The sequence below is a fragment of the Sciurus vulgaris genome (assembly GCF_902686455.1).
Source record: "Sciurus vulgaris genome assembly, chromosome: 1".
Taxonomy (NCBI): Eukaryota; Metazoa; Chordata; class Mammalia; order Rodentia; family Sciuridae; genus Sciurus; species Sciurus vulgaris.
In genome coordinates this window covers 30,611,634-30,755,812 of record NC_136461.1, presented here as the reverse complement: position 1 = coordinate 30,755,812, position 144,179 = coordinate 30,611,634, and the positions used below count along the sequence as shown (strand labels likewise).

Genomic DNA, 144,179 nt, shown 5'->3' with positions numbered 1-144,179 from the left:
AGTGGCCACGCTCCTCCTCCTCCTCCTCAGGGCAGGCCCCGGTGTCCTGAGTCCACACAGCTCTCCTCGCCACTCCTCCCCTGGGCAGCCGCCGGAGCCCCAGTGGTTGCTCCGAGTCCCAGCGCTGTGCCGAGCGGCCTCCTTTACGATGCTCCCAGCTGTCCGAGTTCACTGCTCCAGCGGGGGGAGGGGCGTCTCGCCGGCAGTTCTACTTCACAAAGTTTCCTGCGTTCCGGGACCACCGTCCCATCCGGGATGCCTCCCCAGGGGGTGAGAGTCACCCGGCTGCTTTGAGTTGGTCCCAAGCGTCTCAATATCTCCTCTTTTGAATCCTGAGTCCTGGAGCAACATGAAATGCCTCTCCTCTTTGTTAGTGTGGCTAAGGGTTTATCAATTTTGTTTATTTTTCAAGGAACCAACTCTTTATTTGTTATTTTTTTTTCTATTGTTTCTTTTGTTTCAATTTTGTTGATTTCAGCTCTGAGTTTAACTATTTCCTGTCTTCTACTACTTTTGGTGTTGCTCTGTTCTTTTTCTAGGGCTTTGAGCTGTAGTGTTAGGTCGTTTATTTGTTGATTTTTTCTTCTTTTGTTGAATGCGCTCCATGAAATAAATTTTCCTCTAAGAACTGCTTTCATAGTGTCCCAGAGATTTTGATATGATGTTCCTTTGTTCTCATTTACCTCTAAGAATTTTTTAATTTCCTTCCTGATGTCTTCTGTTATCCATTCATCATATAATAGCGTATTATTTAATCTCCAGGTGTTGGAGTAGTTTCTGGTTCTTACTCCGTCATTTATTTCTATTTTCAATCCATTATGATCTGATAGAATACAAGGTAGTCTCTCTGTCTTCTTGTACTTGCTAACATTAGCTTTGTGGCATAGAATATGGTCTGTTTTATAGAAGGATCCATGTGCTGCTGAGAAGAAAGTGTAGCCGTTCTTTATTGGATGGTATATTCTATAAATGTCCATTAAGTCTAAATTATTGATTGTGTTTTTGAGATCTATGGTTTCTTTGTTCAATTTTTGTTTGGAGGATATGTCCAGTGGTGAGAGAGGAGTGTTAAAATCACCTAGTATTTTGTGTTGTGGTCTATTTGATTCCTGGAATTGCGAAGGATTTGTTTGACGTACATGGATAATCCACTGTTTGGGGCATAGATATTTATGATTGTTGTGTCTTGCTGATTTATGCTTCCGTTAAGCAGTATGAAATGTCCTTCTTTATCACTTCTGACTAACTTTGACTTGAAGTCCACATTATCTGATATGAGGATGGATACTCTGACTTTTTTGCTGAGTCCATGTGCATGGTATGTTTTTTCCCATCCTTTCACCTTTAGTTTGTGGGAATCTCTTTCTATGAGATGAGTCTCTTGCAGGCAGCAAATTGTTGGATTTTTCTTTTTAATCCAATCTGCCAGTCTATGTCTTTTGATTGATGAGTTCAGCCCATTAACATTCAAGGTTATTATTGAGATATGATTTGTATTCCCGATCATTTGGCTCATTTTTTTTTTTTACATAACTTGGTTTCTCCTTTATTTGGCTGTTCCTTTAGGGTAGTTCCTCCCTTTGCTGATTTACATTTTTTTTTACATCTCTTCCTCATGTAATATTTTGCTGAGAATGTTCTGTAATGCCGACTTTCTTTTTGTAAATTCTTTTAGCTTTTGTTTATCATGGAAGGATTTTATTTCATTGTCAAATCTGAAGGTAAGTTTTGTTGGGTATAAGATTCTTGGTTGGCATCTGTTTTCTTTCAGAGCTTGAAAAATGTTGTTCTAGGCCCTTCTAACTTTTAGGGTCTGGATTGAAAAATCTGCTGATATTCTTATTGGTTTCCCCCTGAATGTAATTTGATTCTTTTCTCTCACAGCCTTTAAAATTCTGTCTTTATTTTGTATGTTAGGTATTTTCATTATAATGTGCCTTGGTGTGGGTCTGTTATAATTTTGTATATTTGGAGTCCTATAACCCTCTTGTACTTGATTTTCCATTTCATTCTTCAGATTTGGGAAATTTTCTGATATTATTTCATTGAATAGATTGTCCATTCCTTTGGTTTGTTTCTCTAAGCCTTCCTCAATCCCAATAATTCTTAAATTTGGCCCTTTCATGATATTCCATAATTCTTGTAGATTCTGTTCATGATTTCTTACCATCTTCTCTGTTTCGTCAACTTTGTTTTCAAGATTAAATATTTTGTCTTCAATATCTGAGGTTCTGTCTTCCAGGTGTTCTATCCTATTGGTTATGCTTTCTATGGAGTTTTTAATTTGGTTTATTGTTTCTTTCATTTCAAGGATTTGTTTTTTTTTTTCAATATCTCTAACTCTTCATTGAAATCATCTTTTTCTTCCTGTATTTGCTCTTTTATCTGTCGATTGATGTGATCATTCAATGCCTACATTTGCTCTTTCATCTCATCCTTCAATGAATGCCTGCATTTGCTCTTTCATCTCCTCATTTACTTCCCTGATCATTTTAATTATGTACATTCTGAACTCCCTTTCTGACATTTCTTCTGCCATGCTGTCATTGGATTATATTTCTATACTGTCTAGGTTTGTTTGAGACATTTTCTTCCCTTGTTTTCTCATATTTCTCTGGTATCTATCCCTCTAGTAGTTACACTCTGGGATATTGCAGACTTCCTCTATTGACTAATATTGTCTCTGTAGATTTTCAATAACTCACCTCTTAGCCTTCAGTAGCCTGAAGTCTTGGAGGAACTTGATAATGCAGTCCTCCACTAGGAAGTTGCCCCTCTAGGGGTGGTCGCCTTCAGGTGGGGTATATTCCCTGTCAGTGGACAAAGGCTCCTCCACTTGTTGACTGATGGTCAGCCAAAGGGGGCTAGACTGCATACTGGGGCACATCTGATCTGGGCGTGTGTCTCTGGTTCTATTGCCCTGGTGGGAAAGCCTCGCCCAGCGGGGAAGACTCACCCAGTGGGGAAGTTTCGATGGGCAGCTCTCCTCTGAGCAGTTCCCTTCGGTCCAGAACTAGCACTTGGACTGGGAAGCCCTCCTCTATGATGTTCCCAGGGGTCTTGATCTACTGTCTGGGCTGGGGAGCCTGTCCCTGTGAGGGACTCTGTCTCTGAGCAGCCCTCCTCTGCTACACTCCCTGGGAACCTGATCTACCACCTAGACCTGGGACCCTACTCTGCGTGGAAGCCTCTGTGCAGCCCTCTGCAATGCTCCTGGTTGACTGGGTTCTTGGCTCCAGCAGGGGAGTCTCACTGGGCCACTCTACTCCATGAAGTTCCCTGCATTTCAGGACTACTGCCCCATCTGGGGAGCCTGACCAGTGGGAGAGACTCACCCGGTGGGTCTGAGTTGGTCCTGAGTCTCTCAATACCTCCTCTTCTTGACTCCTGGGTCTTGGCAAAGGTCCTCTACCCCCCTGTAGGTGTCTCAGGAAGGGAGCCACCCTTCCAATGATGATGGCCACGCCCTCAGGAATAATTTGAAATGCCTGCACCAGCCTATAAAGAAGCCTCTGGCTAGCTCCGCGATGCGGGCAGGCTGGCTGGTCTGCCGGCTTGCTCCACAATGGCAACAGACCTTGGCGTGGTGGTCAGGCAAGGTCGCTCAGTGATGGCATCTGTGCCCGGCCTGGTGGTTGGGCGGGTTGGCTGCCAGCCGCCTAGCTCCGCAAGGCAGGTGTGTTGGGTACATGCCTGCTACCTCCGCAGTGCAGAAGACCTGACTCACCCGCCAGCTTGCTCTGGGACTGCGACCGACCGGTGATGGCTCCGCCCCTGGTGCCTTGAGTTGATTTTTGTGCAGGGTGAGAGATTGAAGTTTAGTTTCATTTTGTTGCATATGGATTTCCAGTTTTCCCAGCACCATTTGTTGAAGAGGCTGTCTTTTCTCCAGTAAGTGTTTTTGGTGCCTTTGTCTAGTATGAGATAACTGTATTTATGTGGGTTTGTCTTTGTGTCTTCTATTTTGTACCATTTTTCTACATGTCTGTTTTGGTGCCAATACCATGCCGTTTTTATTACTTTTGCTCTGTAGTATAGTTTAAGAACTGGTAGTGTGACGCCTCCTGATTCACTCTTCTTGCTAAAGATTACCTTGGCTATTCTGGGTCTCCTATTTTTCCAGATGAATTTCCTGATTGCTTTCTCTATTTCTATGAAGAATATCATTGGGATTTTAATAGGAATTGCATTGAATCTATATAACATTTTTAGTAATATAGCCATTTTGACAATATTAATTCTGCCTATCCAAGAGCATGGGAGATCTTTCCATCTTCTAAGGTCTTCTTCAATTTCTTTATTTAGTGTTCTATAGTTTTCATTGTAGAGTTTTTTCACCTCTTTTGTTAGATTAATTCTCAAGTTTTTTTTTTTTTTGAGGCTATTGTGAATGAGATAGTTTTTCTAATTTCTCATGCACTAGATTCATCACTGATGTATAGGAACATGTTTGATTTATGGGGCTGTTGTTCATATTCTTGATCATTGCCATTCTAATCAGAATGAGATAAAAATCTTACTGTAGTTTTGATTTGCATTTCCCTGATTACTAAGGATATTGAACATTTTTTCATGTATTTATTGGCCATTTGTGTTTCTTCTTCTTTTGAGAAGTTTCTGTTTAATTCTTTTGCCATTTATTGATTGAGTTACTTGTTTTTGGTTTGTTTGGGTATTAAGTTTTTTGAGTTCTTTATATATTCTAGATATTAATCCCTATTGGTGGGGTAGCTTGCCAAGATTTTCTCCTATTCCATATGCTTTCTCTTCACAGTCTTGTTTCCTTTGCTGTGCAGAAGCTTTTTATTTGATTGCATCCCACTTATTGATTCTTGGTTTATTTCTTGAACTTTGGGGATCCTGTTACGGAAGTAGTGTCAGCACCTATATTATAGAGTGTTGACTCTGTTTTCTTCTAGTAATTGTGAAACTTCTGGTCTAATTTCTAAGTCTTTGATCTACTTCAATTCGAGTTTTGTGCAGGGTGAGAGATAGGAGTTTAATTTTATTTTTCTACATATAGCTATCCAGTTTTTTCAGCACTATTTGTTAAAAAGGCTGACTTTTTTCCAAGATATATTTTTGTCACCTTTGTCAAATATCAGGTGACTATAGGTATGTGGATTTGTCTCCATGTCTTATATTCTATTCCATTGGTCTTCATGTCTAGTTTGATGCCAATACCCTGCTGTTTTTGTTACTACAGATAACTAGTATAATTCCATGTCATGAATTGTGATCCCTCCAGCTTAATGTTTCTTCCTTAGTATTGCTTTGGCTATTCTGGGTTTCATATCCTTCCAGATGAATATAAGAATTTTTTTTCTAATTCTGTGAAGAATGTCATTGGTATTTTGGTAGGGATTGCAATGAATCTGTATATTGCTTTTGATAGTATGCCCATTTTGACAATATTAATTCTGCCTATGCAAGCACATGAGTTGTCTTTCTATCTTCTAAGATCTTCAGTTTCTTTCTTCAGTGTTCTATAATTCTCATTGTAGAGCTCTTTTACCTCCTTGGTTAGATTAATCCCCAAGTATTTAATTTTTTTTGAGGTTATTGTGAATGGGATAGTTTTCCTAATTTCTTCATTGGCTGAATCACTTTTGGAGTATAGGAAAGTTATTGATTTATGGATGTGGATCTTGTATCCTCTTACATTTCTAAACTCATTGATAAGCTCTAGAAGTCTTCTGGTGGAGTTTTTTGAAACTTCTAGAGATAGAATCATATTATCAGCAAATAGTTTGACTTCTTTTCCTATTTGTTTACCTATGATTTCCTTTTCTTGTCTGATCACTCTGGCTAATGTTTCAAGGACTTGTTAAGTGGTGAGAATGGTCAGCCTTGTCTTATTCCTGAATTTAGAGGAAATACTTTTAGTTTTTTCTCCACTTAGTGTGATGTTGGCTTCAGTTTTGTCACGAATGGCATTTACAATTTTGAGTTAAGTTCCTTCAATACCTAGCTTCTCCATCATTTTTAACATGATTGGGTATTGGGTTTTATCAAAGGCCTTTTCTGCATCTATTGAGATGATTATGTGATTGTTGTCCTTAATTCTGTTTGTCATGAATTACATTTATCAATTTGTATATGTTGAACCAACCATTCCATCCCTGGAATGAAACACACTTGACTATGGTTTGTTATCTTTTTGATGTATTTTTAATACATTTCTGCTAAATTTTATTAAGAGATTTTTGCTGAGTGCAGTGGCACATGCCTGTAATCCCAGCAGCTCAAGAGACTGAGGCAGGAGGGTCATGAGTTCAAAGCCAACCTCAGCAAAAGCAAGGTGCTAAGCATCTCAGTGATACCCATCTCTAAATAAAATACAAAATAGGGATGGGGATGTGGTTCAGTGGTCAAGTGCCCCTGAGATCAATTCCTAGTACCAAAAAAAGAGGGGGTGGAATTTTGCAACTATGGTCATCAGGGATATTTGTCCATAATTTTCTTGATGCATTAGCTTCTAATTTTGATATCAGGTATATATATTTTTTCCCCTTTCCTACTTTCTGTGTACTCAAGATCAATGCCTGTCTTCAATGCCTAAAGTTATGTCTTCAGGGGTTGAGGTTCTATTTTCTATATAATCTAATCTGTTAGTGATGCCTTTGAGTGAGTTTTTGAGTGATCATGTCTTTCATTTCTAGTAGTTGTAGTTGGTTTCTTTTCACTATTTCTATTTCTTTATTAAAGTGATCTTTCATTTCCTATAAAGTGCTCTCTTAATTCCTTCCTTGAATCTTCTTTTAGTTCATTGAACATTTTGATAATCAGTATTTTATAATCTTTTTCTGGGTTTTAATCCACCTCACTATCAGTGGGATCCTTTGTTGGGGAGTTGTGGATTTGGGGAGAAGACCTGTTTGTTTGTTTTCTCGTGTTTTCAGAGCTCTTGGACTTGTGCATCAATTGAGGTAGAGTCCTCTACCTTTTTTCTTTTTGCATGTATTCTTTTGTACATATTATCTTATTTGTTCTGGGACTTCTCTGTTTCTGATGTATGCATAGATGCCAAGAAGTGGGACATGAGTTCCTTCTCTGAGTGTTCCTTCTTGGGCCCATGTTGTTAGTTTGTAACTTTTATCTCCCCATTCTTTGAATTGGAGTAATGTCAGGAAATGTTTAGTTTAGCAACAGAGTCTCTAATCTGTTAGAATGTCTCTGTAGGTTCCCAGCACCTCACAGAATTGGGGTAAAATAAACAATGGTAACAACTGTTGCAAACAACAAACAGTATTAAATACCCAGATCCTACTATAACGTCTTCAACATTGATTGCCACCAATAAAGAGGAATGGTGAATTCAGCAGTTGTCAATAGTGAAAACAACCACCTTGAACTAGCCCTGGCTTTAAAGCAAATAGCAGGTGTCAGTGGTGATTGTATTACCATTAATGATGGGAGCAGGAGTTATATAAATCAGTTAGTTCTGAACTTTGCTTATGGTGTTTTTTTGTTTATCTATATGCCATGAAAAAGTTTTAATTTTATTTTATACTTGTTTATCAACTTTTCATTATAGGAGTTTACCCATATTTTCCTGAGGAAATATGTGTGTGTGTGTGTGTGTGTGTGTGTGTGTGTGTGTGTGTGTATAGTTTCCTTACCATTACCCCTATGAAACATATATATAAAACCTCTGAGCCATTTGGAGTTTATTCTTATATGCGATATAAGAAAGAAATCTCAATCTTTCTCCAAAAGCTATCCACTATTCTCCCATCATTTATTAAAATATCCATCTTTGCCCCAGTGATTTGAGGTACCACCTGTATCATGTACCAAATTTATATGTATAGTTGCATCTCTTTTTCCATTCCATTAGTGTGACTGTCATTAATACACTAGTACCACCGTTTTTACTATAGAGGCTTTGTAATTTATGTTATTATCTACTAAGGCTAAACCCTCTTTGAATTTCTTTGTTGTTTTCTTAGCTCTTCTCTCTCCCTTTTTTTTTTTTTTAATTAATCTGAGCTTTAATATCAACTTGTCTAGTTCCAGAGTACAAAAAAAGTCTTCTTGATATTTGGATTGAGATTTTATTTAATTTTTATATTTTTATTAAAAGTTGTATTAAAATTATTAAATTTGTCTTTTATTAAAGTTTACTTGTGTAGGGTTTTCAGAAGTATTTTATAATTATTTTCAGATGGATTTTGAGTATTTCATATTAACTTTATTTCTAAGTATTTCATCTTTCTTTTACTATTATAAAGAGAGTTTCCTTTCCATTACCCCTATTAAACAACCTGGGCCTGCTACTTGGTTATAGGATGGTTCCTTGCTAACTTTCTTTATATGCTCCACTAGAATTGATCTGTATAAGCTTAAAATTTCCTTTTTGAACTTGGGTGCTTTTATGGGACAGTATGCCTTGATAACTTTCACTACTTTTCCCCTCAAGTTGATACATTTAAATGTTCTGATTTTTACTGGGATTGATTTCAGTAAACTTGGTTTTCCTAAGAAATTCTCCTTTTCATCTAGGTTTTCAAATTTATTTGTATAAACATGCAGAGTGGTCTCTAGATATTTTAAATTGACTTTGATTCAATCCTTTTACCCATTATCACTCTTTCTCCCTTTTATTTTGATTAAATTAACTGATGATTGGTCTATACTGTTTATTTTTTCTTAATTAAATGAGTTTTAATTACTACCAAGATTAACCTCCTCTGGTTTCCTTTCATTTTCTCCATCTCTCTCACTTGTTTGAGAAAAACACACCCCTCCAGACTCGCCAGGCTCCTGAAGCCTGATTATACACTGTGTGAAAAAGCATCCTCTACAAAATATAGATCTACCCAGAACCTCAGAACATAACCTTACTTATGATTGGGTCTTTGTATATTTAATTAGTTAAGAAGTGACCAAGGATATAAAGTTTTAGTTTTGAAGAATAAGTTTTTGAGATTTATTTCACATCATGGTATATTAGTATATTTTTCATCATAATAAGGAAATGACTTAATAATTAACTTATAAAAAGAAAAGGCTTATTTTGGCTCACAGCTTTGGAGATTTCAGTCTATAATCAATTATCCCCTTTGCTTTGGGCCTATGAAGAGGGAGCACATCATGGTGGGAGTACACAGCTGAGCAAAACGGCTAATGCCAGGACCAGGAAGCAAAATAGTAAGAGGAAGGAGCTGAAGCTCCATTATGCTCTTCCAGGGCACACCTCCAGTGACCTAAGGTCCTTCCACTAGGCCCCAATTTTCAAAGGTTTCAGCAGCTCCTGATAGTACTCACTTTGTGGATCATTCCTTCAACTCATGGGCTGTTCTTGCCCCCCTCCCACCCTCCATTATGTGTCATCATCTGCTTATCAGTGAGACCATTCATCTTTTGGATTTTTGAGATTTGCTTATCTCACTTAGCATGACATTCTCCAATTTCATCCATTTGCCTGAAAATGCCATAATTTTATTATTATTTATAGCTGAGTAATATTCCATTGTTTATATATACCACAGTTTCTTTATCCATTCATCAATTTAAGGACATCTAGGTTGGTTCCACAGTCTAGCTATTGTGAATTCAGCAGCTATGAACATTGATGTGGCTGTATCTCTGTAGTATGCTGATTTTAAGTCCTTTGGGTATAGGCCGAGGAGTGGGATAGTTGGGTCAAATGGTGGGTCCATTCCAAGTTTTCTGAGGAATCTCCACACTGCTTTCCAGAGTGGCTGCACTAATTTGCATCCCCACCAGCAATGTATGAATGTACCTTTTTCCCCACATCCTCTCCAACGCCTATTGTTGCTTGTATTCTTGATAATCATCATTCTAATTGGGGTGAGATGGAATCTTAGGGTAGTTTTGATTTGCATTTCTCTTATTACTAAAGATGGTGAACATTTTTTCATATGTTTGTTGATTGCTTGTAGATCTTCTGTGAAGTGTCTGTTCATATCCTTAGCCCATTTGTTGACTGGGTTATTTGTATTCTTGGTTTAGAGTTTTTTGAGTTCTTTATATATTCTGGAAATTAGTGCTCTATCTGAAGTATGAGTGGCAAAGATTTTCTCCCACTCTGTAGGCTCTCTCTTCACATTGCTGATAATTTCCTTTGCTGAGAGAAAGCTTTTTAGTTTGAATCTATCCCAGTTATTGATTCTTGCTTTTATTTCTTGTGCTATGGGAGTCCTGTTAAGGAAGTCTGATCCTAAGCCAACATGTTGAAGATTTGGACCTACTTTTTCTTCTATAAGATGCAGGGTCTCTGGTCTGATTTCAAGGTCCTTGATCCATTTGAGTTGATTTTTGTGCAGGGTGAGAGATAGGGGATTAGTTTCATTCTGTTGCATATGGATTTCCAGTTTTCCCAACACCATTTTTTGAAGAGGCTATCTTTTCTCCATTGCATATTTTTGGCCCCTTTGTCTAGTATAAGAAAATTGTATTTATTTGGGTTTGTGTCCATGTCCTCTATTCTGTACCATTGATCTGCCTGTCAGTTTTGGTGCCAATACCATGCCGTTTTTGTTACTATTGCTTTGTAGTATAGTTGAAGTTCTGGTATTGCAATACCCCCTGTTTCATTCTTCCTGCTAAGGATTGCTTTAGCTATTCGGGGTTTCTTATTCTTCCAGATGAATTTCATGATTGCTTGCTCTATTTCTGTAAGGTACATCATTGGGATTTTAACTGGAATTGCATTGAATCTGTATAGCACTTCTGGTACTATGGCCATTTTGACAATATTAATTCTGCCTATCCAAGAACATGGGAGATCGATCCATCTTCTAAGGTCTTCCTCAATTTCTTTTTTCAATGTTTTATAGTTTTCATTGTAGAGATCTTTTACCTCTTTGGTTAGATTGATTCCCAAGGTTTTTTTTTTTTTTTTTTTTTTTTGAGGCTATTGCAAATGGAGTTGTTTTCCTCATTTCCCTGTCAACTGTTTCATCGCTTGTGTATAAAAATGCTTTAGATTTATGCGTGTTGATTTTATAGCCTGCTATTTTGCTGAATTCATTGATGAGGTCTAGAAGTTTTCTGGAGGTTTTTGAATCCTCTAATTTTAGAATCATGGCATCAGCAAATAGTGACAGCTTAAGTTCCTCTTTTCCTATTCGTATCCCTTTAATTTCTTTGGTCTGCCTAATAGCTCTGGCTAGAGTTTCAAGGACAATGTTGAATCAAAGTGGTGAAAGAGGACATCCCTGTCTTGTTCCCGTTTTCAAAGGGAATGGTTTCAGTTTTTCTCCATTAAGAATGATGTTGGCCATGGGCTTAGCATAAATAGCCTTTACAATGTTCAGGTATGTTCCTACTATCCCTATTATTTCTAGTGTTTTGAGCATGAAGGGGTGTTGTATTTTGTGGAACACTTTTTCTGCATCAATTGAAGTAACCATATGATTCTTATCCTTAAGTCTATTGACATGATGGATTACGTTCATTGATTTACGGATGTTAAACCATCCTTGCATTCCAGGGATGAACCCCACTTGATCGTGGTGCACAATTTTCTTAATATGTTTTTGGATACAGTTTGCCAATATTTTGTTAAGGATCTTTGCATTTATATTCATCAAGGATATTTTTGTAAAATTTTCTTTCCTTGATGCGTCTTTGCCTGTTTTGGGTATGAGGGTGATATTAGCTTCATAGAATGAGTTTGGTAGGGTACCCTCCTTTTCTATTTCCTGGAATACTTTGAGAAGTATTGAAATGAGTTCTTCTTTGAAGGTCTTGTAGAACTCTGCTGAGAATCCGTCTGGTCCTGGGCTTTTCTTGGATGGTAGATTTTTAATGACTTCTTCTATTTCATTGCTTGATATTGATCTGTTTAAATTGTGTATGTTCTCCTGGTTCAGTTTGGGAGGAGCATATGTCTCTAGAAATTTGTCAGTGTCTTGGTAGTTTCTATTTTGTTGGAATACAGATTTTCAAAATAGCTTCTCATTATGTTCTGTATCTCAGTGGTGTCTGTTGTGATATTTCCTTTTTCATCACAAATTTTGGTAATTTGAGTTTTCTCTCTCCTTCTCTTTGTTAGTGTGGCTAAGGGTTTGTCTATTTTGTTTATTTTCTCAAAGAACCAACTTTTTGTTTTGTCAATTTTTTGAATTGTTTCTTTTGTTTCAATTTCATTGATTTCAGCTCTGATTTTAATTATGTCCTGTCTTCTACTTCTTTTGCTGTTATTCTGTTCTTCTTTTTCTAGGGCTTTGAGCTGTAATGTTAAGTCAATTAGTTGTTGACTTTTCATTCTTTTCTGGAATGCGCTCCATGCAATGAATTTCCCTGTTAGTACTGCTTTCATAGTGTCCGAGAGATTTTGATATGTTGTATCATCGTTCTCATTGACCTCTAAGAATTTCTTTATCTCCTCCCTGATGTTTTTTGTTATCCATGTTTTAGTCAATAGCATATTATTTAGTCTCCAGGTGTTGGAGTAATTTCTGTTTTTTATTTTGTCATTGATTTCTATTCTCAGTCCATTGTGATCTGATAGAACACAAGGCAGTATCTCTATTTTTTTGCATTTCCTAAGGGCTGCTTTGTGGCATAACATATGGTCTATTTTCGAGAAGGTTCCATGTGCTGCTGAGAAGAAAGTGAATCTACTCGTTGATGGATGGAATATTCTATATATGTCTACTAAGTCTAGGTTATTGATTGTGTTATTGAGTTCTATGGTTTCTTTGGTTGTTTTTTGTTTGGAAGATCTATCTAGTAGTGACAGCAGTGCATTAAAGTCACCCAGAATTATTGTGTTGTGGTCTATGTGATTCCTGAAATGGAGAAGGATTTGTTTGATGTGCAGGGATGCACCATTGTTTGGGGCATAAATATTTACTATCGTTATGTCTTCCTGATTTATGGTTCCCTTAAGCAGTATGAAATGTCCTTCTTTATCCCTTCTGACTAACTTTGGCTTGAAGTCCACTTTATCTGATATAAGGATGGAAGCTCCCGCTTTTTTACTGAGTCCATGTGCGTGTTAGGTTTTTTCCCATCCTTTCACCTTTAGTCTGTGGATGTCTTTTTCTATGAGATGAGTCTCTTGCAGGCAGCATATTGTTGGGTCTTTCTTTTTAATCCATTCTGCCAGTCTATGTCTTTTGATTGATGAGTTTAGGCCATTAACGTTCAGGGTTATTATTGAGATATGATTTGTATTCCCAGTCATTTGGCTTATTTTTGGTTTTTAAGTTGGCTTGGTTTCTCCTTTGAATGGTTTTTCTCTAAGGTAGTTCCTCCCTTTGCTGATCTCCATTGTTGTTTTTCATTTCCCCCTCATGGAATATTTTGTTGAGAACATTCTGCAGCACAGGCTTTCTATTTGTAAATTCTTTTAACTTTTGTTTATCATGGAAGGATTTTATTTCATCTTCAAATCTGAAGGTTAGTTTTGCTGGGTATAGGATTCTTGGTTGGCAACCATGTTCTTTCAGAGCTTGAAATATGTTGTTCCAGGCCCTTCTAGCTTTTAGAGTCGGGTTGAGAAGTCGGCTGCTATTCATATTGGTCTCCCCCATATGTAATCTGATGCTTTTCTCTTGCAGCCTTCAAAGTCCTATCTTTATTTTGAATGTTAGGCATTTTCATTATAATGTGCCTTGGTGTGGATCTGTTGTGATTCTGTGCATTTGGTGTTCGGTAAGCCTCTTGTATTTGATTTTCCATTTCATTCTTCAGGTTTGGGAAATTTTCTGATATTATTTCATTGAATAGGTTGTTCATTCCTTTGGTTTATATCTCTGTGCCTTCCTCAATCCCAGTTATTCTTAAATTTGTTTTTTTCATGATGTCCTGTAGTTCATGGAGATTTTGTTCATGATTTCTTACCATCTTCTCTGTTTGGGCAACTTTATTTTCAAGATGAAATATTTTGTCTTCATTGTCTGAGGTTCTGTCTTCCAAGTGGTCTAGTCTTTTGGTGATGCTTTCCATGGAGTTTTTTATTTGGTTTATTGTTTCCTTCATTGCAAGGATTTCCATTTGGTTTTTTTGAGAATCTCTCTCTCTTTGTCGAAATGATCTTTTGCTTCCTGCAGGTGCTCTTTCAGCTTATTGTATTATCATTCATTGCCTGCATTTGCTCTCTTATCTCATCCTTTGCTTCTCAAATCATCTTAATCATGTATAATCTGAAGTCCTTTTCTGACATTTCTTCTAACATACTGTCATTGGATTCTATTACTATAGAATCTAGATTTATTTGGATCATTTTCTTCCCTTGTTTTTTCATGTTGTTCATGTATCTTCCCCTCTAGCAGTGCAGATCTGGGATATTGCACATTTCCCTCTATAGGCTTATAGTGGCCCTATAGGTTTCCAAAACCCTTTCTTTAAGGGGAGATCAATATTAGCAGTGCCCAAGTCAGACACTATGCAATCCTAGACCAAATAGCCTCTATGAGGACAATAACAAAATTGTCATAATAAACAGAATGAGTTCAAATATTATCTTCAGTAAAACAAACTGGTTTGCAGTAAGGTCTGCAGTTTCCAATGGAGGACAAAGAGGATACAGAGTGATGTAGAATGTGGCTGTTAATGGGATAAGAAAGGAATATACAGACGTTCTAGATAATAGAAAGGGTGAGAGTGTAATCAAAAGAAATTGGATGTTAGCATGCAAAATAGGGAGAAAAAGACTCTGAGGGAACAGGTAAACAAAAGGAAAAGAGAGCAAGAAAAGTCAAGAAATAAAAACTTAAATTTTTTAAAAAGGAGAAAAAAGAAAATCTACAGTATAACAGTCATATAGTAATGAAACCTCCCAGAGTTCAGTAGCCTGATGCATGAGAGGTACCTGACAATGAGCTTCAAGCCTATGGCAGGTGTCTCAGGATGGGTTTTTCCCCACCTAAAGATCGGAGCTACGGCTACCAGGATTATCCAAGATGGCCACTCTGTCTTAGAAATGTGTTGGCAAATGGGGAGCTGCAACTCAGTGTGTGGTCATGGTCAGCAGAAGGTCCTGGAGGTGGGATGCAGTTGGTCAGGCAGGGGTCCTAGAGATTGGGTGTGTTTGATGTGGTTGTGGGATCCTGCAGGCCGGTTGCAATCAGTCGGTCTGGGGTCCCGGTGATCAGATGCAGTCAGTTGGTCTGGGGGTCCTGGTGGCAGGGAGCAGTCGATGTGAGGGCCCCAGAGGCAGGGAGTGATCGGTCGGGCTGAGGGATCCTGGAGACGGGGCTCAGTTAGTCTGGCCAGGGATCCTATGGGGCCTGGCTGTTGTCTCAAAATGGCGGCAGCCACGTGTAATCAAAACTGCAGGTATTGTAACAGTGAACTTCCAGGCAACAGCAGGCAGCTGGTGCTCCACTGGTGGTTGGAAATCAGTTTGCTGACTGTTGTCGGACGATCGGGAGGTGAACTTTGTGCGTTGGGTGATGGATAGGTGTAAGACAGACAGGCGAGAGGCAGGCAAATGGTGGATGATAGGCGTCTGACAGTGAGCGGCTGAAGGTCTTAATACCTATGTCTTTGGAAGGTTGAGGCTGGAAACCTGGATGCCAGAGTTTTCAGGACCTTGAGTCTGGGGGAGTAGACTACAGGGTTCTGTGGAAGTGGATTCCTGGATTCTAGGGAGGAGGAGCCTGGGGACTGGACTCCTTGATCCTAGGGAATTGGAGGCTGGGGATTGGACTCCTGGGCTGTGCAGAGCTGGAGACTAAGGGCCGGGAATCTTGGGTCCTAGGGATTTGGAATTTGTGGGACTGCTATTTCTTAGTTTTTTGAAGACCCTCTACACTGTTTTCCATAATGGCTATACTAATTTGTATTCCCACCAATAGTGTATGAAAGTTCCTCTTTCAGCAAATTGTTGTCAATATTTGGTTGTTTTTTTTTTTTTGTCTTTTTATAATAGCTAACCTGGGATGAAATGATATCTCATTGTGGTTTTGATTTGCATTTTCCTGATAATTGGTGATAGTGTTTTTTTCATATACTTGTTGGTCATTTGTATATCCTCTTTTAAGAAATATATGTTCAGGTCACTTATTATATAATTGAATTATTTGTGGTTTTTTACTGTTGAGTTGTTTGAGTTCCTTATATAAATTCTAGAAATTAATCACCTGTGTTAGTTAACTTTTCATCACTGTGACCAAAATACCCAACATAAACAACTTGAGAAAAAGTTTATTTTGGCTTATGTCTTCAGTTTATGGTTGGCCTGGCTCCATTGCTCTGGGCCTGAGAACAAAATGGCAGAAGGTCATAATCTGCTTCCTCAACTAGGTTCTGCTTCCCAAAAACCCATTCAAACTGTTAACCTTCCGAATGAATTAATCCACTGATGAGGTTAGACCCTCCTGATCCAATCATTTCATAAAAGGCTTACCTCTATATTAGGGAAACATTCCAGATCCAAACCATAATATCCCTTGTCAGAGAATAGTTTGCAAACCCTTTCTCTCACTCTGTAGGTTGTCTTTTTACTCTGTTGATTGTTTCTTTTGCTATGCAGAAGCTTTTTAGTTTGCTCTTATCCCATTTGTCAATATTTGGTTTTGATGCTGTGCTCTTACAGTCATATCCAAAACATCTTTGCCCAGACCAATGTCCTGAAATGTTTTCCCTATATTTTTTTTCTTGTAGTTTCAGTTTTATATTGTTCATTTTAAGTCTTGGATCCATTTCAAGTTAATTTTTATATATGATGAGAAATTGGGATAAAATTTCAACTATCTTCTTCAGTATCCAGTTTTCCCAGAACCATTTATTGAAGAGACTATTCTTTCTCCAATGTATGTTCTTACTGCTTTTATAAAATATCAGTTGGCCATAGATATATGGATCTATTTCTGGGTTCTCAGTTCTTTTCCATTGGTCTAGGCACTTGTTTATGTTGCCAGTACCATGCTGTTTTTGTTATTATCACTTTGTATTGTGTTTGAAATCAGGTATTATTAATGGTTTAAGCTTGCTTGTTACTTTTTTCTTGTTTTGTTTTTGCTTAGGTTTGCTTTGGCTATTCAGGATCTTTTGTAGATTTTTCCTATTTCTCTGAAAGAATGTCATTGGTATTTTGTTAGGGATTGCATTCAATCTGTAGATTATTCTAGCTAACATGGACATTTTAACAATACTAATTCTTCCAAGCCATAAACATAAGACACCTTTCCATTTTTTTAATTATTATTTTTTTATTTATCTTTTAATTTTTTACAGACCATATTTTGATTCATTGTACAAAATGGGGTACATCATTTTGTTTCTATGGTTTTTATATATTGAAAATGATCCCTTCATTTCCTAAAAACTTCACCTCTCAACATTGCTATATTGGAGATATAATAAGCCTTGAGGACACATTCTTCTTCAGTTTCTTTCATCAGTGTTTTATAATTTTGGGGGAAATGGGGGGACCCCATTTTTTGAATCATTAAGTGGATCTCATGTTTTTCTGCTACCTTGTTAATTTGTGCTTTTTAAATGCTTCTTCCTTGTACTTTCTTATGATTTACTTTTTCTTTTTCTACTCTTTTTAAGCTGGAAATATGGTTCATTTATTTGTTTAATTTTTAAATATAATATTGTTGATAATATTATTTTACTTATTTTATTCATAGAAATGAATTTAAATTTATGACTTTTCCTTAAATTACTGATTTAAGATTATCTCAGGTCCTGATAGGCAATATTTTCAATATCATTGTTTTTTGGAAATTTACCACATAATTCCTATTTTATTTTCCCTTCCCTTCCCTTTCCTTTTTAATAGATTATTTTTAATTTTTATGTCAGTGTTTTTGTCTTTTATTTTGGTTTTGTTGTTTTATTTTGTTTTTAATATTAGTGCATGATGATGAGAGAGAATTGAAACTTGCTGGCATTTTCTTAACATGTGATGAGTTTTTGTGAATGTTCCACATAGCCTAATAATGAGGGTATTTGTAGTGTTCAGTATATGTCCAAGAGATCAACATAAGATGATAGTTATTTAGGTTTTCTATATCCTTACTATTTTTTGTCAATTTGTCCCATCTTATTTTGAGAATAGTTTGTGAAAACACTGTATTATTATGCATTTTTATTTCTCCTTGCATCTCTTGTAGTTTCTACTACATTTGTAACTAAGTTTGACAAGTTTATTATGCTTACGTAGAAGAGAATCTTTACTCTGAAGAGATTCATGTTGAATGAATGGCAGGCCTTACAATGGAACCTGGAGAAATTTTCCAGAGTAAAACAGTTTAGTTTATAAACAGCACTATGTTTACTCTGTCCTGGGCCACTATTCTATTTACTATACCACGGTTCATTGGAAGATGAATGCTTGGAATTTATTTTATGCCTTCCTTCCCTAATTTCTTTTCATCTTTCGGATTAGGGTCTTCCAGAACACTGACTTCTTATATTAGTTCTCCTAAGATCCTAGGTGATTCTCTTGATCTTTTCTTCAAGTATATTTGGCTTTATTTATTTTGTTGTTGGTGATATAGTGCCAAAGAGAGCTGTCCTGTGTTTTCATGGAAATAGCTTCAAGCTTTCATTTCTTGCCTGTTACATAACTTAAGAAAGTCTTTGTGATTAACTTCTATTTTCAGATCAACTTTAGGCTAATTGCACACACTAACTGTACATATTATCCTATTGTTAATAAGCTGGATAACCTGCCCTTTTCACATACACCTTCCCAGTTTGCTTTCCTCCAACTATCTGATACATTGTAATATACTACTAATATGTGCCTGGCATAACTTTAGGGTATACATACATACATGCCATTTAACTTTGGACATGTGGTCCCTTTGGGATATTAACATATACAAGGGAGTTGTATAACTGAAAGCAAAATACTAGCCAAGTCCTAGAGACTCTGGGGTGATTACCAAAATTCAATACTGGAGAGTAGTATCAGAAAGCAAACCTGAAGTAGATATCAGCAAGGCATAGAGCCCAAGAGATCACAGATGAGAACCACCAAGAGTTAATGACAAATTTCAAGGGACATATAAAGTATATGGAAAAAGTTCAGGTTGTATTTCCCAGATATTGCTAGCACAGACCCAGCGGGCCCATTATTGCAGGTTTGAAATGGGTGATGGTACTATTAGCACTAAAAATGCATGCTCTGGTTATATAATGAAAGTACTAATTAGAGAATGAACAGTTCCCCTTCTGTTCCCCAAAGACATGAAGTTATATTAGTGTAGTATTTAGCCAAAATATTATTAAATTCAATAGTATCAAATGTAAATTTAGAACAGTTTAGAATTTAAGAAAAAAACAAACAACTGACAGATTTAGACCAGATATACTAAGATAGGGTGTGTGCGTATGTGTGTGTGTGTGCACTTACATATATGTATTTGAGGGTAGAAAAGATGAGTCAGAAAACAAGAGACTTTATAGGAACTCAGGGCAATTTAGCATAGTTGCCACTTGCTGCCAACCAGCGGGACAAATGACACATATACTTCAGAAGTTCATGGAGCAGCTTCCGCTTTATTCGGATAACACCCTCAATATATAAGCAGTCTCATGCATAAGCAATTGTAATCAGATCTGTCCATCCAATCCTATTAAAGGTCAAGTGATCACAAGCTCAAGCATACATGTAAGATATATCTGTCCACGTGCTAAGCGGCTGAACTAATTATCATACAGCCAATGGTAAACACTTCCTGTTTTTCTCAAGGTGCATTCAGCATGCCCTTTGGCTCTCTGCCAGTCGCCATTTTGGATGCATGTGGCGTATCCTGGGCTCCAGGTCTCACCCGCCACATTTCCCCCTTTCTGTTTATAAAAGAGACTGTGCCTGTCTTAGGTTGTCCAGGACGGAGCCACATCCTTACCCGTCATCGGCAGTGAGGCTCTAGCCCTCATTTCCTGTTTTAGGTCGGTATGAGCTCCCCATGAATCTTACCCATCTTTGACTACCAGTCCAGCATATTTAACCAGACTTGGCGGGGTGAGCCAGCATCAGTTGCGACGAGAGCTTGGCGAATAATGGCTGTTTCTCTGTGCCGATGTATACGCATTTTGTATAAACACTATATGCACAGAACAGCTACAACACACAATAAACCTCCCATGGACAAAAACCCAAACCATTCTTTTCCCCATTGAACAACAGACTGGAGAAATGTGGCCAATTGTTGTAAAAATAGGAGGATATAGAATAGAAGAGTTGGTAAGGGGTACAGGATAGGACCACGTCTTTACTATCCCCCATAGTTCATGCGAGTCTCCTCCATTAACTTGGTGAGAAATCGCCAACACCATCAGCGGGAGAAGCCTCCTCATCTTCTTCTCTGTTGAGGCCTTGACCAATCTCTCCGGCACCCAAATTGGTGATTGTGCATCCTGTGGGAAAACATAAACAGATCCTCGAGTCCAGATTAACACCAGATCCGGGCCTTTCCATTGTCCCGATAGAATGTCCTTCCAGAGCACTTGAGGTAGATGTTTTTTATTAGGCTCTGAATGATGGTCAGCAGCCTATCGGCCCTCAGAATCGAGATTTTAAAAATTTAAGATGAACAAGGCAACAGATAATTTGGGGATCTGTATGATGCCCCTATTCCCCCTTTTTGTTTATAAAGCATGTTTTTAAGTGTTAAATGGGCATGCTCAACAATGCTTTGTCCAGTAGGATTATAGGGAATTCCTGTGACATGTTGAATACCAAAGATAGAACAAAACTGTTTAAAGGCCTGGGACATATATCCTGGACCATTATCTGTTTTAATTTGTTTGGGAACCCCCAGGATGGAGAAAGAGGGTAAACAGTGTGTTATTACATCTTTGGTTTTTTCTCCAGGATGAGCAGAGGCCATAATAAATCCTGAAAAGGTATCAATAGACACATGAATGAATTGTAGTTTTTCAAATTCTGAATAATGAGTTACATCCATTTGCCAAATATGATTGGGCTGAAGCCCTTTTGGATTTACTCCTAACGAGGGGTTAGGAATAAGTGTAGCACATTTAGCACAAGACTTGACTATGTCCCAAGCTGTTGCCTTAGTAATTTTATATGTACGTAGAGTGGAAGCATTTACGTGAAATTTGGAATGGAAAGTTTTTGCATTTTCAAGCGCATTAAAGATGTGTGGGGTCTCTGTTGGCTGAGTCTGTTAAATCATTGTGTAAACTTAGAGGACCTGGAAGGCCAGTATGAGCCCGAACATGCCCAATAAAAAAAGGATCTTTTCTGTCCCAGATAAGTTTTTGTAAGCATTGTAAATATTTAGTAATAGTGGAGGTGAAGGAAATCAGACCAGTTAATTCTAAATTTTGAACAGCATTAATAACATATTTGCTATCAGAGAATAGGTTAAAAGGCTCATGATGGGTTTTAAATACTTCTATAGCTACTAATAGTTCTGTTTGTTGTGCAGATAGAGTATTAAACAGCAATGTTTCTGTAACATTATCTATAGTAATAGCACCTGTACCATTTTTTGATCCATCAGTAAATATAAGGGTAGCTCCTATAATAGGTTCTTTTCAGGTGACTTTAGGGAAAATTTTAGGATGTTAACTCCAAAATTGGAGAAGAGGATCAGATGGCAAATGATTGTCAAACACAGCAGAAGTACTAGTAAAGACTATAGCCCATGAATTTGAATTATTAATAAGATATTGTATCTGATCAGTAGTATATGGAGTAGTGATTGTTGAGGGATGTGATCCAAAGGTGGAAAGGGATACTTTTAATGCCTTAAGGATTAATTCTGCCACAGATTCAGTAAACAAGGATAAGACCTTGTTAGGGGCATAATTCATGTGAACCCATAGAATAGGACCCTTTTGCCAAAACACTCCTGTGGGTAACTTATTTGTGGCCAAGACAAAGAATGATAAAGGCTTAGCTAGGTCAATACAATCAAGATGAAACTTTTCCATAGCTGTTTCAACAAGCTTGAGAGCTGTTCGAGCCTTAGGGGTAAGTACCCGCTTAGAAAGGGGGTCAGAATCACCTTTAAGAATATCAAACAGGGGGCCCAAACTTGAGGTGGGTAAATGAAGGTAAGGTCTAATCCAATTAATATCACCCAAAAGTTTTTGAAAATCATTTAAAGTTCTAAGTTTGTCCACCCGAATAGTAATTTTTATGGGTTTAACCATAGTTGCATTTATGATAGATCCCAGGAAGTTTTTGGTGTCCGTCATTTGTACTTTATGAATGGCAATATGTAAGCCCCATCTTTCCAGTGACTTTAGTAAGGAATTATAACATTGCTGTAAGACAGGTTTTTCCTTATGAGCTAGCAAAATATCATCCATATAATGATAGATTAAAAATTGAGGGTTTGCTAGGTGTATGGGTTCAATAGCCTTGTTTACATATATTTGACACATAGTGGGGCTATTGGCCATGCCTTGTGGGAGAACTATCTATTCATATCTTTTATTAGGAGAACTGTTATTAAGTGAGGGCACAGTAAATGTGAACCTTTTGGTGTCTGAGGGATGTAAAGGAATGGAAAAGAAACAATCTTTTATGTCAGTTACAATGGAGGACCAATTAACTGGGATAGTCGATAAAGTAGGTAATCCTAATTGAATAGGTCCCATGGGCTCCATTATAGAATTTACTGCTCTTAGGTCATGTAATAGCCTCCATTTTCCTGATTTCTTTTTTATTATGAATATTGGTGTTTTGAAAGGAGAGGTGGATGGTTTGATGTGTCCAGCCTCTAGTTGTTCTTTAACCAATTGCTGGGCCGCTTCTAATTTGTCTTTTGAGAGGGGCCACTGAGGGACCCAGACAGGTTTATCAGATTTCCATGTTATTTTAATTGCTTCAGTGGCCCCTAATGAAAACCCAATCCCTTTTTATCTTGTTTTGGAGTAACTAAAATGGATGAAATAGGTCCTTGACTATTTTTCCCAAGACCTTTTCCCCATATGTGTCCTTGAGCTAACATCATTTCATTAGCTTTTGGATTACTGTATGGGATCTTGGATGTGAGATGTAAATCCATCTGTTCCATAATATTTCTCCCCCACAATTTACTGGGAGATGTTCAAGGACGTAAGGACTATGACCTTCCTCATCCTTCCATTTTAATATGACTGCACTCTTGTTAGGATTGGAAGCTATACCCAATCCCCTTAAAGTCTGATCTGCCTGTTGAAGTGGCCAGGCTTTGGGCCATTCTGTAATTTTGATAATACTTTTGTCAGCCCCAGTATCTAATAAGCCCTCAAAACTTTTGCCTTCTATCACTAACTTTGTCATAGGTCTATCTTTTAAATACAATGTTAACATGACCATATTTTGGCCAGTAGATCCTAATCCTTTATTTCCCCTAATAATATTCTTTGATGGATATTGATCATGGCAGCTGGGTAAGACCAACAATTGTGCTATGTGATCACCCTGAGCTATTATTGCTACACCTCTTGGTGAAGAAGCAAGGATTTTTATTTCTCCTGTAAAATCAGGGTCTATAACTCCAGGGACAATATTTAATCCTTTTAAAGCAGAAGAACTCCTCCCCAGAACTAGTCCCACTGTTCCTTTAGGTAATGGGCCGACAACCTAAGTTGGTATTGGTTGTACTCCCATCTCTGGAGTTAATACTGCTCTGGCGGAGGCACAGAGGTCTAAACATCTACTTTCTCTTTCAGAAGCTCGACTTGATTGTTCTTCTTTTACAGTTTCTAATATTTTTTCCCCTTCTCTTAACTGTTCTTGAAATTTTGGTTTTTTGGCAGTCAGACAGAAATGAACTAATGTCCATATTGCCACAACAACAACAAACAGAAACCAAACAAGAAAAGGTAACACAAATAACACCTTACACATATTCATTTACTACAGAATGTCCTTTGCTGTCTCTTAGGACAGCCTTTCGTTACGCTCCCTCACTAGGGGAACCTTCCGTTAAACCTTAAAGCTTGACTGCTAGTTGACTGTGCTAGTGAAAATTTTTCTTCTTTATTACTTACCTGAGCGCTGACCACACCCCGTACAGGCCATCACTTGCTGCTTGCCAACGACTAGCGGAACAAACGACACATACACTTCAGAAGTTCATGAAGCAGCTTCCGCTTTATTCGGATAACACCCTCAATATATAAGCAGTCTCATGCATAAGCAATTGTAATCAGATCTGTCCATCCAATCCTATTAAAGGTCAAGCGATCACAAGCTCAAGCATACATGTAAGATATATCTGTCCACACACTAAGCGGCTGAAGTAATTATCATACAGCCAGTGGTAAACGCTTCCTGTTTTTCTCAAGGCGCATTCAGCATGCCCTTTGGTTCTCTGCCAGTCGCCATCTTGGAGGTACATGGCGTAACCTGGGCCCTGGGTCTCACCCACCACACATAGTAACGGACGAGTATTGGACAAGGAATCGAGACCTGGATCCTTTATCTACTATCACTTCCCCTCTCCTAGAGGTACTACTATACTAGTACTTAAGGGGGGAAAATACTTTATTTCACCAAAAGTCCAGGACTTCAAAAAAAATTAATGAAGCACCCATATCTTTGTGCAATTACTCTGGGGTTAGGAGAACTGAAGAAAGTAAACATTGGTCATGGACCTGATACGCATTTTGTAGGCACTTTACTACAACTTCTCATAAACAACACTATGCTCCTTTTTACAGATGAGATTGTAGACTGAGAAATGTTAAATGACTTGTACAGCATTATACCACTTGCAGATGACAGACCCACAATATAAACCAGATCTTTCTGATTCCAAAGCCCATGAACTTTTCACAAAATCTTGACTTTGGTGTCATGCCAGTCTCTTAATAGACTCTATCAATTTATGGATTCCAATGTTTTTGCACCATAAAAGAATATTGTTAACATTTAAAAGAATAGGCTGTCTTAAGAGAGAGAGGTTCATGTATGAATATACAAAAAGTGAAATTCCACATCATGTACAACCACAAGAATGGGATCCTAATTAGAATAAGTTATACTCCATGTGTGTATAATATGTCAAAATACATTCTACTGTTATGTATATCTAAAATGAACAAATGAAGGGAAAGAATAAATAAAAGGACAGGCTAACACTGTGAGGAACAATCAGGCAAAAAAATGAAAAATAGAATTACTCTTTGATTCAGAACTCTACTACTAGTATACACTCAAAAGAATTGAAAGAAGGATCTCAAATATATAGATATTTATATATATAGATATATATACTCATATTCAAAGCAGTATTATTCACAGTAGCAGAAATAGAAGCAACCCAAATGTCTCTCTACAGATGTATGTTGTATTAGGTTCACATTACTATAATGAAATACCTGAAGCAATTAACTTATAAAGATTAAAGGTTTATTTAGTTCATACTTCTCAAGTTTCCAGTCTACAGTCAGGCAGTTCTATCACTTTGGGCCTCTGGCAAGGGCAGCACATTATGGCAGGAACATGTAATGGAACAAACCCCTACAAGATCCTACCCACAATGACCTAAGGACCTCCCATTAGGCCCCACTTCTCAAAGATTCTACCATCTCCCAGTAGCATCACTCTGGGTACCAAATCTTTAACATGGACCTTTGAGAGACATTCAACACCCAGACTATAGCAAATGTGTAAAGCAGAATACCTATGATGGAATATTTTTCAGCCTCGAAAAGGAAGTTCTTCAATATGCTACAATGTAAATGAATCCTGAAGACATTATTCTAGCGGTAATTAATCCAGTCACAAAAAGACAAGTGCCAAAGGATTTCACTTATGTAAGCTACTTGGAATAGGCAAAAATTATACAGAAGAAAGTAGAATAGTGTTTGCTATGGCTGGGCAGGTGGGGTGTGGGGAGAAGAAATTAATGTTTAATGGATACAGTTTCCACTTAAAAAATTTTTCTTTCATATATATTTTTGGTTGTTGATGGTTGATATTTTATTCATTTATTTATATGCAGTGCTGAGAATCGAACCCAATGCATAACACTTGCTAGTTGAATGCCACAACCCCAGGCCCAACAGTTTCCATTTTTTAAGATGAAAAGTTATGGAGATAGATGGTAAAGATGTTTTGCACAACATTATGAATATATTTAATAAACTGAATTATACACTAAAATGGTTAAGATGGTAAATTATGTATACTTTACTACAATTTAAAACTGAGGATAAGACTGAGTAGAATAGTTAACATTTATTGAGCATCCATGTGTTAGGCCCTGTGCAAGATAGTTTACAATAACTCTAATTCTTATAAAATCATGAGGTGATTATTAATAATAACTTTTTTTAAAAAATCCCCAGGAAGTTTATGACTTGCCCAGTGTCATGCAATAAGTATGTAGTGGAGCCATGATATAACTCAAGTTTGTATGGCTCTAAAGCATATTTATTAGCCATCAGCCCAGGTTAGATTGGAATGACTACTGTGGAGATGGCCTTAGAAAAATGTGAGGTATAGTCCAACATCTGTGTTCTAAAGAGGTCTTCAGATTTTAATGTATTACATGTAGGGGCCAACAGAGCACACCAAGGGGAAGAGTCTAGATCACCATTGATTGCCCAGGCAGACTCCCAGAGCTAACCCTCAGCAACACAGGGAGATTATGGCATAGTTTATGGTACCTGGCCTACTATTAAAATAGATGAAGAGTCCCTGCACTATCAAAAGCCATTCCCTCCCCCTTGTTTTCTTGAGTGCACCCTCTCTGACCTCTCACCTACATTACTAGTTGCCTCCCCCAAACCCTTCTTTCTGAAACACCCTTATCAGCATACAAAGGTACTCTGATACCTCTAATCTCTCCCATGACCTTGCCTCTCTGTTCTACCTAATGCCCCATGTCTCTGAAGTTTCACAATGAATTAATTTCCTATTGTTACTGTTGCAAATAACCAGAAATTTTTTAGTGTCGTGAAACAAAACATTTCTTATCTCATAGTTCTTTGGGTCTGAGGTACATGTGGGATCAGTGGTTTCTCTGCTCCAGTCTCACAAGGCCAAAATCAAGGTGTCAGCTAGTCTGAATTCTTATCTGGAGACTCTGGAGAAGGGTTTCCTTCAGGGCTCATTCAGAATGTTGGGGTTATTCAGTTTCATGTTGTTGTAGGACTGTTGGCTTGGGGGGCCATACTCAACTTCTAGAGCTGCTCACGTGCCCTGGCTTGTGGCCCCTTTCATCTTTAGAGTCAGCCAACAGTGAGTCAAGCCCTCACACTTCATAACTCTCAGATCTCTCCTTCTATTTTATTTTTCCTGCCTCTTGCTTGAAGATGTTATTCACTTATGAAGATTCATGTGATTAGATTGGGCCAACTTGGACAATGCATGATAATCTCCCATTTAAAAATTTTAATCATATTTACATATGCAAAATCCCTTTTGCCATGTAAATGACATATTGACAGGTTCCAGAGATTAGGGGGTGGGTAATTTCGGGCATCCATTTTGCTAACTACACAGGGTTAAGACTTCTGTAGTCACTATTTCTATCATCTTCTATTCTACTCTCTCCTTAGCCTTCTTTAGTTGTCCTTCATTCCCACTGAATCAGTGAAGCTGCTCTTAGCAAGAATACATTGACTTCCCTTGCTGCAAAGCCTTCCCTGCACTCACACATAACCTCTGAGTAATTTTCAGTGCAATTGATCACTCTCTCCTCCTTGAAACACTACTGTGGCTTCACTTCTGGTACATCATTCTCTTTCAGTCTTCCTCTGTCTGTCTCCCTTGGCCTTCTGTCTCTCTCGGCTGGCACTCTCTACTTCTCAGCTTCTAATTGCTAGAGTGCTTCAGGGCTCCGTCCTAGGTCCTCCCCTATTTTATCCTACACATATGCTCCCTAAGTGATTCCATATCTATATGCTAATGATTACCAGAATTATATCTCAATTCTTGACCTTTCTGCAGACTTCAAACTCATTTATTTGACTGCCTGTTCATCATCTCTAGAGATCTAAAAGTCATTTAGGACACAATATAACCAAAAGAGATTTTCAATTCCTAACCTGCCCCCTTCCAAATCTATTCCTCCTCTAATTTTTCCCTATCTTGGTAAATGTCCAAAAACCTAAATTTCATCCTAAATTCCTCCTTCCCTCCCCCTGCTCCATTTAATTTAGTAGGGCTGTCAGCTCTGCTTTAAAACTACCTTGTATTTATCCACTTCTTTGTACCCTAATGTTAATCTCAGTCACCATCATATCTTGCACGGACTTTTACAAATAGCCTCCTATCTGATGTCTCTTTCATTTTTGCCTGTTTAGAGTCCATTCTCCACAGAGTACCGAGGGCAGCCTGTTTCAAAAGTAAATTAGACCATGTCTTTACCAAGACCCAGAAGGCCCTACCTGATCTGACTTCATCTAGTTTTCTGATTTTGTACAGTGATTTCTTTTATTCGTCCTGTTGCAGTCTCTCTTCCTTTCTCTTTGTCTTAAACTCAAGCTCATTATTTCTTTGCAGCTTTGGCACCTGCTGTCTCCTCTGCCTGGAACATTCTTCCCTGGATCCTCACATGCTCGATTCCCTTTTATCATTCCAGTCTCAGCTCAGCAGAAACTTCATTTACCACTGTACTCCTAGTTCTTACAGTATTACCTGCTACATAATATATTTTCAATACTGAATGTTGGATGAATGAGTGAATGAATTAGTGAATGGATGAATCTTTAGTTAGTAAGAAGAAAGTTGTATGGTATGATAGAAAGTGCAAAGACTTTTAAGTTAGACCTCCTAGAATCAAACCCAACCCTAAATCTTTACTGGTGACCTTGACCAAGTTACTTAAGTGTTTCATAGGCATGACTTTAAAACCCAATGTTTTAACTAGAAGTTAAAGTGTGTACTGCTTCTGATGCTTCCCAGTGAAATGTAATGGCAATGAGGATTGTCCATACTACCATTGCACTTAGTATAGAACCCTTTTCATATTAGGCACTCAGTAAAAGTCAGTTCCTTTCAGCAAGATGAACTCCATCATTAGGGAACATGTACATGTCAACTATTTCTTCCATTCATTCATAATCTTAACAGTTTATATCTGCCTTTTAGCAACATTTTTTGTCATTATCGTAGCCAAGGGAATAAGGATTAGTTACACACAGCGTGCACAGTTGAGAAGAAATTTGTCAAGGAGGGGAAACCATTTCTACACATCTTTATGTGCTGTGATGTTGTTTTAGATACGCTTCTGCCTTTGCAGTGAACCTTACCTTTGCATTTTCCATGTGTAGAACCATATTACCTACCCTGTGTCCCCTGGCAAAGTCTGTGTTAGTGCTAGCGTATTCCTTAAATATTATGTGGACTCTTCTCAAGCTAACTATAGCATCTCTTTTAAACCATGCTTATTTCACCATATTATGGACTTAAGTCCCACAACACTAGCCATACATTTTCATATAACCATACTCTTTTATAACTCCCATTCCTCTCTCCATACTGTCTGCTCTGTACCCTTACCCACCCTTCACCTGTGCCCTTTCCTAATACAGTTATTAATTGTTCAGTGATTAATTAAAATGTCACTTTGACATTTTGCCTGACAAGCCTCACTTGCCTATCTCTCTTGTCCCTTCCTGTTTCCTTGCAGTGTTGGTCATTTCTCCTCTAGGTTCTTATAGTCCTATGTAAGTATGCATTTTGGCACTGTCCCCACTGAATCCTTTAAGAAACTTTTTGTCATAATTTCAACTTAACAGAAAAGTTACAACAGTTATACAAACAATTCCCCCTGATTTCACCAAGATTCCCCAAATATTAACATTTTATCCCATTGACATTAGTAGTATCTCAGTACATAACACATTTTTCTGAACCATTTGACAATAAGTTGCACACATAATTTCTTTACTACTAAATAACATAGTATGTTTTTCTACAGACAAGGGCATTTTTATGTAGACAATAGTACTAGTTTCTAAATCAGAAAATTAATATTGATATAATACTAAGACTACAATTATTTAAACCAGAAAATTAATATTGATACAGTACCTGCGTCTAATCTATAAACCCTGTTCTTATTGTGCCAGTTGTCCCAATACTGTAAATCTTTTAGGAAAAGAAAATTCTGGTTCATGAATTGTCATGTCTCTTTAGTCTCCTATGATCTGGAGTAGTTCTCTTCTTCTTTCTTGTCTTTAATGACTTTCATATAGTTTCAGAAATATTTGTCCAGTTATTGTACAGATTGACTCTCATTCTGTTTTGTCTGGTGTTAGCTCATGATTAAATTCAGACTATAAATGCTATGACATTCTTTTCAAAGCATCACATTTGGAGGTACATGATAACTATCTGTCCCATTACTGTGAATAGTAACTTTACTTACTTTATTCAGACTGCATATACCAAGTTGCTTCACTGAGAGTTGCTTCTCTTATAATTAATTAATTGTCCTATAAAGAAAAGCTTTGAGACTGTAAATGTCCTGTTTCTTATCAAATGTTCACTCTGTAGTTTTAGCATCTGCTGGTGAATCTTGCTTGAATTAATTATTTCCTAATTTACTCATTTCATAGATATTTATTAACTGGGATTCTAAAATAAGCAAGAGGTTTCCCTTCTTCCCAATTTATTTATGTACTTATTTAGTTACCAAACGTGGATTCCAATTTTATTCAGTGACTTGTAATTTGTTACTATCATTTGTTTTGATGCTCAAATTGTTGCAAGCCAGTGAATGCCCCTTGAAATTGGTTTGTGTCCTTTTGACATTGCCCCGTCCTTCTTTGAGCACCTCATTACTTTCTGACCAAGGTGTTCAGGCTTATTTTGTATCTTCCACACTCACTGAATTATGCTTGGTTGTGCAAAGATCTCTGCCCAGCCTTCTTAAGGTTGTGCCCATTTAGAGCTAGAATCATGTTGGGGTTTTTTCCAACATAGATGTTTGTTAAGCCTTTATACTAACGCTTCAGTTAATGGGGTCAAATTAATTAACACATAAATTGACAGTCCTTGGGCTCCTACCAATGTAGATCTCCTCCTACCTCCTAGATCCAAAGATTAGACTCATGCCTGGCTCTGCCACTTTCACTTCTCTGAGGCTCACTTTCCTCGGTTGTCAGAGGAGGTGATAAATCTCAGCCTTCAAAGATGGTCATGAATGCCAAGTGTAATCATTAATGTGTAAGAACTTTATCAAAGTACTGTTGATTAAGGGTCTAATTCTGTCAAACTTAGTAACATAAAAATGTGTTAGACAGGGCTGGGGTTGTGGCTCAGTGGTGGAGCGCTTACCTAGCATGTGGGAGGCACTGGGTTTTATCTTCAGCACCATGTAAAAATAAACAAATATATCGTGTCCATCTACAGCTAAAAATATTTTTTAATGTTTTGAACAATTTTCCTATCCTTTGTATTTCTCTGAATAAAAGCAGGCATTAAATTATTTAATTATTTACTTTTAGAAAAATAAGATTGTATTTAAATTACAAACTCAAGGTCACACCATAAGGGACAAAACTAGAATTAGATCCTTGGTCTCCTGATACCACTCCAACTTTTTTTTTTTCAACTAGGATAATTAAGCTAGAATGTGACAAGGCAGGTCAGGACTTCCTGATAGAAAGAACTTCCAAATCTTGGAGTCCCTCAGGATAGCTTAAGAAAATCCATTTACTAAGAAGCTTTGAAATTAGCACATAGCCTAATCTCTGTACTAGTTACTCACACAAGACCTGCATAACCTGATTTTTCAAAACTGTTCAGTATAATTATTTGGTTTCTTCTATCCAAGTCTTTCAGGCCAGAATGGGTAACCTCTTCTCCTTTGGCATCATGGACCTTTATGTGTAGCCTTACAGAAAAAAGAGAAGCAAAATTATTTTCTACATTTTATTCCACAAGCAAGTACTGGTTACCAACTAAGAACCTAGTACTTCGTCATATGATTCCAAAGTGAATCTCTTACCTCTCTGCCCAGCTTACATTCCATGGTCTATTATTGAAGAAATTTGGGGCAGTCTCGGGGTTTAGCATAATCAATTTAAAGTGAGGCCCTTTACCTTATTTTGCTCAAGCTAACGTATGGAATAGGTGGAGAGTTGAATTTAATGAGGGTTATGTTTTTTTCCTAGCCAAATCCAGAAAAAAGAGGACAAGAAGTGATTATAATTATGGACCAGCAGTTCTCAAACCTTTTGATCTCAAGGGACTTTTATATCTCTAATGACCTCAAAGAGCTTTCATGAATGTGGGTTTTCTCTCTCTCTCTTTCCATATCAGCATAGTAAAAATTAAAACTTATGCTGCTTTTTTTTCCCCTTTGCACTTCTGGGAATCAAACCCAGGACCCCTTGCATGCTAAGCAAGTGCTCTACCACTGAGCCCCATCCCCACCACGAACTAAGCTCTTTTAAAAATGAGAATGTACAAGCACATATTCCATGGGAACAACCCAAATGTCAATTATCAGATGAACAGATACAAAATTCTATATATGTACACAGTGGAATTCAGCCTTTAAAAAGGACAGGGAGAAAGAGAAAAATAAATCCTGCCATTTGTAGCAACATGGATAAACCGAGAGGACATTTTGCTAAGTGAAATAAGCCACTCACAAAAGGACAAATACTACATGATTCCACTTACATGAAGTATCAAAAAGAGTTAAATACATAGAAGCACAAAATGGAATAATGGGTGCCAGAGACTTGGGAGGAGTTATTAAATGGCTATTAAATTTCAGTTACTTAGGTGAATAAATTTTAGAGATCTGCTGTACAACATGGTTACTATAATTAAAAATATGTATTGTGCGCTTAATATTTTGTTAGGAGGTTAGATCTCATGTTGTGTTCTTTATACACACACACACACACACACACATACACACACAGAGAGAAAAGAGAGACTATGACATAAGGAAAGTTTTTTTTTTTTTTTTTTTTTTTTTTTTGCAGTACTGGGGATCGAACTCAGGGCCTTATACTTGCAAGGCAAGCACTCTACCAGTTGCAAGGCAAGCATCTCCCCAGCCCAAGGAAAGTTTTAGAGATAGTAAATGTTTATTGCTTTGATTGTGGATTATGAATATATGCATATATCCACATTCATATGTATACATTAAACACATGCATGTTTATATACAAAGAGTATATACAGAAAGCTGCTTTTGTAAAAATAATAATAATAATAAATGTATTTCAAGTAAATAGAAGAATATACTAGCATATATTCCATTAGCTATTAGAGTGATGACACCACACATGTAACCTCTGGAAAATTCCACCACAATAGAATGTATGTGAAAGGACAAATACTGTTTAATGTCATTATGAATATATGCAGACCCTCAAAGGGTTTTTAAGGACCACCAGGGGTCCCCATACCACACTCCGAGAACTGCTAACTGTAACATTTTAAAAATCTGTGTGTGTGTACACATGCCAGTACTAGAAATTGAACCAAGGACCTCACTATCTATAAAGTAATATTTGATGCCACGTGTAGCCTACTGAGTGTGATGTTGAGTTCAGAAGGGATCCCTGGGGGCACCATATGCATTATCTAATAAATCTGAAGATGTATATACCTTATGATTCAACAATTCCAGTTTTAGGTATGAACTTGTAAGAAATTCTTACACATGTAACCAGCATATGTATAAAATTATGCTCATAGTAATATTATTTGTAATAACTGAAAACTTGAAGTAAACCAGATGTTTACTGTCAATAAAGTAGATTTAGGCTGTGGTACAGCTCAGTGGTACAGTACATGCTTAGCATGAGTGAGGTCCTTGGTTCAATTACAGTTACACCTTAACAGTGTATTACTTTAGTCTTCTGAATCTGGAATAGTTCTGTCTTTTTTTTCCTCTCATGATATTGACAAGGCAGTTATTATTTTTAATGTGCCTCGTTTTTGGTTTGTGTGATTCATGATTGCTGACTGTGGGCAGAGAGAACACATATGTGATTTGGTACCCTCAGTGCATCACATCAGGAGACACATGTCAGTGTGTCCCATTTTGATGTCAACTTTGATCACTGGGCGGAGGTGCTACAAAAGTAGATCACTTTTCTCACTGACTTCTGGGACTTCACACTCTTCTCATGTTCTGCATTCATGGGTCATTCTTTAATGTCCTTTGCTATAGATCCTCTTCTACTTTCCAACTTCTAAATATTGGAGTGTCTCAGAAACAAATTTTTTCTTCCCTCTTGACTCTGTATTCATACCAACAAGATCTCATCTAGTTTCATGACTTTACAAACTGATGATGCTCAAATTTTTATCTCTAATCCTAGCCTCTCTGTTAAATTCCAGACTCATATATTAACTTGCCCAATTAATATCTCTGTATTTTGATATCTAATAGGATATCACAAGAAGCATATTTAAAAACTAAATTCTAAGTTTCCTATCCCAGTGAATGGTATCTTTATTCTCCCATATTCCAGTAATATTAGATCATCTGTGGCTGCTATCTTTCATTAAGTGATTTTTTAAATTTTGATTCTTGCTAAGTCACTAAAGCTGGCTTTGAACTTGCAATCCTCCTGCCTCAGCCTCCTGAGTTGCTGGGATTATAGCCATGTGCCACCACACTAAATATGATTTTTTTACATTTGTTCTAATTAGTTATACCTGACAATATAATGCCTTTTGACACATCATACATAAATGAAGTATAGCTAAATATGATCCTAATAGAATCTCTTCAGTATAATTTTGTTTTCTGTTTGCTTATTTTCTCTTCACTGACATCCCATTATGTCGGCTTTTCTTTCAAAGTGTGTTCTGAATCCAACTACTTCTCATCCTTTTCAATAATGTTATTATATTCTAAGATTCCAGTTCACCATTATCTTTTGTCTTTTTTGTTTGTTTCTTTTATATTGATACATTTCATTTCCAGCACCCAGAAGACTCACTTGTTCTTTTAGTCAAAACCTTCCCTACTCAACCCCCTTAAAAGGTATCTACTATTCTAACACTCTAGATTAGTTTTTCTGTTTTCAAACTTCATATAAAGTGAGTCATATATCCTGGTTTCTTTTGCCTAACATTTTTTTGCAATGAAATTCATCAATGTTGCTGCATATAACAATCATTCTTTTTTATTTTTGTATAGCATTCCCCCATACAAGTATACACATTTTAAAAATTCATTCTTCTGTTGGGCAATTAGATTGTTTCCATTTTTGCCTCTCTATAAAGATGCTCTGGTACATATTCTAGTGCATATAATTTGGTGGTCATACTCATTTCTCTTGGACATATATCTAGGTATAGAATTGTTAGGTCATAGGATATACACTGAGCAATTTTTCAAAGTTATTTAGGTTCATACCAATAAAGTTGAATTTTAGTGACTTCACATCTTCACCATTGTTAGCTATTGTTAGTCCTTTTAATCTTGGCGGTTTGAGTAGAGGTATGATAGTGATAATTTTAATTTGCATTTCCCTGATAATAATACTCAGCCACTTTTCATATATTTATTTGCCATCTTTGTGAAGTACCTTTTGAGATCCATTTTTAAAATTAGGTTGTCAATCTTCCTACTACTCATTTTCACATGTGCTAGATATTAATTTTCTGACACATATTTTTCTCTACTCTGAATTTTCTTTTTCATTTTTTAGTGTTGTCTTTTGATGAATGGAATTTTTTTTCTTTTTTCTATTTTTCCTTTTTTTTTTTTGTTAGTTTGTTTTTGTTTTTGTTTTTGCTTTGTTTCGTTTTGTTTTTTGGTGATAGTGCTGAGGATGATCAAACCCAGGGTCTGGTGCATGATAGGCAAGTGCTCTACCACTGAACCCCAATCCAGAAATGTTCTTTTAATAATGTTATATATAATTCTTTCCCTTTATAATTAATGCTTTCATACCCTATTTAATAAGTCTTTGCCTAACCCAGGTTTTGATGATTTTCCCTTGTTGTTCTTCTAGATGTTTTAGTTTTCATGTTTGTTTGTTTTGTTTTGTTTTTTTGTTTTGTTTTGTTTTTGTTTTTTGTCTAGTGTGACATAGGGTCCAGTATCACCATTTTCCATATGGGTAAGACTTACTACAGTTGTCATGGATTTCTATGTAAATTTCACTGTACTTGAAGAACATATTCTGCATCTTCTACCCATCTGCTATAATCAACTGGTCTCCTTAATTCTACTCTTGTCCCCTTCACAGAATAGTCAAAACAGTTCTTTGAAGTGTGTCTTGTCACTATCCTGTTCAGTGGCTTCCCTTTTTACCTAGAATAAGTTCAATTCATTTTTCATACTCTGCAGAGTCCTACTCAGTCTTCCTGCTTCTCCTTCTCTAATCTAATCTCCCTCTACTCTCCCTTTTGCACACTCAGTTCCAGCTATACTGACTCCTACCCATTCCTCCAACACACTAACATAGTCCCATTTTAGAATCTTTGCATTTGTTACTCTTTCTACTTGGAAGGTTCTTCCTTCAGATCTTTGTAGACTTGTGTCTTTGCCACATTTGGGAACTCTGTGTAAATATCATCTCCTTGAAGAGGACTTCCCATCCACCCCAGTTTCCTTACCCTTATACTTTTCTGTGTCTAACATTACCTGTGAATTCGTTTGTCAACTTTCTGTCTCTCCCTCTAGGAGACAAGCTTCATGAGAGTGGAAACTGCTTCTTCCCTGTTCTATCCCCAAGGTTTAGAACAGTGCATAACCTATAGTAAGTGCTCAATAACTATTTGTGGAACAAATTAGGTATTCTTTATTTCAAAAAAAAATTCTCAATTTAAGGAGAAGAGTAAAATTAAGAAGCACTCTAACACAGATGTCTACAGAATCTTTTAGAAGTTGTGAAGGGCTCTGCCTGAATAGGGCATGGTCAGAGAAAGTCTCAGAATGGAGGCAGCCCTGGGTTGAGGGTTGAAAATTTAGTATTGATGTGTGCTTAACCAAGAATAATAGAGAGCTTAATGTGTAGGGCTATTGGAACATGAAGATGGTGACAGGAAATGACATCAAACATAACTGGGGCATGGCAGGGGCAAAGGCACAAAAAGCCTTTGAAAATCAGAATGAAGAATTTAAACTTCTCCTCAAAGGCATTAGGGAACAAATGATTTTAAGGTAAGGACACATGCTATCAGATTTATATTTCCATGTGTTTCACTACTCCTTATTACAATTATCAGATTAAAACTTCAATTTGATTGATGTGGACTTGGTCATCAGTGCTCAGTTTCAAAACAGAAGTCCTTATCCCATCTCACTGCATTACCTGGGGAAGCCATCATTTTCTCTTCTGAGCCTTGTATCTTCATTCTCAACAAGAAAAGATTGTGTGTTCCTGAGAGCCATTCTAACCCAGAGCCTATGGTTCTGATCATGTGCCTCAACTTGGACTTAGGTCATAATGCTTCTCTAAGATACCTGGGGAGACATTTTTAATATTTTTGCTGCATCTACTAGAAATAATTAAAAACCTTCAATTCTAGCCAATTGAAATTCAGCTTTCTTCTGAAATTTTCCAAACATTTAGGTCAAATAACAGGAAACTAGCTCCCTGGGGCAAAAACTACCTGAGCAAAAGTGCAAATTCTTTTTTCCTTCTGTCTGGGATGGGAATGCAGGCAAAGGAGGGCGTGATAGAATGAGTCTTTTTCTTGCAGTTGTGATTCCAAAGAATCCCTTCCCTGCGTCTGATGTGAACACTGAGAAGCCCAGCATCCACAGCAGCACCAAAACTGTCTTGGAGCATCAACCAGGGCAGAGGGGGCGTAAACCAGGAAAGAAGCGGGGTCGAACACCCAAGACCCTTATTTCCCATCCCATCTCTACCCCATCCAAGTCAGCTGAATCTTTGAAATTCCCAAAGAAGAGGGGTCCCAAACCTGGCAGTAAGGTAGGTAAAAATGTGGGATTCCCAGAAAGGGATAAGGGGCTATAAAGGGGTAATTCATTCATACCCATTTAAGAAAGCAGCATATCTGTTCCTGTTCCCCACCTAATATATGATTTTAAGAGGAATATCCTAAACTGCCATCCCCACTTAGCTTATTACCTGGGAGTTGATACTATTAGAGATGGAGTAGTGGGGAAAGGAGACAAATTTTTGCTTTGATGAAAATTACTCACATTCTAGGGGGATTCTAGTCTAATGTCTCCATAGGAGGAAGGCTCTATTCCTTGTTAACTTTCCCAGTGTGGATGCCCAGCATGTGAACAGAAAGAGCAAATTATTCTGTAATTATATTTCTTTTGCTATCACTCCCCCTTCTTAAAAAAAATTTTTTTGAATACCTACTTAGTGTCAGGTTCTGTACTAGACACCATTACCTCACATTATATAATCTTCACAAAACTCTGGGAGATAATGTTAATCTTATTTTATTATTAAGTAAATTGAGATATATATATGTCAAGTGATTTTCCTAGGTCCTATAGCTAGTAAATAGCAGAGACTGCATTGATTGTTCCCCCAATCTTCAAATTTCAATGTCACTGCTGCCCTACCATGTATTTAATCTCTACATTTCCTAAGGGTCCTCTAGTGTCGGAAAAGGATACTAAGTCAGGATCCTGTGAGTACTGTTATTGGAAGTACTTAGACATGCCGGTTCTTAATGGATATCTTCCTCAGGGAAAGCATCGATGTGAAGAGGAGACTCCTCAGCAGCTTCTCTAGGGCCCCTCTACCATCCCCTCCTCCTTACTTCCTATCAGTGTATTTCTCAGACTCTCCTTCCTGAACAAGAATACCCGAGTTCCAATGCGGAAATGATGGCCAATTCCCACTGGGAAGTCCATTTCTGTCTCATGTTCTTCCCAAGGGTTGGTTAGTTTATTTGTTTTGTTTGTTTAGTAGTTTAGTACTCCAACTAACTTCAGTCCTTATAGAATATAAGCTCCTCAAGGTCCTCAATAACCTAATCTTTTTCTTTTCTTTTTCTCCTACAGTGCCTTGTATCTCGGTTTCTGGGGAGATGTTTAATATGTGCCGAATGGATGGATAGGTGGATGGATGGATGGATTGATGATGGATGCATGGATGGATGGATGGATGGATGGACAATTTAAAATAATGATGTTACCTGTCTCAGTTGTCTCTTACTTATTGGCTTTAAATTCTCAATGTCATCTCCTAACCTTCCTATATAACATGTAATGATATTTCTGACCTATTACCACTAACTGCTAACCCAGGTCCTGATTCATTTTTATCTCTGTTACACTTCTCTCTTTCTCATGTTGTAGAGGAAAAGCTGAAGGTCCTAAGGATGCCAAGGTCAGAGAGGTCATAGTTTTGATGATGTGAACATATCTTGAAGATAGTCAAAGAGGGAGAAAACTATCTGAGGGACTCCAAAGACTGAACCAATAAGCAGAAATTTAAACAGAAGGTCTTTGTCTCAACATAAAATGAATAGTTGATTCTATCCCAAATGGAAATAGTGAACTCCTGCCACTAGAGGTATTTTGCTAGGGACTAAGTGACTTTATGGGAGGAATGTTTTCATGGAGAGAGATAAGAAGTATTGGATGGATGGTTGGGTAAATGATCTTTAAGATCCTTCAGAACCTAACTATTATGCTATGATTGTCTCTGCTCTTGCTCCCTCAGAAACTCTTGAACATAGTAGCCAAAGTCCTCTCTCTTTCCATCCTTCTTGAAAGCAATCATTCTCATCACATTTGTATTTTAAGTCCTGGCTATGACTCCCTTATCCTCCTTCCTTTTCTTTTACCTACTTCTTTAAGAGTATACACCACCCATTTCACCTATGAGCCTTACATTCCTTTTTGAAGCAAAAAGGGAGGTTTTAAAGCCTGTCAGACTTAGGTTCAGATGTCACCTCCATTTGTGGCTACCTCTGTGACTCTGGGAAGTCTTCTTATGTAAGGCTCTGGGCCCCAGTTTTCTCACCTACACAATAGAGATGATATAATGTGTGAATAGATAAAATACATGGAAATGCACCTATCTCAAGTAGTGATCATCTTTCTGCTTGCTTCTATAATATCCAGGCACCTAACTTGCTCCTTCAGGGACCCTATAAAATTCAACTACCAACTCATTTAATTTGAACTAGTATTTTCCTTCATTCCTGATTCATTAGTTATTTGGATTTTCACTTTTAATGATATTGGAAAATATAAGCAGATGTCCATTTTTATTAAGGGTTTGCATGATGGCTTTTCCAGGCAAGGCCACTGTATGCATGCCTACTGCCATCAGCATACTCTCTTCAGACAGTGTACTGTTAGTGGGCAGACAGGTTTATAAAATTCACAGCAGTAGAACCTAAACGGAGCATTTAGTAAAAGGAGATTTCTGGATCTTGGTAATGTTCGTATTTACTTTACATTCAGGAAGTCTTTTAGAAAACTATTTCTTAGAATCTCCTGACATCTTTATCCCCCAAAGATTTCCCTGAACAGAATAGAGAAGATAATATATTTCTCTCAAATCCTCTTTATAACTCTCCCTTTATTGGTGCTCTGTTCTGTGGAATCTGACATAATTTCCTGTGTGCACATATGAATACTCATTAATGAATCTCAACATGTGCATCCATAAGACTGGGATCCTAATTAAGATAAGATATATTCCATGCTTGTATAAATATACCAAAATAGAGTCTACTGTCATATTTAACTAAAAAGAACAAATAGACATTTTTTAATTTTTTTTAAAAAGTAAAAAAACACATTTGCTTTATGGCAAGTACCATGCTAGGAATGATATTCAAAATCAGACCCTCAAGCAGCTCCAGTATGTAAACATAACGACAATGACAATGTCATTTATGTCAATGTCAGTCTATTGACAAATGTAACAATACATAAAAGACCTAGTAGTTAGAGGGAAACTAGGAAAACTTCCTTGATAAACAGAAATGTAAAGGTAAATAAAAGAATGAAGACCATTTCACGAAGAAGGGGCAGCTAAATATTGGAGGTGTGGAACAGGTACAACTTCAGGGTTTTTAGAGAAGTAGTATAATTAGGAATTGCTAGAGTAGGATGTGCAAGGACAGGTAGGACAGCAAAGGAGTTTGTAGAATTAGAAGTGGCATTTCCATTTTTAAAAAGAGAAAGTACCAAGTAATGTCAGTGTAGACTTAAACCATAGCATGCCTTTTTTCTTTTCTCTGTAACTGCCCAATTTATAAAGCATCTGGAATTTCATATGATAGTATTGAATCTAGTATAAAAGTGCATTAAAATCCAGCTCTGCAGAACACCAAAATCTTGTATATAGATTCAGAAAATGTTTATTAAGCATTTATTATATGTACAGCTTTGGGCTAGATGCTGAGTGGAAAACAAAGAAATGCAGTTCCAGCTACAAGTATATTTTTGTATTGTGGGTAAACTAAGTGCCTGGAGTAGAAAAAGAGAAGACAAGTTACCTATCATGGGTAGCAAACTTTTCCCCATCCATTTTGACAGAGGAAACCTCGGACTTTGCTGAGCCCACCACCCACCTCACCAACAACCAGCACCCCTGAACCGGATACCAGCACTGTTCCCCAAGATGCTGCTACCATCCCCAGCTCAGCCATGCAGGCCCCCACAGGTAAGAACAGAGGACGGAACTAGCTGTAACAAGCATTTGGCCCCAGAGTCTGCACTTCCCCTTATCTTGCACCAATAGCTAGCCCCCTCTCTGTTTGTAAACCTAGGTAGAATATTTTTTTTAAGTGTTTTATCTTTGGCATTTGAAATGGCCTCAGAGAAACTTCATATTCTCAGAATTATCAAAGAACCTTAGGTGAGTGTTCTACAAACTCAAGGTTGGAGAACTGGGGCCCATTGGGGGGATGATGGAAAGCACTGAGAGCTCCCTGGCCTAGTTTAGAATAATACTAACCTGCCCACCTGGGAGCTTCTACTTTTTAGTGATCCCTTCCATCTTCCAGACTCCTTGTAGCATTCTAGTAATACTGCTTCCACTCAAATTTATATGAAATTCTTTGATTGTTTTTAAACAGTTATTAATGGTGGTCAGCCATAGTATAATGAGAGTGAACTTGATTTTGGAGGCCAGCCAATGCATGCTTAATTCAAAGCAAAATCTAATGGCTGAATATGATGGGCAATCAACCTGGGTTATATATATCTGTTCCCAATTCATAAATTAGGAGTTATACATATTTGCTCCCATTTTATAAACTATCTATGGAGGGAACTCTAAAAAACTATATCTTTAAAATAGATACACAGTTTCCCAAAGAGCTGACTGTAAACAATAGAGCTCATTTTTATGTGCAAATAAAGAGAGGTGGTGTGTATGTGTGTGTTTGTAACCTTGCTCAACAAACACTTCATCTTCTTTAGAGATATTTAAGCAATTAAAAGATCCCCATGGAAGCCATGGAATTTAGAGTGGTCTTTCTCTTAGAAAGAGTTGAGTTGCCCAAATCCTGTAAAAGAAAGGCCAATCACAGTTTCCTCTCCAAATAACCTATAGAAGATGACAGAGCCTGCCAATAACATGTGTGTCCACCTCTGGTCAATACCTTATCATGTGATTTCTCTAAATGTCATCTTCTAGATCCAGCCAGTTAACTGAGTTTTCTTAGTTTAAAACTGTCATTAGATTAATGAATAGTGTAGCCTTTGCCCCTAAACTCCATGGATGAGGAAGTAAGGACAAATAAGAACTCTGGTAAAAATATTGATTACATTTTCCAACTTCCTGACATGCCTCTTAGATACCTGTATACCGTACTTGGTTTAGCCATACTTGGTTTACCTACCTCATTTTAGATACCACTAAGTGTCAAGGTGCCACAGCAGGAGCTTCTTTATGCATACCATTTCTTGCATTCACTGGGTTGGCATCCCTCCCTTGGCCTGAATCTCAAGGCCCAGGGAAATTTACACATTTAAATTTCTTTCATGAGAATTTACCATGTGTCTCTTTGTTTTGTTCATGTCAGGCTATAGCAGCCATTACTGATTACTGTGTCATAATCTCTCGATTAGCCCTTGGCTCACTCTGTGTGATGGATATCACTTCCCTGTCTCAGCCTCAGTTCACACATCTGTGCATAGGATTAGTCCAGGCTATCTTCACTGTCCCTTAATGGTAATATAAAAGCTATCATAGATTTAATGCTATGTACCATAGTGTATCCTTTATTACCTACCTTTCATTTTTCTTAACTGTTTAACACTTTTGAAAATTTTTTTTATTTTTATCAATGTTATATATACTTGTAGTTTAGAGGAAGGAAAGATCTAAAAAAAAAACAAAACAGACACCTGACTCAGCCTCCTGTCAATTACTTCTTCCCAGAGGCAATCACTTTGAATTGAACTGATTCTTTTAGTTATTACCATATATCTAAATAGCATGTTTATATTGCTAAATTTTTTTAGCTTTAGGCAATTTTTTACTGACAACCCACTTTAGAAGATAAGGACTTAACTCTTAATTTCCTTGCCCCTTATTCAGTACCCTCACATACTTCCCTAACCCAATTCTATGATATTATAAATCTGATTAGATCAAAATTAAGGGTTTTTTTTTTTTAATTATTTATAACTAGTTAAATGCTTTTCTTAGTTGAGCCATGTAGTTCACTCTGATTACCTTTTCCTATGTTGCATGTTTGGTTTTCAGGGAAAATGTTATTGATTTTTTTATATGTTTATTTTTGTGTATTTATTATTAGTTGAACCTTAAATCCTTTTCCTATTGTATATATACATCTCTCTGCTCAAGCACAGCATGTGTTCTATCCATGTCAAACACTAGAAGAAATCTTTCCTGGGCCTTCTCAGGTCCTTTAGATTCTCTTCACCTCTCTCATCAGTTAGATTTCCAGTTCATTCTTCCCCATGTCTTTTCCCTCACGTAAATCCTTCTTAGATTACCACCCTTAGCTTTCTATGAAGCTTTGTTGTCTCTGCAGCCTCTTTCCCCGCACCCTCCACCCCAGGATTCTGAGATTTCACCTTAGAGGCATTTTCATCTGTCATCCTACACACTCATTTGGTGAACTTTCCTTAAATTCTTTCATCAATGATTTTCTCCTCCTCCTTTTTCTTTGTGTACATCTTCTAGCATACCTGCTGTGCAGATGTTGGACCTCTTAAACTAGTACTCTAATTCTCACATCCCTCTTTATTCTTACCCCTATTCTTTGTATTTTTGTTCACCGTTCTACAAGTTTTCCTCAACTCTATCTTCTAAGCTTTGTACTGAGTTTCTCATTTCTGCCATCTTAATTTTTAAATTATAATTATTTACTACTCTAGTGAAATTTTCCAAAATGTGTTTAGTGGAAATAACAGTCCTGCAAAATGCCCTGCATTGTAGGATTTTACATACATTTAAGGAATTTAGTCATATCCATTTAAGAAATGCTTTTACTCCTTCACATTCAGAAATTTGTATGTGCTGTCAAGAGTTCTTTTTTGTTCTCTGAATTTTTTAATAGACTTTATTTTTTAGGGCAGTTTTAAGTTCACAGCGAAATTGAATGGAAGGTACAGAAATTTCCTGTGTGCTTCCCTGACCCCACACGTGCAGAGCCTCCTTCATGGTCAGCAACCCCCACTGGAATGCTTCATTTGTTACAGATGATTCACTTAAGTGACACATTATTATCACCCAAAGTCCATGGTTCACCTTAGGGTTCTCTCTTGATGTTTTACATTCTAGACATTTCTCGAAATGTATGATTTACATGTATCAACTATTTATATTATCATACAAAAGAGTTTCACTGCCCTAAAAATTCTTTCTGTTCTTCCTGCTCATCCATTCCTCTTCCCTAATTCCTGACAACCAATGATCTCTTTTCTGTCTCCACAGTTTTGCCTCTTCTAAAGTATCATTTAGTTGGAATTATACCATATATAGCCTTTTCAGATTTACTTTTTTGTTTAGTAATGTGTATTTAAATTTCTTTCATGTCTTTTCATGAACTTGATTGCTCTTTTTTTTTTTATCATTGAATAACATTCCATTGTCTGAATGTACCACAGTTTATATAGCCATTCAACTACTGAAGGACATCTTGGTTGCTTTTAAATTTTGGCAATTATGAGTATAGCCGCTATAAATATCCATGTGCAGGTTGTGTGTGTGTGTGTGTGTGTGTGTGTGTGTGTGTGTTTGTACATATAAACTTTCAACTCTTTTGAGTAAATGCCAAGGACAGCAATTGCTAAATTAGTAAGAATGTGTTTAGTTTTGTAAGAAGCTTCCAAACTGTCTTCCATTGTAGCAGTAAATTTCACCTTTCCTCCAACAGTAAAGTTCCTATTACTCACCATTCTCATCAGCATTTGATACTGTTTATGTTCTGGACTTTGGCCATTCTAATAAGTGTGTAGTAAAATCTCACTGTTGTTTTAATTTGAATTTTCCTAATGACATGATGTTGAATTATCTACCATCTGTATATCTTCTTTGGTGAGGTATCTGTTAATTCTATTAATGTCTTCAGTTCACTTTGCAATTATTTTAACAATTCTTAATTTGTTTTTGGATTTTGAGAGTTCTTTGTATATTTTAGATAATTATTCATCAAATGTCTTTGAAAAATGTTTTCTTCCAGGCTGGAAGACATTTCCTTCTTATTCTTCTTTGTTTTTTTTTTGTTTGTTTGTTTGTTTGTTTTGTTTTTTGTTTTTTGTTTTTGTAATTGTAGATGGACAGAATGCCTCTATTTTATTTGTTCATTTTTATGTGGTGCTAAGGACCTAACCCAGTGCCTCACACATGCTAGGCAAGCATTCTGCCACTGAGCTACAGCCCCAGCCCCTCTTCTTTCAAATACCTTTTTTAGTTGTCATCTAACAGTATAAAATACATTTAGTCCATTCCCAGAGGTCCCCATAGTCTCAACAGTTATGAGATTTCTCAAAGTTCAAATCCAAAGTCTTCTCTGAGGCTTGAGGTCATCTTGCATTATGAGCTCCTATAAAATTAAAAGCAGTTTACAAGTATCCAATATATAATGGTACAGAGCAAACATTTCCATTCAGAAGAATAGGGACATAGAAAGAAGGGATGGGACCAAAGCAAGATTGAAATCCAGTTGGCCAAATAAGTCCTGTAGCTCTACGTCCAGCATCTGGAGCATATGGCATGGTGATATTCTGTTCAAAGGGCTTGTGTAGCTCTGCCCCTGTGGTCTTGTTGGTTCCTACAGCTTTCCTAGAACAATATCCCACATTACTGGCATTTATTAATTGCAGGCATCTCCACTACAGCTTCAGCATCCTCCTCACATTTCCATACTTAGTCCTCTCAGGAGCTACCCACCAGAAGAACTCCAACCCTGCTGCACTTTGCCTGGCCTCACAGGCCTTCCTTTGAAATCTTGGTTGAAGCCTCCATGACCCCCTAACTCCAGAATCCTGCATTTCTGCAAAACCAGCACCACATGGTTGACACCAAGGTCTGCCACTATCTCAAGCACTAACCAAGCCTCTAGGGACCCTGGCTGCAGCAATCTCTGAGTGCCTAGATGGCTAAGCATGTCGAAAAAACTTCCTCTCTCTCCTTTTTTTTTTTTTTTTTGGTGGTGCTAGGGATTGAACCCAGGGCCTTGTGCATGCTAGGCAAGCACTCTACCAACTGAGCTACATCCCCAACCCTGAAAAAACTTCCTAACACCCCTTGTACAAGAAGGGTGCCCCACTGGTCTTTTTTCATGAGAATTTTTGAGTCTAAGATGGATATGATCTTGCCAATTCCTGAGATGCCCTCAAGTCATCTCTTTTACTGTCTCTAGGCCAAGTCTTTAGCATTTCTTTAGTGGCAGTAATTTCTTTAACAACTGCAACTTCCTTAGCCCCAGTTTTATTCCCACCTTTCAAGTCCAAGTTTTTCAAATCTTTCTGCTCTGCTTTCTTCTGATTACCACAATAAATTAGGCTAAAAGCCACCAGCAATATCCATGCCACTACCTGAATGCTATGCTGCCTATAAATTTCTTCCACCAGATTAAGAAATCCATTGCTTTTAAAATTAGCGTCATAGAAGGTCTCAGGACACTGACCTGATGCAGACAACTTCTTAGCCAGAACCTAACACAAATGACCTCTATTAAATTCCAATAGAGTTCTCCTCCTCTGAACCTTCTTGAGCCCTGTCTTCACTGTCCATGGTCCTATTGGCATTTTGGTCTTCTGAGCTCCCACCAGAATTGGTCATTAACCTTCACTTACAACAATCTAAAGCATATCCAGCTTGCACCGCTAAACCTCTCAAAATGTCTCCCACAAATTGCAAGAAGCTCCAAAAACTTTTGAACCTCATGGTCAGGTTACTCACAGCAATGACCCCACTTCTCAGTACCAATTTCTGTCTTAGTCAGCTTTTTCACTGCTGTGACTTAAAGACCTGACCAGAACAACTGCAGAGGATGAAAAGCTTCTTTGGGGGCTCATAGTTTCAGAGATCTCAATCCATTGACAGCAGGCACCATTCCTTAGGGCTCAAGGTGAGGCTAAACATCATGACAGAGGAATGTGCCATGTGAGGGCAGCAGCTCACATGATAATCAGAGAGCAGAAAGAGAGAGAGAGAGAGAGAAATCTCCACTTGCCAAACACAAATATATACCCCAAAGCCACACCCTCCACTGCCCCACCTCCTCTAACCACACCCCACCTACTTTCAGTTACCACTCAATCACATTAGGTGATTAATTCACTGATCGGGTTAAGGCTCTCATAACCCAATCATATCTTCTCTGAGCCTTCTTGCATTGTCTCACACATGAACTTTTGGAAGTCACATCATATCCAAACCATAACAACTACCTTTTCTTCATTGTATTGCCTTTGCTCCTTTGTCAAAGATAAGTCAATTATATCTGTGCATGTGTTTATTTCTGGGCTCTTTATTCCGTTTCATTGATCTTTTTGTTGTATTTTTGCCAATATCATATCATCTTGGTAATGGTAGCTTTGTAGAAAGTGTTGCGGTCAGGCAGTGTCAGTCCACCAACTTTATTCTTCTCCTTCAGTACTGTATTGGTTATTATGAGTCTTTCATCTCTCCATGTACAGCTTAGATTTAGTTTGTTAACATCCACAAAATAACTTTCTGGGATTTTGATTTGGGATTGTGTTGAATCTCTAAATGAAGTTCCCTGTCCATGAACAAGAAATAACTCTCCATTTATTTAGTTCTTTGACTTCTTTTATCAGTTTTGTAGTTTTCCTCATATTAATCTTATATATATTTTATTAGGTTTATACCTAAGTATTTTGCTCTTCCTCTTCTCCTTCCTTTCCTTCTCTTCCTTCTGCTCCTCCTCCTCATTCTCTTCTTCCTCCTCTTGCTTCTGATGCCATCTGTAAATGGTATTGTATTTTTTGACTGTTGATTGACTGATTATGGTACTGAGTATTGAACCCAGGAGTTCTTTACCACTAAGTGACATTACCAGACCTTTTTTTTTTTAATTTTTTGAGATAGGGTCCTACCAATTTGCTGAGGCTGTCCTTGAACTTGTGTCCTCCTGCCTCAGCTTCCTGAGTCCCTGAGATTATAGGCATTATATGTGGCTAGCTTAGTATTATGTTTTTAATTTCAAATTCTATTTTTTGGTTACTTGTTTAAAGGAGAGTGATTAATCCTTTATATATTGATCTTATATTCTGTGAATTTGTTATAATTGTTTATTAGTTCCAGAAGGTATTTGGCAGTTCTTTCAGATTCTCTTCACAAACAATCATATCACCAGCAAAGAGGTATTTTTTTCCATCCCAATATGTATACCTTTTATTTATTTTTCTTGTCTTCCTGCATTAGCTAGGACTTCCAGTGTAGTATGGAAAAGGAGTGGTGAGAGGGTACATCCTTGCCTTGTTCCTTAGTGGAAAAGCTTCTAGTTTCTTACCATTAAATATGATGTTAATTCTATGGCATTTTTATATATGTTATTTATCAAGGGGAAGAAGTCCCCTTTATTCCCAGTTATTTGGGAATTTTTTATTATGGGTATTATTATTGTGGGTACTGGATATTGTCAAAAGCTTGATCATTTATATGGTCATGTGATTTTTCTTATTTAGTTTAATGATATAATAGATTACATTGACTTTTGAAGGATGAGTCAACCTTGCATACTTGGGATAAATCCTTGGTCATGATGTATAATTCTTTTTATGCAATATTGGATTAGATTTGCTAATATTTTGTTGAGGATTTTCACTCCATGTTCATAAGAGGTACTGGTCTGTAATTTTGTTATATCATCTGATTTTGGTATTAAAGTAACACTGACCTCACAGAATGAGTTAGAAAGTATTCCCTCTGCTTCCAACTTCTAAAAGAAATTGTGGTTAATTGGTATAATTTTTTCCTTAGATGTTTGGTAGAATTCATCAGTAAACCTAACTGGGCCTGGTATTTTCTGTTTGGGGATATTGTTAATCATTGATTCAGATATATGCTTGTTTATTTAATAAATATATGCTTGTTTAGATTGTATTTTTCTCCTTCATCCTTCTTTCTCTTTTTTTTTTTTTTTTTTTTTTTTTCCTTTAAGAGATAGGGTCTCAATATATTACTCCGGCTAGCCCTGAACTCCTGGGCTCAAGCTAAGACTATAGGCACATGTTATTTGCACCCAGCTTTATAGTTTCATTTTGTATTGAGTTTTGCCTTCTAAGGAATTGATCCATTTCATTTAGATTATCAAATTTTTGAGCATAGAATTTTGTTCATAGTATTCTTTTATTATTTTTTTTAATGATTATGTGATCCGTAGTGATGTCTCTCTACACCACCCTGATCACTTCTAATATTAGTAATTTGTGTCATCTCTCTTTTTTTTCTTACCCTGTCTAGGGTCTTATCAATTTTATCTATCTTTTCAAAGAAGCAACTTTTGGGTTCACTCATTTTTTTCCACTGATTTCCTATTTCAGTTTCACTGATTCCTGCTCTAAAATTTATTATTTTCTATCATCTTCTGCCTACTTTGAATTTAATTTACTCTTCTGTTTCAAGTTTCCTAGGGTGGAAGCTTTATTACTGATTTTTAGATCTTTTTTTTTCTCTAAATATGTGTTCATTACTATACATTTCCCTCTAAGCACTGCTTCTACTTTAGCTCACAAATATTGATGTTATATTCTCATTTTCATTTAATTCAAATAATTTTTTAGTTTCTCATATTTCTTTGACCCTTTTGTTTATAACTATGTTGTTTAATCCTCATGTATTTGGGGATTTTTCCACCCATCTTCTGTTACTGCTTTCTAATTTAATTCCATTATGGCCTGAGAGAGGACATTGTATGATTTCTAGTCTTTTACATTTTTCTAGGTATGTTTTATGGCCCAAAACGTGATCTGTCCTGATAAAGTTCCAAATGAGGAGAATTTGTATTCTGCTTTTGTTGGATGAAGTAGTTGATTGATGCTACTATTGAGTTCAGTTATGTGCTTACTGATTTGCTGCCTGCTGGATGTGTCCACTTCTGATAGAGGGGTGTTGAAGTCTCCAACTGTAATAGTGGATTTATCTGTTTCTCCTTGAAGTCCTATCAGGTTTTGCCTCACATATTTTGACATTCTGTTGTTGGATGCATACACATCAAGGATCAATACTTCTTATAGAATTAATCTGTTTATCATTATGTCATGCCCCTCTTTCCCTGATAATTTTTCTTCCTCTGAAATCTATTCTGTCTGAAATGAATATAGCTACTCCTACTTTATTTTGAATAGTGTTATATGGTATTATCTTTCTCCACTCATTTATTTTTAATTTATGTGTGTATACTTAAAGTGCTTTTCTTATAGACAAATAATGTGTAGGTCTTTTTTATCCAGTGTGAGAATCTCTCTTTTAATTGGTATATTTAGCCCATTGATATTTAAAGTGATCATTGATATAATTGGATTAATACCTACCACATGTGTTTCTGTTGTCTATGTTGACCTTCTTTTTGTTACAGAGCCCAGATTCAAGAGGAGAGGAATGGACCCCCCTCTCAGTGGGAGTAGGATCAAAGAATTATGGATCATACTTTAAACAATATCATTTAACTCTTTGAGCATAAATTACCTACACTTTTCCTACTTGAAAAATTCATTCTTTTCCTCACAAGATTTCTCATCAAAAGCCTCATCCCTTTACAGTATCAGGCTCAAGGTCCAGGAGCTCATCATCTAAATCAGGTGTAGGTGCACACAAGGCCTCTTGAGTGAAGTTTCTCGGTGCACCTCCTTGAGTGCAGTTTCTCTCCATTGAATACCTGTGAACTAAAGAAACAGGTCATCTGCTATTAATCACATACCCAACATACAGTGGGGGAAGCAAGCATAAGATAACTTTTCCTCATTCTAAAGAGATAGAAAACAAAGGCACGTAGCAGTTACTGATCTGTAGAAATTCTGAAATACAGCTGGGCACATGTAACCACCCCCTAATCAGGTCCAGTATTACCTCTTAGAAGTTGTTTTCCCTTGCTCTTTGTTTTGTCCTCTGAATAATCCTTCCATTGCCATGAGCAAAGCCTTCTTGCCTATAAAAGGCTAGGGGCCCAAAAAATCCTTTCTATTTTGTACCATCTCTCAACCTTCTGGCCATGCTGGTGATACTTCTACCAGATGGGTTCTCTTAGAAATTTGAGGATTTTTTTTTTTTTTAACTGCTGTCCAGGTTCATTTTATGAGATAAAAGCCACAGCCACAGATGTCTGAGGACTTCTTTTTCTGCTTTGGGCCTCCTGTGCAGCTACAGCTGTGAAACTACCCTTAAAATTCCTAAAAATCCTATTTAAGGGAAAGAATCTACAAGTCTTGACCTTAACATTCTTACAGCCTTTGGTCTGAAAGAGTCTATGAAGCATATGCTTATATCTTTCTGACATCTTAATAAAGAATTTTATTCTGTCATTGTGGAGTTTATCTTTGACCCTTTCTTAAGGGTCAAAAGTAAAGTTGTTTGCCCTCTGGAGAGTCCGGAAATAAGAAGCAATTCTGTTTGTATGTGCGTGTATATAAATTTTTGAAGTTCATCTTTCGTCTCACATTTTCGCATAAGCAATGAGAAGTCTGATAGCACTTTCATTACTTAGCTTGGAAATTTTAGCTATTTTTTTGAGCTCATCAAGTACATTTTCCATTTTCATATCATGGTAGGCAATAATGTCAAATTTGCACTCACTTCTTAGCAAACATCCCCTGTCCTCCATCTTTGAATAAAATTTTCCTCACTGTCCTTTTAACTCTCACTGACAGCCTCTTGGAGAATCTTTAGGCTTGTGTTAAAACTCCCTTCAATGCTCTTTCAGTTTTCATTAATACTCTTCTGTGGCACTCTGTGCCCTTTTTTGCTGCCCAGTTCCAAAGTCATTGCCATGTGTGTTAGGCCTTTGTTACTGCAGCATCTTACAGCTTGTATCAATCTGTTCTGATAATAATTTGCTCTTTAACAAACCACCATAAAACTTCATGACTTAAAATAGCCATTTAGGGGGCTGGGATTGTGGATTAGTGGTAGAGTGCTTGCCTAGCATGTGTGAGGCCCTGGGTTCGATCCTTAGCACCACATAAAAGTAAATAAAGTTACTGTGTCCCTCTATAGCTATTAAAAAAAAAACAGCAATAAGGGTAGGTTGGGTGGAGATGCTTGTCTCTGTTGTACACAGAGTTAGCTGGAGTGGCTCGAGGGGACAGAAGGACACACTTTCTTTACATGGTGATGCATTGGTTTTGGCTGTTGCTTTTTCTCTACAGAGTACTTTGCTTGGGCCCAGAAACTGGCACAGTGTCATTTCCACTGTAGTCTGTTGGCCAAGTATGAAAGAGATCAATAGGAGGAATGTCAAAGAATTTGGGGGCTGTGTGTTAAAACTAACAGTCTTCTAACGTTTGTATGGTTTTGCCTTTTATATTTCACCATTTAATCCATATAGAAAATTATTTTTTAAATCATCACCAGGTATTTAGTCAGCTTTTTTTGTTACTGTGACCAAAAGACCTGACCATAACAATAAGAGGATAAAAAGTTTATTTTGGCTCACAGTTTCCAAGGTCTCTGTCCATAAATGACTGACTCCATAGCTCTGGGCCCAAGATGAGCCAGAAGATCATGGAAGAAGGGCATGGCAGAAGAAACAGCTCAGGACATGACAACAGCAGGGAGAGCTCCACTCACCAAGGACAAAATACAAACCCCAAAGGCATACTCCCAGTGACCTACTTTTTCCAGCCCACCCTACTTCCCTACAGTTACCACTTAGTTAATTCATGTCAGTGGACTGATTTACTGATTAGGTTAAGGCTTTCATAACCTGATCATTTTGCCTCTGGGCATTCTTGTATTGTCTCACACGTGAGCCACATATCCAACCCCTAACATTCTGCCCCTGGCCCCCAAAATCTCATATCCATCTCATGATGAAAAATACACTTGGTCCATTTTCAGGAGCTCGGATAGTCTTAACAGTTACAGCATTACCCAAAAGCCAAAATCTCATCTGAGACTCAAACCAAACTCATGGATGTTTTCCCTTGTAAAGATCAGAAACAAGTTGCATATATCCAATACAACATGGCACAGAATAAACATTTCCATTCCACAAGGGAAAAATAATGGATGAGCCAAAGTAAGACCAAAATCCATCAGGGTAAACAAGTCCTGTAGCTCCATGTCCAGCATCTGGGACACATGGCGTCCTGATGTTCAAAGAACTTTTATAGCTCATGCCCCTATAGCCTTGCTGATTGCAGTTCACCTGGCCTCCCTCTTGGCTTGTTTCTGCTGGATTTCTGCAGCTTTCCTCAGCATGGATCCCACACTACTGGCATCTCTTAATCTCGGGGGTCTCTACCACAGCTTTGACTTCCTTCTCACATATTCATCCATCACCCTGTCAGGGGCAGCCCACAGGGACTCTGACTCTGCTACACTTTGCCTGGCCTCCAAGGCCTTCCTTTGAAATCTCAGTGGAAGCCTCCATGATCTCCTAACTCTAGTATCCTGCATTCCTAAGAACCAGCACCACATGTTCAGTGCCAAAGTCTGCCACCATTTTAGTGGTAACCAAGCCTTTGGGAATCATGACAGCAGCAGCCTCTGAATGCCTGGGCAGCTGAGCACAGTAAAACAACTTCCCAGGCCACACTGTGTAAGCAGGGTGCCCCCATGGTATTTTCTCAAAGGAATTTTTACTTAAACACTCTTGAGCCCAAGATGGGTGTGGTCTTGCCAATTCCTGAGATGCCTTCAAGCCATCTTTCCTATTGTCTTTGGGTAAAGTATTTAGTGCTTCTTTAGTGCAATTGCTTTAACAATCATACTTTGCTTAGTCCTAATTTTACTTCTCTGGCCACACTGCAAGTTTTTCAAATCTTTCATCTTTGCTTTCTACTCCTGATTATCACAGTAAACTTGGTTAAAACCAATATCCATACCACCACCTGAACACTGGACTGCCTTGGAATTTCTTCCACCCGATTAATTAGTACATGACCTTTAATTCAGCCTCACAAAAAGTCTCAGGACATGGGCAAAATGTAGACAACTTATTTGCCAGAATATTACATGAATGGTCTCTTGTTCAATTTCCAATAGAGTCCTCCTCCTCCTCTGAAACTTCATGAGCCCAGTCTTTACTGTCCACAGTCCTAACAGCATTCTGGTTCTGAGTGCCCATAAAAATTGCCCATTAAGCTTCACTTATGATGTTCTAAAGCTTTCCAGCTTGCATCTCTAAACTTTTCAAAATTCTCCCAACTGCAACAATTTGCAGCTACAGATGCTTTTGAACCACATAATCACCTAGTCAGTCACAGCAGCTATCCCACTTCACAAGACCATTTCTGTTTTAGTCAGCTTTTTTGTTGCTGTGACCAAAAGACTGACAGGAACAATTAGATGAGAAAGTTTATTTTGCCTCAGAGTTTCAGAGGTTTCTAACTATAGATGTTCAGGGTGAGGCAGTACATCCTGGTGGAAGGGCATGGCAGAGGAAAGCAGCTCAGGACATGACAACCGGAAGTAGGAGAGAACTCCACTCACCAAGGACAAAATATACATCCCCAAAACACACCCTCAGTGACCCACCTCCTACAGCCCACACCCTATCTCCCTACAGTTACCACCTACTCACCCAGTTAATCCTTGTCAGTGGACTGATTGACCAGTTAGGTTAAGGCCCTCAAAATCTAATCATTTTGCCTCTGATCATTCTTGTATTGTCTCACACATGAGCTTTTTTGAGGACACTGCATATCTAACCCATAACATCAACCTGGTTATATTTTTTCCTTCCTGTGTTTTAATTGAGGTAAAGTTTGCATTTGTGAAATGTACAAATCTTAAGTGTACACTTGGATGAATTTTAATAATGTCAACACCCCTGTAACTGTAACCCTGATCAAGATGTAAGATATTTCTGCCACCGCAAAAGTCCCCTCAGGCCTCTTCCCAGTCAGTCTCTGCTCCATGTAGATTCTGATTTCCACTACCATAGATTGATTTTCCTGTTCTTGAACCAAGTATGAATGAAACATGCTATGTGTACTTTTGTATCTGGTTGCTTTCACTCAAAAAAATATTTTCGAGAACGACCCATATTGTTGCACCTGTCAGTGGTTCTCTTTTTTTTTTTTTTTTTATTGTGGGGTGATATCCTATTAAATGAATGTACCATAGTTTGTATACCTGTTCTCTTGTTGATAAGTACTAGGTTCTAATTTGAAGTTATTATAAATAAACTGCTATGGGCATTCTTATTAGTTTATTTTCTTAGCCATTTGTGGTCACTTACTTTTAGTACTCTTCTTACCTTTCAGTTCCTACATCTTTAGGTGGTTTTAGTAGAAGAATCACATTACCAGACATAGAAATCCTCACTTTTCTTAACAGACCTCAACTGATATTAAATATACCTCTGTATCTTTCTTCAGAGGCATCATTTTGCCAATACTTAGGACTTTCATGAATTAGGGGATAAAACAGCTTTGTGGTCTCATTACCCATTCTTGCTTGAGGGGATTGATCTTTCTTGGGTATACTGAGTCAGCTACTACTTTTCTTCTTTCTTGTTTTTGGGTTTGTTTTGAGATGGTATCCTGCTATGTGGCCCAGACAGCTCTTAAATCCTTTGGTACATGTGTCCCTACTACCTCAGCTTCCCAAGTTGCTGGAATCCCAGGCATACCACAACCTCTGGCTCTAGTTGCTACTTTTCCAAAAAGCTTTCCAGCTTCCAAAATGTTATTGTTGTCTCCTCTCATTATCTATCTCAGAGAGTTAGGAGAGGATAGAGTTAAATATACAGGTTCAATTTCTCTCATTTATGATTTTTTTCTTTTTTTTTTCCCATTACCTTTCTCATCCAGCCTACCTTCCTATTTTCTATTTTCTTCTCTTCATATTGCTTCTCCTTGGAACTATAAAGATGGGGATTCCACAGAGAGCATCTAGTTCAACCCCCTCATCTTTACAGACAGAGAACCTGAGACCCAAAAGAGGATGGCAATTTATCCAACAGCCCATATAACTAGTACCCTGATCTTTTTTGCCTTTAATAGCAAAGGAGACTTTTGCCCTCTTACCTGCTCAGTGCCAGTAAGAACAGTACCCACTACTCAGTGGAAGCCTGGAAGGACATCATAAGAGAGAATGTCATTACTGACCAAGCTGACATGGGGCCCAAGGAAACAACTGCATTTAGGATGGCTTCCATCTCCTTTGCCCCCCAACCCCTTCCCATCAGTGCCACATGGAGAGCAGCAATCAGTAGAGTGCCCAGTTTTCTTGACAAGAGAACTGCTGAGAGAAGGAATATATAGATGGGATCTGTAAGCCCTTTTCATATTATTTTTCTGTATTTTTTTTATTTTCCTATTTGTATTACTCTCTGTGGGCCTGAGTATTAATGTAGAAGATAACAAAAACTATAAGGTCCAGAACAGAAAGCAAGGCAAGTGACCAGTTGTATAATGATCTTAAGTCCAATGCCAAATATACACACAAATGAGCACTCTCTTGCTATTATTGCCATGACCCCACAGCTTCTTACATATATACAAGGTGAGAGATGCAAAGAATATACAAGACAACCAAGTATAGAAAATGAAAATTAATTCATCTGGGAAATTGTTGAGATTTTCTTTTCGTGACACAGAAGACAAAGTACAAATTCTGTGCCTTAGCTTTTGGTCTGGTGTATTCTCCCAGCAGGCTGTATTCCAAGAGCCCTTGGTCATGCGGTTTGGTCTGCTGGTAACTTGACCCACACCTTCTATCCCCTGCAGTGTTTCAATAGTATAGCTGTTGGGACTCCCAGTGGGGATCAAAGCTCAGGGCATAATAAATGGAAGAGAACACTGTCCTCTTGAATTCTCTATGCCAGACACTCTACAAGGTTCTTGGATTTTTTTGTCTCCTGTAGTTTGTATCTACTTGAACAAAAACGGCAGCACAGGCCCCCACTTAGATAAAAAGAAGATCCAACAACTCCCTGACCATTTTGGGCCAGCCCGTGCCTCTGTGGTATTGCAGCAGGCTGTCCAGGCGTGCATCGACTGTGCTTATCACCAGAAAACCGTCTTCAGCTTCCTCAAACAGGGCCACGGTGGTGAGGTCATCTCAGGTAAGCACCCCTGGGCTGGTGTGACCTCATAGCCAGAGAGCAGGCCTGCTTAACTGGCTGATTTCTGATAAGGTATCCTGGTTCCTACTTCACACCCATAGGCTTTGGAGAAATGTGAAAGTGTCCCATTCCTCTGAACCTTATGCATACCTCCTCCAAGAATACCCAAGCTGACTCTGCCTGAGTCTCTGAAAAGATCCTCTCCTATCTCCTGGCTTACTCTCCCATACAGAAAATATATGAGTGTGTGGCTTTAAAGGCATTCCAGAAAGAGGAATACAAGGGACTTGGTTGTGGCAACAGGAGTTTCTGCAGACTGCCATAGCCTCCATACTGACTTTAGGGGACTCCTGACTCTTCTCTCATTTCTCTGACTTCTTTGTTTTCTGTTCCTAAGCCAAGCACATACAGGGGAGCTGAATCTTAAGACAAAGGGAGAAGTGGCATTCACTTTCTTTTCTACTGATAATAGGATTCAACAGCAGTGTTTTTTGCTCCCACTGAGAGTATTCACTTTTTCTCATATACCTGCTTCTGTTTCAATTTTCCTAAGCCCCAAATTCTATTGTTTGGGGTGGGGGGGGTACAGGGATTAAATGTTTTTATTAGTGTATTGTAGTTGTACTTAATAGTGGGATCTTTTTCATATTCTTTACTTATTAAACCTATGAAGACTTGACCTAAAGTCTTAACTGTAATGTAATGTCATTCCATAATCCCCTGCTCTTCCTCCCTAATGAGTTGCCATAACCAGCTTCAGGAAACCCAGCTGACATGGAAAACCCCATAAATCACCTATTCTTTTAGCAAACATTAGCTGAACCCTCACCATATATAAGAAGTTATTGCCAGACACTGGCTGGGAAAAGGGAATAATAGAAGACACTCAGGCCTGCACAGGGGGAAAGAAAGAATCCTAAACATCTAACTATGACAAGTTTTATAATATAGTGTGGGAACCCAGACTAAGGGAGTAATTGGCTTCATGGAGGATGGGGGCAGACCGGGAGGAAAGCATTATAAAGGTTGGGAACTGCTGAGGAATTAAGCCCATGTCCATTCTAGCCTCTCATTTGCTTCTGTGCAGCAGCCTGAAGAGACTGACTTTCTTTACCTCCTCCTTAGCTGTTCTCATCTCCACCCCAGATGAGGGTTCCTCCTCTACCCCAAACTGGTTCCTAAGAGTGACTTATCTCCCCAAGTCTCCATTTCCTCACTGCCCAGAGCTATATATACTCAGGCCTTTTGCTTTTCAAAATTTATGCTGATATTTTTTAATAGAAATAGGGAGTATAATAAAACCAACCGTAAAACAGTTTCAAATGTTGCCAAAATTCTGGTGTTTTTATATAGATTGGAAATTGTGTGCCTAAACCATTGCTGGCAATGGCTGTATTCTTCTCTTCTGCTTAGCTTCTCTGTTCTTGTGAAAACAGCTCCTTAAATGAACAGATTTCCTGGAAGAGACCCAATCAAGTGATAGAACTATGTTCACAGTTGTTTTCACAGGTTGAGTGAAATCATTCCAGAGCCCTGGGGGTACAACAGACCTGGCCTGGCCACTCCCCATTATTGCATGTCCTTTGGAGTTGGAAGCAAAAATCAAAGCCCTTGAGGGAGGGAGGGAAGGGGAGGAAGAGAGGCAGCCTAAGCACTGATTGCCTTTGTGTAACCAGCTAAGCCCAAGACAAGCAGCCGACTGGGCAACCCCTGCCCTGCACCGTGCTGCACTGTGCTGCTCAGCTGACGTGCATAGTTCTGTTTACTTAACTCCACAGCCGTGTTTGACCGGGAACAGCACACCCTCAACCTCCCAGCAGTCAACAGCATCACTTACGTCCTCCGCTTCCTGGAGAAGCTCTGCCACAACCTTCATAGTGACAATCTGTTTGGCAACCAGCCCTTTGTGCAGACTCACTTATCACTCACTGCCACAGAGTACAGCCACAGCCACGACAGGTACCTACCAGGTAGGAGCTGGGATGGGACCTGGGCTGAGAGGGGGGCAAGACTGGCAGCAGTGCCTTCAAGGGCCAGCCCTTAGACCTGCTAGCCTGGCATCTGATTTTCTGTCTGCATCTGCACCACATCTGGGACTTTTTGGTTTCCTGACTTCTTTATGCTCTTTGGGATTTTGTCTTCTATATTTCTCAATTACTCTTCTTTCCTCCGGACCCTTATCCCTAGAAAAAGCTGGCTTATGAATCCCCTTTGGAGCTCCAAACAGCGTGTGGAACCACTGTGAAGTCACAGTATACCTCCCAGTGTGACGCTGGCAGCAAAGGTCTAACATAGCTCTCCCTTGCCAGCAGGAAGGTTTAGTCTCAGGCTGGAGATTGAGAAACTTGCTCCCTGGTGATTGGTCATCCATTCTTTCCTTTGGCACATGGCCCTAACTCTACTAGCACTGCCAGTCTAGCAAGTCAATTCAAGTTCCTGCTATTTCCAACTAGGCCGGAAAATAACTTTTTTAGTTCAACATACCAGACTCACAATGGGAAAGCGGATGCCACGTGGCTGGGTCAGTGACTAAGCACTTCCAAGAGAGGTTGAAGAGTGAATGGAACTCACATCCCAAATCTGGAGTACAGGACGCAGAACAGAGTGGGTGAAGGAAAGCTCAGCCTAACATAGCAAGGTAGGTCACTGTTGAGAGGGAGGAAAGGCCCTTTAAAAGAGACCTGTGGACCATGTTCTGAGCAGAGGAGCAGAGAAGAGGTGTGGTCAGTGTGGGGTTTTGCTGTCTGCCCTTGGGAAAGAAAGCACAAGTCTGAAAGTGCCCCTCAAGGCTTGTTCCTATGCCAGCTTCTCTTTTCTTTCTTACAGTATAGTCTTAATGGACCACTTCTGACTTAAATGGTACTTCTGGAGAATGTCTCAGAGAAGTAACCATTTACCCAGTCCCCTTCTCCCCTGCTCCCAAATGAGCATGATTTATATGACTTGCAGGTGGGACAAAAGATAGCGAAATAATAAATACTCCTGGGGTCAGACCATCTGGTCCCTGCAGCCATGTCTGTGCCTCCTGTCTGGCTCTTTTCTTCAGAGTGAACTCCTCACCCAACCTCTCAGGATTGCTTTCTTTCAGCATCAGAGTCTTTAAGAACAAAAAAAAAGGTATTCTTACCTGTAGTTAGAATGTTGCACAAGACATGGTGAAGACAGTTGTAGAGACAAAGGCAAGTTTTTAAATATCTGCACCTATTGGCATTGAGGAACTCTGAACTGCATTTCTGTAATGAAAGTTGGGCCTCCCTGATTCTAAAAGCAAAGAAACGTAAGAGGGGGTAGCATGTCCTCAAGTGTAGCTGTTCATTTAAAGAAAAAAAATATTTCTTAAAAAAATAGGACCTTGGAATTCCTAAGTGGAATACTGTAAACTAGAAAAAAAGCATACCAGCAGCAGCATTCAGAGACTGGTTGGGATTGTATACATCATGGGCCTGAGGTCATGAATGTGGTTTGGGATTGGAATATGACCTTTCCTGGGAATTCTGTTCCAGTTTACTTTTCTCTGATTCAACAACTAGATAAGAAGAGCAAGCTTCAGCCAGACTTCCTATTCTACCAGCTAGGAAAGACAATGAATAGGGTATCACTTTCCCCATTTTCTGCCACTTTTCCCTGCCCCCACTTTCAGACAGATCTGAGCCAACTCTGTGCCCTTCTTTACTTTCTAAGCTCAGTTTCCTTGTAGTATGTGCTCAGCAGATTACTCCTACCATGGTTTCTGTTTGCTTCCCTGAATTAGTCTTTTAACTGTGCTCAGACAAGCCAGGGCCTTGCCTGGATTCCTAACTCCTCTGTACCTCATAAGTTATTTTGACTGCTTGCCTGCCTTACTGGCCCTTTGCTCTGCCCCTGATCCTTTTTATCAGTTCCTGTGTTCTGATTATTTATCCAAAACTCTGCTGAAAAGCTCAATCATACAAGAGTTGTCTTTTGCTTTGCCCTTTGGATTTGATATTTATTACTCCTACCCACGTGCCTGAGCACACACTTCTACTAGTTTGACATCTGTAGGTACTACCCCTGTTGTCTGGGTGCGTACTGAAGCTCTCTCCCTTCCCTCTGGCTTGTTTTCACAGTACCCTACCCCTATAATCTTGGTCTAACTGGTCGTGCACTTCTAATATGGCAAATAGCCACCAAGAGCTCAGGTAGACTTCATCTCAGATTGTTTCCTTGCCTAAATTAAGACGATTACTTTCTGTTTTATTTTGAAAACTGTCAAACCTACAGAAAACTTGTAAAAATAGTACAAGGAACCATGTGGCCTTCAACTAGATTTGCCACTTAACTTTGCAATATTTATTTTTTTCTCTTCCTATAAATGTATCTCTCTGTGTGTATATGCATATATATGTATGTTTGTGTGTTTATTTACTGAATTATTTGAGAATAAACTGCAGATGAGAAAGTTTATCTTTAAATACCTTTGTCTATCTCTTTAAAATAAGAATTTAACATTAAAAATATACAAGAAATTTAAAATAAAAAATACTGCTAATATGCAATCTATAATTCCCCATGTTGTTCTTTATAGCTATTTTTTTCTTAATCCAGGATACAATGAAGTGTCCACTGCATTTCATTATGCTGTCTCTCTTTAGTTTTCTTTATCTAGAGTAGTCCTTTAGTCTTTATCTTCCACGATATGACCTTAACATTTTGAAGGATCCAGGCCAACTGTTTTTGTTTAGGTTATCAAACATTTATTAAATACTCATTCTGTGCTAGATTTTATACTTGACTCTGGGGAGATAGAGATGAAACAGACTCAACCCCTGTGCTCGAAGAGCTAAGAAAGGGAGAGATGTGTGGATGTGGACGTGATTAAGAGAATGGAGCAGAGGTATTCTGATGCAGCCACTCATGATGAGCAAGCACTGGATTGAAAGGAGAAGACAGGGGAGGATTTCTGGGAAGTAAGTGTTAGAACAGAATCCCTTCTTTAGGACCACATATGCTGAATCAAGTACAAGGCCTATGGAGACGAAGTGAGAGAGACTCCTTCAGGTCCCCTAAAAATTGATAGTGCTGGCCCCACCAACTGTTTGATTTAGCAGTAACTATTAGTTTTAGCTATAACTGAAGTCCACCTAGCTTTAACCTGTGGGTCTGCTGTTTTGAGATTTCCCAGGTTCCTCTCTGCTAGGGGAGATGGTTCACTTGTCCCAGGACAATGAGTTTCTTGTGCCTTTCTTTCTAGTTGCCATCCTGATCTCCAGAGTTAGTGTTAAAGTGGTTCGTCTGCCCAAATCCCAAGACTCGCCAAAGTAAAGCCAAATAAGAACCATGAAGTCTCTCAGGGTGACCCTCATCACCACATAGGTTTCCTCATGGAGCTGTCAAAGTTTTCAGTAATCATGCATTTATGGTTATTGAAGCACATTGTCTGGCACATGTGTACTTCCCAGATGGCTGTACTCTTCTACAGACCAGCTTAAACATCAGGTTTGTCAGGGAGACCTCCCACAGTCTCCTTATGTAAGAGACCCCCCCCCCATTATTGTCTGCCTAGATACCCTGTTCCTTTCCTTTGTAATATTTACAAGAGTTAATTTTTTAATTTACCTGCATTTTGTCATCCTCACTAGATTAAATGTTTCATGAGTTGAGGAATAGTCTTGTGTTTACCATTCTCAGTATTCATCACCCTAATTATCACCTGGGATTTAACAGGATTTGCTGGATGAAAAGGCCTGAGGAAATGTGGGCAACATGGTTGAGAGAGGAGTGCTTTTTGACACCTTCAGCTTGCACAAGGACTGTGTTTGTGTCTCCAGGTCCTTTGCTGGTCCAAGAATTTTCTTAGATCCACAACTCTAGTTCTGTACTCACTCAATTCACCCTACAGGGAAAGCTGGATGTGAACATGGAATCCTTGAACCTCAGAAGTAGAAAATGCTGTAGAGGTCACTGAGTGCTTTATCTGATCTCTGAATAAATACTTCTAATGACAGTTGCTCTCCTTTGCTTTATGGCAATTGATTTTATTTTTAGACTAAAATCTATAATGCCTAATTTATTTTAAAATTCCTTCTTTTTCTTTTTTGGTACAGGGATTGACTCCAGGGGCACTTAACCCCTGAGCCACATCCCCAGTTCTTTTTATTTTTTATTTTGAGACAGGATCTCACTGAGCTGCTTAGGGCCTTGCTAAGTTGCTGAAGTGTGGCTTTGAACTCATAATCCTCCTGCCTCAGCCTCCCAAACTGCTGGGATTATAGATATGTGCCACCATGCCCAGCTAAAATGCCTTCCTACGTGAACTGAAATCTGCCGCCTTTTAACCCCTGCCCTTTGTTCTACTCTCTGCATTCCAAAAGAACAAAGCTACCTCTAGCCCTCTTCCCTGCCCAGGCTGCCATTTGGTTATTTGTCTCCCATGACTTCTCTCCAGAACTCTACCTCCCTAGGCCCTTTCCCCATGGCTGAGATCCCAAGGCTCCTTGCCACCATCCTCTACAGGGAACACTAGTTCTCAAGTCACTGAGAAAAGCTGCTTCTCACTGAAAGTGAGTGCACGGGGTCAAGGCCTCCCCTCTATTCCTCCGTACCCGATTGAGTAGCAGCAGCATCATCTACTTGTTGAATAATGATTGCTGTTGTGTTTCCAGCATTGCAACAGTAAATTTAACTTACACTGACCTTAGACTTAAAGTTTTGGGTGGTGGTGGTGTTTTTTTGTTTTGGTTTGTTTTTTGTTTTTTGGGTTTTTTTTGTTTTTTGGTTTTGTTTTGGTTGTTTTGTTATTGTTGTTGTTGTTGTTATTTGTGTGTGTGCTGGGGATTGAACCCAGGGTTTTGTGCATGTAAGGCAAGCTATCCCCAACCCAAGACTAAAGATTTTTCATTTCCATCTTATAGATGGGCAGACTGAATCCCAGAAAAAGGCACTGATAATTGACAAATGATCATACCAGAAACAGAACTCATCTTCCAGCCCCAACCTCAGATACCTGAACCAGTGAAATTTATTTTAGCAGTAGAATTTTTTTTTTTTTTACAAAGGTAAGATTACATGAACCTCCAGTGTATAAAAGTTCATAGAAGCTGGGATGAGGCCCAGAGCCTCCCTGTGGAGGACCCACAGGTTATGTGAGCATAATTGGAAAGTATCACTGTAGTCTTCTACCCTAGTCTCGTCCTGTCAAAGGCAGGAGGGCGCATAAGATCAACCTTGAGGGCTGCAGCTATAGCTCAGTGGCAGAGTACTTGCCTGGCATGTGTGAGGCACTGGGTTCGCTCCTCAGCACCACATAAAAATAAAATAAATAAAGGTAGTGTGTTCATCCACAACTAAAAGTATTTAAAAAAAAAAAAAAAAAGGATCAGCCTTGAAAGGTCTAGGGCCTCCCAGAACTTTGGCATGATGCTTCATTTTTCTAGTACATCTCATTAGGACAAGATTTAAAGACCTTGCCTAGTCCAGATGCTACCATTCCAGATGTTCAGGCCCCTCAACTCAGAATCCAGATCTCAGTATCCTTGGTGCTGCTGAGGGGAAGAGATTCCCACTGCATCTGGTGAGCACTGGCACTGCCATCATGATTACATGTCACATCTGTTGTTCTCTGAGGCAGGCAGCACTGTTCCCAGTCAGACCTAAGTAAAATGGCTGGAAGGGTGAGTTGACTCTACTGAGAACTACAAAAACTAGATCAAAACTAGATCAAAAAATTTTTTTCAAAATTTGGCAGAAAGTTTAGGTTTACTGCTCTATAAATAACAAGTAACAATTCCTCACAGCACATCCTATGTTCTCATTTAATGTTCTCTGCAGTTCAGGGTGGTTTTCCCCCATTTTACACATGAGAAAACTGGTGCTCAGAGAATAAAAAGCAACTTGCCTAGAATGACATACCTAGTAAAAGGCAGAAAAGCCAGGTGGAGTACCCATGTCTCCTGCTTCATGGTTGGCTCATGTCTTAAAGTGGAACTGCTACTGATTTCTGGAAAATCAGAGGTCTCATCTGCAGAAATAAAGTGGGGCATGATGTAAGGATCCCGGAGCCTCAGAGACTTCTCCTTTCAGAACTACTTCTAGGAAAGGGTACCCACAATTAACCACCTGTGGAGGGAAATAAGCTATCTGATGTCAGATTGACTTTGAGCTCATGGTTGCTGACCAGCCTTAGGTAAGTATTAGAAAGTAATCCTAAATGAAATGAGATGGACATCATTACCCTATGTACATGTATGATTGCACAAATGGTGATTCTGCATCATGTACAACCAGAGAAATGAGAAGTTGTGCTCCATTCGTGTACAATGAGTTGAAATGCATTCTGCTGTCATATATAACCAGTTAGAACAAATGTAAAAATAAGTTGTCCTAAAATTTTAAATCATCTTGCCAGTGAGGTCTTACTGTGTGTCAGATAATTAATTTAGTGTTTATCAGAGTCCTTGAATGAATCCCAAGCATTATCCACACACATGATCTCTAAAAATCAAGAACACTGATATGGTCTGGTACCCAAGACCCCCTCCCCAGACAGAAGATGCAGTGGACAGGGCTGAGGAACTAACTTGGCCTGGCTGGTCACAAGATGGTGTCAGCTTTGGGTTCCTGATTGCTGTGATTGGGTGCTGCTGCCTGGTGTTGGAACATAGACCAGGTATAGAAATATCAGGGTAAGATTCCCCTTCAAAGGCTTTCATAGCCATTCACTTCTGAAGTTCTCAAGCCCCTTGGAAGGCTCCCCTGATGTAGATTGACTTCCCCTGGTATAGGTGAGGAGACAGGTTTTCAGAGAAGCACTCTGCTGAGTCGTAGATTCTCAAATTCTAACCCTTATCCTCATCTCCAAGCCCAACCCCAGCTTCCCTGGAATGTTTCTGTTGAACAGGTTAAATTAAAATGGAGTGAACAAAACAGGAGCAGATCCTTTACAGACAGGCCTTTAACTGGGCATCAAGCAGCATTTCTGAGATGTCCTGCTGGTTGAGCAGATTGTCGGCTTCTAATGGACCCTCATCTGAGCAAATATCCCTTCTGGTGATAGCTGGAGGCACCCCTATTCTCCACTCCTAGCACCTTGTGACTAAAGCAGTCTCTTCTATCCTAGAGAGACTCCATTTTTTTTATAAGGTCTCCTTATCCAGTAAAAGCTTAGGACATCCAGATAGGAAAAAAAAAAAAAAAAAAACCTCAAAGACTATCCAGTCTAAGAGGAGGAGTCTCTAAGCAAACCTAAGCCCAGAAAGTGACATTGAACTTGGTTAAGGAAACCTGGTGAGAGCTGGAACCATGACTTTCCCACAGGCCTCCTGAGTCCCAGCCAGCTTGTTCCTCTTAGCAGGTACTGAGAACCAGCACTCTGAAAGCTCACCCCTGCTCTAACCCTGGTTGTATTGTTTTCCAGGTGAAACCTTTGTCCTGGGGAATAATCTGGCCCGGTCTTTGGCACCACACACAGACTCAATGGACTCCACCTTGAATCCTACCAACCTTGTCAGCACCTCCCAGAATCTTCGAACTTCTGGGTACCGGCCCTTGCTTCCCTCCTGCAGCCTCCAACAGAGCACTGCCTCAGCTGTGCGCAGGTTGTGCTCTAGGGGTAAGCTGACTAAAGTTGGGGACTTCTGCCTCCCTCCTCTTTCCCTTCTTCCTCAGCTCTGGGAAGCCAGAGGGAACCTAGCTCTGTTGCCCTCTGTATGGTGGTGGAACTGGGGCTAGGCTTCACTGCAGTTCTAGATCAGCACCTGGAAAGTAATTGGAGTCTGGGGTTAATTTGAGAATCGGGGGAACTAAAAGCCAAAGACCTAGAGCCAAAAGTAATAGGGATAGGCTCATTCTTTCATGCCTAGCCATTTATTTGAACAGCATCTATATTTGGTGGAGGAATATTAAAAAATAACATTTTGTCTTTTAAGGGAGACACTTAAAAAATAATTGTAAAACAACATCTCAAATGCAGTGACAGATATGCTTTGAACAGTATGAAAACTGTAAGAATGGACACCTAACCCAGCTTGGCATTTAAGAGAAGCTTCCTTGAGCAAGTAGCAGCTTGTCTAAGACTATGTGAATAGCCATGACAGGGGCAAGAGGGCTTTCTAAGAAGAGGGGATAAGCAAGGACAAAGGAATAGGAGATAGTATAGGTATGCAGTTTTATATTGCTGAAACATAAAATGCAATACCAAGGCTTCACAGTGAAAAGCCTGGAAGGGTCAGAGCATGTATTATTGGAGACCTTAAATGCCATGCTAATGAATTTAGCATTGATGGTGCAGGCAATGTGAAGCTACCAGAGACTTTTTATTAGAGGCAAGGCATAAGCAAATTTGTGTTTCCAGCAGGCCTCTGCCTTCTAGATTGAGTGTGGACTTGAGGAGGTTAAGAAGTTTATAAGAGTGGGCCAACCAGAATGATGACAGCCTGAATTAGTGATAGAGGTTTAGAAACAATCAAGCAGAAAAGCTATTCATGAGGTAAATTTAGTCAGAGCTAAGAATTGTGAAGAAGGAGGGAGTGGAGAATGTCTTCCAAGTTTAGATGTCTATCTGTGGTGGCTGGAGGAAAGGCACTGAGAGAACCAACCACAGAAAAGAAAGAAGAGAGGGAGCCAGTCGGAGGGTCAGCTAGGACACCCAGCAGGCAGCAGCTGCACAGGTCTGAATCTCAGAAGCCCTGATCCAAAAGGAAGTATTGGGAGACATCAGTATGTAGACAGTAAAGAGGATAAGGTGAATGACTTCCCATGAAAATGTGTACAATGAAAAGAACAGTTGAGCAATGGTGGAGTCTTGGGAACAGAAAGAGAAACCTGCCAGGGAGGCAAAGGAACATTAAGACTTAGAGGAAACTGAAGTTGATAGTGTGATGGCCAGCAACATAGGATGTATTCTAAGGAGAGCATAGCCGAACATGTTGTAGTCATGGAAGGACCGAGAAGTATGTTGAGCCAGTAATTAGTGATCTTAGCAAGAGCAACTTCAGTGCTGGGAGAAGATGGGGACACATCAAGGAGAGCTTAGGAATAAAGAAAGATGGTGGTGAGGGGGCCTGTAAGTCCAAAGAAGGTCTTTTAGAGTGGGAACACTCGAGCATGTTTGTCAGTAGACAACTTCAGCTTCCCAAGATGTTGAAAGAATATGGGGAAGAGGAGAAAGCCTTGGGGGTGGTGGGAAGGAAGAAAAATCAAAGACAGGTGGTTCAGGCTTAAGCCAGGGGAAATATACCTTCTCTAGGGTAAGAGGGAAGATCATGTCCATCAGTGCACAGAGAGAAGGCTGAGTAGGGGAGGACTTAGGAGTGCTGAAAGATTGAACTAGTCATAGGATAGGAAAAATGGATCAAGAAAGGAATGAGTTATAGGAAAAATCAGGAACCCAACTGTGCTTGGAGAAACAGTTTGCCAGTTTACAGAGCTATGATTTTCTTCTGTGATTATTAACAATCTAGATACAGAATGAGGAAAGACAGTTTGAGAATACTGGTTTTATGGTAAGCTAGTAGGACAAGATCAAGGGCAGGAATGGGAGTGTATGTAAGGAAATCAGTGAAACTAGAGGAAGAATGAGTAAAGTCATCACCACTGGGTATGGACAGTGTCAAAGAATGTGATGTAATGCCCGCACTGAACATAAGTCTCAAGAGAGTTGGGAGATGAGTGGTTGGTGTCAGTGGATGCAATGTTTAAAATTCAGAAGTTGCTGGGTGTGGTGGCACATGCCTATAATCCTTGCACTCGGGATACTGAGGAGGAGGATCACAAGTTCAAGGCCAGCCTCAAAGATTTAGCAAGACCCTATCTCAACATTAAAAAAAATAAAGATCTGAGTGGGTTGCTCAGTGGTTAAGCACCCTGGGTTCGATCCCTACTACCAAAAATAAAATAATAAATTAAAATTCTGAAGTAGACTTGTTCCAAGTGATGGCAAGAACCAGACAGTGGCCTTGGCAGTAGGTATTTCAAGTAGACTGGAGGTAAAAGTTGCTGGAGGCATGGTAGTTAAATTGACCACCTCTAAGAATAATGACAGGAATGGGATGGAACAGAAAGTGGTGAGAAAGTACCAAAAGGTCTTCATTTAATAAGGAACAGTAACTTAGAGATCTGTATATCACTGTGACCAGGAAAAGCAGATGATTAGGTCCATTTTTGGCCTCTGAAGAACATTTCATAGGTGGATGATCTTGTAGTGGAGAAGTAAGAAGATGCCACCTCCATACCCACAGCCTGGCCTCCCCCAGCCCAGGGACATGAAAAAGCAAGGTATGAAAAAATAAAATGACTCCATCAGCAAGGTCAGCATGAAAGGTGACCTCACAAGAAAGAGAGCTTTCGAGAAGACAGTCAGGGAAAGAAGCCTGTGATGTCCCCCTGACCCCAGCCAGGTGGCAAAATGGAATAGAAAGAGTCCTCAAGTAGAGGTTGAGCTGAAAGCTGATTCTAGCCACACCTCCTCTGTCTTGTGACTTGGGTAAGTTGTCTCACCTCTCAGGTCTTCCCATATGCAAAATATTCCTCATGTGGAAAATAGATATGCTGATACCAACCTGGTCTTTCCACAGGAGTGTTAAAAGGATCAAATGAAAGAAGGGGTATGGACTCATTTTGGAAACTAAATCATTCCCCAGGTATGTGGGGATTTTTTGTGATTTGTGTCTTCCCCGAGGACTATTTCTGGTAGGGGTGCTTTGTGATAGGCTCCTTTCATAATACTGGCTTCAGATGGCGCTGTGGCCTCCTAGAATCTCCACTCTTCCTATGGAACACATTGTGAGTCTGTCTGCCAGGTCATGGTCCAAACCTCTTTTGACCCTGAAAACCCTCATAAGACTAGAGGATTCTATTTGGCCCTAGAAATATTTGTCTCAAAGAATTTAAATGTTGAGTCTATCCCCTGTCTTCTTTCATTAATCCAGGTTAGGCATGAGTTTGTTAGTCTGGCCTCTTGTGGATATGCCTCACGTACCTCAGTCAGTCACAGACAGGGACAAGCAGCCTTCCTTTAAGGGCATCCACCAGTTGTATACATTAGGGTGAATGGCAGGTGGCTGAGATGGGCCATCTACGAAAATGGGAGGTGAAGACAGAACCAGGGCACCAACTTATCTCTTTCCTAGCTGTATGATCTTGGGCAAGTCTCTTCACCTCTCTTGGTTCTATCCTCTTTAAACTGAAGAAAGCGAGGACCCCCTTCAAGGGCTGTTTTAACTCACCATGGTGAGTTTCTTTATCATTTATGAAATATTGATCACCTATCTGATCACTTTTCTCCACCACCACCCTGGGGTAGACCACAGTTGTCTCCTGCCTAGATTATTATCTAGCTTCCTTTTAAACTGGTCTCTCTTGCTTCACTCCTTCCCTTCTAAAGTCTGTCATCCACACAGACCTTGAGAGGATCCTTTTCATTTTAAGGTGGTACGTGTCACGCCTCTGCTCAAACCTACTGTCACTGAGAAGAGCCAATGGTTTTCAGTGGCATACGAGATCCTCTGTTATCCATGCCACCACATCCCCCTCCCCTCAGTACACATAAACATGCCTCTCAGGGGTTATCTCATACCACTCTCTCCCTCATTCTGTTCCCTCCGGCACTCCCACTTTCCTGCTGGCCTTAAACATGCCAGCTGCTCTTCTGCCTCAGATCTTATTTGGAGGTCACCATTTCAGAGGCATCTCTCCTGACCAACACATGAGTCACCTCTTACCACCACCTGCCTCATGGATCTTGTATTCTGATGGAAGTAGGCTGACCAACAAACACATAAATATATAACAGTATTGTTTATGTGAATTATCTTAGTCCATTTGGGCCACAAATGGATACCACAAACTAGGTAGCTGATAAACAAAAGCACTTCATTCCAGTGCTAGAGGCTAGAAATCCAAGACCAAGTTGCTGGTGGATTCAGTGTCTGATGAAAACCACATTCCTGGTTCATAGGGTCTGTCTTCTCGCTGTAACTTCACATAGCGAAAGGGGTGGGGGATCATTCTCAGTCCTCCTTAACAAAAAGAGTACCAAGCTCATTCATAAGGGCTTTGCCCGAAGGTCCTACCTCCTAGTACTGTCACCTTGGGGGTAGGAATAAGCATTTTGGAGAAACACAAATATTCGGTCAACAGTGTATGCGTATGTTCCTATTATGTGTGTATGTGGAAAAGAGAGAAAGAAAGAGAAACAGGGAGAGGGAGAGAGATTCCTAATCCCTAATTAGAGGAGCTTGTTAGATGGTGTGAGGACACACTCATGTGTATACACTGTCCATATCTCCCCTCTGCCCTCCAGAGTCTTAGTTGCTTTCTCTGGTAGCATCACAGTGGACTTTTAGGAAGGAAGAAGTGACTAATTCACAGAGTTAAAAGTTATTGAAATGTCTATAGTTCTAGTCACTCCTCCTTGCTCTAGGCTCACTTCTCCCCTGATCTTGTTGGTGCCCAACCACAGACTCAAAAGAAAATTTGCTAGAATCTTCTTCCCAGAAAGGAGGGGTGGGACAAGGTCTTCAACATTTTTGACTTTTGATCCAAAATCCAGAATAAAGGAAAAGGGTAGTAGATCTTAGCCTTTGCAAGAGTTAAGATAGTCCCTTCTCCTTTCACAAGCACATTTTAACTCTGCCACATGGTAGCTGTGTGGCAGGGTAACTCCAAGTGCTGAGGATATAGACATGAGCAAGGCAAAGTCCCTGCCACAACAGAGAATTGTCTCATGGGGAAGAGAGAAGAATGTACCAGGAACTGTCATTCATTCACCTCACAAACACATGTGTAGACCAGGCACTCATGTGCTAGAGACCCAGCAGGAACAAGATAGAACTTGCTATGGAGAGGAGACAGAAGAAACAAAATAAGCACATAAAATTGTATGTGCTATGGGAGAAAAACTGAGGGTAGTTGTATTGAGAGTGATTTTTGGGGATGGAGTACTCAATCAGGGATGGCTCTTACAGGAATGGATATTTGAGATGAGATTCAAATGTTGAGTCAGGCTTGAAAACATCTGGACAAGAGCATTCCAGACAAGTCAGAGAATAAACCTTGTTCAAGAAGCAGAAAGAAGGCTAAGGTATCTGAAGCACGTGAGCAAAGGACAAGCTGAGGGGCACAAGGAAGCCAAGGAGAGGAAAGGCCAGGTGACGGAGGCCCTCACAGTCTGTGGTCAGGAGCTCAGATTCCATTTCGTGTGCAGTGGGAGACCACTGCAGTGAGTGTTTAGAGGAGTTGATGTGAGTTAAGTCACTGCTCTTTAAAAGTTCCCTTGGCTGCTTTGTAGAGACTGGTTTGGAGGGCAGTGAGATGGGGGAACCTGGACAGATGAACTGTATCCAAAAGAGACAGTAAAGACTTGGACCATTAATTAGGATTAGAACAAAAAAGTTTCATAAAGGAGCTGGTACTTGAAGCCAAGACCTGCTTAGATAATTTGGAGTATGCCCAAAGAAAGGGAGAAATTGAAGGGAGAGAAGGGGACACATTCCAGGCAGAAGAGATAAAATGTGCAAGGAATCTATGGCAAGAGATGATCAAGATACAAAGACCTTAAATCCACAGGGGGATGGAGAGGCTATTTTTGAGCTATGAGTGAAATAAAAGCTATATGCACAGCACTAAATTGACATTGAGATGCCTGGCAGCCAAGATAAAAACCTGTTTCCTGCCTTAGTGTAATGGGCTTTAGTGAGCTCTCCTATTCTCCAGACCTTGGAAAAGAACTCAGAGGATTATCTACCACTGTTTTTTTCTCCAGTTCCCAAGGATTTGACTCTAATCTTGCTCAGTTACCAGAACCTGTCTAGAAATGGTCCCCAGAGCCAAGACAAAAGTAGTCCACCCACTGTCCCTCTGCTGAACCCATATAGTCCCCTAACATCATTAGTACCCCTGTCTCAAGCTCAGGCTGAGTCACAGCCTCAGTGCACAGTTCCTCTGACCATTTCCAAACATCAGATCTACCCTTACAGAGCAAAGGTTGACTTTCCCTCTCTGGAAAACTCCTGACTCCCAATCCTGCCCGCATTCCCTCCGCTTGGCTCAATTGCTGCCCAGCGCATCACCTGCAAGGCCACTGAGTCTGCCCAGGGAGTGCTGAGGACATACCTGCCCGCTATAGTTGGTGCCTTCCTGTCCTGCAGGATCGGACCGATACCTGGAAAGCCGGGAAGCCTCTCGACTGAGTAGCCGGGACCCCTCCTCATGGACTGTAGAGGACGTGATGCAGTTTGTTCGGGAAGCTGATCCTCAGCTTGGACCCCATGCTGACCTCTTCCGCAAACATGTAGGTAACCCTGCCTAACCTCTCCCACGTTCACTGGAAGTTTTGCACTATGGCTTGTAGACTTTTAAAGGGCATGGGCTGTCTATTTGTTTCAGGTCCTTTGAAGCAGAATGCAGGAGGTGCCATAGAACCTTAGAAACAGAATCTGGGGTCTCAAACAGATTGCTGGGCATTATGTTCACTTCATTCAATTAGTGTGGGATGATTTAGCCACATTCCTACTGGGTTTGTGGCCTGGGGCTCAGCTTCAGGCACAGGGACTTAGGCCCCTTTTCTCAGGAGTTTGCTTTCCCACCTGCCTTTGCATGAGAATCAGGGGCCTCAGCCCAAGGTAAAGAATCCCTGGCAAGTGACCCCCTCCCCAAAACCTTATCAGTCTCCCATCATCTGCTTGCCCCTCTATAAGCCTCCAACATCTCTTCAAGTGATCCTTTGGCTCCATGGCAGCATTGCCCCTGCCCCCCTACTCTGACCATTTCCCTGAATTTGGGGCTCAAGCCTGCATCCCCTTAGCCAGTGCTGCTTGATGCTTTTCTTTCTACTGGCACTTAGAGCAGGTCGCCACTCGTCACTACTACTTTATTTCTTTCACACCAGGTAGGCGGGTTTTCAAGATATCTAGAGCAGGCCTGAAGGGCTTCCAGCTATTCAATGAGGCCTGCTTTGGCCCAGCTCACACAAAGTAGTCTCTGCTGTTCAGGAGAGCTGATGAGTCACACAGTAGCAGTTGAGGGTCAATATAAACACAGTCTAGATACACAGACTACAAGGCTTCCTGGAAGAGATGTAGTTGAGCTGGGTTTTGGGCTTGGAGGGTGGAGAACTGCCTCCTAGGAACATAGTACAAGCTTGTGTGAGGACCTAAGTGACTATACTCAGTAGTATAGTCACTCAGTAGTATAGAAGAGGGATGCTCAGAGGCAAAATGAGTATAGTATAGTACTGAGTATAGTATAGTACTGAGTATAGTATACTCAGTAGTATAGAAGAGGGATGCTCAGAGGCAAAATGGGAGAACAGGCAGGCTTCAGTGTCCCAGTAGCAGACATGCTCCATGTGGTTGGCACTTATGTGGGTGGCCTTTAATCGAACCTGGGACAGTCAGACCACCCAGGCCTCTGACAGCACCTCCCCCTCCACCCCCACTCTTCAGGAGATCGATGGCAAGGCCCTGCTCCTGCTGCGCAGTGACATGATGATGAAGTACATGGGTCTAAAGCTGGGGCCTGCACTCAAGCTCTCCTTCCACATTGACCGGCTGAAGCAGGGCAAGTTCTGAACAGAAGGCACAGCCTAGACAACCGAGAGGTCGGGCAGATGGGGCATTCTTCTCCTTGGAAGAAGGCTACCAGCCTGCTCCTAGGCACCTCACTGGAGCTCCAGGCCGCTCCAGGACTCCAGGAGGCTCTGTGGAGCCACCACTGCTATCCCGCCCCTCTTGCCATGATGAGTCCTTCCATGAAGGACCAAGGAGGGGAAAGTGTGGGCCCAGGGCTGGCGCTGCTCTTCCCCTCAGCCCTGCCATGGCTCTGAGGTCCCCTCTATTTATTTTTTAAGCCCAGCTCTCCTCTCACCAGGAGTTTAGACTGAGCACCTTCCATGTGGCAGAGGAAGAGGCTTTGGAGCCCCCTACCTGGCCACTCTCTTCCCAGGTTTGGTGTGGTGTCCCGCTGCCCCACAGTGCCTGCCTTCCCACCAGATCCCAGACTCCAAACTCATGGTGCAAACCTTTACCTTTTTTAAAAAAGATCTTTTCTTATTGCTAATTTATTGTTTCTGGACTTGGGCAGACACTCTGGATAATGCTTCTCTTGCACCAGACACTGAGTTTTTGGAGGAGGGAAACCATCCTGCCCTGGTCCCAGAGAGGTTCTCCAATGGGTGTAGCCCCTTTAAGAGGACACTGCCTAGGGTACTTTCTCTTTGGTATGGACAGACCCACATGCTCCCATGGAGAGGAGAGGATCTCATCGTCTGCTTCTCTCTGCCCCCACTGGGCCATTTGTATTCCAAGCCCATCTGTGGGATGGGAGCTCTCCCACACTGTCCCCACCACAGTTCCTTGCCCTCACCAGAACTGCTGCAGAAGATCTGGCCTAATGATTTTAGGCTGAAAAGGCCCTAAGGTTGGGGGAGGGTCTCCAGGCTGGAATGTTAGCCTCCTCCACTGTCCTGTGCTTCCTTGTAAGCAAGTCAGCAGCACAGCTGTTCCTGCTGCCATCTGGACTTATTTTATGTCAATTTGTTTATAAATAAAAACCAATACAGATGTCAGTGTCTTTTTAATCAGTTGACAGTCAAATCACTGTGCATTTGGTGAGCAGGTCACTCTCCTCTCCATCTTGATTTTTATGTACATAAAATGAGGAACTTGGACTTTGTGGTCCCTAAGAGTTCTTCTAATCCCAGCAATCCTACAAAATAGTCTTATCTTCCAGAAGCCCCCCAGGGCCCGGCATCCCACTGGCAGTATAGTGTGTGAATCCATTCTCTGCCTCAAAGAGCTTTGCTCTGGTGCCGCTGGATGGTAGGGGACCCGCAGCTGCACCATATGGGGCAGTAAGAAGTAGCCTGAGAGAGCAACTGTGAGGAGCCTCAGCTGGCTTCATCCTCACCCTCATGCTTATGATGAGGGTGTAGGGTTTTTAGGAACTGGAGAGAAAGTATAAGGAGCAGCTGCTCAGTGCAGTGTAATCTGTTAGGTTTGGATCTGGAACATCCCCCAAAGGTTTATGTGAAGGCTTATAATGTTTGAGGTGGGGATATGATTGGATCATGAGGTCTCTGACTTCATCAGTGAATTAATCCATTGAAGGATTCATAGCTGAATGGACCATTTTAGGAGGGAGCAGAAACTGAAGAGGTGTAGTTGGAGAAGTAGATCCCTGGGGACAGACCCTTGGGGACTATATCTTGTCCTTGGCCCTGCTTCTTGGCTATCATGAGCTAAGCAGCTTTCCTCCACCATGCCTTTCCTCCATGATGTTCTGCCTCACATCAGACCCAGAGCAATCGTCTTGGCCCACTATGGACTAAAACCATGAGCCAAAATAAATCTTTCCTTCTGTAAGTTGTTTTTCTCAGGAATTTTGTCACAGTCTCAGTTGACTGACCATGACCATAACAATAACAACTGTCCATATCACTGTGCCACACAAACTGCTCTATAGGAATTATAGTTATCTTACTGAATCTTCACAAACAGCCCCTTTTATAGATGAAGAAAAAGCTCAGGTCCCATAGGCAGGAAAGGCCAAAGAAGAGTTTGAAGCCAAGTGACCTGACTATAAGGCTGAGGTTCTTGCCAGCCAGCCTGCTTGCTGTGGGCCTTTGGGTGGCTCATTCCCTTCTTCAGGCCAATCTGGCTATGAGGGGTTTGGATGAGTCTTCTTCAGGCCCTTCCAGCCCTCACCAGTGACTTTGATAGCATGACTAACTGGTCATATCCTATCCACTTGGCTACTGTGAGGTTCTAACTACAGTCACACTGAAGCAGCCAGGGTCAAGGCTGCCAAACTAGAATAGCCCCCATTTTCCACATTCCTGAACATGAGGCACTGGGTGGCTGTGCTCTTCATTCAGGGTGCTCCCAAAGAGGGCCTGACTGAACCCTAGCAACAAACTTCTGAACATCCTCCTTACTACCTTAAGAGACCCAGGGACTGAAGCTAACATCTGTATATGAGCAGGCCAGACATATTGTGAGGCTGGGCCTCATGGAGCGAAATAGACAACCCCACCTTCTCATCACCAAGAGTAGGCACTTTACTGGTGATCCATATTTGGAGTGCTTATTGCGCTGAGTTTATGTATATTATCTCATTTAAACATCACAACAGTCCTCTAGGATAACTACTATGTTCCCCCCTACAAGTGCAAAGATAGAAAATGCAAGTACTTGCCCAAACTCCATAGCTAATAAAGGGTAAAATACCTCACCTGCCTGCCACTCCCACCAGGGACCTTCATCTTATTTGCAAGGAATAGTTCAATTTCAAGACTCTGGTAGGGGAGGCTGGACACAGTCTGAAGGCCTCAGATAGGAAATAGCTGCCAAAAATCCTCTTACATGGGGCAGGGCCATCCTTTCAGAGGCCAGAGTCACCAAGAACTCCGTGGCTGCCCAGGCTCACTTTGGCTTTGAAGCATCTCTTTCAACAATGCAATAGGCATAGTTTCCAGGTTCCCTATGAGGGCCATGCCTTTTTGAGGCAATGCACTTAAGAAGCCCATAGTTCATCTTTAAGATTCTAGGACCAGCTTATTTATAGTTAGGGAACTTTTTTACCATAAGAAATATTGCCTTGACAGAATTAATATTGTCCAAATGGCCATAATACCAAAAGTGCTATACAGATTCAATGCAATCCTCATCAAAATACCAATGACATTTTTTACAAACTAGAAAAAAACAGTCCTAAAATTTATTTGTAAGAATAAGACCCAGAATAGCCAAACAATCCTGAGCTTAAGAAGAGGAATGCTAGAGACATCACAATGCCTGATCTTGTGCTACAGAGCTACAGTAACAAAACCAGCATGATGTTGGCATCAAAATAGACATGAAGACCAGTGGAACTGACACAAAGACAAACCCACATACCCCACAAAGGTGCCAAAAACACATAGGAGAAAAGACAACCTTTTTAATAAATGGTGCTGGGAAAACTGGATATCCACGTGTAGTCGAATGAAACTAGATTCCTACCTCTTGGCACAAAAGTCAAATCAAAATGGATCAAAGACTTAGGAATTAGACCAGGAACACTAAAACTGCTAGAAGAAAACATAGGGTCAGCACTCCAACATACTGACACAGGCACCAATTTCCTTAACCAGACTCCTAAGGCGCAGGTAATAAAACCAAGAATGAATAAGTGGGACATCATCAAATTTTAAAACTTCTGCACAGCAAAGGAAACAAAAATGTAAAGAGAAAACCTACAAAAGATCTAAACAGACATTTCTCAAAAGAAACAGATGACCTACAAATAATTGAAATACAAATATTGAAAAAATGTCAGTATCTCTAACAATCAGGGAAATGCAAATCAAAACTAAGATTTCACCTCACTCCATCAGAATGGCAATTATCAACAATACAAATAATAAATGCTAATGGGCCTGCAAAGTAGTACAACCACTCTGGAAAGCAGTATGGAGTTTCCTCAAAAAACTAGGAATGGAACCACCATATGACCTAGCTATCTCACTCCCTGGTATTTAGCCAAAAGAACTAAAATTTAAAAAATAAAAAAATAATTAAAAAAAAGAACTAAAATTAGCATAGTATATGGATGCAGCCACATCAATGATTATAGCCGCACAATTCACAATAGCCAACTCCTGGAACCAGCCCAGATACCTGTTGATAGATGAAAGAATTAAGAAAATGGATTTTTATTCAGACATAAAGAAGAATGAAATGGTATTTCTGGTAAATGGATGGAAATGGAGAACATCATGCTAAATGAAATAAGCCAGACACAGAAAAATCAAGTGTCAATTTTTTTCCCTAATACGCAGAAACTAAAGCGAAATAAGAGGAAAAGGTGAGGGATCAGAGATCATAAAGATATGGGGAAGATCAGTGGAAAAGGAGGAGATTGAGAGGGAGGGAGGAGGGATAGAAAGGAGGGGAAGAGGGGCTGGGGAGATAGCTCAGTCGGTAGAGTGCTTGCTTTGTAAGCACAAGGCCCTGGGTTCGAACCCCAGCACCCCAAAGAAAAAAAAAAAAGAGGGGAAGAAATGAATTTGACAAAATCACACTATGTGCATGTGTAAAAATACCACAATGAATTCTACCTCTGTGTATCTGTAAAGCACCAATCAAAAAAATTAACAGTTGAGTGAAAGGAAAAATAAGAAATATTGCCTTGAAAAAATCAATACTCCCTTGAGAAAATTGACACTCCACTTTTACCTGGTTTCCAGGGAAACAGAACTAGAAAAGTACTAAATGCCTAGTCTCCCAAAAGGGAAGGAACTTAACTCTAACCTCTGGGGTCAGAATTAAAAGTTATTTAAGAAAATCAGCAAAAAATAATTAAAGAAAAAGAAAACCAAATAAAGTCCTCAAGTGGTAGAATTGTTTCGCCAAGTCATCCAAAGCAGTGGGGCTGGCCTGGGTGAGGCCCTTGCACACATGGTGTGGTGCAGGAAAAGCAACTCCCTGGAGCCCAGCGTTCCACCCACCCACGTGCAGGAAGACATATGCGAAAGCAAGACTGAAGGATGGAGGCCTCATGACACCAGCTTCATGGTGTGACAGGAAGACACCACTGACTCCTTGCCAACGAAATCTGGAGGAAGACACCGGGTGCTTCAGGAGATAATGATGTGAATGATGTGCAGGGGGCCAGGAGTGCAGCTCAGTGGTAGAGCACTTGCCTAGTGTGCTTGAGGCCCTAACCAGCTCCATCCCCAGCACCATGGGGGTGGGGTGGGAATTAAACCAAGAGCCTAGCCTCTACTAAGGGCTGATCAGGGAAAGACTGGGCATTTTTCTGGAACCCTCTACGCACTCCCGATCTTTGGCTTCTCCTGCCTGCTGGCCAGGTGGACCTCTGTGCTTAGCTCCACTGTCTGGACCGTTAGTCCTAAGGCCTATCCACAGCACCCTTTGTTGGCATCTTTGTGGAACTTAGATCTTTCTCTGGGATGTGGCACTGGTGGGCCAAGTGGATGCACTGCCCTCACTTGGGGTGCCACAAGCCATCCCTGGGAAGAGCCTGTGGTGGCTTGCTCCACCTTACAACCAAAGCTGAAAGTTCAGAGAACTTCCTGAGAATCCAGGCACTCCACCCTTGCCAGCTGCCAGGTTTTTGCAGCCTCTTTACCCTAACTCATCCCAAGTCTTTGCATGTGGTCTTGCTACCACATTCTATCAGGCTTCAGACCTCCAGTCCAGAAACAATGACAGCAAGACATCAGAACTGTGTGCTTAGACCTGAAATACCAAAGCCACTGCAGGTGCTCACAGAGGCCAGCAGCCAACAGTAGGATGGACACTGGGGCAGAGCTCCTCGAGTCTCTGAGATACCCTGTAGGTGGCTGGGCCTGGACCCATCAAAAGTAAGAGAGGAATATATATGCAGTTGGTGGTATGCTAGGGAGGACTCAGGGCTAAGCTGGAGCATCATGGGTCCCCAAAGTTCAAAGGTTATGTCCACAATACTCCTTCCAGAATTTGCTTTTTTAACATTCCTGTGTCTCCCACAGGTGTCTGAGATCAGTCCCCTTCCCTCTCCCCTGCCCCTTGACTGGCCTCCCTGGCAATTAGCACAGACTAAAATTTGGAGTTGAGAAGAAGAAGGAAAGCAGATACCCATCCCTGATTCGGGTTCAGCAATCATGGCTGTGTAGACCATCACATGGGCATTCCACTGCATCTCTGTGCCCTGCCTTTTGTCCCCAACTCTCATTCCAAAAGTCTTAAATTCCAGAGATCTTTTTTCCTCTAGTGCCTAATGAGGTTTGTCAGTAAGATCACAGACATCCAGCAGGAGGATTAAAAGGTGCTGTTTTCCCACATTCTATCACCACATGAGTGGCCTGCCAAGCACCTCCACTTCTATGAGCCCAGGATACGGTAGGTAGAACAATTCAATTGCGATGCATTTCTGTATTTTAAAGACTATTTTGTAAATGTATTTAAGATTACAATGAAAAACAGGTTTTGCCCTACCCCCCCCCAAAAGGAAATGAAATGAATGTCCAACTCATATAAGACTGTTAAAGGCTACAGAAAAATGGGTGACAGCATGGCTTAAAGAGATGGCCAGCGAGGACAGGAAAGCTTTGACATGCAATTTGGTGTGGGAAATCTCATGCCAAACAGCTGCCTATGGCAAGGCAGTGAGACAAGGAAAGAGGACACTCCTGGTTGGTTCATGTGTTTCACCCCAGGACTCTTCTGTGGCCAGCTGTCTCTTTCCACACAACCCAACACAATTGGCGTCAGCCATCCTGAAACAGCTGCAGCTGAGCTATCCAGTGCTGTGAGAGCAGCTTGTGGATGACAGAGTTGAGAAAGGCTTGAAGGCCTCAGGGAGCACGTAGCACCTCCATAGGCTGTCCCTTCATGACCCTCAGGGCTGAGGCAGAGCTCGCTACAGGCCTGGGCAAGGACAGTGCAGCTGCCCAGTCTCCTCAGAGCCCCACACTGCAGCCAGGCAGAACTGGGGCCTCTTCCTTGCCCCTACACAATCATCTCTCCTCAAGTTCCCCACTTAAGCTTCTGCCTCCGTCCCTACGGGGAAAAAAAACTTAAGAAAAATCTTCGGAATGGCTGCCTGCAAACTGTCAAACAGTCCTTCAGTGGAAGTATCACCTCTGGCCTGCACCCTCACTCCCCATAACCAGAAGCTTCCAGAGCAGCATGAGAAAGAACATGATGAAATGCACTCACCAAAGCCCTGACTCACTAGGAGCAGGTTCCTGCATCCAGAGAGCCTGTGCATGGCAAATGTATTGGTTACAGTCAAACAGCAGGTAACAACCCTGTCCTTCAAAAGAGATGACAATGCCTGACCTATTTTTTAGGATTCTTCTGGTTAGCAACTTTTGTCTCTGGTGTAGAGAAGGGCCTTTTGTCAGGGGTGGCTCTGGAACGCACCCTATGTATTTTGGTCCATCCTGGGAGCAGCTGGGACCTGTCAGTGCCCAGTAGAACCTTTCTTGCCCAGGTGTGTGGTAGACCCCTTCTTGCTGGCTCTCTGCCTTCCTTCTCTGTGGCTCTGCTCAGTTTCTGCCAGTCTGTGGGGCTCCCAGGATCCTTGGCACACCTGAGTCCTGGCCATCTGAGAGCCCAGGGCTCTGGAAGAACAGTCAACAAAAAGGGAAGGGAATCCTGAGAACAAAAAGGGAAGTAGAGGCTTTAAGCTACAGGACAGAAAGTGTTGGCAACTGGTGGCCGGGGTGGGCACTGGAGTCTGGAAAGGCATTGTAGAGGGAGAAATATGTCAGCACCTGTGTTCTGGAAGCTGACCAGAGGGAGCCCCATGACTAAGCTGTGTGGTCGGTAGACAGCAGTGTCTGCAGGGGTGGGAGAGGGTGGGAGAGGGTGGGAGAGCCCTTGCCCACAACTGGCCAAGAAGGCATTGTTGACTCTCATGAGATCACAGAGGCAGTTGTGCAGGCCCCGCCCATTTCCCAAGACCCTGGTTCTTGCTGCCTCCATGCCAAGCCCCAAGTGCCCTGGGAGCTTCTGGCAGGCATCAGGGAGCTGTGGGAGCTCAGAGCTGGCATTGCTCATGCTCCTCCAGGAGCCAGCAGGATATGAAGGACATAGGCCTCTTTCCTCCTACTCCTGTTTGCCCTGAATGCCCCTACCCCAGCTGCGGTGGCTCCCAGGCCCCACCTGCCTCCAGGATCCAACCTGAAAAGATGCAGGCTGGTGGTACCTACCACACCAGCCAGAGGCTGGCTGTGTGTGGGTGAGTGGGGAGACTGGTGTGTGCACAGGCACAGCCCAAGAGTGAAACTCCTGGGCCAGGGGGCAAGGCACAGGGGTCCAGCTCTAACCCCCATTCTGGACCTCCTCAAATTATATGTAAATATGCAAAGGCCATTTTTCTGGGGAGGGATCATAGCTTTTGTAAGTGTGCCAAAAAGCATAAGAACTCTCTGATCTCATTCTAACTAATTTCAGAGCCCCTGGTGGGTTTAGACCAGGCAGGGAGAACCAGCATAGGGCTGCTGGCCAGCCTTGAGTCCTGGGCTAAGTCTTCTCCAAAACACCCTCATTAGGTTTCTCTGGTGCCTGGAGGCAGTAAGAATCTTCTGGTTGGCAGGAAACCCTAAGGGTAACTATGAGGTCCCTAGCCTGTGGACTGGGGATGGAAGACAGGATCCCTGAGGCCATCAAGAGAATGTGGTGAGGCTCTTAGGGACCTGAGTTCTGGTCCTTCCTGCTCCTCTTTGGCAAACCCCCTCAGTCAGCCTGCAGGCTCTGAGGTCTGGCTCAGTCCTTTCCTGTTCGTTTTTTGCCCAAGTATGTGGCAGACCCCTTTTTGCTGGCCCTCTGCCCTCCTTCTTTCTCTGTAGCCCTGCCCAGTTTCTGCCAGTCTGTGAGGCCCCTTGGCACACCTGAGTGCTCTGGGAGGTCCGGGGCCATCTGAGAGTTCAGGGCCCTGGGAGGAACAGTTGACAGGGAGGAACCCTGAATTCCTTCCAAGGAAGACCCCCTCATGAGCCCAAGGAAGAGATCAGCGCAAACACAGATGTGGGAGCCCTTCATGGAGTCCCACAGCAAGCAGCCCCTGCCAAAGCTCCCGGCAGAAGAGTCCCTGCCTGAAGACGCAAGCCTCAAGGCGGTTCCCAGCATGCACACACTCTACGTGGGCCACCTGAATCCCCAGTTCTCAGTGCCAGTGCTCACCTGCCTGCTGCGGGACACCCTGGAGCAACTTGAGCTGCCGGTGGCACGGGAGCACATTGAGGTGGTGAGGCGACCACGGAATGCCTATGCGCTGGTGCGGGTGGCCACCCACAAGGACACCCTGGCCTCCCTACCCTGGCGCCTGCAAATTGCCACAGAGGAGAAGCTGATCCTCAAAGAGCTGACAGCCCGGGGGAAGGAGCTAGTATTGAATGAGACCTGGGGCAGAGAGGTAAGTGGGACCTCCCCAAGCCAGTCCCAAAGACACCCAGGGGAGGCCTGTGTGAGAATGGCCTGCAGGGTTGAGCGGTGTCTGAGAAGATGAGGACAGATCTGCAGACCGGAGGCTGCTACTTAAATGACACTGGCCTGAAACTTGAAGTTCAGACTGCCCACTTTACCCAGAGGGCCACTGACCCTCATCCTGCCAACCCGAGCTTGTCTGAAGAAAAGCCAGTGTGGGGCTTTTCCCTGGGCCCATTTGCATTCCAGCCTTAGCCTGAGAGGCTCTCAGATACACAGGGTCCTGATTTTCTCCTTGACTTACTTCACTTGTCCAGTTGACAAACACCAACCCCCACTCTGTCCTGGCCCTGCCCTTGAAGAGCCCTCCACTCTTGAGCAGAGCCAGATTCCACCAATCACAAATCTAAGGTGGCTGTCAGAGGACACAGGGCAGTCCTTACTGTTCTCTGGGACAAATTCTCAGGGAACAGCTGGGACCTGGGGAACTAGATAGGCACTCGGACATTCCAAGCAGAGGGACCAGCACTTGCAAAAGGACAGGGCGGGGGTTTGAGTTTGTAAGGCAAGGTGCTTAGTGTCCCTGAACTGGTAAGTTAGTCTTCTCTGGGGAGCCACAGGGCTAGTGGGGCAGTGCCTCTCGTCTCTGGGTGCCAGCCCTGGAGAGGCGAAAGCAGCCGGGAACCAGGAACAGGTTTCCAAGGGGGCGTGACCATCTGACTTGCCTTAGGGCTAGTAAGGAGGATGCATGGGAAAAGGAGAGTCAGTAAGGGGCTTCCTGATGAGGCCCAGACTAGGGAAATAGCCATGAGGACATGAGAGACCTGGAACAGAACAGAGCCATGGAAGTGGGCTTGGGAAAGGCAGAGGAGGGCTGGGATTCAGGAGGACTTGTGAGAGGTCCCGGAAGCGGAAGTCACGTTTCAGGGAGGTCGTGAAGCCAATGGGGCCTCTCAGTTCAGAAACTGCAGGTTGCACAGGGACCTTAGGGTGCTGAGGCACCTCCAGGAATCACCCGAGCCTGGGCCTCAGGGAACTATCTGCAATCCAAGTGGGAAAAGACTGGTGCATAGATGAGCCAGCTCCCGGTCCTAGGAAGAAAACTCCCTTCTTACCCACCCAGGCATCCCACAAGCCAGGCACTTAAGACTTAGGAAGAGGCTCGCAGGGGAAGGAGCAGTGACTGGTTTAGACCCTTGAACCAGCAGGGTAGTCCCACATTGACTGCAGGAGGACCACTCAGACTGAAAGGAGGCATCAGGATGCCCATGGGGGCTGGATCTCAGGAAGGGGCGCTTTGGGGTCTCACAGTTGGTCCAAGGCAGGAGCTCCTTACTTCCCCAATGGGTCCACATGCCCCATTCTCCACCCCCACCCCAGCAGGAGGACAGTGGCCCAAGCCCAGGACGCAGCCCTGGCCCCAGCCCTGGCCCCAGCCCTGGTCCCAGCCCCGGACCCGGCCAGGGCTCCAGTCTCCCCATGCCAACGGGACCCGCAGACTGCTCACCTAGGCGGCAGTGGACCCAGCGGTGGCTGATTTCCCAGAACCGGCCCAGCGGTGTGCGCTCCGACAGCGCCATCATGAACCAGGAGATCCTGGGCCAGGAGCAGCTCTTCCAGGGCACCTTCCTGGGCAGCGAGACACGGAACATGGAGTTCAAGCGGGGAAGTGGCGAGTACCTGAATCTAGCCTTCAAGCACCACGTGCGGCGCTATGTATGCGCCTTCCTCAACAGTGAAGGTGGCAGCCTGCTAGTGGGCGTTGAGGACAGTGGCCTGGTGCAGGGCATCCGCTGCAACCACCGTGATGAGGACCGCACGCGCCTGCTGGTGGACTCCATCCTGCAGAGCTTCAAGCCCCAGGTCTTTCCTGATGCCTACACCCTCACCTTCATCCCCGTCATCAGTGCCTCCACCACGGTGCCTCTCAAGGTGAGCCTGCGGGACAGGCAGGCTTGTCTGTCATGGCCCAGCAGGATGATGGCCTGATGCTACTCGCTGGGGTGGGGAGTGGGCAGGGAGTTGGGGAAAGGAACCCCTCTAGGAGCCACCGCTACCTTACGGAGCCAGGACTAGGGCTGCCAGTGTCAGCTGTGGTCTCCGCCCAAGCTGCCATTCCCCCTGCCAAGGTGCTCCGTCTGACTGTGCATACCCCCAAGGCCCAAGGGGAACCCCAGCTGTACGAGACAGACCAGGGGGAAGTGTTCCTGCGACGGGACGGGAGCATCCAGGGGCCACTGTCCGTCAGCACCATCCAGGAGTGGTACAGGCAGGTGAGGAAGCCCAGGCTACGGTGGGCAGGGTACAGCCAACCCAGCTCCTCCGGCCTCTCCCTGGGCAGTCCTGTGTCCTTGGGTCCTGTGTCAACCCATGATCAGAGAGAAGGGTCATCTCCTATAGTGCACTGTTCAGTGGCTGGGGGAGAGGCCCAAGCAGTCTCCTTTCACCCACCCAACTTGAGTGGTTGAGGTACTGTTGAGTAGCCAGGAGAGAGGGGAGACTGTAATATTGAGGAGTTACAAGAAAACCCCAAGGACTGTGTAATACATTTCAGGAGCTCCAGAGGGGAGGGGTGAACACAGTCCCAAGGGGAGGTCTTTCTGCAAGAGGGAACTGCCAGGTGGTGGAAAGGCAGAGGAGGGCTCCCTCCCCACATGGATATGTGCTCTGTAGCCTCTCAAGACACAGGGCTGCCTTGGTCATGGCCAAGGGACCTGGCTTCTCCCCAGGCTCTAGTTCACTCCAGGGGGAGGGTGGACAGCTAGAGCTGACATCAGCTTGGCCACCTGCTGCTATGCTGCCCCTCAGAAGTGGAAAACAGAGCTGGGCAAGCTGGAAGAGAAGGTGAAGGTGCTGACGGTGGAGAAGGAGCAGCTCCAGCAGCAGCTGAGGCAACTGCGGCCTGTGTCCTGCACCTGCTGTGTCCTGTGAGGGCCCCACGGGCGGGCTGCACAATGCCGAGCTGCACAGGGTGAGGCAGAGACTTCTGATCTGGGCTAGGTCCTAGCAACGGAATGCACCTGGGCCAGGCAGGTGGGCGGGAGTTCTGGCTTCCTGCTCCTTCAGCACTGCACAGGCCCCCCTGGCTTCGTCAGAGCAGCCCCTGGCTCTATAGCCAAAGGCTCTTGACAGCACATCCCCGAGCATGGACTTTCAGAAAGAGCTTGGCCAGACTTATCCTATGGCTGAGCTGTAAGGAACTGTCCCTCTCCCTAAAGGCTCCTTTAGCCCAAGCTGGGATTTATGACTCTAGTAGGTCAGACGGTGCCAGAAAGGAACTTGTCATCTTAGAAAGGTCCCTCACAGTCAGTAAGGCATGTTTGGAAACATTTACAGGGCAAATAGGCCACCCTGCAGCCCTCTCCCCTAACTTGCTGGAACTTGACATTGTTAAAAGTCCCTTAATAAGTCATGACCTGGGATGCAAATGATTATTTCTAGGACACTTTGTCAGTCAGCCATATGCTGCTGGATCATGTATTCCATGACCAGGCACCTCTGTCCAGTAGGCAGAGAACACCCTGGATTCCTACCACACAGGGTTGTGAGGAACAGGAGCCCAGTTAGCCTCCAGCCCAGCTCCATCTTAAAGGCCATGAGCCTTGGGACAATGCACTCACCTTCTGTTTCTTTGCCTGTAAGAGTGGCAGCGGGCAGGGCAGGCATTGTCATCATCAGGAAGTCCCCAGGTTCTGTGCTGGCCCCAGCCCAAGCAGCACCTGCACAGGAAGGGCCTGACTCCCATTCCAAGCCCCCTCCTCCCAGTCCTGGAGAGGGTTCCTGCTCTGGCTGTTCCTCTGCTGTTCCCACTGCCAAGCCAAGACGGGGACTGCACCTGCACTCAGCCTTCCTCGTTCCCCGGCCCCCTGCACCAGCCACGCCCGCTATGCCTGCCACTCCTTCCACTCCTGGATCCCCACCCGGTTCACCAGCCACTCACAAGTGCTCTGAAACTTGGTTTCCCACATATAAAACAGGATATAAGCCCAGCCGTGGCCACTACACACACTGGTTAGAGACCAAATGCAATCATGGATGTATGTATCATGACAGCTTACCAAACTCCTAATGCCAGAGATGAGACCTTGTAACTCAGTGACAGCAGAGCAAATTGAGTAAAGTGAGCCCAAACATATAGGCAAAGCATTAACTGGGGCTTCAGCTGAAGGGAAACAGCACTGATCAAAGGCCCAGGTTGCTCCTCAAATAAAGGGAGATGCAAGCTTTTATTGATTTGCTGGGATGGGCTAAAGTGTGGTAATTTTCCATTGGTCAGGAGCATGTAGATGTTGAGGATATCATTGGTCACAGTCAACTTGTCTGAGAACCACTGAGTTACTCTTGTAGCTGGAGCCACCATCCTGTGCAAACACCCTGGCCTTATGGCTCCATCTGGGCCTATGACAGGGCTGAAGGACTGTGGGTTCTTGAGCTGCTATAGCTGCAGAAAAAGCACAAAGTGGGGTAGAAGAAAATATGCCAGCTCCAAAGGCAACTGATACATCTACATGCAGAGCTGAGCTGAATCTGACCCAAAAGTTAGTTAAGGCAACAAAGGGGACAGGCATAAGACACCCATCCTAGTCACCCACCAGATAGCTGCAGACCAAATAGTCAAGTGTTTTCAACAAGTGGCCTTCAAGTCCCTGAAAGGTAACCTAGGCAAGCATTATCGTCATAACCCACACATCAGAGGTGTTATCTACAGCAAAGCTAGGCTCTGCAACCTCCAAAATCAGTGATTTTTAAGTTGACTTAGAGTAAGTGTGAAGCCCGAGAGTTGAGTGGTAACGATTTCCTCTTGTGTAAACATTCTGTTTCTGTGGTTTTCTCAGGGCCTAGGATGGTCTGTTGAAAAGAACACCAGGGCAGGGAGGCAACATTATCCTACCATGGTGGTCCCTGTCTGTTACTCACCCAGTGTGCTGCCCCAGGGTGGCTGAAGCTGCTTGGGTTACTTGGACTGGGGTGTCCATCAATGGTGGAATGTTTGCCCAGCATTCACAAAGCCCTGGGTTCTACAACTAGCACTGGGGATGAGGGTAGGAACCTTACTCAAGAAGCCAGAGCAGTTTCTGGGCAACTTCATGACCCAGGCACCACAATCCTCAGAAATGCATCCCCACCCCGTTCACCACTTTGTAGAAGTAGCCAGTTTCTACAAAGGCAAGGTGAAGTCAGAGTTAACTCAGCTGCTTCAGACTGCCCAGAGCCCAGCAGAGATGCTACTGAGTTTCTTCCAACCATAGAGAAGCCTCTGGGCCCTGGTCAGTTGACACTGGCATGGCAGGCTACCCTCCTGCACCATCTGGCTGGGCTCTGCAGTCCCCTTTTCTCAAAGGTCCTGCAGATGGCCAGCCCTTGGCAACTGGTCATCTTAAGGCAATCTTCACCAGGGGCAAAAACATGATCACAGGGTGCTCTTCCAAAGCTCCCTATACCCAGCCAAGTCCTCACTGTTGCAGGGTACTGCTGACCCCAAGGGGCCTGTCACTCCCTCCGTGTGGGGGACGCTGGGCTGCTATGTGGGAAGAGATCAGAATTCTGTTCCATCAGCAGTACTAAAAGCCCAAGGCAAGTACGAAGAGCTCCGTTTAAGTGGTGAGTCCTCAGTCCATGAGCAAGGGAGGCAGACAAAGGTGACTTGTTCTTGGCCTGGGAACAGGGAGACTGGGAACAGGGAGACAGGTTCCCAGGCCTCAAGGCTGATAGTGGCCTTGGACCAGTGAATGGAAGAACCAAAGAGTCCACTTCTCTGGATCTCCCTGAAGTAGGAGCTGGGCCAACTCACTTGTGAGAAAAACATTTCCCTCCCCAAACCCAATATCTCAAATTTCAGCAAGTGAAGGCTATGAGCTTGGGTGAGCAGCTGGCCTGAGGCCTGAGCCCCTGCCTTGGCAGATGGCAGAGAAGCCAGCTCATCTCTAAGAGGTGTGCTCAGCAGCCAGGGGTGAGTGGGTGCCTCTGTCACCAACCCCCATCCAGGACAGTGATCATGACCTGGGCCTGTATCCCAGAGGCTGAGAGTGGAAGTAGAGCCAGGGAAAAGCAGTCCTGCTGGCTCAGAAGGTCCTTGGTCGGCCGTTCCCATCCCTGGGGAGGGACCCAGTTTGCAACTGGCAGAAAGGCCCCCTGTGCAGGGTTCTGTGCTTCTTCCCTCCCCTTTGTCCCTGTCAAGCTGCATGCTTGGCACCCATGCACTTTCAATCTCTCCTGACATGTGAGAACCAGGAATGTGAAGCCCTGTTTGAAAACTCTGGTTCCCATTCACAAGAAAGGCTCATCTGCAGTTTACAACACTGTGGGATTGCTCACGGAGGCTGCGTGCCAGAAGGAGCTCCGGGCACCAGCAGCACCTCAGCCACGGGCTTCAGTTTCCCCCTGGCCGGCAACAGACACAGAGAATGAAAAGACGTCTCTTGTTCTGCATTATTTATTCCTTAAGTTAGAGTATACATGGAGTCCAGCCAGAATACAGTAGGCAGTGGCTGTGCCTATTACATCACATTAAGAAAATAGTTTTCATATTGCATTTTAACTGCAGTTAACACCATTCTGGAAGAAGAAAGTACCCTCGAGTCAAAGCTGTCTATATATGAGAGGGTTTTAGAGGCAGTTTCCCCACAAAGATTCTTTTTTTTTAAAGTGACCCCTTGATGCAAGGAGTGTTTCCCAACCCCAGGACCAGGAGATGCAGCCAGAGGTGCAGAGTTTTAAAATCATACTTCAGAGACACCAACTTCTTGCTGCATCATGTGACACCAAACAGACTGATCCTTTGGATGATGAGGACCAGTTACAGTTGGTACCAAGAGCTTCCACAACCCAGAGCAGTACTAAGGCCTTAGCTCTGGCTTCACTGCTCTCGGTGACAGGCAGTACAGGAAGTCACCAGCACCCCACAGGGGAAGCACCGGCTACAGTGATCCTCCCATGTCTGCTCCAGCACGTGGCACTGAGCAATGGCCTGGTACCCAAGGGAAGCCACAGGCAACACGCTCGAATCCACAGTGACACGAGGTAGTTGGAGAAACAAGGTGGTCAATGGGCCTCCACCAGCCCCTGTCGTCAGCACCCGTCTCAATGTGGGCTTCTCATCTCACAGTCTCCCGACCTGCCCAGGAAAGACTGAGCAGCAGGCGGGCCTGGAGCCAGTGTACATGATGTGACATGCAAATGACAGTTTTCCAAATACCTTTCTCCCATAATAAAATAATCTTAATAAAAACATAATTTAAAGGAAGTGTCAAAAGCCGAGTGTAAAATCATAGCTGTAAACTCTTGTCAAAGTCAAAGGCTCTCTTGAAGAATCATCCCTGTTTAAAAAAAGATGTTAGCCATTATATGATGTTCAAATAGTAAGGTTAAGAATATAGTCAGGGACTGGGGATACAGCTCAGTTGGCAGAGTGCTTGCCTCACAAGCACAAGGCCCTGGGTTCAATCCCCAGCACCACCAAAAAAAAAAAGTATAGTCAGCTGCCATGGGAAACAATGCCTGTTTTTCATGGTAGAACAATAATAGAAACAATATAAATAATCGGAAGCTAAATTTGTATTTCCTACCGAATCACACGTTTTTAAGACTTCTGCCTTGGCCCTGATAAAAGCACTCTGTCCACAGCACCCACCTCCTACTGGCCTGCTGACAGGCAAGTCTCCACAAAACTCCATGGGCTGACCAAATGCCCACCTCCTCCACAGCCCCTTGTGTCCTCCTGGTCAGGGATTAAGGGGTGCATTTGTTACACGCTCCCCTGGCATAGATTAAACAACTCAGGCCATCCTGATGCTGACTGACTTCTTATGCCAACCCATCTTCTCTCTATGCCCTTGAAGGTTAGGTAGCCAATCAACAAGGCAGAAGGGAAACCAGTCAAGATCACTCAATCAGACCAGCACTGGGCCAGCAGAGGCCCAGGGGTACGAGTACATGGCACACAGGATCCAGGAGGGTCACCTGCCCTGCCTCAGGGCAGGAACTCTGTCTTACATAGTGGGACCACCAAAAATGTGGACCATATTCAGATCCCTGCTCTCTTCCTATACCCCACAGATTTCTGACACCCTGTCCCCTTTCTGATACACTGTCCCCTTTCTGATACCCTCACCAACAGAATCTATTTCTACCAACACAGTTTACTCTGTTATCTCAAAGGACTTTAAAAATTCATGGCAGTGACCATAGTTACGCTCTTTACAAACTTATAGGCCCTTTCACTATACAGACATTCAAAGTCTCCTTGCTATTTGAATTTTGAAAAATCTCTGGAATAAGCAGCGGTCAACACCATACAATTTGCAAGCAGTATCAGTTCTGAAACACTTCTTGGTGAGAGCTTGAGAAGCTGCAAAATGACAGGCCATGTTGTCATGCCTGTCACCTCCTTCACCATCTGAGTTTATAGCTCCACAAAACAAGACCTAAGAACCCAGTCCCCTCGCTGGTCAGATTGGCACCTATGTGCAGCCATCAACCATGTGACACCTCTCCAGTGACTGGTGTCACCCCAGCAACCCCCAGAGCAGAGTAGCTTGGAATAGGAATGGCCCACTGATGCTCACATTGACCTTACCACTTCCATTCTCTAACAGATAAAAACTTATAGCACCAAACTAATGATATTCTTACAATCTTAGTGTTATTGCTTAAAAAAAAAAATGTTAAAAATAGCACTTACATTACCAGATCAGTCATGGTTTATTGATGGAAATTTCAGTTCAGTGATTTCAGAGTCAGGGGAGCTGCTCCCACTTCTGTCACTGTAGGTGTCCCTGTAGAATTCAGAAAGTTTATTCCTCTTCTGCTGCCAAAACCTCACTTTACTTTCCTGTTTCTGTAGCCACTGCTACTGCAAGGACATGTGTCCACACAGCACAAATCAGACTCTTACTATAAACTATATCCAGCCTGAGGCTGTTGAGGGATTTCCTTCCTCTTACCCTTCAGTTAACTACCCACTCAGAGTAACCAGCCTCAGATAAAGGTGGCACAAATCTTCCTGGGGTGTGGACTCCTCCCTATGGAAAAACACTGTCCCCTGAACATGGATGAGAGGGACCTCTGCCAAACACACTGCTCAGCAGTACCACCAGAATGAGATGCTACAGAGGGCGCGGCCTGATCCATGCACCAGAGGAAGCAGCCTGAGGAAACCCCAGGACAGAGTGGGAACCTCTGTGCAAATGTGAGGAACACGTGGTACCTCATCCAAGGACCCACCCCTGATGCCTGTGGCTTTTTCTTGGGACCAATTGTGTGACACCTCACTGTGAGAGCCAGTGACCCCCAAAGGACTAGTGAAGACAAGGAGTGGATTGCTAAAGCCATGTCCCCACCTGGGTGAGAGCCTGCAGCCTTTCTGGAGGTAATGTGGGAGCCGGCCCACAGAGGCCAGGAGGAGGCCAAAGTAGGGTGGGGAGGGCTTGATAGGCCTGGACAGGAACTCAGGGTGGTACTGAACTCCAACAAAGAAAGGATGATCTGAAACAGAAATCCAAGGGATCCATTAGGTATTTGTGCATAAAATGTGAAAGATAAGAAAAAGTTTCATTAAATCGACCCTAACGGTCAATGTGTGCAAGGCCCTGGGCCCAATCCCCCAGAAAAAATGCTAAATTATTTGAAAGTAAGGTTACCATCTGAGTCTAGGTAGAGACAACCCCAAAGCCTGAGTGTCCTGACATCCTTCTCCCAGCACTGTTGTCCCCTCCCAGCTAAGGGAGCTCCTCTCCATGGTCCCTCCCTGAGTCCATGGCTCCTTTGACTTCCACAGGCTGAGCCACACAGTCATGTGAGAGCTAAAAGGGGCTGAGTACCAAGTCCACCCTCTCTAGAGGAGGAGGAACGGAGGCCTGAGGTCACATAGCTGCCTGAGGAAGGCCACACATAGGGATAAACTCCTGGGGTTCTTGTCCCTGTGTCACCAACTCCCTTCCCCTCACAAGACAGTACGAATTCTGCCTCATCGGGAGCAACAACACACAGGTTTACACTTTTCCATGTCCCAAGAAAATCTGACTTAGTTTTCCATTAAATTCAACTGTCTCAGCAATCACCTTCCAGCTCCACAATCTCCATCCGCTCCCCTTCAACATCCTGGCCAACAAACTTCAAGCCCTGCTCTTCCAAGCATTTTTTCAAGACTGGATTCACCTGTTGATGCATTAAAAACAATTGTGCTGATCTGTGTTACTGTGTCTCCCGAGTAACAGAAAGAGCGAACAAGAATCCTCACCTCAAAGCGATGGCGGTGCCTCTCTTCCAAGTAGTCTGGGTCTCCATAGAGCTTCCCTGGAAAAAAGAGGCTGGATTCAAGACTTGGCTTCATGAATCATCAGCATGTTCCTTCTCAGGGCACCTCTATCGTCCACACAGGCTGCTATGATTCTGCCACATGCTTCCTGCTCTTAGCACAACGTAGACTCATTCTTGGCTTCTGGCTCCTTCTGACCACGCTAAGAACAACAACAGAATCAGGCTCTTGCCACCTCCCTCGAGCACACAACTGCTGAAGTGCAGAGCTCCCTGCTGCTAGAAGAAGGCCAGGAGACAGACTAGCACCCACCAAGCAGCCTGGGCCCTGAGGATAGTGTGGTGAGGGACACAGCGCAGAACTATGCAAACGAACTCTAAGGACAAGAGTTCAAGTCAGTCTTCAAAGATGCCAGCACCTGATGGCTGCAGGCAAACAGGCACTGTGTGTACAAACAGGCTGCTTAACTAACCCACTTGAGTGAGACCCCTGAGTCCACAGAACACAAGAACTGCAAGATCAGTACTCAAGTGACTCAAATTAGGCTGCCACGAAGACCCCAGACAGACACAAGAGTACCTCTGCCACAGAATCAAAGGCAGAATGTTCCCAGTGGAGGCAGGGATACCTAAGAGTAATGTCTTAAATACTTTTCTCCACCAGTTTCCCTTCATCTCTAGCATCTATTAGTACTTTGTCAGAATAAAATCTATTTGGGTTGACCCATATGAAACTGCCATTTTGGGGGACAATCATCATCAAATTTCATAACAGTATAAGAAAGAAACAGACTGCAGTGGATGTAACCTAACTGCCCCACCCTGTAGAGGCATCTGCAGCCCAGAGCACTGACTCGTTGCCAGTCACCTAAGACTCACACTGCTGCTCTACCTACTATGGTGCATCATCCTAAGACAGGACGAGTACAAGGGGAAAAAGGAAAATTCAGAAGCAAGAACAAAATAAAAAGCACAAAGCCAGCCTGACTCTTGAGAGCCACAGCACCACCCTAAGATACACATCCTGAACAGGCCAAGCCGCAGGCCGGGCCGGTACAAGGCAGCTCTTACTCATGACCGAGTTCTTGGTCTGGAACAGGGTTCTCCTCTTGCCCAGCCTCATGGTTCCTCCCATCTGCCCAGGGTTGTGTTCTGGCATGTCTATGACCTGGAGATGTTCAGAAAACAAACACAGACTACCAAACTCTGCTTCGTTAGCCACTGGACCTCCTCCACTGACGGAGCCCACCTGCGAGCAGGCCCTGCCTCCCAGCCTTCCCTGGCAAGAGACGCTGTCTTGGGAAGCTGCCTCCTAAGAATCATTTTTTAACCTCCAGGACAAGGGTTCAGCCCTTTGGCCTGTCCTCATGACACTGTACCTGCCCCCAAGTACTTGGGATGACAAGGAACCAGGGTATCACACATTCTAAGAACACAAGACCAGTGTCATGATATCTGTTCCCTTTGAAGGCCTGAGGAGTTGCTGGCAGATCAGGGGTGCAAAACCAGCACCAAGCAGGGGGGCTGTGGCACCCCAGAGGACAGTGCAGCTCACCCCTCACCTGGTGCTTCTGTGCACCTTCTGACTTCCAGGGCCGCCTCTATGCCCCATACCCCCACCCCGAAGTCCCATGCTTCAACAAATTTGTTCTTCCCCTCCTGAAGCCTTGAAATTAGCAAAGTTCAATGTCAGATCAACAAACATACTAATGATGTCTAACTGCCATAAGATCAAGAACCTTGTCCATTGTGTTCATCAGCATCCTTGTTAACAAGAACAGCCTTAGCCCAGAGTAGGTACTCAGCATGTGTTGAATATTAAAGGAAAAAATGGCTATCAACATGCGTACCACTCCTGGGCTGGGGATCACTGTCCCTCCCCAGTAAGCCTTAATAAGGCAGGGTGACAGTGCCATGTGACCCCAGTATGAGAGGTGACACCAGGTAGCTGGCCTGGAAAAGCTTTGGTTACCATTCAACAAATCAGTATCATATCCCAGCAGTTCTCTAATTACAGGTCTACCCCCAGGACTGCCGCTGGGAGAACACGAGGCAGAAGGGACAGTGGCGGACAGGGTGCCTGTGGGAAGCTGGGCAGAGCATTAATCAGAATCTGCGCTAGGTGTCTGTGCTGGTACCTTAAAAGGCTTTCTGTAGTTAATTGGAAAGACCAGTGAGGCATTCCACAGTGAAAACTAAGGATTCTTCCTATCCATTAGGTCTGAGAGCAAAGGATTCTGGAGGAGGGAGCTGCGTGGCTCACTGCCTGTCTCTAACCATCCACGCATCATGAACGCCCTTTCAGCCCCTTCTGATCCTGGGAAGGTTCAAACACTGGACTCACCACAGGATGACTGGTCTTGGGGTCAAACTCTGTAGAATTGGCATCTAAAAGTCAAAATACTTGGGTTAGGAAGATAGCTAAGAACACAACATCACTTAATATCTTCATTGCTGAGCACTAAGTCACAATCTCCTCCCACAGTTTAAAATCAATGGTTAAATTAAAACTAGGGACATAATGATACTCAACACACAAACAAGTGAGTTTTTTCTATCAAGTCTTTAACTTTCTGGAAAGTCAAGCTGTACATAATGGGCAGAGCAAAACCAATGGCACAGCCTAACAATCTTCATTTAGGCAATGTGTGTGTGACAGTTTTCACCTTGTCAATTTTTTTTTTTTTTTAATTTTGTTGTAGACTCTTCAAAATAAGCAACTATCTTCTCCTTTTCTTCGATCCTTAGCATCTAATGTGCTGCTCTACTCAATTGCCTGGTTCAACTGCTAAGTCAGAAACTAACTGATTTCAATGGAAATAACCTATCATTTATTCAACTTACCATCTAACCACTACAGACTTAAAGGGAAAGGAAGTTCCTGGCGCTGCATGTTGGCTAGTATGATCACTAGGTACTGCTCCCCTCCTGGGCCTGTAGCAGGGCCTGCTGTCCACATAGGACAAGCTCATGGACAGTCACCCACCCATCTGGAACCCAAGTGAGAGGCAGGGGGTCGGGCTGTGCAAGGGTCCAGGGAATTCCAAAAGCCATTTTGGAGTCAAGTGAAAAGAGAACCTTGCCAGCACACAGAGGCCAGCACTAGGGGCATGCTGCCTACTACACTAAGCTATGGTCCCCACGGTTGTGGTGATATAGCCTCTCAGAAGAGAGGTGAACTGAAACCCAGCCTGGCCACAAGGTGGCCACTGAGGAATCACTTGTAGTGCGTAAACCAGACTGTTTTTACATTTCTTCAGGGTGCTTCATATCTCACAGAACCTACATGTCTGCTGGAAAGCTAATATTTGCAGTTGAGCTACAGAGAATAAATGGCTGTGGCAAACTATTCCATCATGGCCCCATGGACCACAGTCCCAGTACCTACATCCTGTGACCCCTCAGCCCCATCCTCTCCCACAAAGTCTGGGTTTGGCCTGTGTCTTGCCTTGGCCAGTGGGACAGCAGCAAGTATGACAAATGCCTGTACAGTGGCCCTGTCTGGAAGCCAGTAGGTCACAATGTGTGAGGAAGCTTGGGCTGAATTAATGAATGATGAGCCACATTCCATCTCAGTGTCCTGCTGAGCCAAGCACAAACTGAAGGCCAGGCAGGAATGAGTGACCCCAGATACACAACACAGAGCAAACAGCCACTCAGCAGTCACCCACAGAATACTGAGAGGTGGTCAAGTTATGGCTGTTACCAGCCACCCAGTTTGGGGTGGTCTGTCATAGTGATAGAATTAATTAGTCAGCAGTTCCGATAGTACTTAAGCATTTCTTATTCACCAGCCATGGCTAGGGACTACCTACATGCATTTCTTCACCAAATTTTTACAACTATGTTAAGTAGGTATTATTTTGACTCCCATTTACAGAAGAAACAGAGGCTCAGAGAGGCTAAGTTACCTAAAATCACCCATAATAAGTGACAGAGTCAGAACTTAGGCCCAAGTCTGCTAGTCCAAGTTTATAACCACTGCTTAGGCCTCACTTAGGCCAGTGTCTTCATGGTGGGTACCAGGTGGATGGTGGCTATGGTGGTCAAAGGAAGAGAATTTCAAGAATAGGAAATGCTGGAGAGAGAGCTGAAGTGGGGCTTCAGCTGTCCCCTAACCCCTGCTCCTCTGTGGAGAGCTGCAGGGCACCCGCCCACCCCCCCCCCACCCTCAGTTCTGCACACGGAAGTTCTGAGGAGCCAGGCACCATGTCAAGGCTCCTGCCACCCAACATGCAGTGCCTTCATGCCCTCAGGAAGCAGGAATGAGCATTTCTAAACACACGCTTACCTGACCATCCCAGCACATTTCTTGAAAATTCAACCACTGCCAACTGCATTCCTAAGCACACACCTTCCGGGGGAGGGAAAAACAGATGAAGCTCCACTGAAAAGGCAACTCCCACAGTTCCCACCCGTCTGCCAAGGACTCTGTGTCCTGCAGGTCAGGGTTTTAACCGCAGGTTCTTAATTTCCTGCTCTTAGCAAGCACTCCTGCTGGTACGCTTCATCTGTGATAGATGTTAATAGCTGGATGAAGTGGACCTAAAGATCCCAGGTTCTGCAAAGTCATCCAACTTAAAAAATAAACAATATTCCATTCAGTTTCAAGTTTTCAAGTATAAAATTTAAGCTTTCTTACCCTTCCTCATTATGGTCTCATTTACAAATTGGTCAAGTTGAAAATTACTAAAGTTTAAAGCACCAGGAAGCATTCAAAACCATTTCTGCCCAGTTACAGTTGGCTGGTATGCCAAGTGAGCAGAGCATAAAACTCAATCTCCCATGCACTGCAAACAGAATTTCCTTAAAATCCTAAGCATGATACAGCTAATATGCTTTTCATATTTAAAAAGTCTGAATCTTTCCTAAAAAGAACTAAAAAGGCTGAGCTCCTCTCTAGACACACAGCATTCAAGTCATGTTTTAATATTTCCCTGTTGTATTTATACCCCCCTCCCAAACTGCTCCTCAGGAGTGGCAAGAACAAGCACAGTTCCTTACCCAAAAAAGGCTTTTTCTGCTTCCGAGCCCAGGCGATGGCTTGGATTTTTCCTTCAGTACCGCGAACACCAAATCCTCCTGGAACCAGCACTCCACTGCATGGGAGGACAACCACAAGGCAACTCCGCTTTCCCACCAACCCAGCTTGCAACTACCACCAAAGAAGTCACTGCCAAGGTACTGGGGCCAGGAACTTACTCCATATATTTTGTTCTGGGACTAAGTCTGTATTCTTTAAAGACTGTCAATTAACTGTCCATGTCAACACTCTGGACTTAGAAACTGCGGACATAGTCACATGAACCACGGACATAGTCACATGAGAAAATACTTCTACAAGTAGAAAAAAGGACAGCGTATGTCACTATAAGGCTGCTACAGCACTTGTCCCAAGCACTTGGCTCATGATTTTTAACATATAGTTATATAAATGCAATTTATTTTTCCTCTTGACTCACAGAGCTCCCCGAGTCAGAAGGGGCCTCTCCTTTCTTTCAGCAGTGAGCCATGCTGACCAAGTCGTCAACGCCAGCCGCACACCCCGTACATGCACCTGCTCCAGTGGACTCAAAAGCCTTGACTTTTTACTATTATAAATGACAGCTAAAAAGACTAGAGGCGTAGCTCAGTAATGAAGCACTTGCCTGGCATATATAAGATCCCAGGTTCCACTCCCAGGACCACCCCCCCCAAAAGTAAAATAGCTACTAAAAACAATTCTGAAACTCTACTAATGGCTACTCATCAAATGTTCCAGATGAAAAATCTGTAAGCTTCATGTTCAGATGAATGCAGCACACAATATCAATAATATCAGAACAGATTTCTTCAGATCCAACTCTATTGGTAAGCTGAAGTCATACAGTAGGTAGTCTCTTTAATAATTAAAAGACATTTAACAAAGTAAATCGCCTACTATTAGTACTGGAAGCACAGGACCATGTTCATTCACATGAACAAAACCCTGGCCATCCCACAGAGAATGCTACTTACTGAGCACTGCAGAGCTTCTGCCAAGCCTCGTGGTAGCGCACAGGTTCCTCCTGCAGGGTACTGGGCTCCAAGTCAGTAGAATCTATGTACTGGGGGCAGCAAGCAGGGCAGAGAAGCAGCTCATGACTCCAACCACACTCTTTCACACAACTTGCAAATAAGTTATCAATGTTCCATCACCCATGATTTGGATTTTAAAGTGACAGTATGTTTAAACTTAATAATTTAAAATCTTAAGTACAAGATTTTACCAACAAAAATTTCCTTCAAAATCATTTAACTCCCAAATCTGGCTTTATCTGCTCCATACGTTCTAGAATCTTATCTCAGCTAAGCTACTGCAAGAGACTCGAAATTATTGTGTTCTGCTCAAATGACACTCTCCCCAGGCCACCTTCCACCCAGCTTTGATTGGGTATTTTTTCATTTATCAACTGTATTGAAGTATAATTTACATAAAGTAAAACACAAACATTTTGATCGCACTTTGATGAGTTTTCTCAAATATACACATGAAGGTGTAACTACTACCCATCAAGATAAAGTGCCACTATCTCACAACGCTCCCTCCTCCCCTAGCACACCCAGAGCTGACTTCTATCACCACAGATTATGCCTCTTCCAGAGCTTCATCTGATGGGAGCAGAGCTGTGTGCAGCCTTTTATGTCTGACTTCTTTTGCTCAGTATGGTTTTGAGATCTACCCCCAATGCTCTGCACATCCCAAGTTCGTTCCTTTTTATTGCTGGGTAGCTTTCTAATGCATAAATATACTACAGTGCCATTCCTTAGCCTGTTGAGGACATTTTTGGGTGTTTCCAGATTTAGACTATTATGAATAATGTGTCCATTTGAATAAAAATCTTTGTGGGGTTTCATTTTTGTTTCTCTTGAGTAAATATCTAGGAATGGAATTATTTGGTCATATGTCTCTTTATCTGAAACTGTCAGACTGTTTTCTAAAGTGCCTGAGCCATTTTACATTCTCAGAAATAAGGTCCCATCTTCAAAGGCTCTTGGCCACACAAGGGGCATGTGCTGGTCTCTCCCTGTGACTTAATTTGCATTCAATTCCCTGACAACTAAAGCTGCTGAGACCTTTTCATGTATATTATATGCATCTTCCTTGGAATCTCTTTTTAAATATTTTGCCCACTTTTTAATAAGGTAGTCCATTTTTTTCTACTCTCCCCTACCTAATTCCTTGTAGCTATTTTCCTGAACCTCAGAGTAAGACCTGGGCTGGTCAAGTTCACAGAAATCCTGACTGGGCCCTCGCCAGCTGTCTCCAGTTCATTCTTTTCCATCCACTGAGTTTTCAACTGTTCCACACCTGTAAGCCCTTGGATATGCTCTTCCATCTGTCAGGAATGCCCTTCCCTCTACCTTTTCAACCTTTCCCAAACTCCTCCCACAAGTCCCTCCTTGGAATGATTTTTGCCTCCATACATGTCCCACCCTCTTGCCTGTGTGCTACCTTTGTACCTAACGGACTCTATAATTTCCTGAAACACGGGGACTAGAGATTTTTCATTCACCTCTCAGCCTCTAGCATCTAACACATTAGGTAACCACAGACTAACCTCAAGTAGATAAATGAATGATGGAAAGAACTAGCAAAAACTAAGTCAGGGCTGAGTAACGGGATCCTTTGATTCTTAAACATTTCTAACAGGTCATTCTGCAGGAAGCTGCCCAAAAGTAAGCTGTTATCATGCTTAGAAACATGCAGAGGCGGGAGAAAACTGCAGTGTGGATGGTGGGGACAAGTTCATGGCACCCTCAGCACGGAGATCCCACTTCACTTCTTTCATCTCCTCCTAAAAATCACAGCTGGTGAACTAAGAAGAAAAGTTCTACAGATAGGAGCCAGGTATTGTGATGCATGCCTGTAATCCCAGGTACTAAGGAGGCTGAAGCAGGACGATTACAGCCCAGGGGACTTAGCAAGACCTTGTCTCCAAAAACAAAGGGGGACAGAAGGGAGGATTTTCAAGGAGTACTTATATGCCAGGTACAGATCTCAGCACTTCACATTTTTCACTCAATCCTTACAACTTAGGAGGAAGGAACAATCACTATGCCTTTTATGGGAAACTGAGACAGGAAGAGCGAGCGTTATGCAACTTGTCCAGAACCATACAGTGCCTATGCAGCAAAGCTAGAATTTGAGTCCCAGGCATCTGGCAGTGGAATCCACTTTAACCATGACACTCCACTGCTACATGTGGAGGCAGGCAAGGTCTTGTCCCAACATTCTCCTAGCTCAGCTTCTGCCCACCATGCTGCAAAGAGCAGTCACTGGCAAAGGCTCCAGCCAGTGCCACTGACCATGCACAATGTCCCTGTCTACCAAGCCCTCCCACCCCACAGAGCAATTTTATCACAGGGCAATTTTATGTGGTCACCTGATATTCAGATCCAAGCTCAGTCTCTCTATACCTCTATTCTAACCATCTCTCCCCTTCATTATTTAATACTCCACATTCTCAGAACCAAGAGCCAATCTACATTTCTTATCCCTCAGAAGAAACTCAGAGCTCCAAAACTTATAAAGGAGATATGCATGCAGCATCTATGAGAATACAGACTGCTTCCCCATTTACCCCTTGGCTACATCCCTCCTCACCTTGATATCCAATTTGTGGTTGATGGCCAATGCGGAATGCTCCAGAGCTTTAATGACAGAGGCATATGAGTCTGAAAACTTCGTGTATTTACCCACAAGGGCAATAGAGCATGTCTCCAGCAAGCGATCATATCTATTGAAGGTCAAGAAACACCTAATTAATTGGAATACACATACCACCAGGAGACCAAAACTGCTTTGGCAAGAGAAGAAAAGAATGTCTTGGAAGAACACAATGGAAATGAACATCACCTGAGTGCCGCATACAGACTACTAAAGAAGCAATTTCAGGTCAACGGGGCAGGCTATACAAAGCAAGTAGGATTTTAGAAACTGCTACAAAGAAGGTTTCAAAATCTCACACAATTTGTTTTTTTAAAAAATTCAATCCCAAAGGGCAAAAAAACTGAACAGACATGAACAGACAAGTCACAGGAGTTAATGAGATGAAGGAAAGAGTCAAATAAATTATGGGACATTTACACAATAGAAAAGTCCACAATTGTGAAAATTTTCATTGTAAAGTATAATTAGTAACAGAGCAAAAGACACACAATGTTTTAAGAAAAAAGAATTGTAAGACCATGGGCCATCTTGGTAACTACATGTAAATGGACAAGTAAGATATCCACGAAAAGGAAAAGGTCAAAATTAAAACACCACAGAGCAGAATTAAAACAGAATGATTGCTCCCTCTGCCTGTGCTTATGTGACCCCCATGTTGTTTTTAGTTCTGCAACTGTGACAAGGCACACCCATTGCTCTGAGGCACTGAGGGAAGATCCTGAAGCAAGGTGAGAGCACGAGCACTTCAGGAGACAGTGGCAGCGACACATCCTTACTGGGCAAGGGTGGTGCTGGGTGAGCAGCATTTTCCCAAACGCATTCAGATGATGGGCCTGCTGCCTGCCCACAAGTGCTCCACCCGTTTCCATGGTAACCCACTGCCACTAGGCACCCATTTGTGCTAACTGTATAGCTGAAGAGACAAGCATGACAGGCGGTAATCTGCACTCACTGCCTGGAGGACTGGGAACTGGCCCAGCCCTGCCAGGAACTCCTCACCTATGTTGTCTCCACTTGATGGCTACAGCTCCTTCCTAAGCAACCTGAACGTCCCTGCCATGAAGACCTCCAGTGAGCTGAGAGCGAGGTGCTAACATGCTCCCACACAACTGAGTCCCCTGGGCCCCTACCAAAGAGGAAGCAGCTGGCACTGCCAGCTCCTCACGGGGAGGCAAACCTGTCTGCCATCTCTTTCCACTTCATCAGCATTTTCCGTGGCTGCCTCTCAATAGGAAGGTCAAGTCTTCGAAGAAAATAATCTACAACCCCTTGCTCTTCTAACAACAAGGGGACCCGGTAGATGGATGAGACATCATGGACACAGATTACCTGTTTTAAAAAAAGGATGTGATTTAATAAAAACAAAAACTAACTGAACTTACAGCCCCCGCTATTAGCAGCATAACCTTAGGGAAAAAAGGGTAATTTTCTAGAAAAAGATACATTACTAAAACGAACTCAAGAAATCCTTTTAAAAAACACAAGCCAAACCACAAATGTTGTTTAAAAAAAAAAATCATGTCCAAGGAGGACTTATCCTAGGAATCCATGGATGGCTTAACTCAGAATAGTGGTTCTCAAAATGTCTGCACAATGCAATCATTAGGGATGCTTATAAAAATCCCAACGCCTACACCACAACCCAGAGCACTTACAACTAGAACCTCGGGGTTAGGAAGCAGGCATCAGCATTTTTTAAAGTTTCTATAGTGATTCCAAAATGCAGCCAAGTTTAAAAACCACTGCATTAGGAGATTTAAAAGTGGAACTCACCACACGAACAGAGTGAAGACAAATAAGGATCATGGATGCAGACTTGATTAAAAATCCAAAACCAATTCATAATAAAAATTCTAGGTAAATTAAGACTATTAGGGAAAGACTGCAAATATAAAAAACTCACAGTAAACATCACATGGTTTAATTTAATATTAATTTTTACTATTTAAAGCCCAGAACAAGGCAAGTGGCCACCTATCACTATTCAGCAATGCTGGACAGACAGTCATTACATTTCATTTCACTGGAAAACAAATGAAACTTAAAACTGGAAAACAAGAAACAATAACCACTAAATGCATGAACAATATTATTGCTTATCCATAAAAACCAAAAGAATCTGCAAGAAAACAATTGAATCTAATAGAATTTTAGGAATGTTGCTAGGCTATAGAGCAAAGGACAGAAATCACCAGGTGTCCTATGTGTGCCATATCTCATCAGGAAATGCAATTTCCTCACACAATACACAAAATTTAACTCAAAATGGATCACGTAAGACCTAAAACTATAAGATTTTAGGAACAAAAAAACCATGAAGAAAATCTTCATGACGTTGGTTAAGCAAAGGATCCATAAAAAAGAAAAAGAAAAAGAAGTTGTGCAAAAACACAACCTAGAAAAGGAAAAAGAAAAAAAAAAAGGATAAACTGAAACTGTAAAAGCTTTCCTGACACTTTTCCAAGACACTGTTAAGAAAATGAAAAGGCAAGCCGCAGACTGGGAAAATATAAACCATACAGGTGTATGAAAAAAGCTTGTATTCAGACTATATAAAGAACTCTTACAACTCAATAAGATAAACAACTCAATTTTAAAAATAGACAAAAGGATCTGAAATTCATATTTAAAAATGGAAATATGTATCACGTTTTTAATCGTGAACACTTTTAATGAGAATCAATTCTACTACAGAATTGAATTCTCTTAACTTGCTAGAACAGAAATATCTAAAATAATCAAAGTGAATGATAAAGGGTTGTTGAGAACACGACAATTACTCTGTGCTCCAGGGTTCAGTATGAAACAGAATCCTGATGAGCTCCTGGTTCAGGAATCACACCTGCGAGCCCCGACTCCAGCCCCAGATGACCCTCCCTCTTGAGGCCTGAGCCACCATGGAGAGGGTCGAGGGCTCTCCTCCTGCTCCATTCACACCCACACCAGGTCAGTAATTTCAACTGTCATCCCCTGCGTTCTCCTCAAAACCTTTCAAGTGGATTGTTCTTATTGTAGCCCCACTGCTTCACGGTCCTCTCTGCAAAGCCACATGGGCTCTCCTGATCAGTCTCCTGATTCTCAACCGTGGTAGTAAAACAAACTCTCCATAGTCTCATGTTGAAATTCCTGAACCTCGACTTCCCTCTAGTCTTCCCTCAGTCAATCCTGCTACTATAGTTTGGTGTTCCCCAAAGGTCCATGTGACTGGAGGCTTGGTCCCAGAGTGGTGGCACTGGGAAGTGCTGGATATTAGGTTTAGTGGGAGATCCTTGGGTCACTGGAACCCCTATCTTCAAAAGGAATTAAGATATTTCTCCTGCAACCCTGTGTTCTCACAAGAGGGTTATTACAAAATGAGCAAAACCCACCCCTCCCCTCTCTGCTTCCTAGCTGGAGATCTGATCCTCTTCCACACAGTTCTGCTATCCACCATGTGGTGTTTCCAGAGCATGTCTGTGCTGTTTGGACTTTCAGCCTCCAACACTGTGAAGTAAGTAAACCTCTTTTCTTTATTAAATTAGCTGCCTTAGGTGTTTTGTTGTAGTGACAAAAAGTTGACTAATACACGGACCAATGCCACAATTTCAATTTATCGCCACCAGAATTTTCACATTAAGCACCATACTTAAATACTTTACAGGTTCCAAAATTTTAAATTTTCTGTACCATAGGTCTGCTCTATTAGCACAGTAACAAAAAACTAAATATATGTGAGAGATTACAATACCCCAACACCAGGCACCAGAAACACAAGCAAGCTGGTCCTTGCCCTCCAGAAGCTCTGTCTGTGAGGGAAGACAAATGTGGACAAACACACACACATCAAGAGGCACAGCACAGGCTCACCACCAGCATGTGTGAGATGCACAGGTAGCCCAAAGAAGGAAGTGATTAATTCTGAGGGTTGAGGGCAAGAAGGCCAATCAGATAAAGCTTCTCAGACTATACCATGTCCTAGCCAGACCCTGAAGGGCAAAAATGAATAGATTTGCAGGCCAACAGGGAGAAAGGGACACTGATTTCTGACAGAAATTAGCAAGTAAAAAGCAAACAACAGAATAGGTGAGGTGCTGAGGAAAAAGAAAGACATTCAGCCCGGTTGGCACATAAAGATTAAAGCATGAGCCAGGCACGGGGGCCCACACCTGTGATCCCAGCAGGCTGGGAGGCTGAGGCAAGAAGAGCACAAGTTCAAATCCAGCCTCAGCAACTTAACAAGGTCTAAGCAATTCAGCAAGACCCTGTCTCAAAAGTAAAAAATAAAAAGGTCTGGGTGGCTCAATGGTTAAGGGCCCCTGGGTTCAATCTCCAATACCAAAAAAGAAAAAAGGACAAAGGGTGGGGAGAGAAGAGGCAGGAGAGGTGCAAGAACATTCGGGAAACACAGGAAGTAGGTGATGGTGAATGACAGAGCCAAGAGTGTCAGTTCTAGAGGCCAGTCTATTGTTTCTAACTGTGAAATAACAGCAAGCCTCATCAAACATCATGGTCAAGAGGCTTCAGGTAACTATAAACAAAACAATTTCCACAAAGATACAATTTCTACTTACTTGTTCAGGTTCGACATGGCAGAACATTGATATTTTCTCTTTCACTGATGTGTCAAGAGGATTTGAGCACCTGCATACAACCTAGCAGTAAGGAAAAAAAGGCAGTTTAGACAGAAGGAAGAGTTACAAAGCTGAGATTTTCACATAAAATCAAAATGGACATCACATTGTTAAGATGAATGAACACATTAGCACTCAGAACAATGCATGCGACCATAAAAATATCTCATTTGCAAAACTGAAATTCCTAAATCCCAAACTGGAGAAACATAAGAGGATGGTAGTGTGAACCAAGAGGCACAACAAGAGGGTTTTCCTCATCTATGAATGTTCTTGGACAGGAAAAGGACAATAAATAAAGGACAGAGAGAACTAAGACTGAGGAAGTGCCAAGCCTCACAAATCCCACAGGAAAATCACACTAACTATAGCCCCGAAAGAGTGAACCCGCTTCCTCCACCATCAGTTTTCATTAAAGGCCTGCCAAGAAGACAAAGGTTCTGCCTGTTATGGAGGCGTGATTCTAATTAGACGTAAGAGATCGCAATGAAACCAGGTCATCAGGAAATCCTACCAGGTCTGGGGAAAGTCCAAGCCCTCTAAGTTCTCGAACACTGTTCTGGGTGGGTTTCGTCTTCTGTTCTCCAGTTGAGCTTGGCTAATAGCCAAAAGAAAAAAAAGAGAGGTTAGTTTTTCTATGATAAAGAATTTTCAAGTACGACTTTTCTATGATATCTTTTTTAAAGAGTTTGATCATTTTTAGAATTTAGCTTGTATCTGTTGAAATTGCACATGCACATATTTTAGTCAAATAGTTCTAAGGGATTTGCACTAAAAACCATGGTACCTGGCCTTATTCACCCTCTCCCACTCTCCAAACCCTATAAACCAAGGCTCTTCAATTTTTTCTTTTTCTCTTTTTTTTATTTATTTATTTAGGTGCTGGGGACTGAACCCGGGGTCTGGCATGTACTAAAATAAGTTTCACCACTGAACTACACCCTCAACCCACTTCAACTCTTTTAACTGCTCTTCTAGTATGCTTTATTGCTCCTTCTTGACATTTAGAATGAGGTATTTTCTGTTGAATTCACTGCTGAATGAGGACCCACTCTCTCCCTCTTGCCCCTATCCTGACTACAGCGTACCCTTCCTGTGCCCACAGCCCTCTTCAGGGCTAAATACTGTTCAGTGAAGCTGTGGGCCACACTTTTCCTTTCGGTACTAAATTGTCCTTATTCTCCTCTCACACATAAGAGGAAAGATTTTCTGGGTTTAAAATTCTAGGTTGTAAATAATTCTCCTTTAGGATTTTTAATGCAATAGCTTCACTATCTTTAGCCTCTAATATTGCCATACTGATTCTTTTCTTTTAAAAAGAAAGTGTCTTTTCCTTTAGAGCCTTTCTGCCTCATTTTTCTGAACCTTCACAATGAAGTGCTTTGGTGTGGGTGATGTTGGATCCAATATGGCAGGGCACTCAACAGGCCCTTCTTTTTTTAAATTTTTTAATTCGTTCTTTTTGGTTATACATGACAGTAGAATGTATTTTAACCTATTATACATACATGGAGTATAATTTCCCATTCTTATGGTTGTACATGATGTGGAGTTTCACTGGTCGTGTATTCATATATGAACATAGGAAAGTGATGTCCAATTCATTCTACTGTCTTTCCTACTCCCGTCCCCCATTCCTTTCCTTCAGTGGACATTTTAATTCAGAAACTCATGTCTCACAATTTCCTTTTCAGATCAGGGATCAGAAAACTTTTTCTATAAGGTCTAGATAACAAATACTTGAGGGTTTTTTTCCGACCTTATGGTCTCTATCACAACTAACTACTCACCTTCCCTGTTTTAGTACAAAAGCAGTCACACACAATACATCAACAAATAGATACGGTTCAATTCCTGTAAAAATTTATTTTCAAAAACAGATGATAGGGGGCTGGGGTTGCAACTCAGTGGTAGAGCGCTTGCCTAGTATACATGAGGCTCTGGATTCGAGTCTCAGCACCACATATAAATAAATAAAATAAAGGTCCATTGACAACTAAAATAATAAAAAATAATAATTGAAAAAAAAAAAAAAACAGATGATAAGATGCTTTGGTCCCTGGGCTATGGTCTCCTGACCCCCTGGTTTAGATCACACTTCTCTCTCATTTCTCTGTGCTTCTTTTCTGGAAATTCTGCAATTTGGATATTAACTACTGAACCAGTCCTCCAACTCTTATGCTCTCTCTCCTACTTTCTGCCTATTGGTCTCTGCCCTACTTCCTGAGGTATTTCCTCAACTTTCTTTCTCTTAACTTTTTCATTTCTCCGATCCAATTCTTAACCTCCTAGAATCGTTTGTCTCCACATGTTCCCTTCTTCTGGAATCTAGTTCTTGTTTAATACATGCAGTTTACCTCCTCCATGATTTTAGTCAGTGGCTGCTACTCACACTTAAAAGCTAACTGGAACCAGCAGCTCAGGAGGCTGAGACAGGAGGATAAAGAGTTCAAAGCCAGTCTCAGCAAGCGAGGCCCTGTCTCTAAATAAAATACAAAATAGGGCTGGGGATGTAGCTCAGTGGTTGAATGCCCCTGAGTTCAATCCCTGGTATCCCCTAAAAAAAGCTAACTGAACTGGAGGCTCTGTGTGAGGGGGCAGGCAGGTCTCTGTGGGTATCTGGCTGGCCTGGTTCACTGCAGAGCCGTGAGGCGGTGGCTTCTCTTCTTGCCTAGTCATACACCAGAGAAGACCCTTATCATCTCCTACATGGAAGGGCTAAGCCTGGCTGTGATGAGTCTGGGAACCAAGAGGTGGAAAGAGAGTGTCTCAACAGTGTGGCATCACACTCCATGACACATTTGTGGTTCCGTGTCACTGCCCTCAATTGTCTTAGTGCCTGCTTATCTGGACACCCTCCCCAGGACCTATAGTCCTCTGCCAAAGTGGAGAGAGGCTGATGCCCACCTGTGCACACTGGGAAGTGGAGTCAGAGTCCACCTCTTCTAAAACAGCAGTTGCAATGAGCCCCAACAGCACCCCGACTCCTAGAGGGACCTGATGCTACCCGCCCTGAGCCTGTGGAGGTTCTGCAGGGCCAAGAGGGCTGCTTCTCCACTCTCCTTACTGCCAACTATGAGGGTTCAGTGCTTCCAGGTCCGTCTGCTAGTCAGTCTCTACATGTCCAACTGCTCTCTGACTTCTGAATTCGTATTACTATATTACTATTAACTCCTCTTCATGCTAACTTTGTGGATTTTTGTCTTAAAAAAGCAAAAAAAAAAAAAAAAAAAGCTTTTTCTCCACTTTTGCCATGTAATAAAAACAGGGGCACGTGAATCCACCTGCTTCAACCACCACAACTGCCCCAATTCATCCTTCAAATGTTTTCCATTTTATCTTTCCAAAACATGATTATGATAAACTTTTCACCAAGAAGTTCTTTATTCCTCAAGTATTGAAAACTATTAGATAAAGGGTGAAAAGCAACCTTTTCTCCCACAAAGTCAGACCAAATGCCTTACCTGAGGAACTAGACTGACATGGATATTACAAAAGTTCTCCCTTTTGACCTTGAACTGGAACTGCCGGAAGGCCTCAATGAAAGGCATGCTTTCAATATCTCCCACTGTTCCGCCAAGCTAGAAGAGCAATATTATTTTAGAGGTTAAGCACTTGATCTTTTTCTGGTGGTTTCCTTTACATCTGCTCTATTGCCTCAACTCAGTTATCAGTGTAATAAGGACATCCCAGCCCTGCAGAACATCAGTTGGTAGAAAGAAGACTCACAACTCCCCAAGGCTATTACAGATATTTTAAGAAAAGGGTCAGGTGAGAGAGGTACCAGGAATTTTATTTGTATGAGAGCCACAAAGCAAAAAAACATAATCTCATCTCCTTAGCTGACCACAGATAATTTTTACAAAAAGCCATCAATTATAAACAACCTGCTGGAACCTTCAAGTCTCCTCATCTTGAAGGAACACTGAGATCCAACAGCTGGGATCAGCAGACAAGGCACACAGAAACCAAACCACACACGGCTCACTCGGGAGAGTGCTCCTGCTGCAGGAAAGCAAAGGGCTGCCAGCTTGCTCAGGAGACAGCGGGAAATGTGTCACACCACTCCTTCTGGTACAGGTGGCACCCAGTGAACCCATAAATGCTAAAAAAGTAGTATCATTTGGATGAGAATTTTCTCCCCCCGCATGGCCATTTCACATCATGACTGTGCTCACCCCCACAGCAGCATCCTGCCTGGCTGCACTGGCAGCGTCTTGCCAGGTGCTGATGGCTGACTAAGGAGATGGCGGAGCGCACTGTTCACAGACACAGGTATCATACAAACCTCGATAACACACACTTGAGGTTCTAGGCCATCTTCATCTACAGGTATTAACGCCTGTCTCATCACCCACTCCTGGATTGCATCCGTGATGTGAGGGACAACTGGAAAGAGAAAACAAGCTGGAACTCATGCTTGTCCACAGGCATTGACTGAGGCAAATGCATTTACCTCAAATGCTAAAAAAAAATTTTTTAAAAACTACTGTACTCTTTGCCTGGACAGAGTAGCAATAGTTTCATAAAAATACTTTTGAGGCTCCCTTTAAATGGCCTCAACAAACTCTGGTTCGAACTTCCCCTGGTCACCTCCTCAGACTTCTAAGTTGTTGCTGGAAGCATGGCAAGAGGAGGCATCCTGAACTACCTCAAAGCACCTGCCCCTCACAGTCAGCCTGTCTGTCCACACACAGACACAACGGACCATGTGGTCACCCTATTGCTTAGAGCCGAGGCTGAAGGTGGGCACATCACAAAACCTCCAAAGCCTGGCACATTATGCTTCCAGCTTACCAAAGGTAGACAACCCGCTGCAGAGACAGGACAGCAGAGCAGGGTGGTGAGGGGACAGCGTCTGGGGTTCTGGATTCACATCTCAGTTCACCACTCATTAGCTGTGATTTACTGGGCCAATTACTTATCTATTCTAACAACTTGGTTTCCTCTGTCAAGCGGAGGTACCAGCTCCTACTTCATAAAGTTATGGAAACTTTATGAGACGGCCTTGCATGCCAGAGTGCAATAAATGCCAGCTGCTGCTGAACACTTTCAAAATCATGGTTGCTAGGGTCACTCTGCAAATTCTTAAGGAGCAAAGATTATTGTTTAACTCCAGATTCTGTTCAACTCCAGTAAACACACACAAGGATATTCATTATCTATTCTACACACAGTGGCCAAAGTGATGTTTTGAAAATGCAAATCAGAAATTCATCACTCCCATGTTTAAACTCTTCATTTCTTCCCACTGTTCTGAGTCAATTCCAAACTCCTTGCCAGGCCCAGAAAGCCAGCTGGTCAACCTCTCTGAACATTGCCCTTGGTCACTATGCCTCAGCCACACCAGACTCCCTGTCATTCCTGTGAGCCCCCTCTGTGCCTTAGGCCTTGGCACGTGCTGTGACTCCTCCTTCCACTCTTCCCATGACCTGCCCAGCTCCTCCTCTCTTGGGAGGCTTCCCGACCCCCGTCCAAGGTGGTTTTCCCCAGCCATGCTTTCTCACCTCACTCATTTCCTCACAACTCCTATCAGATATCTCATTTTATCTGTTTGGTTTTTGTCTCTCTATTGGCCAGCTTCCATGAGGACAATGACCTCCTGGTCTTCTTCATCACATACTCTCAGCACCAGTTAGGTCCAACCACAGCAAGCATTTAATAAATATTTGATGAATCAGATGAACAGATGAATGAACACACTGGTGCCCAGTACAACAAACTACATGATTCACATCATTTAATTCCTAATTGATCCTTCCCAGGTGTCAGGAACTCAGGGAAACAGCTTACTGATGTAGCTCCTTAGAATGTCTGTCAGAGAGACAGGTGCTGTTATTATCTCCATTTTACAGGAAAGGAAACCACATCTCAAAGAGTGTATGTGATTTGTCCATATTCATAAGGCTATTAAGTGGCAGGGCCAAGACCCAAACATAACCAGATTAGCCCAGAATTGGGCCAGGGCAGACCCAAGCCAGAGCCAGTTGTCAGTGTGACCCTCAGCTTTTAGGCCAGTAAAGTCGACAGTCAAAAGAAGATCTGCTCCTATAATTCAGAGGAAAACTCTCCCCCCAAATTTGGGCTGCTGCCATTCCATTAGACCAATGGTTCCCCACCCCTCCCCTGCTGCTTTTTAAAGCAGTAGAACACTTTTCTCAAATGAGCATGTGTATCCCATTATCTAAACAAACAAACAATGACGAAATTGTGCTAGTGAAAGCTTGAGAGGACTTAGGAACTCACTTTTCAGACTCCCCCTGGCCTGATGACACCAGTGAAAACCAGCGGGCACAATGGATGCTGATTCTCATCAGGGTCTGCACACAAGTCCCGGGACACAGCATCCACACTCCTGGCTCAAGGCCCTGATCTAGCTGCCTTTACCACTTCACTCTTCACCATGCAAAAATGACACTCTCTGGTCTCAAGTCACACTGCGATGGCTGGACTAACAAGTTTCAATGCTACTCACACAGCAGCAGCACCTTCTTTAGCTTATTTTTTGAGTAAATGGACAATTTCTAATTTTCCATTGAAGGCCTTGTTTCAGTAATGATACCTTGAAAATGCTAGAATCACATAAAAAGTCAATTTTTAGCCTCAAAAGAAAGTAAACTGGCTAAGATTTTAAATCTTACAAGGTAAATCCAGTATTACCTTGGACGGTTTTCCCCAGGTAATCTCCTTTGCGCTCCTTGTTAATGACATACTGGTATATCTTTCCAGTGGTGAGATTATTGTCCTTGGTGAGGCAGATGTCAAGGAACCTCTCATAGTTACCCAGGTCCAGGTCCACTTCCCCACCATCATCCAGCACAAAAACCTCACCTACAGCAAACAGTGAGAATATTTAGGTAAGTGAAAAATATGTAAGCCTTGGCACAACTTGAATCCTGACGTATAAACACCTGGGCAGAAAAAAAAATCTGTATTAACCTGATACAAAGCAAAAAATCTATTTCTAGAAAACTAAATATGACACAAAAAAGAAAACTTACCTTCTATTCTTCAAAATGTAACCTCATACTGCCAGCCTGTCAACAAACTCTCTCAACCAGGAAAAGTTATACAAGAGAAAGGAATGGAAGGAAGTGCCAGCCCTGAAGGCTGAGGGTATAGGACACTTTATCTTCATATGGCAACTGCTCCCCAAAGAAAAAGACTTCCAGAAAAGCCTCCCACCTGAGCAGAATAAAGTTTAAAGTATAACAAAAGTATGATTCTATTCAAAACTTCCATGACCTATGCAAAGGAAGGTTGTGCTGGTTATAAAAACTAGCCTCTGGGCTACCTTTGGTTTTAAGCAAAGTTGTGAACCTGCCCAATTCCCCCATTCCTTTGTTTCACATTCATTCCTTGCAACTTCATTCTACATATTTTTGTCTAGAATGATTCATTCCTACCATCACAATAAGAGACAAGCTCAAAAATAGGAAAGGAAAACAATGTCTGATATTTTTCTCAAGTGCTTAAGAACTTTATATGTAATACCTCTCTAAGGGCTAGAGATGTAGCTCAGTGGTACAGCACTCACCTAGCAAGTGCAAGGCCCTGGATTCCAGCCCTGGCACCGCCAAGGGAAAAAAAAAAAAAAAAGAAGAATCCCTCTAGTATATGGATCTTTTCCTGATATCATTTGTTACATAAAGATTTTCACACTAATGACATTTACATGTCCTTACAGATTTAAACCTCAAGAAAGGAAGAGTAAGAATGCAGAATTTTACAACTTAAAGGTATGTTTTAATAGTGCATCTCCCCCAGTTTTAAGCAGTGGATCTGAAGTAACTCAGACAAGGTGATTTGTCATTCTGTGGATAAGAACAAAGAGGTAAGATGCTCTTTTCCCACCGCCCCCACCACAACAGTTTCAACTAAAAGATCTTTTTTTATATTATTCAAACTCCACTGGCAAAACAAAATCCAAGCTTACAGATTCTTCAAATCTAGCATCTACCTGCTGCTTGAATCCCTACCAAGTGGTCCTGGGCCTCTGTCTGAACCCTTCCACCAAAGGCTATTCACAGCTTCTTGAAGCTCTTGAAGAGCACTTGCTATTACAGAGATCTTTCTTATCCTGTGCCAAAATCTGTTTTCTTACAACTTGCACCCACCATGCAATTTCTAAAGATTGGGGTCACAAAGAATAAGCATACTCCTCCTCTCCTCAAATATGAAAAAGGTTATTATGTCACCAGGTATCTTTTTTCAAGAGAAATGACAAATTTCTATTCAACTGCTATCCAAAAGATCGTTTCCATTATAGAAACTCCTAGACTCTAATCACTACATGGGCTGCTAAAATTTCTGCTTCCTCCCATCCAGATGAGAAAAAGCATCAGAAATACTGCATAGCTAGAAACCATTTTAGAAGAGAGGAGATGGAAGTTATACAAAATGTACACACATGCCCAAGAGGTGACATATTCTTTCACATACACAATTATTATTTTAGAAAGATAGACAGGGGTAGGAGTGTTGCTTACCATGCTCATAAGGAGAGAATGTTCCTGCATCAATGTTAATATAGGGGTCGATTTTAATTGAAGTTACATGTAAGCCACATGACTTCAGTATTGTGCCCACACTGCTGGCAATGATTCCTTTTCCGATTCCTGATATGACACCACCAGTAACTAAAATGTACTTCATTTTCCTTTTTGATCTGAAAGAAGAAAAATTATAGATTAAAATGTATCTCAATAAATCAAACTCAACTGGGTTTAAATACTGGTTTTGCCAATTACTAGCTAAGCACCCCCTTGAGCATGTCTTATGACTTTGGAAGGTTCTCGTCAGGTTTAAAGAAGATAATAACAGATGTTTCTTAGGTCACTGAAAGGCATTAGTCAAGTATGAGTAGAAAAAACAACTGCTATACGAAAACGTAGATTTCGTTTAAAGCTTTGACGATGACCTTGAAAGTCAAAAAACAGCTCTAAGCTGGTTGATACGCTAGGCCCTGAACATTAGCTAACATCACTGCCAGACACTGGGATACCAGGCAGGTGTTATTACTTCCCTTATAGGGAGAAAAAAAAAAAAAATGCAATCTCGAATAAGCACATCAATTCTCTATGAAAGAAATAATGTCTTTGGCCAAACTACAATGTATCACCGAGAAAACAGCTCCTCTAAGTTGTGGAAGACAGATGAAAAGGAAAGAGGTTGGACATTTAAAAGGAGTTAAAGCTAAACCTAAAATTCTTTCAATTACAGATAGTTTTCTTCTGTAATTTAATAACAACTTGCTTCTTGGTGGCAATCTCTCCCAGGTATGCCAAGGAAAAAAACTAAATACTGAGGGAAAGGGATCTCAGATAAATCAGTGAGAAACCCAGCAATGGGCAGAGGAGTCAGAGAGGGGAGACTAGATTAAATCCAAAGAGCAGTACAGTGCTGGGGAGGGGGTGAACAAAGAGACCTGATGAGAGGTAAGTGAGGTGGCTGCAAGGACAAGAGTGGAGAGGCAGGTGGAAACAGCAAACAATGAGGAGACGGGACAGGCTCACCAGGGAGGATTTAATCACCAGTCCCCAGTTTCAGAGGCCCAGAAACAGCATTCGATAGGCAAACTCAAATGTGACCAAAAAGAAAAACACAATCACCAAGTGGCAGAGAATGCTTGCTTTGGCAGGGGGAGGACATTTTCCTCCGCCAAGAATGTTCCATGTGAAGACCAATTCTAACAAAAATAAGCTAAGAAAGGAACTAGGAAAGGGGAGTTCTGTTTGGAGCATTCCCCACCCCACTCCTCACTGGAGCAGGAATGAACCCACTTGGCAAGGAAATAAGAATGCTCAGAATGCCTTTCCCTCAGACGGCAAGGAAGACATGGGCCTGCACTTTCTACCCTCTGCTGCAGCAGTTCTGAGTTTCCCAAAGAATTTTATGGACAGAGAAATGCTGACTAAACAACTCCATATGGTTTCTTTAATGCAAGGCCTTTCGAAGTGCTTCATAAGTTAACAGACACCATGACTTTCCAAGAAGGGTGCATACAGGAAGCAGTTTCCTCAAACTTATTGACCCTAAGTCCCTATTATTTGGGGGGAACATTACTCTCACCCTTGGCACCTTACAGTTAAATGGTTTCTTACTGACACACGAATACCAGACTTAGGTCCATTTTAAATTATGTCCTAGGCATTTGCAGGCAAATGGATGAAATTGGAGAATATCATGCTAAGTGAGATAAGCCAATCTCAAAAAGCCAAAGGACAAATGATATCAATGATAAGCAGATGATGACACATAATGGGGGGGAGGGAAGGGTTAGTGTTAGGGTTAGAGTTAGGGTTAGGGAGGGGGGCAAGTATGGAGGAAGGAAGGACTGTATAGAGGGTAAAGAGGGGTGGGAGGGGTGGGGGGAAGGGAAAAAATAACAGAATGAATCAAACAACATTACCCTATGTAAATTTATGATTACACAAATGGTATGCCTTTACGCCATGCACAAACAGAGAAACAACATGTATCCCATTTGTTTACAATTAAAAAAAAAAAAAAAAAAAGGAAAAAAAAAAAAATTATGTCCTAACTAGATATCTCTGCCTGGGATAATACCTTGGTCTCACCTACTAAATTTTGAATTTTTCTAGAAATTCCTCAGCCCCACTGAGTTACTGAATGGGTTTCTTCTGCAAAAGGATCATCGCATTCATTTGCACTTGACTTATGCTCTAACAGGGTAACACCTCTCTTTGAAGGAGATTCTTGCAGCCTCCTACAGAGACTGGCAATAAATATCCCTGCAGAGATCTAGTGGGAGTCTGAAAAGATTCATTCTCAGTTTACAGACTACCTATCATGTGAGAACTTCTCACATTTTGTGGAGACCCCCCCCCCCAAATATTCAGGTTTGAACTCAATTTGCTCAAAGTTGCTGAAAGTTGTTAGTGACAGAACATTCACAAAGAAATGAGTAATCCAGTGATGAAGGCTATAAAAAGTAAAGAAGAGGGAGCAGAAAACTTCAGTGCCAAGGCCAAGGTAAAGTACCACGGCCCCTCAGAGGGTAGTGAGGTGCAGCCTGGGGTGGGGGAGGATCTAAACTTCTGCTACATAGACCTGACTTGAGATGGGGCTTAAAGGATTGACTGTGTGGCCTAAAAGCATGGAAAAGGGAATAGAATGAACAGGCGAGAACAGGGGAAACGTCAAGAGTACAGAGGGGAAGGAACAGGAAAGGTAAGGTGCCAACTTGTGTGCAACCTTGAATGCCCAGTCTGAACTTTATTCTGAAGATGATGGGAAGGCATCGGAAGGTGTACACGCCCAGAAGCAACATAAATCATGATGTATCGGAGAAATTCACCAAAGGTGAAAAAACAAAAACCTTAAAAAAAAAAAAAATCAAAGTTGTGAGATCAAGTTCCAGCTCCACTGCCCGTATACTGAAACCTCGGTTAGGTCCCTTGGGTTGCCCCAAGCCGGATTCACACCACCGTAAAATGGTGTGAGAACCTCCGCACCGCCCTAGTCAAGGCTGCAGACGATTCAAGATTATGAGTGCGGACGTAAGTGCGCCACGCAAACGTAGTGAACTTCTCCAGAAAGCCTGTATCCCTCGCCGTGGGGAAGGAGGTGAGCGCGGCGGGGTCGCGGGCCATCCAGGGGCCCTGAGACCCAGCGAGCTCACAGGCCCCTTCCTCCAAAGGAGTAAGGATCAGTGGAGGCCACTGGCCACTTGGCCCATTCCCCACCGGGGCGGGCGACAGTGGACCTGGAAGCCCCCTTCCAGGTGGGCGAGTCCAAGTCTGAGGCCCGAGGGCTAGGGCTGCCGGAATGGAGTGGCGGCTGCCGGGCTTTCCCAGGGATCGCTGAGCACCGGCTCAGAGCCTCTACGGCCCTCTCCGTCCCAGGAGTCAGGCCGGGTTAACCATGCGCTGCCCAGCGCCGCAATGTGGGCCCCGCGGCCTCCGTGGCCACCCCAACCCTGGCCAGCCCTCTCCCCTGCGCCTCTCCCCAGCGGCTCGAGGCCACGCGGCCCGCGCGCGGGAGCCGGCACCTCACCGGCCTGGGCCGCCCGCCCCACTCCCGTTAGGCACGCAGCCCATTGGACAAAACGCCGGACCACCTCGCCCCTGATTGGTGGGGAGCGGCGTCTGTCATCCCGGCGCGGGGCCGTGCGAGCAGGTCTCGGCTGGAGCTGCTGACTCCTGCACGGGAAAGCAGTTCCTCCGGGATCCCTGGAGTCAGCCTACCTGAGGCCGGCTTCAGATCCTCCCGTCAACTACAGAGGTAGGCCGGCGACTCTCGCGGTGAGCCCCGGGCAGCCAGTGATGTGTCCCGGCCGCATGCGCCGGCAGTCTTTCTGGGAGGCGGGCTCTAGGCGGTGCGCACGCAGAGGGCGGAGGCGGGGCGGGCCCTCGGGGACGCGGGCGGGGCCCGACTGCGCAGGCGCACGGGACGCCGCCAGGGCTTGGCAGGCTGTGGTGCTTCTGCCCTCGACTCTGGGTTTACTGGGTGGTCTGGGCTTTCTCTGTTAAGAGACGGCCTTGCTGTGACTCACGCCTGGCAAGTCCGCCTCTTGGTTTCGTCTCCTGCTGCAGCAGCCTTCCGATGTTCTCGTCGTCCGGCCTCCTTTCGGGCTGCCTGCCAGACCATCTCCTGTTCTCTTCAACGTGCATCGTTGTGCGCTCCTCGTGATGCCACCCCAGCCTCTCTCCCGCGGGTCCCTCCAGACCGAGGGACGCCAGCAATGGCACCCCGGCCTGCAAGAGAGAAGTCCAAGAGGGCTGCTTGACGCCAGCTCCTCATCTGCATCGCTTTCCCCACATGTTCCCTGACGGCGGCTACTGGTAGGGACACGGGTCGCAAGGCTAGTTTCATGCACCTGACGTTCCCTGAGCACACACTCTGTGCCCACGTTTCGCTGGATCCTGAGGGACCCCGTCCCCGGACTAAACGATGTAATGAAGGGAAATGGTCCGCACATAATATTTCTTCCGGATTTTCTTCAGTGCCTGCTGCGGAAATGCCTGGTGTCAGGGGATTGCCCCATGCGGGACGGACAAGTGGGTGGGGATCAGGGATTCAGGTAGGGAAGTCTGAAAAAGTGACTGGGAAGCTGAACGTGGAAGTGCAGTGGCAAAGATGGGGAAGAGAGAGGTGGGAATAGAAAACAGGGAAGAAGGAAAAGCCTGTGTACAGGATCCGAGACCCAGAAGAATGTTAAAGGTCAGGTCAGGGATTTTCTTTCTCAGGATACTGGACAGGCGCCCAGACTTCTGAGGGGAGGATTTTTTTCTTTTGAATAACAAATAAGTTCATGCACGTGGTTAATTATTTTTGCCATGTACTACAAACTACACCAGGGTATCCATGAAAAGTCAGTCTGAATCTGTGTTCCTGTTTTCTTCCCTAGAATCAATTTGCCACAAATTCTTACCCATCTTCATTGAAGGAGTTAAAGGAAATATATGATGTGATCAAATTTGTGTTTCAGGAAAATTACTCAAACGAGTGGATTCCAAAAAGTCATTAAGGAGACTCCCATAATGGCCCCTCTTATAGGCTTCTAGTTCCTTCCAAATCAGGACCATCACTGTTCTGACCCTACCAGCCTGCCTTGCTGCACTTAGCTCCAAATCTAAAATGTGTGCCGTGTGTTTGAAGGTGATCTATGACCACATTCTTTGCAGAAGCATTTGATGTTTATTGAAGTGCTTAGAACATAGTAGACAGAGAAACTTGCTGACCAAATTAAGATGCTATAGAAGATATAAAAATGAGCCATTTACCCAACTGTGGGAGCACTTCACTTTTCTCCTTAAACCTCTCCCATCTCCTCCACATAGTCCCTCTCAGCTATGAATCTTGCTTCCCATTTGACTAAGAAAATAGGAGTTACAAGAACTTCCATATCCATCAGTCTACTTTTATCTGTGCACACAAACTCTTTTTCTGTTTGTGGACAGACTGCCTGCACTCCTAGAGGTCAATCTTTCCTCATTGCTTCAAGTGCCATATTCTCTCTTTATCTCCAAGATGTCTGCTCTTTCTCTCCTGCTTCACCATTTTTTCCCCTCTAATAGATCATTTCCACTAACATGATGCAGGTTCTCCCACAGTAAGTCAGAGCCCCTCTCTCAACTCTACCTCATTCTCTAGCTAACCCTCCAGTTCTCTGGGTCACTTTTCAGCACTGCTTCTAAAAAGTGTTGGTCCTTGCCATCTCCAATTTCTTCCCCTTTCTTGAACACATTCCAGTCAGGCTACTGCTTATGTAAATCCATTGAAATTGCACTTGTCAAAATTTACTCCATGTTCTCAGACCTCTTCTCTGTACATCAGCCTAGACCATAATCTCCAGTGTCTGTTCACAGGTCCCAGACAAAGATAATAGTGTGGCTGTATGCTCACAGAGTGCATGCACTTGTATGTGTCTGCATAGTTGGGCTGTTCCTTTCTCCTACCTTGGGCTCAGTCTCCCTGTGAGCTTCTGGGTATAGCCATATTGCCCCTAGAGCCTGCCTCCAAGCTGACCTCTTGCCTTACTGCATTTGTCACAACTGGTCACTCCTGCTTTAAAGTAAGTTCTTTGCTTGGGTTCTAAGAAACCACATTGGGCTTTTCCAAATTTCACAGGCCTCTCCTGGGTCTCCTTCTTTAGATCCTCTTCCTTTTCCACTTCCTGGCCCATGAACATTAGTCTCAACCCTGAGGTCTTTTCTCTGTTTACAGTCATCTTCTAGACAGTATAAGTCACGACTGTATTGTGAAAACTCCCCAATTTATAGTCCCAGCTTAGACTTCTTAATTCCAAATGTGGGGCCCTTCTAAGCACACAGAAGCTATCCAGGTGCTCACATAAGCACCCCATCTTAGGCTTTGTTCCTGGAGAATCCAACATGTCCCTCAGGCACTGGGTGCCAGCTCTGAGGTGTTTACCACAGTGTGCCAGAATTACCTATTTACTTGTCTGTCTCCTCTACACTAGATTGGAATCTCTTTTAAGATAATCTTGTATCTGCCTATTTTCTTATCAGGTACAGTCTTGTTCACCTTTTAATAACCAGGATCTAGCCTATTGAATTCCCACTACTACCCTATGATAAAATGCCTTCATGATATACTATATTACAGACAATGAAAAGACAGAAAAAATGCAAACGCCCTCCCGAAGGCAAATGTGAAGGTTCACTTAGAATCCCCTCATTCTGTTCACCACTAAGCCTTGATGATCATTCCCTTACCAATGCGTCCTTGACTTAACATTTTTCACTTCCAACAAATATGTGGCACATCTGATGTGCTTGGATAATCAGTGAGAAATGGGGCAGGAGAAAGATGGCAATTATTTACAAAGTTGTTATATATTTTTCATAGATTGGGGTTACTCTAAAATTACAGTTTATTTAGTTTTTAACAAACATGTAAATGGTACAAAATTTGAAAAGTAAAAAGGAACACACAGTAAAAGCTTGCCTCCTGCACCCCAGCCTGTCCCCCAGCACCTAGACTTCCCACCCAGAGACCAAGGCTCTTGGCAGTTTCTTATCCATCAAGAGATGTTCTGTACATATGTACATAACTTTTCTTTTTTTTATTTTTTTTTATTTTATTTATTATTATTATTATTATTATTATTATTATTATTTGGTGGTACTGGGGATCAAACCCAGGGCCTTGTGCTTGCAAGGCAAGCACTCTACCAACTGAGCTATCTCCCCAGCCCTCATATATAACTTTTCTTATTTGGTTTATTATTTTAATATGACTGTGTTGCATTGGGTTTTCTTCACTTGAGCTAACTTTCTTTAATGGTGTAGTGAATCAGTTGGTTATACTCTTATTTTATTTAAGGATTTAAAGTTGTGTTTGTGTGTGTGTGTGTGTGTATGTGAGAGAGAGAGAGAGAGAGAGAAAGAAAGCATGAACTGTGAGAGAACAGCATGGCAAAGAAAAAGCAAGGGTAAGAACTTTCTTTCTTCAGTGACACTCCACTGCCTTTACGATACAGTCAAAACCACACTGGTTTAAGAGGCCATGCACAAACTGGCCTCAGCCATGTCACCCACCCCATGCCATAGCCACACTGAACTCTTTCAGTTCCACAAGCATGCTATTTGTTCTCTTTCCCTCGTCTGGATCTGTGCGCAGACCTCTGCTGGCATTTCTCCCTTCCCCTCTGTCTTGCTGACATCACATTTCGGTGTGGCCTTCTCTTCCCCAAAGTAATTTTCTGGACAGCCTCCCTGCCCCAAGTTGGTGTTAGCCCTTCCCTTCCATTCTTCTATTGCTGCCTGGACTTTCCTGAGCATGGCACTCACCAAATTGTCTTTGAATATTCATTTTCTCATCCAAATCTCCCATTGTCTATAAGCTCTGTGAAGTCAGGGACCAGTTTATCTTATTTGCTTTTGTATGTGCAGTGTCTAGGCACATGAAAGACTTTTAGTAAATATTTGTTCTACAAATGAATGAGTTCTGAAATTAAATTAGATCACAACCCTTTCTAGAGGTGTGTTATGGCTCTAACTTTTAAATTCCTAGCAGCCAAAGTAAAGAGGATCAATATGGTCAGGTAAGAATCATACAATAATTGCTCAGGAGAAATATCACATCCTCAAATCACCTTTCACAGGCCCTTAGGTCCCCTTGCTAGGACCCCTAAGTCCCTCCAATTTTTCCCAGGGGCATTTATCAAAATTGTAGTAATCAAGGGGGCAATTAGTTGATGTCTGTCTTCCCCACCAGACTATCTTTCATTTGAGTCTGTCCCCATCACCTCTCACATTGTCTGCATGTACTAGGTGCTCAGTACATGTTTCTTGAATAAATTAAAAGGACCACTGTTCCTGCAAATGAGCTCAGAAATCAATTTCTCCTGAGTTCATGGAGAGGAAACAGGATTTGTAATACAAGGTCGAATAGTCTCAGTAATATCCATACAACAAGCATACGGGTAAGGGTCACAGGTCCGTTCCTTATAATGACTTGCTATGAAGGCTGATGACAATACCACTGAGTGCAGTTCAGGCAAAGTGACACTACAGAGATCCAACAGGATGCAGTGTGGGGGAAGCCACCTGAAGACCTGGTTTGTTCAGGGGTAAATGATAGCTCACCTGCTGCTGTTCTTTTATAAAGCTTCCCTAACCTGGGTTCTGGGAAGATTTTGAGAGACATTGAATTCAGTGTCATCACAGAGACTCATGGAAGAAAGCTATTCCAAACTTCAGGGGTTTTCAGCAAGCAGTTGAACTGGGGGTCAGGGAGATAAGATGCTTATTTCCCACAGAATTAATTGATGTTTTTCATAGAGAATATCGTGGGATGTAAGAATAATCTGATAGAGACATCTGTCTCATATAGGGCTATAATAATGTGCACTGCTATTATATATGATCATATAACCATACATTAGTACCTCAACACATTCAGTGAAAAAAAATGTAGTAAAAGACAAAGCCACTTTGTAAAAACATGCTCTCAAGCATAATAATGAATTCTCAGTTAATGAATATACTATCATAGCTAATATCGCCACACATCCAGAAATCAGGGACAGTTCAGATTTCTTGGAATTTTTTAAATTTCTAATAAAAGTATTGTGTTATATGTATAATTATGAAATTTGATGAAAATAATTGGGTGAATGAGAAATGAATACTTTTCAGATCATGTGTTCTGAGTTTTGGGGTTAAAGAACATAACAAATAGGATCTATTTCTAGTCCCTCTGCCTGGGAGAACCCCTCTGAGCCTCTCTGGTTAGTTGGGTACCCTTCATTTCTGAGTCTGTCCCCAGCACCTCACATTGTGTGCACACAGAACATGCAGTAGAGGGTGTCTGATCTGCAGAGCCTGTCTTGGTTCTTCTGTCCCAGAAGTTAAGATGTCCTATTGAGATCATCTGTATTTGCTACTTGTTGGACATAGAAAAAGGATTACCTCCTTTCAGCTCCAAAAGCTGCAAGAAGGGGTAGTAAAACCTCCCCAAAATTCCCCCAAGCCCTCCAGAGTCATCACAAACATACATTCTGTATAAACTCACCCTCGTTTTTCAACAGCTCCAACACAAGCTCCCACCACTTGCTTCCAACCTACCTGTGCCCCCAGTACCCTTCCAGTATCATAGCTCCAGAGAAAGAACATTCTGTTCACAGTTCCCAGCACAGAGCTGGGCACGTAGTAGACCCTCGATCAATATCTGATGATTAAATTACTTTGTGACTTTTAACTTCCTTGCAGTCTGGCTTTTTTCCACCTATGTGACCAAGACAAATGAGTGTTCCTGCAAGAAAACCAATTATTGTATCTCAGTTGCTGGGAAGATGCCGCCAAAATCATGGGCTCTGCTCAGTGACCCAAGGGTCTCAAATGTTTCCAGGCATTGTTTCCCAATGGGTGACTCATGGGCAGAGGATCACTAAGGGGTCAGTATGGCAGTATCCTCTGGGCACTCACTGAGCACCCAGCTTCCACAGAGTCAAGTGACCTAACCTAATGACACCAAGAGGATGGACAGGAGATTGAGAGATTTCGAAAGTGAGCACTCAGCGGAGCCATTATGTGTGTCTACAGCTCAATAGTTATAATTTCAAATTCTGGGCCAGGCTCCAGACATCTGTATCCAAGATCTATCCACAAGCTATATTTCTGTCTCTGAGAGCAATGGCTCCTGCTCCTGTCATTAGTACAATCTCACTTGATGGGCACATCTTTAACCTGGGGCAAACAGCGTGTCCAACAATCTCAAGTTTACTTAATTAGCAGTTGGATTCCTGCTGCACATGATGAGAGGTTTTCTTTAAAATGATTCAACCTTTATTTAAAAAAAAAAGTGCACTTAACATATATTTAACTAATCTGAACTCAAAGGGATATGGAAAAACTCCCATCTGTTTGAGGGTTTAAATTGCTGGAAAGATTGATAGGAATGATGTGGTGGAGGTGATGTCCTTCTGAAGAAAGAAGTTGGGGCTGGTTCTATGTTGTTTTGCAGCTTAAAAAATTATATTTTGTAAACTCTTTTGAAGTATAACAGACATATGAAAATCGTAAGTGTACAATTTGATGTGTTTGATCACAACTATGGAACCAGCACGAGACCAAGAAACAGAATGTTACCAGCACCCCAAAAGCCCCCTGGTTCCCTTTCCATTTCCCACTGAAGCATACCCAAGCATAGCATAACCTTGACCTCTAATTCTGTAGATTAACTTCCTCAGGCTCTTTTTAAAACTGAACTTAGAGGGCTGGGGAGATAGCTCAGCTGGTAGAGTGCTTGCCTTGCAAGCACAAGGCCCTGAGTTTGATCCCCAGTACCGCAAAAAAACTGAACTTAGAATAATGGGCTCATCTGTTAAAGCTCCGAAAATTTTTTTTTTTTTTTTTTTTTTTTTTTTTGCAGTACTGGGGATCGAACCCAGGACCTTGTACTTACAAGGCAATCATTCTACCAACTGAGCTATCTCCCCAGCCCTGAAAATCATTTTCTAAGAATGACAAGACTCACAACATTTTATTTGGCTCCTCTAAGTTGTATATGTCTCCTTTCTCTCTCTTCCATGCCAGATCATCTCCCTTTTAAGTCATAAAACCATCTTCCTCTAATTCTCATTAGGTAAGGAAAGCAAAAGTGTCAGGACAATGGGTATCCATTCATCAATCACCAAGCTTTCACTGGCATCTCCTGTGTGGCTGGCATTGCTGCAGGCACCAGGTTAACGCAGTGGGGACAAATGGTGGAGTGCCTTGAAACCCAAAGAAGGGACACCTTACTCCAGCAGCATAGCCCCTCCGCCCAAAAAATGCTTTCCAGACAGGGCAGATGTCAATGCAGGTAGGAAGGAGGGTCAGGTTGTCGAGGTGGGGGGGTTTGGAAATGCCATGGGGGGAGGGGAAATCATGTACTGAGGCACACAGGCAGGAGACTCAGTCAATCAGGAAACATCAGTTTACTCTATGTAAAAGAAGAAAATGTTGAGATGACTTCTAGGTTAAGATGGTAGATTGAAGAAACACCAAATTTCCCTCCCTACTGAAACTTTATTAAAACTAATGATTGAAAACTACATGATCCAGCTGTGCACGGTGATGCATGCCTGTAATCCCAGCAATTTGGGAGGCTGAGGTAGGAGGATGGCAAGTTCAAAGCCAGCCTCAGCAATTTAGTGAGGCCCTCTGCAACTTATTTAGAGATAGCAAGACCCTATCTCTAAATAAAACATTTAAAAAAAAAAAAAAAAGGCCAGGGATGTGACTCAGTGGTCGAGTGCTCTTGGGTTCAATTTCCAGTACCAAAAAAAATTTTTTTTTTTTTTTTTTTTGCAGTACTGGGGATCGAACTCAGGGCCTTGTGCTTGGGAGCCAAGCACTCTACCAGCTGAGCTATCTCCCCAGCTCCCAAAAATTTTTTTTAAAAATGCAAGCTCAAAACTATGTAAGTCCATACAGGCAAGGAGAACAGAAGATATGGCAATAGTAAAAGTTCTGGAAGCAATAAATTAGATGAATGAATGAAAACTGAGCAGATTTTTAAAAATTTTAAAGGTAAAACCTAAGTGAGCAGTAGGGAAAACTAAGGAACAATTTTATCCACATGGACAGGATGAGGGGCTGAGGCATCAGACTTTGTCCAACTTCTTCCCTTCTCTGAGGGGGCCAAGAGGGCCTATCACAATCTTCCTAAAGAGCAGTCATGGTGGACAGTTGGAGTTGGCTGGGAATTCTGAGAAGCCAGGCACATCCAGACACCAGGAAGGAGGACAGATAAGTGGAGTGCTCCATGGAGCTACAGTCTCTGTGTAGCTACCTGCCAACAGGCTAAGCCTCTGGTGGTGGACCTGGGGCACCTGTGGTCAGCAGGATCAGAATCTGGGAAGAGGAGCTGCACGTGGGGCAGAGAAAGGACCCACCAAGCACTTCTGTCACCATGTATCTCCCCTTCAAAGAATAATGACCACTCCTTCACTTGCACCTCCCCCACCTTCATACCAATTCCTCTTTCAGCCAAAACTCACCATATGGGACAGGAGCTTCTGAGAAATATAGTTCCAGCTTAAAGACGTGGGAAATAAAACTTGGATCAATATATGCAGGGGAGCAACAAGATGCAAAGAAAATGCCCCTCTGCCAAGGAGCAGCCACACCAGACCCGAACCGCTCATGCCTAATAATTCACAAGAAAGAAAGAAATTCTATCTGTAGATACTCACTGTAACGTGGGTCTCTGTTCCTTCAGCTGAATACATATCCCAATAAATCACACTTTGCTTTCCCACTCCTAGTTGTGGTTTTAATTTTTCATTCCCTCCGAGTGGTAAGTCTGACACTTGTCCTTCATCCTTTGTCAGTCACTGAGCTTCCCATTCTTGTTGGCAGCCCGCAGGCCCACAACCACCTGGAGGCTCCTGATTTCTTTCAGGCTCAGCCCCTGCCTTTCTTGCCTCTGTATCTGACCTGGCCTCGAGGCTGCCTTTTGCTCCGCAGACTCCCTCCAGTGGCTTAGCTCTCTACTTCTGATGTGGTCTCCAGCATTTCTTCAGACGCTCCTTCCCAGCCAGCTGTGAAAATGACTTTGAATGCTCAGTCAGCCCCCATGGTCCAGGTTGGGCTCCCCTGTCTCACGCAAAGGCTACCTTGCCCCTGACTCTTCAGGGCTAAGCCTCCAGGTTGGAAGCCCCAAAGTGTGGAGGCTGACCTAAGGTAAGTATTGATCCCCCACTTTCCCAGCAGTCTTAGGCTGACCGTCCTGGCTGGAGGGACAGCCATCCAGGATCTTGATTCCTGTCACTTTATCTTACTCTCTGCCTTCCCACAGGGCATGTCCTCAATGGCAAGGTCAAAGTTAAAATACTCAAACGTCAACTGCTAAATTTAAATTTAAGTACTCTTGGCTTCTTAAGTTCTGTAAGACAACAGATTTTGGGTTTATTAAATGTGTTTTTATAAATTGCTGGTAAGTGGAAAGTCAGTTTAAGATGGCTTTGTTTCTGTGTCTTGACTAAAAACAAGATGATTAAGGGTTAAAATTCTACTTACATGTGTTCTACATACAAGGAACAAAAACAACTAGTTTTGATGAAAAAACTAAAGACAAATATACAGTATTTTATTTCATTAAAAAAGAGTGGCAGAATCAACAGATATATGAAAAAATGTTCAACATCTCTAGTAATAAGAGAAATGCAAATCAAAACTACCCTAAGATTTCATCTCACCCCAATTAGAATGGCGATTATCAAGAACACAAGCAACAATAGGTGTTGGTGAGGATGTGGGGAAAAAGGTACACTCATACATTGCTGGTGGGACTGCAAATTAGTGCAGCCATTCTGGAAAGCAGTATGGAGATTCCTTAGAAAACTTGGAATGGAACCACCATTTGACCCAGCTATCCCATTCCTTGGCCTATACCCAAAGGACTTAAAATCAGCATACTACAGAGATACAGCCACATCAATGTTCATAGCTGCTCAATTCACTATAGCCAGATTGTGGAACCAACCTAGATGCCCTTCAGTTGATGAATGGATAAAGAAACTGTGGCATATATATACAATGGAATATTACTCTGCCATGAAGAATGATTAAAATTATGATAAAATTTCAAATGGATGAAATTGGAGAATATCATGCTAAGTGAGATAAGCCAATCTCAAAAAACTAAAGGACCAATGATATCACTGATAAGCGAATGAGGACATATAATGGGGGGTAGGAGGGGTTAGCGTTAGGGTTAGGGTTAGGTTTAGGGTTAGGGATAAGGAGGGTGGTAGGAATGGAGGAAGGAAGGACTGTATAGAGGGAAAAGAGGGGTGGGAGGGGTGGGGGGGAAGGGAAAAAAATAACAATGAATCAAACAATATTGCCCTATGTAAATTTATGATTTTTAATTTAAAAAAAGAGTGGTAGATGTGATCCTACAATATGTACAACCAGAAAAATGAGAAATTATGCTTCATTTATGTATTATTTATCAAAATGCATATATACATTCTACTGTCATGTATAACTAATTAGAACAGATTTAAAATTTTTAAAAATTAAAAAAAGATCCCCCTTTATCCCTAAGGACTTGAGCATATATTTCCTAAAACATATGAACATTCTTTCATAACCCCATACATTACCCATATCAAGAAATTAATATTAATACAATAGTATTATTTAAATTATTTGCAATAGTATTATTTTACCAATTTTCCCAAGATTGTTCTTTATAGCCAAAGAGATGAAAAAATTGATCTCAACTCCAATCCAAGATTATATGTTGTCCTCTCTCTTTAGATTCCTTCAATTAAAAGAGTTCTTCAGGCTTTGTCTGTCTTTCATGAGACCAATATTTTTGAAAAATAAAAGTCTTTTATTTAAGCCACTCATGGTGGTGCACACCTGTAATCCCAGTGGCTCAGAGGCTGAGGTAGGAGGATAGCATGTTCAAAGCCAGCCTCAGCAATGGCAAGATGCTAAGCAATGCAGCAAGACCCTGAGGATGTGGGCTCTGTGGTTAAGTACCCCTGGGTTCAATCTCTGGTACCAAAAAAAAAAAAAAAAAAAAAGCCATTTATTTAATAGATTATCCTTCATTTGGGTTTGTCTGTTGTTTCCTCACCGTTAGTTTGATTCAGGCCATGCATCTGTGACAGGAATAGCACAGAGGTGTGATACTGTGTCCTTCTTTGGTACACACATCAGGAGATGGGTGCTATCAGTTTGTCCCATTTGTCCCTTGTGATGTTAACTTTGGTGGGTTCCGGTGGGGTCTGACAAACCTCTCCACTGTTAATTTACTATTTTTGTCTTTTAAATCACTATTTTGTGGGAGATACTTTGAGATTGTGTAAATACATCATTCCTCATTAAAAAAAGAGTAATTTCATATACATTCATAAATTTTTAAGGACTGTTTCAAATTGTGAATTTAAAAGATCAATAACAAGAATAAAAATATAAGAAAAATATATTTTCTTAATAAAGAAAAAAATTCTGAAAGTTTTTGGTATGGTAAAGTAATTTTTTTTTTTTTTTTTTTTTTTATCGTGCTGAGGATTGAACCCAGGGCCTTGTGCTTGTGAGGCACGCACTCTACCAACTGAGCTACCTCCCCAGCCCCTAAAGTAATATTTTTTGTCCTAAAGTTCAAAATAAAGAGTGAAACAGGACAAAGCTAAGAATGTAAACAAGTTCTAGAGTGTCTAAGTAAGTTGCAGAAGGTTTGTAAAAGGTAAATTCCAAAAAGTTTGTGTGTAATTCAGTGGCATATTCTCAATATAGTCAGTTGAAGTTATTTAAGGAGTTCTCTAAGGTCAAATTTTAAGGTATCAATATAAAAGTCTAACTCTCTATTCTTAAAAATTACAAGATTTTCTTCAAACATTGATCTGATCTTATTTATCAAGATAGCATCTTGTGTCTATTAGGTTTTATTGAAACCTAATATTTATTTTTAGTGAAACTAAGTCCTAAAGGAATTAGGGTTCATACCTATTTCAAAGTCTTTTGAATGACTTTTATAGCTCTGGTTAAATAAAAAAACTGATATTTTAGGATATTACAATAGAGTTGACACCCTAAATTTATATGACTAGAGATATGTATGCAAATGAAAACCAAATATGTTTGTCTGAGGTTTGTCTAAGTGTTATGCAAAAGTTTATAAAATGAAAGCTAAATATAGGAATGGTAACCAATGAAGGTTCTCTCTTATACGTTATGTCTGACATAAAAGGTCCACAGTGCCATTTCAAAACCTGGCTTACATCCGTTTGCTTTAACTACATAAATGTTCGTTGTTATATAAATGAAATGCATTTATACATCAGATAATAAGTCTATTTCTGATATCTCACTGAGTTAAGACTCTGCCTTTCACCTTACTTCATGTTAGAATGGCTCCAAAGTACACCAGAATTAAACTCATTTAAAGTTATGTTCAAAAGATAGATTTTTGTTATAAAGATTACTGTGATCTCAAAATAAACAAGGGATATCATGCAAAACTAAGAAAAATCTTCAGTGAATTATAAAAGGCATTTAAGGTTATAAGAGAATTGTATAAAGAAAACAAAATTTGTAAAGGATTTCATATGAGATGAGTTAAAAAAGTTAATGAGTCTTTGTAGAGGCAAACTAGATATCAAATACACCTTAGTGCTATTATAGAAACTACATCTCTTGGTTCAAAGCTGTTACACAAACTAAATCCTCCTATAACTTTATAAATGTTGCCTGATCGTATTTTACAAAATTACTACTTCTAATAAAACAATCTGAGCTAATTTAAGACAATAAACCATTAACTATAGGACAGATAGGATACAATGCTGAATTTTAGTACTAATATTGACCCCAATAAATTAAAAAGGGTAACTACAAAATTATAGACATTAATATTAAAACCCGGTACTCCTACTTCAAAATGGTGAAACTGGCCTGCTGGATATTTAAACCCAAAAACTTGGAGACCAAAGTCAAGGAAGTAAAAGGGCTAAGAAAAAGCAGCCAATATTTTGACCCTTGACCTCTAGGGTCAGCTGGAACTCAGGGAATGATGGGATTTCTCTAAGGGCCCTGCAACACTAGTGAGTCACTCTACTTTCTGATCAGGCAGATTGTGAGGACCCTGGAAAACAGGAAATCAACTAGAGAACATTCTGCAAAGATGAGGGTCATTGAAAAGGGGAATTGACAATTCGGAAGCCCCCTATGGTCAGCAAGACTCTGATCTGTCCTGACAGATGGCATGACTGGTAGAGGAAATCTAAAGGAGCCAAGAGGTTTCTCAAATGTTTCCAAGAGTTATCCCTGACAAATCTCAGCTGACTCTTAATGGTAGAGAGGAGCAGTCAGTTTTTTTGACCAACTTGGTCTTGAACACCTGACAGCGAAGTATAACCAAATATAGTCAGACAGGGACATTTTAAAAGGCAATGGTTTTTTAATGTAACATAAGATATACACTATGTCAGTCCTCCCCAAAGTAAGTAAAACTGGGAGGCTATAAAGAAAGGGCTCTTACACAGCAGTGTCTGATAACTACCACAAAAGATGCTGTAAGCGTGACAAATTTGTTCTAAGTCAATTTGAGACCTACAAATTTTCATAACCTCCTACATAGGTAAGTTCAATTTGGTTTTCACTGGTATGATTATTTAGCTCTGATATTTATCCCCCAGGTTGGTCTAATAGAAGTAATGTGCACATGAGAGCCCTAACTGACTTTGCCAAGAGAGTCCTAAATGACACAGTTAAAAGGCATCCTTCTGCAAACACAGAGGTAACTCCAATGAGAAAGCTATTTTACAAAAATCAGATGGCATTCCACAGCTCAGGGGGAAACCTGTGCCACTACAAAAATCAAAAGTTGTGTGTATGTTTTTAACAACTCTGCTGATGTTTCTAAAGCCTTAAATGGCCTCCACTCACAAATAAATGACATGTCAGATCACACCCTAAATTCTAACAAGTTACTATCTTCATGGTCTTCAGAGCCTGGCTGATAACACTGATCGTTTTTGTGCTAATTGTTTGCAAAAATAATGCTTCACTGTCTTGTTTAGTGTCGTACTAGTACGATCCTTACCCTATGTATACCTTGTCCAGGCACCTGCCATCTGCTACCATGGACCTCTGTACTGCCCTGATGCATAAGACACCTGCAAAGTCTATCAAGCTCCAGATGGTCAGAGAAATGCTATCTACCATGGAAGTATCACCTGACTTTTAAAGGGATCCATTAGGTAAGCTTCTGTAGGACAACGCTGACTGCTATTCCCCTCTCAACATCCCTTTTGAGCCTGAAGAATTTAGAACAGTCATCACCCAAATTCCCTAACAGCAGTTAGGGTTACTGCTCCAGAGGATAACTGACATGAGGAAGAAGAGATAAAGCTGGGAGGATAGGGAGATGGGCCCCTGGGTACCTTCCTGGGCAGTAGAGCACAAACAGTACTTGCAGATATATTTGCTTAGTAACTTACAAAAAGGCTATTTTTAAATCAGGACCTACGTGACTGGGGTCCATGGCTCTCCAAAAAAGGAAAAATACCTGATTGATACTTTGATTGGACTAAAGGTTGCCTGAATATCTTGTGAACATTGAATGCCTTACCCAGGATTGGCAGGAGGTTGACTTCCCTAAACATATAACCCTTAGCCAATAGCCACTCTTTGGTATCCCTCTCTTGGGACCCCTCCCTCTTGGGAGCTCTGCTTTCTTTCTACTACTCTAATAAATCCTGCTACTTTGCTCTCACCCTTCTGTCTGTGGATTTTATTCTTCAAATTCAAGAGACTATGAACCCAACTCCATGCTCCATGCTACACTCTCATCTCCCTGCCCAGGTTCTTAGGCCTCCAGACCTTACTCATTAGACATTACTCTAACTCAGTCCCTGAGGTCTTCCTGCATGCAGGACTTTCTGTGGCTGCCAGAGCCTGCTGGACCTGGGGTTACTGGCCCTCCCCTGAGCCCAATTCAGTTCAGTCTGTCTACACAACACTAACACAGGCCCTCTTGTTCCAGGCAATGTGCTAGATGTTGGGGTTCAGGAAAGTCCAAGCAGGCTGGGGAGGTTGCTCAGTGGTAGACTGCGTGCCAGCTGAGGTCCTGAGTGCTTCACCTACCTTCCTCACTCCATCCTCACTGCAGCCTTTTGGGGTTGTCTTCTTTCCATTCCGCAGATGTGAAAACTGAGTCCGAGGATAAACATGCTCCAAAACCATCAGCTGTTGTCAGCAGAGATGGGGTTTGAACCCACATCTGTCTGGTTCCAAACTCTTCCAGCTGTCTGATGAGAGACCTCCCTACCCCAAGAGTCTGCAGTCAGTCTAGGAACTGGGCAGCTAAGGAAATAGCTAACATACCTGCCAAGCACAACAATGAAAGTATGCAGAAGTAGGTAAGTGATGGATGGTTTGTTTGCCTTCCCACTCACTGGAATGCATTGGAGTATTGCACAAAGGAGCCTCCAGCCATCCCCAGAGAGCTTACTTAAGGGGGAAATAAAATTCTACATTTTAAGCATCACTATTTTGAATCTTTTTACAGTCATAAAACTATTTAAACTCAGGACTTCCCAGTGTTTTTCAAATCATGGGTGGGACATATGGAAAATGGCAGCATTTATGTGACACATTAGGGTAAACTCAATTTTGAGAAAATCTAGGACTTGGTGAAAATACTAGTCACATTTTCTTTATAGTACAAAATTATGAAAAGACATGAAATACAAAGCATTTAGGAAGACAGTAAATGTTTAATTGGAATAAAACTTCCAAATAACATCTCTTCAAATTTTGATAAGAAATCAGCTTCTCTCACACTTTTTATGATAGATTTTTATTCTTGAACTGGCTACGAAATTCCTGATTGCCTTTCTTCCTTCAAATTCACGATCATCAACATTGACAAGAAATTCTGCGCAAGCAGACATTGCAAATGGCAGCAATATCTATCATATTCCTCCGACAGTCAGAAATGTCTTTCTTGTCCTTAATAGAATTAGGATCCTTTGAAATTTCCTTTAACAATGCTATTGTTCTCTGAATCTAAAAGTTCTGACTTTTCTTTCATGGATGACATATAATGTTGAATTCTTGTAATAATATAAACGGCATTAGAATACAGGAGTACTTTTATATGTTGAGTATTTTTTAATTATGATGAAATTTTCTTCAAACATATACAAATACTGCTTTAACTACCAAATTGTTTTTCATAGTCCTAATCCTTTAGGTTTTATATAATAGCTCCAATGTAGTAATAGGTAAACCATTTGTAATTTCATATCTGCAAAGGAAAATTTTTTCTTTAAGTCTACAAACACTGTTAGCACATATCAATATTGTGTGAAGGGTTCCCCAGGCCACCCTCAGGCTCAATGATTTGCTGGGAATCACAGAACTCAAAACAATTGTTAAACTCCTGGTACAGTCTATGGCAATGAATAGACACAGATTAAAGTCAGTAAAGGAAAAAGTGCCTGGGAGAGTTGGGGAGAAACAAGCTCACATTTCATATTGTCCTTCAGTGGATTCATCTAATTCTTCCTACAATGGTGTGTGAAAACATGGCGGAAGTCTTGCTCTCTAACCTTGGTGTTCAGGATTTTAAACTAGGGGTCAGTCACACAGGATGCAGAGCCTACATGGAAGACCTTAGCTACTCAGTGTTCAGCCCAGAACCCCAGGGGTCAAATTGAATAGCATTGTCCAAAGCCTGAGGCTCAGAAAGTGCTTCTATCATGCAGGATAGTCCAAGGGCTCAGGAGTTATCTTCCAGGAGCTGAACAGGCTGGTTCATTTGGAATGTGCAGGTTTTGGGAAAGCAAACCTACTTACTTAATTCTTTACATATATACTTTCATCATATGATTCTTAAAATTGTTGATTAGTTTCACTCAGAGACTCAAAATTAAGATTTTGAAACTAAATACTATCCTTCAAAGAATTGCAAAGTGAGAGTGAGTTCCAATTTTTAAATTTTATTTTTACTTTTTAAGATCCTAAACTTTGGACAAAATTGTTCTTTGGACACTCAACCCATTTCTGAATGAAACAGCAGAGAATAGTTTTATTCTTGTATTTCTTCTCACGATGCTGAACACAGGGTTGAGAGACTTGGATTTAAATTCACTATTTTGATCACAGCACTTATTGTGGAATTCAGATCTCCATGGAAACCTTAACAAACAAGGTTTACATACAAAAGACAATGGCTTGTCTGTAAATACAAGGAAGTGTTGCTCGAATCCCAGGATCTTTAAAATGCCCTTGGGACTCCTTGATGCTTGTTGTCACCACAGCCACCCATAAGAACACAGGCTCACCCAGTGTTGTCATAGATCTTAACCAACCTGCTCATTTACCTGACTACTTCCTCTGCACTGGGTTCTGAGCATTCTGCCGTTACTTCCAGCAGTCCATAATTACCATGCTGGTAGATTCATTGCTGCCATGAGCTCTCTTTTGATTTTCTGAATTAAATTTGGTTCTGTCAACTGAGATGTTTTCAATGCATCAGTAGGATTGTTTTGAAATAGAAACTTTTCTATTTGCTTCTTCAGCCCCAAACGTAGTATTGGTGATTTTCATGTGAGCTGGTAAAATGAGCAATTAAGCAATTTGGGTGATATATTTTGACTTCAAGTTAATAGAGGCAGAAACTTGCAACCAATTTCCTGAGTTCTACCTGAATCAAGATTTGTAACAGAGTTTATTAAAGAACATAACGTTAAGTGAAAAAAGTCATGAGAGACATTTTGCAATGACAGACATTTGCCATAGCTAAGTATTTTCCTGTGATAGTGGAAATGTTTGAAGATTTGTGTATGGTGTACAGTTAGATGCAGACGGAGATGGCCTGGTCACCTTGCTTCACGTCCCAAGACAAAGGACTTGTGGGCCAAGACATAGAACTAGAGGGACCCAGAGTACAATGGGAGACCACCCTTGGTATATTTATTGCCCACTGAATGACATTTTTTGGACTACAGTGTTTAGTAATTTTGATGACTTCTCCATTCCAATCAAAAAGTTTCCCATTATGGTGGGAAAAATTATCCATACAATTAAATCTATCTAAACACAAAATACTTACAGTTTCAATGGCCCTTTTATACCTTTGGGCATTCTGCATTTCTAAAAATGTTTTATACACATTTTATTGTATTTATTTATTATCTCTTTTAAAAACACAGTCAACAAAATAGGGAGTATCAAGACACTGGTTTTCATTTAGCTTAGTAATTAAAATTCTGAACATTCACCACATTTAAAGATTATGCATGCTCAAGGATGATAAAAATTATTGTGAAATCTGATTTTCAGGAGCTATAAAGTTTCAGTTTCCTAATTGATTTTAATTAATATGCTTTCAACTGTTTTTGGTTTTAGATGATAGTTTTTAAGTTGTTTTTTATTTTCAAGTATTTTTATTGAGACATGAAATGCATTTGGTAAGGTGTGTACAGAGCATGAATCTACAGCACACACTTGGGTGAATTTTTACTTATCTACATCCCAGAGTCAAATAGAAACCTTTTTTGGCCTCTTCCTCTTGCCTGCGATCACAGATCTCATGATAGCCATAGGTTAGTTGTGTCTGCTTCACGCGTGTCACATAAACAGAATCATGCGGCATGGGCTCTTTTACTTGACTTTTTTCACTTGGCATCAGGTTCAAAAACTTGGTCCTGGTTGTGGCCCGTGGCTGTAGCATGTTTCTTTTTACTACCAAGTAGCACTCTGCTATGTGGAAACATCTTGGTTTCTTTATTCATTCATCAGTTGATGAGCGTTTGGGTCATTTCCAGTTTGGGACCATCATGAACAAAGCTGCAGCATCCATACTTGGCCATCTGCACTCATTGCCATGGGGTAAGTAAATACCCAGAACTAAAGCCAGGAGGCAGAGCGTGCACATGTTTAACTTGAGAGACATTTTCTCATTTTAAAAAGCAAACAATAGGAGCCGGGCAGGGAGGGCGGGCGGGGGAGGGGGGAAGCCCAGTGGGAGAGCGCTTGCCTAACACAGGAGGCCCTGGGTTCAATCCCCCACACAGCAAGACAGCCACAACAGTAACAAAAACAAATAATACTTCATCCTCAGGCTCCATCAAGAATCAAACTGTATTCAACATTAAAAATCAAGTCATTCACCACGTCAAGAAAGAACAATTGAAAAAAAATAACAAAATAAGTTGTTTTCTGTATGGAAACCCTTGCCACAAAATAATAATGATGATGATATTCATACTTCTGTGTTAGAAAAATAGGAGAAAAGTAAGTTAAAGCACTGCCACTATCTTGCATGCACTTGAAAAATGAAGAAGAATGTTACAGACCAGGATCATAAAGAGACTACCTGCGATTATTTGACAGGCAGCCATGTGAACTATGATACAATGTGAACATGACCAAGTCTTTCTGGCTAAAGGATCTGGAGTAAAATCTTGCTGCCAAAGTAATTATTATGGAATTCAGGAGGCTTACAGAGGGAACCAGTAACAGTATTCAAATATCTTTTTGAGGTTGTGGATTTTTGAGCGGTCAGGCAGGTCAGCATGTGTAAAACTCACTCCTGGCATGCCAAGTGCACAGCTGTGTCTTAACCAGTAGAAAGACAAATTCCAAGACAAAACATCTCCTGTGGTCAAACAATTTTGGAAGAGTCTGTGCCAAAGTTCAACTTCAGATTAACACCGCAGCAATTCTCAGAACTCTTTAAAATGCCAATACTTGTGCAGATGATTACATGACCTGTATAACTAACTCTACATCATGTACAACCAGATGAATGAGAAGTTATACTTCATTTATGTATGATGTGTCAAAAATGCATTCTACAGTCATGTATAACATTCTACAGTCATTTAGAACAAAATAAAAAATATTTTTAAAAATGCCAATGCTGCTGGGCATGGTGTGCACACCTGTAATCCTAGTGACTCGGGAGGCTGAGGCAGGAGGATCACAAGTTTGAGGCCAGTCTCAGCAACTAAGGGAGATCCTAAGCAACTTAGTGAGAACCTGTCTCAAAATAAAATAAAAAGGAAATGGATTGGGAATGTAGCCTAGTGGTAAAGCACCTCTGTTTTCAATCCCAAGTATAGAAGTATAGAAAGAAAGAGAGAGAGAGAGAGAGAGAGAGAGAGAGAGAGAGAGAAAGGCCAATGTCCACAGTGAATTCTTTGGGGTCTCAAACGAAAGTGGACAAAGCATAGAAACTTAAAGCTCATGTAAACAATTATTCAATAAACATATTGAAATGTTCAGTCTCACTTATAACTGAATAAATTCACCATAAAAGAAGACAGAATTTTTTAGACAGAAGAATGAAAAACCTGAAATAGCTCTAATATCCAGTGCACTTGAGTGGTGGCTCACATGTAAGGTGGGAGGCTATGTGTACCCACGCAGACTCTTTGGAGGGAGTATCAGTTAGGAGTGTCACCCAGCTGCATGTAAGTGAAAGCCAACAACTTCATCAAATACAAATTTATTATCTTTGACAAAAAGAAGTCCAGAGGTAAGTATCCCAGACCAGTGGTGTAACTCCGCACTGCCAGGATCTCAGGCCCCTTCTGTCTTTCTGTTTTACCATGCTAATCATAGGGTTTTTATTCTCACATTTGCCTCCTTGTGACCTAAGGTTACAAAATGGCTGCATTACCTCCAGCTCAGTTTTGCATTCTAGGCAAGAAGGAAGGAGCAACAAGGAGAAAGAGGTAATGTCTCCACCAGGAAATCAATACTTTCTCAGAAGCTCCCAGTAGACTTCTCATGTACATCTCAGTGTCTGAAACTGGCCACCCCTACGTGCAAGGAAGACCAGAAATCGTAGCCATTTCAGCTTGGCATATTGCTTCTGTGAATGAAGGCAGATATTGGTTTCCCTGATCTGCCTCTGCAGACTCTGCTCTCCTAAGTTTCTGCCCCTTGACTTCAACTCGTTTCCCTCATTGACCCACCCAGATCCTTCAGATCCCCCCTTCTGCCTCATTTTGTGTGTCCCCCAGCTTTGGTTGCTTTTTCTTCCAATGCCTAGTACCCAGGGCGCTTTGGGGGATCTGCTGTTTCTCATGAATTACATAGCACACTAGCGCCCGCTTTGTCCACATGACTTGCCTGAGTGTTGAAATCTCCCTGGGGAGGTGGGGGCTGGGGGGATTGAAAGTCTCAGCAATCCAGTTCTCCATTAGGACAAACTCTGGGCCAGAGCTGACACACAAGGGCCCCTGTGGGGTCAGGCTGAGACACCCTACGTGAGATTTTGCCTGAAATCACACCCATGCTTGGCTTCCTCCCCTTCCCTGGCCTACTTTCCCCACCGGTCCTTAATCCTCAGGGAGCACCAATAGCAGCTACACATGGATAGTCTTAGCATCTGGAGTCTCTGACCCCAGACACCAGCCTTCTTTCTATTCCTGCAATACCTGAAGCATGCTCCTACCAGCCTGCCTCTGGGATCGGTCAGGAATGCCCTCCCCAGACGCAGGCATGGCTCACATCTTTGATCAGGTCTCTGCTCAGATGCCACCTCATCAATGAGGAGTTCCTTAACCACGCTGCCTGCAATAAACCCCCTTCATTCGTTTCTATCTCTTATTTTGTCTAATTTTCTGCATACCACTGATCATTGTTCAGTGATATTTAATATATATTATTATTTCCCCACCCCAGCTCAGAGGCCAAGAACTTTGCTTTATCCTCCTTTGTATCCCTTGGACTGGGATTAATACCTGCCAGCAGGAAGGCCCCATATATGTTTGCTGATTGAATGGATGAATGAGTGAATGAATGAATGAATGAATGACATCTAAGGATCTACACGACCCTGGGCATAGACCGCCACATTTGACATTGAAGAGAGAGAGTTTATCCACGTTGGCGACGGGAATGGGGGCGGCGTTGCAGTCCGGTTAAGAGGGAAAGCGTGTGAGAGAAGGCATAGGGCCGCGGCCTGTCCGTGTGGGTAAAGCGGAGGGTGCCCGCGGAGAGGGGCAAGACGCTCAGCGCCAAGGAGGCAGGGGAGTCGTGGGCGGCAGCCACGGCCCTTGAGCTCTGTCCAGGGGGTGGGGTTTACGTTGGAAGAGGAGCAAAGGAAGTGTGATCGGAGCTGGGCTTTAGCAAGTTACCTCCTGGGGGTGACCCGGGTAAGGTCGGGAGGGGACAACCAGGGCTGGTGGAGGTCAGTTGGGGGTTTCCTTGCTGCACATCCATGTGCAGCTCCAGGAGCAGAGCAGAGCTGAGCTGTTGCCACCAGAGGGCGCTACGACCTAGGGCACGGGCCTCCTGCCTCTCGGGCCCTTGGGGCACCTCACCGGGAGCTCTCCGAAACTGTTCATGCGTGAGTCCTGTCGCCACCACTGTCCCGCTCCCGGCACAGGGGGCCTTGGGCTGCCTTTTGTATCGCATCTTACCTAACTTTCTCCTTTCGTGTAATAATGCCGGAGACTGCGAGGCGTTTTGGGGGTGAGGGCAGGAGACGCAGGTACAAAGGGGAACGAAACCGGAAAGAGCCGCGCGCTTTAGAGCACGTGGGCTAAACCAGGGTCCTCGAAGCGTGCTTCCGGGGGCCAGAGCCGCAGCTTCTCCTGTGAACACGTGGGAAATGCAGACTTTCAGGCCTCAGGCCCCACTGTAACCTGCGGATCAGACCCTGGTGGCAACGCGCAGCCACCTCTGTATAAGGAGCACTTGCGGGGGATTCAGATGCGGCCAAGACTGAATCACTGGCCTGGACCAAGTAAGGAGTGCCTCAGAAGTGGGAGCCCAGCGGTCCTGAGTCAGAAGGACGCCCACCCGTTGGAGCGAGGGCCATGGAAGTCTTCCTATTGTAGAGGAGTCAGCCAGACAAGGATGAGAAAGGCCTTCCAAGCGATAGAACCCCAGTGCCAAGCCCCGGAAAGGAGGCCATCCACCACACTCCAACTCCAGGAGGCTAGCGCAGAAGGCCTTGGGGCTTCATCCCACCAAGTACATTCTCATGACTTCTTTCTAGGCCAGCCGTCAGGTTTAGATAGATGTTGACTTCCAAACAAGTTGCCCTACGTAATTAATAATTCATTCATTTCCTACTACTTATTAATCAATATATATATAGCTCCAGAGTTTCTGATTAGCATGAGCTGTCCAGACTTCCCATGCTGAATTAATAATGATAGCAAGTACTATTTGCCTAGAACTGACTCTGGCCAAGCTTGCTGCCAAGCGCTTTATGTGTCCTATGTCCTTCAATTGCCAACGTAAGCTTCGGAGGTGGGGTACTCTTCTTATCACCCCCATTTTAATGAAGATACTGACAGAAGAAGAAGTTAAGTCCCTTGCTCAAAACCACACAGCTAGATATGATCTAACCGGGGCCATCCTCCTGCAGAACAAACTTGATCCAAATACTTCCCCATGTCTGGGGAGTAACCGAGTTCCAGCCCCAAAGAAGGATACCTGGCCTGTCAGCACATACTGCCTTATCTTGAGCAAATGCTTAATTCCTGCTGTGCATTTAGAAATACTAAAATAGCTCATGGTACCCATTTCTATCTTGGGAGCTCCCAAGGGTGCTGGGACTCCAGGTCAGAACCACTGAGCAAGTCCATCCTTCTCTGTCTCCTTCCCCAACACGTCCCCACCATCAGAATGTGGAAGTTCAAGGAGGGTCAGGGCAGCAGAGCAACCTCTCGGGACCCCTCAAAGCATCCCTGAGACCACAAAACTGGCAAAGAGTTCCCTGTCCTTGGGGCACTATCCCCATGGCTCCCCTTCCCTCTCCTTCCCCACCTCCCTTGATCCCCTCCTTTTCAATCATCTGCTGAGCCCCTGCTCTGTGCCAGCCCCCTGGGACACAGGGACAAAGAGGTTCTC

General features: G+C 42.1%; 3 protein-coding genes and 1 long non-coding RNA gene across 30 annotated transcripts in view; 3 read left to right on the top strand and 1 right to left on the bottom strand.

Annotated features, from left to right (window-relative positions):
• The window catches only part of SCMH1 (Scm polycomb group protein homolog 1), a 348,969-nt gene extending 273,024 nt beyond the window's left edge, over window positions 1–75,945 (top strand). For 17 of the 22 annotated variants that reach the window (XM_079113208.1, XM_079113218.1, XM_079113217.1 and 14 more), the window contains 8 exons: window positions 37,502–37,734; window positions 41,286–41,412; window positions 57,230–57,430; window positions 59,209–59,400; window positions 66,804–66,998; window positions 69,961–70,026; window positions 73,534–73,676; window positions 74,830–75,945. In XM_079113208.1, the coding sequence (XP_078969334.1) occupies window positions 37,502–37,734; window positions 41,286–41,412; window positions 57,230–57,430; window positions 59,209–59,400; window positions 66,804–66,998; window positions 69,961–70,026; window positions 73,534–73,676; window positions 74,830–74,955 (1,283 nt within the window). In that variant the 3' untranslated portion in view covers window positions 74,956–75,945. Of the gene's footprint in view, window positions 1–37,501; window positions 37,735–41,285; window positions 41,413–57,229; window positions 57,431–59,208; window positions 59,401–59,917; window positions 60,069–66,803; window positions 66,999–69,960; window positions 70,027–73,533; window positions 73,677–74,829 lie in introns of those variants that run through there. The other 5 variants (XM_079113200.1, XM_079113205.1, XM_079113207.1 and 2 more) reach the window with 4 other exon arrangements.
• A 6,825-nt stretch (window positions 75,946–82,770) lies between these two features.
• SLFNL1 (schlafen like 1) lies at window positions 82,771–90,613 on the top strand. Of its 3 annotated transcripts, XM_079101222.1 has the most exons (5): window positions 82,771–84,289; window positions 85,681–86,232; window positions 86,430–86,573; window positions 87,109–87,271; window positions 89,766–90,613. In XM_079101222.1, the coding sequence occupies exons 1-4, from the start codon at window positions 83,867–83,869 to the stop codon at window positions 87,229–87,231; spliced, it is 1,242 nt and encodes a 413-aa protein (XP_078957348.1). In that variant the 5' UTR covers window positions 82,771–83,866; the 3' UTR covers window positions 87,232–87,271; window positions 89,766–90,613. The 3 variants fall into 3 exon arrangements, with proteins under 3 accessions (XP_078957348.1, XP_078957347.1, XP_078957346.1); XM_079101221.1 differs by having other exon boundaries at window positions 87,109–90,613; XM_079101220.1 differs by having other exon boundaries at window positions 86,430–90,613.
• A 104-nt stretch (window positions 90,614–90,717) lies between these two features.
• On the bottom strand, window positions 90,718–129,411 carry CTPS1 (CTP synthase 1). 3 transcript variants are annotated; one of them, XM_079111942.1, is made up of 19 exons: window positions 129,273–129,411; window positions 116,346–116,524; window positions 114,517–114,687; window positions 112,145–112,245; window positions 111,321–111,437; window positions 108,371–108,454; window positions 107,797–107,877; window positions 104,424–104,575; window positions 103,181–103,313; window positions 100,552–100,640; window positions 99,559–99,653; window positions 98,846–98,908; window positions 96,899–96,942; window positions 95,626–95,722; window positions 94,538–94,593; window positions 94,359–94,455; window positions 93,639–93,783; window positions 92,981–93,074; window positions 90,718–91,616 (listed from the first exon to the last, which is right to left on the bottom strand). In XM_079111942.1, exons 2-18 carry the CDS (start codon window positions 116,509–116,511, stop codon window positions 92,990–92,992), a joined length of 1,776 nt encoding a protein of 591 aa, XP_078968068.1. In that variant the 5' UTR covers window positions 116,512–116,524; window positions 129,273–129,411; the 3' UTR covers window positions 90,718–91,616; window positions 92,981–92,989. The 3 variants fall into 3 exon arrangements, with proteins under 3 accessions (XP_078968068.1, XP_078968067.1, XP_078968066.1); XM_079111941.1 differs by lacking the exon at window positions 129,273–129,411 and adding an exon at window positions 129,029–129,264; XM_079111940.1 differs by lacking the exon at window positions 129,273–129,411 and adding an exon at window positions 120,066–120,220.
• On the top strand, window positions 120,003–140,313 carry LOC306644736. 2 transcript variants are annotated; one of them, XR_013759453.1, is made up of 5 exons: window positions 120,003–120,122; window positions 134,418–134,554; window positions 135,498–135,715; window positions 139,104–139,193; window positions 139,426–140,313. It is a non-coding gene; the product is annotated as an uncharacterized lncRNA (long non-coding RNA). The 2 variants fall into 2 exon arrangements; XR_013759454.1 differs by lacking the exon at window positions 120,003–120,122 and adding an exon at window positions 129,386–129,518.
• The last annotated feature ends 3,866 nt before the right edge of the window (window positions 140,314–144,179 follow it).

Excerpts from the sequence above, each read along its gene's own strand:
- SLFNL1 (XM_079101220.1), top strand. The coding sequence starts at position 83,867 with ATGAGCCCAAGGAAGAGATCAGCGCAAACACAGATGTGGGAGCCCTTC. Across the intron at positions 84,290-85,680 it reads ATGAGACCTGGGGCAGAGAG|CAGGAGGACAGTGGCCCAAG; the intron begins GTAAGTGGGACC and ends CCCCCACCCCAG. Across the intron at positions 86,233-86,429 it reads CCACCACGGTGCCTCTCAAG|GTGCTCCGTCTGACTGTGCA; the intron begins GTGAGCCTGCGG and ends CCCCCTGCCAAG.
- CTPS1 (XM_079111942.1), bottom strand. The coding sequence starts at position 116,511 with ATGAAGTACATTTTAGTTACTGGTGGTGTCATATCAGGAATCGGAAAA. Across the intron at positions 103,314-104,423 it reads TGGAAAGAGATGGCAGACAG|ATATGATCGCTTGCTGGAGA; the intron begins GTTTGCCTCCCC and ends GACCTTCAATAG. Across the intron at positions 93,075-93,638 it reads GGCTGCAGGCTCTCACCCAG|GGACACCTACAGTGACAGAA; the intron begins GTGGGGACATGG and ends TGAATTCTACAG.